Source organism: Mesoplodon densirostris, chromosome 6 (assembly GCF_025265405.1).
Source record: "Mesoplodon densirostris isolate mMesDen1 chromosome 6, mMesDen1 primary haplotype, whole genome shotgun sequence".
In the NCBI taxonomy this organism is placed as follows: Eukaryota; Metazoa; Chordata; class Mammalia; order Artiodactyla; family Ziphiidae; genus Mesoplodon; species Mesoplodon densirostris.
Window position 1 is genome coordinate 54514716 of NC_082666.1, and position 144179 is coordinate 54658894.

General features: G+C 39.4%; 1 protein-coding gene across 6 annotated transcripts; it reads left to right on the top strand.

The window, feature by feature from the left end:
* The first annotated feature begins 31158 nt into the window (after positions 1 to 31158).
* On the top strand, positions 31159 to 102695 carry ELAVL2 (ELAV like RNA binding protein 2). Of its 6 annotated transcripts, none has more exons than XM_060100761.1 (7): positions 31159 to 31230; positions 34015 to 34258; positions 64789 to 64892; positions 90369 to 90522; positions 93733 to 93958; positions 101722 to 101760; positions 102365 to 102695. In XM_060100761.1, the coding sequence occupies exons 1-7, from the start codon at positions 31159 to 31161 to the stop codon at positions 102693 to 102695; spliced, it is 1170 nt and encodes a 389-aa protein (XP_059956744.1). The 6 variants fall into 6 exon arrangements, with proteins under 6 accessions (XP_059956744.1, XP_059956746.1, XP_059956745.1 ...); XM_060100763.1 differs by having other exon boundaries at positions 102368 to 102695; XM_060100762.1 differs by having other exon boundaries at positions 34018 to 34258.
* The last annotated feature ends 41484 nt before the right edge of the window (positions 102696 to 144179 follow it).

Here is a 144179-nt window from a genome sequence, read left to right on the forward strand (position 1 = left end):
GAACTTTGTAGAAGACAGGTAAAGGGCAGCTCTGGCGGTCACTCCTGCCTGAAACCTTCCTTGGCTCCTTGCGGCCTTCAGAACAGATTTCAAGCACTTTCAAACATTCACGTTCTCCATTCTTTCTCAAATGCAATGTTCACTTTGTGAACTAGCCAAATACTCTTTTTTCCCTTGAACATGGTCAATGAATTCTTAGCCTGTACTTTTTATTCACTCATATATCTTATTACGGCAACCCTAAATCCTACACATGTTGCCTTTTTTCATCTCCTCTCAGCCCATCTTTTACTAGTTCTGTCATCATCTCCCCCACTGCTTCGTCCCCCCCAGCACCTTAACTCTGTTTTGAATTCCCAGTGCCTGGCATTCAGGTCTCATTTAAATGTGTATTACATGAAACTTACCTAATAACAGAAAGATGACTTACAGATTCCTTCACTTGGTTTGTGTTCGTATTTACACTGCTATGATGTATGAGGAACTTCCTCAGGAATCACACATTTACTTTGGGCTGCTTATATTTTAAGATTCAATTAATGATTTTCAGAAAATACTTCTCTTTTCAAAGTGCTTTTGTCGGTTTGCATTGTGGGAAAACTGCTTTCTTTTTTTTTAGTAATAGAATGACAGTTCATTTTTGGGTTTAAACAAAAAGTTGGATTCATTCTGGATTTTGTTTCCTTTTTGTCTCAGATCTTAGGCCATTTAAATCTTATTGTTAGCAGCTCAGGACTCAGCTGGGCAGCTAGTATCGATTGTATAAATCAGGACATTGTAGCATAAAGGTCAGGTTAATTCAACCTGTATCCACTTAGCTAAATTGGCTACTGTGTCATGCTTGTGGGTTGGACTCTACATCATCCAGCTTTGCTTTCCATTATCCTGTTCCTCCACCTTTATGGGTTCCTGTCTATCAAATGTATCCTTATTATTGGCCATAGGGAGAATGTGGTTAAAGTGACAGGATAAGCAAACTTAAATTCAGTCCCTCTGTTGTATTCCATGATCATGAAATTGAATCAGTAGGGAAATCTATACAAAGGACACAAGCAAGTGCAGTTGTTCTCAGAATACCTTTTGCATATTGGGGATATTACTCTTTGTTTTGAAGATTCTTAATTATAGAACTATGACTAAGTGCCTTTTTCAGGGAATCAAATCTGTATGTAGAATTGACAATGGTAGTGTCAAGTCTCCCTGTAAGGATAGTAAACCCTGAATACCTTACTTACAGAAAATCATTTCCCCAGTGAGGTAAATCACAGATCTTTGGACTGTAATGACTATGTAGCAGAATTATAATCTGGCAACTTTGGCTTTACCGTTAAGAGTGTGAAGCTGTTTTTGCCTTTTGGCAGTATTTGCTTTCATCAAGATGATCTCAGCTTTCATTAAGTTTTCATCTAATTGAAAAGATTGATTTTTGAGTAGGTGAGAGTCCTTTTATGTAATGTCTCAGAGGACAGAGTACGGGTCAAATCACTCTTCAAATGGATGGTAATTGTGAAGAAGAGGCTTTTAAAGTGGAGATAGCAAGTTATCCACAGCTTATTGGAACTAAGAGCTTTTATATGTAATAAGCTTTCACATTTGTAAATAACCGGAACCTTAATAACCCAGTAAAAGCTGCGAGACCAAGGCTTGAACCACAGTTATGCTTTCCTGTTCATCACCCTTCGAACACTTGAGTTTTGTATTAGGCACTCCTGTAGTAGGACCTGAAAAGTTCGTCATTCTTCGTTGGATTGCTGAAGTATTTTACTCTTTGTAGTTTTGTTTTTTGTAAAATTAAGACTCAGTAGAAAAATCCAAGGACCAAAATGAGTATACTTCCTATGTATGATATTCCACAACCTGGTGGGAAAAAATATTGAGATCAAGTAAGTCATTGAAGCATTTCCCCTGATCTGTATGGGGGTGGTGTACCACAGAGCAGGTTGTGAAGAGGAGTCAGCATTTAAAACTATTGCTTAGCTCTTGGAACTACTTCCCTGGATACGCTAAATAACAATAAATCCGCTTTCAGGGAGGAGACACATTGCCATTAAATGCCCTTTTTTTGGTGTCAGCTTTGTAACAAACAAAGGAATGTTCTTTCTTAAATGCATGGAATCCTGGTATTTTAAATTCCTTCTTAATACTGGCAATTGAAATTTCTCCTCTGTGTAAGATGTTCTACATTTTATAAGAGTCCCATTCCTTTGGCATAATTTTATATGCTGTTAATGGTTATGAACTTATTATTGTTCCATACTTAAAATTCTGTCTTCTCAGTGTCTTAAATAGTCAATGGTAGGATCTTGGACTCTTTGGGAATCTTTATATAAAATGTAAACAAATAAATTACCCACTTAATCATGAGCCTATTACTCCTATGGTCTATGAAGGTAGGGGCTTAATTTAATTTTCAAGGTTGTTGGCTTTGAAAATATTGTTTTAAAATGTGTTTTTAAATGTCTAAAGAGCAATAATGTTATTTTACTCCTGCAGTTTATTTTGATAGCTGTTGATACGTAGAGTGTGTGTGTGTTTTATGTATGTGTGTGCACGTACATGTGTTTTCTGTGTGTGTAGAACAAAATAAGAGGGAAAATTTGATTAAGGAGGAATGTTAATCATTTTAGCTTTCATTAAATATTATTTTTCTAAGAGCTATATATACCAACCAATATGCTCCTGGCACTCTGTTTAGCACTGTAACAATAGAGGGTAGGAATATTAATACTTACTTTGCCATATTTTATCTGTATTTCATTGATCAGGAAATCTCCCCAGATTTTAGAAAGCAATGCCAAGTGGTTGGTGTACTGGCACCGAAAAGATTAGGTAACCTTTAACCACATGAATTTTAAAATGATTTCCCTAAACACTAGGGATTGATTGTACAAGCTTTGTGTAATTTTAATAATTAGTCTGGTTTGACAAATGTAATTATTTGATCTGAAAAGGGTTGGTATTTTGAAATTCTCAAATTGTAGGAATTTTTAAAACAGAAAGGTATTTTATTAAGTCCTGAATTTGAGAAAGGGTGCTGTCTATCAAATATGGGTTAATATATATCTTTGCACCTCTTAAAAATTGCTGTTCTCAGAAGCTTTTGAGAATTCTGGCAGGACAGCTTGCCTTTTCCCCTTTGAGGCCTGCTGTACATGTGTTTAACAGTCAATCTGTCTTAGAAAGTGGGTGGTTCTTGCCCCCTTTTGATAGGAAGCTGATGGCCCAGCCCTCTTGGGCACTTGGTGTCCCAGGAAATGAGAAAATGTGAAACAGTCACTGAAGTCCCCGAATGTTATACTGTCAATTTGCTTCTGATTCTGGACCCAGATTGTAGATCTGCTTGGTATCATTTCTCTGTCCTTTCACTCCTAAGTTAGAATGGTTAAGATAAGCTCATCAAGCAGTTTGAGTGCTCTTAGGGTGCTAATCAATGACATTGGAGTATCTCTGGGTGCTGCTGACTATAGGGTACTTTGATTAGGGTTGGAGCAATAGAGCTAAGCCTCTTCTGATACAAGTTTCTACTCTGGTTAGGTTTCTATTCAATACGTAAAAACTACTACTTAGAAGTGAAGTTATTGGTGGGGTGTTAAAAGTGTCTGTATCATACAGTACATGCTAAGTTAACAGGAAAAATCTCTTGGAGGATAACTTTTAAAGAAACGAGGGATTTGAAGGTGCGTGAAGTTTTTATAGTGATGAACTTGTATGTGTGTGAATTGGAACTAGGGGAGGGAAGATGCCAAGTGAAGAAAACAACAGTTATGAAAGTATGGAAGAGAAGGCCCAGTGAGTGGGACAGAGGCTATTTTAGTGCATAAAAAATTAAGAGCCAGGCATTCACTTTGTGGAGATCTTGGCATGTTATTGTTTTTTTTTTTTGTCACTCACATGATAAAAATCAATAAGGATATAATGTAGGTTATGAAGCTCAGTTATGTCCTCAGGAAAAGAGGGTTGATGAGGCTTGGGAAGTTCTTTGGAGAATTGGTAGGGGAAGGGATCATTGAAAATTGGGAGAATCCAAGAGAGACTCTGTTTAGAACTTTCATTGCTGGGATTTAAGTGGTGGCTTTGGAAATAAAGTAGTGTGTTTGAGAGGGGAACTGGTTGAACTTGGAGATCAAGTTCTTGGGTGCCTCATGGTGTCTCTAGACCTTATGTGATGCTTACTAGGATGGTAAGATTTAGGGGGAGATAAGAGTCTTTGGAAACTTTCTGAATTTAACTATGTGTGGTCTCCCCATTTCCTATTATATGGAGCTGAAATTTTTATGTGTTGTGAAAGTTAAACATCATTGACTAAGTAAAGCATGTAGTCTGTTTTCAAATGCCTGTTTTCAAGAGCCAGTTGAAAACTCATGGATTTTCTCCTCTCTACTCCCAAACCAGAAATAGTTGGGATGTATTATGAAATGCATGGGCCTGATGTGGAATTTGTGGTGTCATGTTGCCTACTTCTCTTTTACTGGATGGTACCATCTTTCAGATCTTGTGTAAGACCTTGGCATGATGCCTTGGTGGAGCTAAAAGCCTATTTGAATAAAAATAAATTGGCAGGCAGCATTTTGGAGTAGAAGATTTTGCCACAGCCTCTTGTATAATGTTCTTCAGTAACTTCTCTTCCAGCCACCATTTAGAAAGAGGAAGTAGAGCAGAGAGGACATTCTGAGTTGTAACAATGAGGAAAAAAAAGCAAAGATAGGGGAAATTGAGAGGTATTCAACGGATGGCTGTGGGTCATTTTGACCTTGTGCAGGGTTTTTGCATGAGAAGTTGGAAGAAAACATTAGGGCAGGTAAGCTGTTATAAAGTTGAAAATGCCCTTGAATGCAGGCCTGTATGGATGTAATTGATGGTATTTGAGCAGGTGATAGAGTGAGATGTTTTTGAGAAATTGAAGCTAGCCAGATTAGGATGAAATGTAGGTGATGGGGGGATACAAACAGGGAGCAATGTATATGGTGATAAAGGTTTGCCCTTGTGTTTTGGAAATTGTAAGATGGAAGGGTGGATGCCAGTAGTGAGAGGAAAATTAATGGTTGTGAATTCAAAAGTAAGGAGGTATTGTTTCGATGCCAAGATTAGATGCCAGGAGCCTGTGAAGGTTGGGTGGCAGCATTAGGAAGAAAAAGATAATCGAGAGGAAGAATTAGTTTGGGGGTTATATCAGGCTACTTGGGCTGCCATAACAGAATACTGCAGACTGGTTGCTAAAACTAAAGAAGTGTATTTTCTTATAGTTCTGGAGGCAGGAAGTCCAAGATGAAGGTGATGGCAGGGTTGGTTTCTGATAAGGCCTTGTTTCTTAGCCTGTAGAGGGCCGCCTTCTGAATGTACCCTCACGTGGTGTTAACTTGTGCACACTCCTGGTGAATCTTCCTCCTCTTATGTGGGCACTAGTCCTGTTGGTTTACAATCCACCCTTATGACTGCATTAACCTTAATTACCTACTTAAAGGCTCTGTCTCTCCATATACAGTCAGTCACATTGGGGGTTACGACTTCGATTTATGAATTTTAGGAGAGACATTCAGTCCATGACAGGGGTAAAGGTATTTTAATTCCTCCAAGGACGAAGAGAAATTATCTTTTTCCTGCATTTCTGATCTATACCTTTCCTTTTTTCAGTGCAGAAGAGAAATGCTTTCTGATCCTTACAACTGGTTAAAAACTTCTTTTCTTGCTCCTACCCTAGGGATTGGGCATTTCCGATATGGAGAGTTTCTCCGGGCTTTCACCCTGTACAACAGTTTCTGACCAACTCTACCTTTTAAAGTTGCTTTTTGACAATTGATACACAATTGATTTCTTGTCTCTTCAATTTTACAGTCTGACCGCTTATAAACTGCTTTTAAAGGCATGGTGCTTATGCTTTAAAAGCCACTTAAACAGAACATGTATTTAAAAGACATGATGCTTTTGCTACAGGTGTCAAGACAGTCTTGGCAGTGATTTCCCTGAATGTCTGCTGAAGTGTCCATGCAGCTCTGAGATCCTCTGGGCCCCCTTTACTTGGAGAACGTTAAGAGGTCAAGTGTTCATGGAACTCGTGGTATTTGTGTTGGAAATGTTAAAAGTTGTGAGGTTTGGGGTGCCTTCTGTTTCTTTTGCTTTGTGTACTTATGCCGAGCGCACATCTGCAAGTCACAACTTCTTAATGAGGCCCTGGTTTTCAAACTTAAAGAGAAAATGAGCAGTGGAACTCTAATACAGAAACTAAAATCAAAGCTCTGGGATAAATGACCAACACCTAGTTAAGTTATTAGCTAGTCAGTTTGTGGTTATTGGCCCTGACCTTGCTTAACTGTTGCTTTCCTATCTATCTCTTCAGGGTAGCTATGAGAGATCCAAACATTTAACTTTTTTCTCTTGTGGGAATGCAGCAGGATTTCTAGCTTTCTTTGGGCTGAGGTTTATAGGTGTTAGTGAGATTGAGTTGTGAGAACGGAATGGAGCCTGAGATGGATATTATCCATTTCCTTCAGTCAAGTTTTTACGTGGCCTCATTTTATTTGAAAGTAAACTCCCAGGGCAGCCAATATGTCTGTAATTAATCCTAAGTAGAAAATCCATTCCAAAGCCAAAACTATATTTTTGCTTTACTTGTGCAGGCACAGAAATGGGAAAGGACATGTGTGGGTCTCTGAGAATGTGGATTCAAATGGTTTGGTGAAAATATCCACCGCCCTTTCATCCAAGCAGGCATTTCAGTATATTTTTGTGTCCTCTTCTACCCTTTTCACCAAAAAAAATGTTGTCAATTTCAGGATTCCCTCTCTGATCTCTCCCTGTTAGATATACTTTGTTTCCAGTACAAAACAGAACAGTAGTAGGACACTTCACTTCTTTTAGAGTGGTTCTTTAGCAAAAGGATGATTTAGGAGAAAACTTCTCACTTGCTGAAAGGCTTTTTTTCCTTCTTCCAGCAACTACCATTTCATTTGTGTCTTAAAGAGTTACCCAAACCATTATAGTGTTTCCCTGTGAGAACTGGTTTCAGGGATTAGAAATTAATGTAATTACTTCACTGTAGGAACATGAGTTCTTCTGAGTTGCCCTACCTTTCTACAGTCAAGAGAGGGTTAAAAGAACACAGCTCTTTTAAAAACACCTTCAAATATCTTTTTTCTAATTTGTAAGCTATACTTAAAGACTTGGACAGTAGAAGAAATTAACTCTTTTTATATCTATATTCTTATTTTTTCCCCATGTTGGCTCCCCCCCCCCCTTTTTTTTTTTTTGCGGTACGCGGGCCTCTCACGGTTGTGGCCTCTCCCGCTGTGGAGCACAGGCTCCGGACGCGCAGGCTCAGCGGCCATGGCTCACGGGCCCAGCCGCTCTGTGGCATGTGGGATCTTCCCGGACCGGGGCACGAACCCGTGTCCCCTGCATCGGCAGGCGGACTCTCAACCACTGCGCCACCAGGAAAGCCCTCCCCTCCCCTTTTTTTTAAAAGAATATTTATTTTTTTAGAGAAGGAACCCAAGTGCTTTTCTAGTTACCAAATCAGGTTTCCATCATAATGACCAGGCATGGTAGCTTATATCAATATATTGTAGCTTATATCAATATATTGTAATATAACAAATTATTAAGGAAGCAATTTTTTGCCATTCAGAATGTGGGTTTAAAGGTCACTTAGCTAAAGGATTATCCACTAAGTGTGGGAAATCATCTGAAGACAAAATAAGGTATATGAAAGTGAAAGTTAAATGGGAAATCTTGCAGACTACCAAGCTTTATTTTGTGTGGGTTATTTTGATGAATAATTGACAGTTTAACCAATCCTATTACTAGATTTGTTTCCTAAATAATATTTGTCTCCAAGAATTCAGTTGAGGACATACAGAGTATATCTTTTTTTTTTTTTTTTGCGGTATGCGGGCCTCTCACTGTTGTGGCCTCTCCCGTTGCGGAGCACAGGCTCCGGATGCGCAGGCCCAGCGGCCATGGCTCACGGGCCCAGCCGCTCCGCAGCATATGGGATCCTCCCAGACCGGGGCACGAACCCGTATCCCCTGCATCGGCAGGCGGACTCCCAACCACTGCGCCACCAGGGAGGCCCCAGAGTATATCTTTAAATTAGTATATTGCTTAATATATAAATTCACTAACCATCTGTAAAATGACAGTCACTTGTGGGCGGTAGGGTACATTCCACCTTACCATTTAGGAAAAATTACCATTTTTAAATGGCTGCATCTTAGCTCCTTGGGTACTGGCCTGGACTGATGTAGAGAGTAATTGAAAATAGAAACTAAATAGGCAGATCATGCTTCTGTTCTACATTACTAAGTCTTTAAAGCTATCAAGGCCATCTAAAGATGTACTGCTAAGAAGGAAAAAAATTGGGATACTATTTTCTTATATACTTCTGGAATACAGATGTTCCAAGTCTATTTTCTTTTATTTGGATTATCTTCTCATTTATTCCTTCCAGTAAGTGGGCAAGATGGCGTGATTATTTTCTCCATGTTCTAAATGAGGAAATCGAGGCTTAGAATGGTGAATGTTAGAAAGGATCACTGCAGAGCTTGTTATAACTACTGAGCTACATCTGATTGCTCAGCAAGCCCTGCTCATTATCTGTCCCTTCCTATATTTTGTATCTCTGCCCATTTGCTTTTTTTTTTTTTTTTTTCTTTTTGCGGTATGTGGGCCTCTCACTGTTGTGGCCTCTCCCGTTGCGGAGCACAGGCTCCGGATGCGCAGGCCCAGCGGCCATGGCTCACGGGCCCAGCCGCTCCGCGGCATATGGGATCCTCCCAGACCGGGGCACGAACCCGTATCCCCTGCATCGGCAGGCGGACTCTTAACCACTGCGCCACCAGGGAGGCCCTGCCCATTTGCTTTAGATGAGTCAATTATTATTTCTTATCTTGCTAACATTCATAGCCCTTTTGTCACATTAGCTATAAAAATCATTTTGTGCCCCTTTCTTACTATAGTCTTCTAAGTACAAATTTCCCAGCCTGTACCTTGCTTGTGTTGTCAGCAAAAAAACATTCCAGTTGACTTTCTCTGCCTTTTAGTCACTGCTCTGGTGAGACTCCCTGGATGATCTCTGGCCTGGCTCTGCCTCCACAGCTTCACTGATGCTCAGTCCTGTTTCCCCCTAAAAGCTGGATGCCTTTCCTTTCTCTGATTATTTGGCTCTTGTCTGTTCTGCACATCCCAGCTGATACTCCACTTGTTTTATGAAGGTCTTTGCAGTGGCTCTCAACCTTGGCTGCACATTAGAATCAAATGAGGTGCTTTTAAAAATCCCAGTGCCATGGGCCCTTTCGAGAGAGATTCTTATTTAATTGGTCTGGAGTGAAGCCATGCATTGGTTGTTTCAACTGCTTTACTGAAGTGGTGCAAAGAGCATGTGCGTCCGATAGACCTGGATTTGCAAGTTTTGTAGTTCAGGGCAAGTTAATCTTTTCTAAGCCCATTTCCTCATCTGAAAAATAGGGATAAAATGACCCATTTCCTTAGGTTGTTAGGATTGCATGGAGATGGTGCCCCTGAAAAGGGTTTAGTGCACTGCCTGACACACTCTAAATTAAACCAATACTACCTAGTGTCTTTCTCACCCCATCTAACAATGCTGTCTTTCTTTTCAAAATGCCCAGATTTTTTTGGTCACATTTGCCATTTATATATTGCCTTTTCCCCCATGTTTGTATTTTTCTTTCCCATTAAAATTTGTTTACAGGTCCAAGGTTGTCTCAGTGATGTTTTATTCCATTGTGTGCTTAAGTAAAACCATACCTTTTACCTCTTAAAATATATTAGACATGAAAAGCTTCCAAAGAAAAATAGATACATAGCATCAGAATTCTTTGAATAGAAAAGTACTGGGTCATGTAGGTGTCATTTTAAAATTTCAGTGGCTTGGGTTTTTAAAAGGCTTTCTTTTCTTTTCTTTTTTTCTCTTGCCACTAAAGACTGTTACTGAATCCACTGCAAGTTTCCTGCTACTATGCTTTTGAACACCTATGTCTTAGTTTTTTGTCTTAATAGGCTCCTAGTCCTATCCTTACCAGAAGTTTATTTCCCCCCCCCCCCAAGCTTCTTTATAGCTTCAGGGTGACTTTCTGAGTGATATATTCTTTTTTTTTTGGCGGTACGCGGGCCTCTCACTGTTGTGGCCTCTCCCGTTGCGGAGCACAGGCTCCGGATGCGCAGGCTCAGCGGCCATGGCTCGCGGGCCCAGCCGCTCCGTGGCATGTGGGATCCTCCCAGACCGGGGCACGAACCCGCGTCCCCTGCATCAGCAGGCGGACTCAACCACTGCTCCACCAGGGAAGCCCCATGGGTGATATATTCTATTTCCAGTGATAAAGGGCAGATCAACACCAGTTGAAAAGGATAACTCTTGCTATTTTTTTTAAAGGTGGGTTTTTGTTGAACTGCCTTTTTTTTTTTTTTTTTTTTGAGAGTAAAACATTCTTCTTCAAAACTCCCATTGATTTTCTGACATGTCAGTAATCACCTTTGGGTTGTCACCATTTTAGTAGCTCAGAGTCCATGTATATTTCTAAATCATTCATGTCTTATAAATCTCAGTATGAAATAAGGATCCATCCAATTTCCTTGCTTAGAATAGTCTGAGCTATGTATTAGTTTGTTGTGATATAAATTATATCTTTATTGCTTACATTATTTTGATAAAATTAGATATCAAGGTTTTAATTTTCTTAAAGTTCACCTTGACTTTCCTTATATATAATGGAAGAGCGTTTTTAAACTACTCCTCTTCTGTGCTCCTTTTTATTAGTGCACGTGATGTGGGCTTTCATGGCAATTCTTCTGGAAGGTGACTTTTCTTCAATAACAGAGATAAATGCTCTGGTACAAAAATGTTTCTGATGTCCTTGAAAGATTTAGAAATCTCTCAAGTTCAGGTAGCTTGAGACAGTGTCCAAAATAGAGCGTGGCATCAGTGAAGACCAGCCAGGCTGTCCTTCCACTAGATTAACCCACATTCTGGGAGAATTCCTCTTCAGGGTGACCTTATCTGGTGACCTTCAGGGCACAAAGGTCTAGAATTCTTACTTAGGTCACTATTTTTTCCATTGGGACTGTAAATTAAAGTGGAAAGGTTGAGAGAAGCCTCCTTCACGTGGGACCCAGTGTCTTGCCAGCTCTATGCAGAATTCTGTTAAACGGATTAACTGTTTTTCCCATTTCTTCTCTCTCCACTTTTAACCTGTTACTCTGCTCAGGCTGAACCTGGTCATTCGCTTTAGAAATGCCTGTTTGCAGGTTGACCTGGACCTTGAGCAGCAGTTAATGGGCAAAATAGGTCCAGGTTTCTGTTTTAGGGCTGATTGTGTTTGTGGTGGGAGTTTTGGGTTAACCAGACATGAGGCAGTGAGGGCTGAGTTGTAATGGCTCCAATTTGAAAGGTATTTCCCCCCATGTTACTTTTGTTTCCACATGATCCTTAAAGTATAATGTAAGAATTGAAAAATAAGTGATTAAAATTTAATGTTTCTTTCTTTTTTTAAAAAATTTATTTATTTATTTATGGCTGTGTTGGGTCTTCGTTTCTGTGCGAGGGCTTTCTCTAGTTGCGGCGAGCGGGGGCCACTCTTCGTCGCGGTGCACGGGCCTCTCACTGTCACGGCCTCTCTTGTTGCGGAGCACAGGCTCCAGACGCGCAGCCTCAGTAGTGTGGCTCACGGGCCCAGTTGCTCTGCGGCATGTGGGATCTTCCCAGACCAGGGCTCGAACCCGTGTCCCCTGCATTGGCAGGCAGATTCTCAACCACTGCACCACCAGGGAAGCCCCGTAGGTTGTATCTTATTCACCATTACCTCCTGGTCCTCCATACCCACAGCACCTACCATGTGACATGGCACCATCCCCTCCCTCCAAAGAGACAAGTATTAATACAGCTAAACATGTTCCTTATCTTTAGGTCTCAGTTTAAATGTCACGTCTCTAGAGACGCCTTTCCTGATCACCGTCCCCATTTTATTCACATGGATGCTTTTTTTCTTTTCCCCATGGCACGGGTTACAGTTTTAAACAGTAGTTTTATCCTTTTGTTTGTTTAATCTCTCTACCACTAAGTTCCCCAAGTGCCTGTTTTGTGGACTCTCATAGTAGGCATTTATTAAATGTCTGAATCCATGCATGTCTCATCCCCTATGTGAACATATGACAACAGATAGCTTAGTACATATGTCCTTTCTCTGTTTTCTGAACCTTTCTGATTTTTTTCCCTCTGTCATCGAGAAATAATCCCTCCTCCCCACAGGTAGCAGATTGTGTCCTGTGTTGTGGTTCTGCATGTGTTCCCTTCTTTGCTAGACACTAAGTGGGAACTCCTTATCTGAGCCATCTGAGCCATCTTGAGTATCCAGCACAGAGCCCTGCATGTTACAGGATTTGCATATTAGAATGAATGTGAATGTCTTTGTCCTTAACACATGTTTATTTGAGGCGCATCTATTTTTTTCTGTGTCCTTTTAGTTGTGACTCAAGCCTCATTCGAAAGCTCCATCTCAAAGGATTCCTGATGCCTTTTCTTATGTAATGACCCTCCTTGTTTGCAGGCTGGTAGATGGCCACTTTATAGTTGTCCAAATCACACAGGTTTGTCATGCTGTCCGCAGTGATGTGTGTTTCTTGAGTTGAACTTTGGTTTTGCTTGCAATCACTCCATTTAAGTGGCTTCTGGATTGTAAGCTGAGGTCTTGCCGTTTTCCATCCTTAGCCCTTTGAGCATTTCCTTTCATGTTCACTTTAGCTATTTTCTTTTGAACAGTAAAGGTTAACAGATGAGGTAAGGATTGTTCTGCCCAGTGGTTCCTCTGGGAATGGGATGACTGCATCCTCCGGAGAGTAGATGTTTGGCTACCTTTCATAAGTATTGGAATACATTTAGAGGTATTTCTTGCCTTTTGAAGCATGAGTTTGTTGCATGCATAGAATATGAGATGGGCTTCTTCTTTCAAGCCAGATATTTACCAGTTAGTGTCTTGGGGTATTATTTGGGGACCCAGCTGAACTCTCACATGGGAGAGGGGATGAGGGCTCATTGAGCAGCAGAGATGAGAAGCTAGGAGGGAAAAAAGGGTCGGTAAGATAAGTACAAGTCTGTCAAAGAAGTTTGGCCTCCCTGCTTTTCTTCCGATTCCCCCCACTTCACCCCCCATTTTTCAGTGCTCTGGGATTTCCATCTTCAGTTATGCTTTACCCTTGTGCTCAAGTCTGTTTGGTAGGCTTGTAAGTAGTTTCTTTATCAGTATGTTCAGGTAGGATTGCCTCATCAGCAGATGATACCAGAAAGTATTTGGCTGTGTAAAGGGGTTTTCTTGGTGTGGTATGGTACATACTAATCATCCTTAGGCTTAATTGTAGTTCGTAGTTGTAGCTCTCTAAAATGGCCTAATCTCTTACATGTTTTAAAGAATGCTAAACATTTAACATTAATTACAGGTAACTGTCAATATGTTGACCATGCTAGTAAGACCCTATGTTATATGCTAGGCTCCGAGCAGATGCCTCCCATGTACTTTAATTATTAATTATGGCAGGATAGCTGTAGTGCATGGTTGTTAAATCGGCATCTGAACATCACTGTCAACTGTTTAGTAAGAAAGTGTTTTGACTTGGTATGTGTTTAAACATTTTTATGTTAAACTTTACTCAGTCTATTACATCTGCTGTTGGTGGTTTAAATATTTGGAACTTGGAACTTAGTATACGAGAGTTTTTGGTCTGCTTGCAGGTCAGTTTAAGGCAGATACTGGCCTTATTATTATAATTATTATTATTTGAACCAAGTAAAGAAAGCACAGCCTGGCCCATATGCAGGACTTTTGTTTATTTGAATTTCCCAAGTTACAGTGATTGTGATAGCTTGACCTTAGCACAAATTAGAAATGTGCTGTTAGAAGAGAGAAGAGGAGGGCAGAAAACAGTTCTATAGAAGGTTAGTGTCTTAAGAGCAATACTGTACATAGTATTTTACAATTTTTATAAGCTATTCTTTTTTCATCTTAATCAAAGAATTTATTTAAAAAACAACCTGTATATAAGTATATTAAAAGTATGATGAAAACAATGGAATAATATATATCAAGCTGTTATCTCTATGTCACGTGGGGCAGGAGGGGTGGTTTTAGAGGAAGATTTGGGAGGGAGATTTAAATTTGAATGTGTAAGCTGTTGTTTTATCCATTAACTTATTTCTTATAAAAGCCCTGTTTGCTAGGCGAAGTGGGAAAAATCTATACTTTATAGATGAGGGAAGTTACTAAGGTTAAAAATTTGTCAAAGATCACAAACTACGATATTTGCCCCCTGCCCCCAATCAATTCCTAGCCCTAACTTTGTTCGATGGCAAAAGCTTAAACTCCAGATTTCCCTCACATGCTACATAGAGCTGAGACTTGTCTTTTCTTGACCCTGGTTTACCTGGCCATCTCTTAACTCTTCTGAAGAACTAAACTGAAGCCTTCATTTTAATACAGGTGGATGCAATTTGTATCCATTTTAGGATATTCTGATATTTTAGGTATGGGAAATAGTAGCCATACTTGGGAATTGCTGTGTGTTGTAATGATAATTTTGATTTGAGTACAGACTGATCCAGTGCACTCATTTCTGTAACCTTGGCCCTTAATGAAGAATATAATAAGAATCTTGACATGGGCCAACATAGTTAATGTGAGCTAAGAGGTGTACCTCTTATCTGAAATTCACATATTCTAGAGTTTAGCTTTTATAAGGTTATAGTAAACTGACCAAAAATATAATGAGAAAGTGATTATACAAAGACCCATAAGGTGTCAGTGCTTAAAAACTTTTGTCAAGTTGGAGGTATTTAGTATGTGGAAAACCATTTCCCCAGGTTTATTAGGCTGAAAGCATACCTTAAGAGTTTATAACAACCAGGCGTCAAGGGGAGAACGTAAATAATTGACAGTGTTTAAACCTGAGAATTTCAGATTCTGTTCAGTAAGTTCTCTATTGTTTGACTACTTTCTTGTTTTGGAATCTCATACTGGATTAGTAAACAAATAAAAAAAAATTAATGCCAAGTGTTGGTCTGTTCCCAGTTCATGTTTTATAATACAGTCCTGGAAGAAGAGAGAATTGACCTAGGTTACATCTGAGGTTTAGCACAGTGGGCAGTATATCCTGCACATTTAGGAACTCATGCCCCTTGACCTTATTATAAAGATTGGACTCGAAGTTCATGAGGAGTTTTGTTTTTAAGGAAAGTTACCATGGATTTTGGGGTGGGGGGAAATCAATAGCATTAAAGTAATACTCTGCAGCCTAAAGATTGGCAGTTGATAAAGCATAATTTAATGTGCCCTATAAAACCCTCAATCTTTTAGTTCCCCTGGCTTTTTATTTTTTAGCTGTGGCTTTTAGTTAACCAGAAGAGGTGAAAACTATAGTTTTCTCTTAGTCTCTGAAATTATTTAAACTTTCAGTGCTGAGACAGTTCAGGAGATCCTCGGGGGAGACCATTATTTGGCATTGGGTGGTGGTATCTTCTGCTTTGTTCAGACCTCTATTTCTAGAGAATTCTTTATTTCTGGAGAATTGGAAAGAATGGTGAGTTAATTATTTTAGGATTTTAACCAAATTGCAATTTCTGTGATGTTGCCAAATGGACCTAGGGACAGTTTTGCAGTTCTTTGAAGACTTACAGTGGAAACAAAATGGCAGCTTTGGGGCCATGGAAGAATACATTCAGCCTACCCTCTAGTGGTTAATTCCTTTAACCACCTCCCAACCGGGGCATTCACCCCACTGGAAAGCATCCAGTCTTTAGGCAGGGCTTTCGCAGGCTCAGGGATCACCTTTGTCCCACTGCCTGCCCACTCTGCAGGTTTGAAGCAGGTTTTCATGGGAATCTATTTGGGTACACTGAAGGCAGCAGGGAAAGTGCGAAGTAAGACCTCTTTACGCTTCTGTTCTGTCCCTACTTACCCTCTATTCTATCTCCAAATATAATTCGTGGTATGTCATGAGACAGTGTTTAGAGATGATGACCTTGAAATTTGTTTATATTAATTCAAGGGCTTCTGGTATAATGCAAGGTAATTTTTATCTTTTTGTATATGGATTACTTGCCGCCTGCCCCAAATCCTGGGGATAAAGCACTTAATATGTCCCTTCCCTTCTTTATGGTCTCAAAATATTTAATTAGGTCTGAATTAACTTTCTCCTCAGTCTCTGGAAGGGACAGGATATACTTAATTCTGTATGGACAAGATAGCTTTTAGTTAGTCCTAATCCAGAGTAGTATAACATGCCAAAATAGATCTCCTTATAACAGTGCTTTGAATGTATGTGGAAGACTTATTTGGATGTATAGTAACACAGAATTGATACTTTTTGTTTGTTTTTGGCCACGAGTGTTATTAGGATGTATAGTAACACAGAATTGATACTTTTTGTTTGTTTGTTTTTGGCCACGCCGTGTGGCATGCGGGATCTTAGTTGTCCAACCAGGGGTCGAACCCGCACCCCTTGTATTGGAAGTATGGAGTCCTAACCACTGGACTGCCAGGGAAGTCCTGATGCCTTTTTTTGCTTCTTTATTATGCTTAGTCCTTGGAATAGTTCATAGATAATTAGCTCTAAAATTAAAGAACTTGAGTTTAGATGAACTTGGTATGTCAAAAGTAGTTAAGATTAAGTCACTCCACTCCAGGCCATCCTTAGTGTATCTCTGTACTGTACCTACAGTACAGTGACATTTTCACACATTTTACACTAGGCATTCTTGTCTTTTCTATTCCCCCACCCACTTGCCAATATTCTAGTCTTCTGAAACTTTCCATCACCATAGTAGAAAAGTTGTGCACCCTTCAGCATGTTTGATCTTTAGGCTGTGATGTTTTACTTGAGATCCAGCCCTTGCAGGGACTAGGACAGTCAGGCCGAAGAGAAAAGCTGGTACTGGGAGAACATGCTCCATTTGAAGGGCAGCCTGCTGGCTCATAGCTCTGTGGGAATATGGCCTCTGTTGCCAATCTTTTTGTTTATTTTTTTAAAGAGAAGCTGGGAATTTTTTTTTTTTTTTTTTTTTTTTTTTTTTGTGGTACGCGGGCCTCTCACTGTTGTGGCCTCTCCCATTGCGGAGCACAGGCTCCAGACGCGCAGGCTCAGCGGCCATGGCTCACGGGCCCAGCCGCTCCGCGGTATGTGGGATCTTCCCAGACCGGGGCACGAACCCGTATCCCCTGCATCGGCAGGCGGACTCTCAACCACTGCGCCACCAGGGAAGCCCTGGGAATTTTTTTAAATAAATGTGAAATCGCTAAATTGGTAAAATTTTATATGTTGAACACTACTAGTTAAAAAAAAAAAAGGACATGGAATACACCAAATAACACATATTTGCAGAATAAATACCCCCTCTGGCATCCAGTTGTGACTCTGGCCTGAAGATCTTGAGCGTTCATTGCCTGACTGCTTGTTTCCTTCTATCTCTTGGCTTTCCTCCAAGAGGCATATGCATGATCATATGTGGTTACTAATGACTATATTTTTGGCACCACTCCTTACTTCTTTTAGATGTGATCCTGTAACCTCTTAATGACTTTGTGCATGAATTAAGTGAAGTCCATTGTTGTCTTTATTCTTGGTGTTATTTACTCTGATCATCTGACTTAGCCATTTACTTGAATGCGTTATACCTTAATTAGAAAGACTTCTGACTCCCTACCCCAGATTTTCTTCCTTCTGGTCAGAGCCACTGTTGGGTATTATTCACCATGCCATTGGTATATGATGAACTGTATACCACGAAGAATGTCAGAAGTGGCCACCTGGCTGTTGTCATTTCTGTTGGCCATGTTGAGTAGGTCTTAGTTAATGTGTAGCCAACCTTGACAGATAAATAAGAGGATTCATTTGTTTGCATTTTGGTCAGTTCTTAAATGTAGGAAACCAATCGTTTTTAGTCTCAGCAAGTCAAGATATGGGTCATTTTCAATTAGAACAAGAAGTTACTTTGGTGAAATACTGCTTTGTCTTGGCCAGTGATGCATAGTGATTGTTCTTTCTTGATCTGATGGCAGTGAAATTCACTCTAATGAGTGTTCCAATGCAGTGAAAGTTTTGTCCAGTCTTAATTTACTACTCCTGCTTCTACCTCAATGATTCCCTTCCTCTGTTCTTGCTCTTCTTGAAATACAGAATGAAGAATAGTATCCTGTTTCCTCAACTTACTTCCAAGGCCTGCAGTCCCCTGACCTTTGTTGTGAATCTTGGGTTTTAGCCTGAGACAAGATGGCTTTAAAAAGCATGCTTGAGCAGGGCTAAGGGTATAGAAAATCACATTTTTAAACCATTCTACTTCCCTTATATTGATGATTCTCAAGCAGAGATTGGCAATCAAAATCAAATCAAGAAACTCTTTAAAATATGTCTTAGAGTGTACTCGAGTAGATTTCCACTCTCTTTACAGAAGGAGTGAAAAATTTGGGTCTTGGGCCATAGGCTCAAGGATGGCTTGAGGATCTCTCTTTTTTTGTTGTTTTTTTAAATCTATCTGAGATTAAGGTAGTAGATGATGGTAAAAATTTCTTTCCTTTTAGGTTGATCTGAAAGAGATTGCAGTCATAACTGCTCTGGACTAGTATGTTACTTGTTACATAGTAGGTATTTTCTGAAAGTCTTGTCAGTGGTAAAATACAGTGCATTTACTGCCAAGCAATTTATGTGTTAAATCTACTGTACTGAGATAATTCTTTTAAAGAAACTTGCTCTTTATATGGGATAAAAGTATAGCAGGAAGTGGGTACCAAGAAACTCCTAGCAGTCCTAAATCAGGAAGACTTTTCAGCTTGTGATTGTTTGTAATTTCAAATTTTCATAATGCAGAAATCCAGTTTAATGTTGAAATGGGAAAGCTGTGTACAATCTCCTGTTACCCTCTAGCATTTTAAACATTGGGAAGCAAGATGCTTCATTTCTGCTCAAATATATGTTCAGGCTCAGATGTTTAAGTTAGCAGTGGTAGTTTCCATGGCAGCAGTGACTTTGCCCTTTTATCTTTTTCTTCGACAGCTCAATATTTAGCATAGGTTGTCCAGAGGGATTATTATTCCTGGCTTTGTGTTCTTAAAGACTTCTTTGGGAGCCTTTGACTTCTCTGGGTACAGGTGTGTTCCAGAGAAGCTCCCTGAGAGGTGGAATGTGAGTCTGTTTTGTATACCCTTGTTTTCTTAGCATCTTGCACAGTATGCCTGTCATATCCAGTGAATCAGGGATGTTGCTTCTCTCTCCTGGGTGGTTTCTTCTGTACTCCCAGCTTCCTGAGACCTTGGCTGGGCTGGAAGAGAGGTGTTAACTCCCCAAGTGGTCTTGGTTTTTCACATTGGTGGTGAAGTTTGCTTTTTTAAACTGTGATGTGATGACAATGGACCACTCCTATATTCTCCTCTCTTCCTTCCTGAGGCTTGTGTTGTTTTAAACAAAGGCTTGTAGCTAGGATTTTTTTTTTTTTTTTAAGCTGATTCAACTTAACGCTTGAGCTCAAAATATAAGAATTAGTAGGTGTATCTGGAAAGGTGTGTCTGGAAAGGGATGTGTGCATATGTTAGTGGTGGGGAATGACAGCATACTATACGTCTGCCTTTCTTCCCCTTCATTAACAACCTGTGGTGACTTTGGCTCCCCCAGGTATATAGAGTTGCAATGGAAGGTTTCTTGCGTGGCAGGGAATATAAAACCACGTGAAAAATCCCATAAATAAATGGGATTTTTTTTTTTTTTTTACTTGTCACCTTGAGTTGCACTTCACGGCATTGATGCTCTTTCTTTTATGGATCTCTGTACACATTTATTGCTGAAGAGACAAAGGTGAGTGTGGGCTAATAGGAGCACAGAGGAGGAGTGTCTGGCTCAACTCAGCGGTTCACAGAAGGCTTCCTGGAGGCGTTGTGCCTCCTTTTCATGTGCTGAGGATGTTTCCATTACCAGGAGAAGAAAGGTAGTGAGGCTCTTGCGGGTGGAGAAAAGACCGTGAGTAACAGTGGCAAGCAGCCTGGGTGTGGGAGGAACCGCTGGGAGATTGTTAGAGCCTCATGTGTGCAACGTTGAGGGGTGGGCATGGAGCGGTGGGCATGCCCGTGGAGGGGGAGGTGGGAACCAGGTCAAGTCCGATGATGCCTCACTGCAGGCTGAGATGTTACTCTGTATGCAATGTGAGGTCAGTGAAGGCCTGAAAAAGAGAAATGGTCCTGGGATGCTGACTGCTTTTAGGTAGATCACTGTAGCAGTGGAATGGAGGATGGATTGGAGAAGGGACAAGCCTGGAAGCAGAGATCAGGTAGGAGGCTTCAGATGGAGTCTCAGCACTGGTTACAAATCCCAGTTTCTCTATTTAATAACTGTATAGACTCTTGAAGTTTTGAAATCCTCGTTTGTAAATGGAAGCTAATGTATATAGCTCATAGTGCACAAGGTGATTAAATGGGATTTTGTCTGTAAAATATGTAGCTTCAGGCCTTGCCCAGAATAAGGAATCAAGGAATGCTACTTTTCCTTCCTCACTTTTCCCTACTCTCTTTCAGTCATAGGATTCATTAAATTCTACTACAAGAGGCAGTCAGATCATCTTTCCTGTAGCAAAAGATACCCAGATCTTTTGGAGAGTTCAGGAGGATGCCTTATTTATTTTTATTTTAATTAAACATGATCTTAAAACCAACATTAGTGCAGTCTTAGAAAATGTTTAAATTCAGGTCATTTTGAAAATCATGATAGGAGAAAGATGGTAGGAGGCCATACAGTTGTGTGTGGATGTATATGGATCATTGCCCTGATGTGAATTGTAGAAACTGTGACACTATGCAGTACATCTTAGTGTGCAGATTATCGATCTAGGCTACAATCATGGCTGAGACTTCTGCATTCTTTTTCTGCCTTGTATTGTAAATAATAAATCTGAATTTAAATAGAAGATGCTTTTGTCATCCTTGGAGTTCTCAGCAAAAGGAACAGTGAGGTAGCAGTTTCTAATCTTAAATACTAAAATTCCAAGAGGCTGAGCAGCTGATGATGAGAAGATTGAGTTGGGGAGGATGGAAGTCATGTGTACTCTTCTGTGCGTTGGGTGGGGGGTTTTACTCTTTAAAGTAAGGTAAATTAAAATAGACAAGGCTGTAATTCCGATGTGGAACATTTAGGCTATTGGCATCCTTTGTACTTAAATATAGTATTTGGAGGTCAGGGGTCGAAAATTGCAGCATTTTAAGTAAAAATTCTAATCCTCCTTAGTCACCATTTGTGACCATGTGCTAAATGTAGTTTAACATAGCATGTGCTTCAGGGGCCCTACACACGAGTTGACAGTCATGATTGGTCAGTCTGCACACTTCACCTTCTGTCCAGTGTTCCCTTTTCAAGTTAAGAAGCTCCCAACACAGCTCTGCACCCTGTTGCCTATTGAGACATGGAAACAAAACAAAACAACTATGCCTTAACCTAAAAGACAGATGAGCAAGTTCTCTATGCCAGCACTTTAAGGTGCATCTTCCTTTGCCCAGCAATAATGATAATAGCACTTCAGAATTTGTAAAGTGCTTTGACATATCTGTCTAAATTATATGCAAATAATTGAAGCTTTTATAGAGAACAGGCCCCTTTACCCCCTCTCCCTCTTACCAGAGTGGAAATAATTCAAAGGCTAGATGTGTGGGGCTTTTTCCTTGTTAAAATATAGCCTTGGGCTTCCCTGGTGGCGCAGTGGTTGAGAGTCCGCCTGCTGATGCAGGGGACACGGGTTTGTGCCCCGGTCCGGGAAGATCCCACATGCCGCAGAGCGGCTGGGCCCGTGAGCCATGGCCGCTGAGCCTGCGCGTCTGGAGCCTGTGCTCCGCGACGGGAGAGGCCACAACAGTGAGAGGCCCGCGTACCGCAAAAAAAAAAAAAAAAAAAAAAAAAAAAATATATATATATATATATATATATATATATGTAGCCTGTGGTTACACGTGCCCCCTTTCCCAACTTCAACCTATGGGACATAGAGATTGCTTCTCCTCAACTTTTGGAACTATACATGTACGTACACAAATAGGTTCTGTATATATATATATGCTCACACCCTTGCTTCATTGTTCATTTATACAATGGGGGAACTTGCCTCAATGCACTTTCAGAGATCCTTAACTGTTTACTTAAAATATGCTTTACCTTAGTGATAAGAAGGTAATTTGCAAAGTGGGAAGTCTGAAAGAAGTTGAAGTGACAGTCATTGGCAGGGAACCCAAGCACCTTAACTCCTTTTTTCCTGTTAGAGAGGTCTCCAAGATCTGGGATTGGGTGTGTGTGCCCACTATGGATATAAGCAGGCAAGGTCTGAGGCTAAGAAAGACCTTACCCTCATCTGTAGTGTATCACATTAATTTTCTTTCTTTCTTTTTCTTTTTTAAACATTAACTCTTATTTTTTTCTTAGTTTTCCTTTCTTTTTTTTTTTTGTAATGAAAAGTATCACTTGAGTTAGGTTCATTTATTTTGTGAAGGTAACACAAGTATGCACCATGGCCATGTGAAAAGAACTTTAAGAGTCTTGTTTTCTGTGTCTTAAAATGCACACTTCCCAACACTTTAGAATGCTGATCCCTGGAAAGGGGTGAATCCATATGCTGAGAATCTTTTTCTTTTTTTTTAAATTAATTTTTATTGGAGTATAGTTGCTTTACAATGTTGTGTTAGTTTCTGCTGTACAGGAAAGTGAATCAGCTATATGTATACATATATACACTTTTTAGATTACCTTCCCACGTAGGTCACTAAATCATTAGGTCATTTAGATCATTGAGTAGAATTCCCTGTGCTATGCAGTAGGTTCTCATTAGTTATCTATTTTGTACCTAGTAGTGTATATATAAACATTAACTCTTATACACATTTCTAGGCAGCAGATTAACCAGAAATTTCCTTGTGATTCTCTCCTTTAGGCCCCCTCCCCCAATTCGAATCACTAGAAGTTAAAATAACACTTTGATTGCCAATCCTTGCCCCCTCTTGAAATGTAGTAAATAACCATAAGCTTAATTACTATAAGAAGTCACAGATGTATGTAGCTTGTTTTTTCTAGCTGCCATGTAGCTTTTAAAGAAAGCCATCTTTTGGGGAGGAGGGGAAGAGATGGACCAAAGGAAATAAAGTATCTTTCTTAGTGTGAATCATGTTTTTTAAGATGCTCCAACTTTCTGTACTAAATAATTCGTAGTCGTGTTTCTAAATCAAAGGTAGTTATCTCTTGGGAGTCTCAGGACTTTAAACATCAACTGAAAAGAAAAATACATTTCATAGGTGAATACCAGTGAAATGTTCCACATTTCAGAGAGGAAAGGAGCTGGCCCTCTGTTTTGATCAAGGTTTACACTCTCATAGTCCTACCGTGGATGGGGGAGAGCCCCTTGTTCTATGCTCCACAATGCGTTAATGAACTACAAGATTTTATATGTCCTAGGGTAGCGCCTCTTAATTTCAGTTTCTTTGAAGTTCAGTAGAAATATTTGTAGCCCCTCAGCATTATTAAGGAAATATGCCTTCTTCTGTTGACATTTTATTTTGTTCACTTTATTTTGGTATAAACTACTTGGGGTTAAACACTAACTATAGTTTTTAGTTTTCTGTGTGATCACAGTTAAGAGTAAAATAACCTTAGTGGCCAGATGGAGTATTGTGGCCCTTTATAACACTTCTGAGTTAAAAAAAAACAAACAATATTTGTGACCAAAAATTTACTTCCTTGTCTTTTATACTCCCTTTAAGACTAGGCATACTTGCTGTTTTGGAGCTCAAATATGACAGTATTCTACTGTCTGTATCCTACAGAGGAGCTATGTTTTTAACCTACCTAATGAAAACACTCAACTAGTGGGATTAATTTGAGGATTTCCAATCAGCCTTTCACAATTGGTACTACCCTGAGGGGGTTCCTGTTAGCTGTGATTTTTGTAGAAGAATGTGAAGCTAATCCAATTTCTATGTTGATTACTATGTTAACTGTCTTAATTTAGCAATTCAAATTTATCTGCCTATACCAAACAAGAACTCTGCTACAAAACTGTGGGAGTAGTTGATTTTATTCTTATTATGCTCATAACCTATTTTAGGTTCTACAGCCAAATAATGGCATGGAAATTAATAACGCCCACTGAGGTTGGAATGATTCATCACTAGATGGTAGTGTATTCTAGCCTGTAACCATGATTGAGTTAACCCCTGGCTTAACCTTGACTATGGTGGAGGTGTATAAATGACCCTGTTGAAGAATATAGATTTTAAAGTTTAATTACATTTCACAAAAATGTAACTTATTCTCGTTATCTTCATCTACTTTGTCTTTCACCTATTGGGGTGAACTTTGAGATTTCTTTTTATTTTGAATTCTGACAGCTTTAAGGGGCTGTCATAGGTTACAAGCCAATTTCTGACATGCTATACTCTTAGTAAGTAGTTTCATCTTTTAAGTTATTCTGATTTTTAAAAAAATTTGCATTTTCTATTAAATGAATCACTTGCTTAATTCTTTAAAGAATCCATAGATAAAGTGAATAACTCTTGATTTCATATTATACACTCAGATTTTCATGTTGGGTTTCCTTAAGGAGATCCCCCCACCCCCAAAATAAGACACAACTTTCTATAGAAGTTTAATCCCTTTCTTAATCGTCATGTATTTCTAGTGCCCAGAAAGTAATAAATGAATTGGTTTGTTTGAATGTGAGCAGTTAGAATCTAAACCAGTTTCTTGATAATGAATTTAAATAGTTTACTGATGCCATTATAGTAAGTACTATAGTAAGTAATATGTTTCCTCCTGCCTAAGTCCACTTCTCACCCTGATCGGGGTCATTGTCATTCTACATCTTGGTTACTGCAATTATTTCTTGATTGGTCTTCTTGTTTCCACAGTTGCTTAGTTCTTCCACACAACCATATCCAGTTTATTTTCACAATAGCCACGTGCTGCTGTTTTTGCTCAAAACCTTTCTGTGGTTTCCTTTCTTTTTATGGTGACCTCTGATGGGGTTTAGGACACACTACCCCAAAGTATGGTACCTTGGCGTATTGAATATCTTAAGCTGAAGAAGTTTGAGAAAACTGCAGAAGCAGAAAGGTTATTCTGACCGTCTCCCTCTCTCTTCTTCCCTGAAACAGGTAATAAAATCCCCACGTGGAAGGTACCCTCCCTGTACCAGGAGGAAGGAAAACATTCTAATCACCCGTACAGGGATTTGGGGCCTGGAAATCTGTATACGAGCAAACCTTGTTAAACTAACCCTTATCTTTTTAGTTTAATCCTTATCACTTATGACCCCCAGCCCAAACCCCTTAGTCTTGTCAGTTCTTCACAACTTTATTGTTTATTTATCTAAAAGGTATAAACTTCCTGCTCAGATCACTTCTTTGGATCTTCATTCTCTTGTGAAGATTCCCATATACATGTAAACATTCGATAAAATTTGTATGCTTTTCTCCTGTTAGTTTGTCAGTTTAATTTGCAGACCCAGCCAGAACCCTAAGAGTGTTGAAGAAAACTTTTTCCTCCCCTGCACCTCCAAGATCCTATGTGGTCTGGCCTTATACCTCTTAGACTCATCTCCCTCTGGCCTCCTCCTAGCTTCACCCTAGCTGGTCTCTGCCTGGAATGCTTCTCTTCTAGATATCCCTATGGGGATGTATTTATTTACTTTTAAATCTGTAACAAATAACCATGAACTTGGTGCTTAAAACAACACAGATTTATTATCTTACAGTTCTGAAGGGCAGAGTCCCCTGATGTGGGTCTCCTGGGCTGTCATCAAGGTATTGGCAGGGCTGCATTCCTTCTGGAGATGCTAGGGGAGAATCTGTTTCCTTGCATTTTTCAGCTTCTGGAGGCTGCCCACATTCTTTGGTTGATGGCTCCCTTCCATCTTCAAAGCTGGTGACTGTGGGTTGAGTCTTTTTCAGGTTGTACCACTCTGACACTGACTCTCCAGCCTCCCTCTTCCATTTATGTGGACTCTTCTGATTACACTGAGCCCACCTGGATAATCCAGGATAATCTTCCCATCTCAGGGTCATCTGATGAGCAACCTTAATTCCATCTGTATCTTAATTCCCTTGTCATGTAATGTAACATGTTCACAGATTTCAGAGTTTAGGATGTGGGTATCTAAGGTGAGCTGTTTTTCTGCCTACCACAAGGGCTGGCTTAACTGTCCTTTAAATCTTGGCCGAAAGCTCACCTTCTCAGTGAGAACTGCTGTTTAATACTGGAAAGTATCCATCCTCCATCTCCACATTTTCAGCACTCTTACTCTGCTCTACATTTTCCTTTATTCCAAAGCACACTTATTTCTAGCTAATGCACTGTTTTATACATGTGTACACCTCCTATTGCAGATGTACACTCCAGGATATTTCTTCATTGCTGTATCAAGTACCTAGGACAGTCCTTAGTTCATGGGAGTTGTGAACAGATGTTTGGTGGATGAATGGATGAGTGAACAGAGTGTGAAGATTAAGCCAGTCTTCTTCACTGGATCTTTGTTTTTCCTGTTGCCCAGCATAGAAGCCAGATACAGACCTAGAATGAAGGAAAGGACTTGGGACCGACCCCCTAAACTCACTTGTTTTACTCTCTAACTGCAAAGCTTTTAATTCTGCCAGCTCTAGAACTACAAAACCTCAGAAAGACTGGCGTCAGAAAGACTGCAGTTTGTCTGTAGGAGCCATAAAGGGCTAAGAGACAGAGAAATGTTAGCATTCACTGCCAGAGAACATTCTCCCTGTGACTTCTGCAGCTGTTTGGTGCAGTGTCTCTGGCAGCTCTTGGACCCTTGTTAGCCCCAAGGCCAAAAATCTGAGCTTGACAAGGCTGAGGAATCCTTGGAACTGGTGAGGCAGCTAAAATGGTATGGGGGTAGGGTGGGGAGTTGACAGGGATTCCAGGATTGAGGAGCACTCTTGAAGTTTAAAGCCACAAACATTTATTACTTTAGGAATGACAAAGCAAAGTGAAGAGGCTTAAAGAAAACAAACTAATGGCTTATTCTTAGAGCTGACATATCAGCCCCATGAGTGCTTGGTTGACTCTTCTGTTGTTTTAATTCAGTAAAGCCAAAATGTATCCTGAAAATGCCACTTTAGTGATTTGAATGGGAAAGATAAAACATTCTGTGGGAATGGTGTCTGCTAGACAGATGACCCCACCTGCTGCTTACCCAGCTCTCATTTGTGAGCTCTCATTACTCACTTCACTGAGTATTTCGAGAGCTTTAGCTACTTGCCTTGAGTTCCTCAAGGGAAGATGCCTTTTGGCCAAGGCTGCTGTCTTTATCTCAGTGGGTTCTGCTTTTAAACTTTAAGACAAATTGCTTCCTTTCATCTTGTGACTTGGCCTTTAGAGAGGTTTGATGTCATCTGAGGGAAGGCTTTGCACTATACTGATTCTGCCCTGGTTCTGTGTTGCTCGAGGCATTGAGAACCCTCTAGCTGTAAATAAGTATCCAGACCAAGGTCACTTTATCCAGGCCAGACCTTTTGAGTGTGAGAGATGCTTGCCCTTTCCCCTAGCTATGATTCTTTTTAGAGATGTTACCTTTTGTGTTTGCTTATTACATTTTCTAGTTTCTATCAAATTAAAACCATTTGAGATCCATAGCTTAATTATGATGTGTTTTTAAATAACTTTGAGTTAAAATTTAATTTTTTCACATTTGCCTGTACTTCTGCTGTTTTCTTGAAGTTAGACCCAGATTCCAGATGCCACAGCTCCATAACCCTGCTGGCCAGAGGGTTACCCTGTTTTTGGATTTGTCTTGGCTTCCGGCTTTTTTGTCGTGGGCAGATGGTCATAATGGGCTCTTGAAATAACATTCCACAACTGATCACTCAAAAGATAGTTTCCTTTGTCGTGCCATTGAACAATAATTTGGATTTCAGTGGGTGAGGGTGGCTGATGGAGTGTTCCAAAAAATGAAAATATGCTTTCATAATTATCGATGGTTTGAAGTACTTGAAGTGAGATAGAAGAACAAGCTACCAAGTTTGCATGTTATTTAGAAAGGTGATTACCCTTTCATGCTCCAGTTTTTTAAAAAAGGAACTACTCTTGTCCTTACATCTGTTTTTGAATGCTTAGTCTGTACAGACCCCTGAAATGGAAGTGGGATAGGTATGACTGAGGGCCTTCCAGGCAGCTGGAACTGCATGAGCAAAGCCAGAAGAATGTATGGTTTTCAATGCACTGTGACTGTATGAAGGACAAGGAGCAGTTCAGATTTTCAGATGCTTGAATAAGTGGGCTGGTAAAAGCAGTTGTAGAGGATCTCAGATGTTTATACTCTTAATAATATAAGTAGTTTGTACTTTATTTGATAGGCAGCAGAGAGCTATTGAGAGTTGAAAATCTATCTGGGAAGAGTGTTAAGTGGGGATTAGGATGATGGAGGGACCTTTTGGGAGGCTGTAATTTGGTGGTCCAGGTAAGAGATGAGGGCCCAGATCAGGATGGTATACGTCACAGTGGACAGGCTGGTGCAGATAGGCAGGCCTCAGGGTATGTGCAGTGACCCTTTCAGCAGTCCTGCTGTGACTTGAAACCAGAGATCTAATCCCTGAATCAGGTGGATTCTAGGTCTTGGAAACCTTTTTTTCCCCTTGCAGACAGTGTACTTAATGAGAATTCTCAGACTATATTTAGTATGTTTTTGATTAGCCATCTGTCTTGTTTGGTGGCTGTCTGAAGGAGGTTTGAAAATAGGCAAGAAGCTGATTACTTTAGTTTTCAGAATTTTTTATTAGGAAGTTTGGAAAATAGAGACTTTTCTTTTTCTCTGCATGTGACCAGGAAACTGTTAGTCCCAGCTGTAAGCAGTCAAGCAGTAGCACTGGTTTCCTAAAATCCATTATTGTAAGAAACTTAAGATATGAAAGTACATAGAGGTCCATTTAAGTAAAAAAGGAAAAGAATTCCATTTAAAAAGTCTTTATAGAAATTTGGAAGTAAACTATGAGTGAAAACATAAAGGCCACTTCCTCGCCTGTCCTCCACTCCCTTCAAAATCCATGCTGCCACCAAACTAACACCTCATTATTATCTCTCGGAACCCAGGGAAAGTTTAGAATATTCTAGACTGATCTGTGCTCAAGTGTCTTTTCATAAATTATTTCATGGAGAATAACGAGAAAAAGTAGTCTCAGTTGACACAATTGATGTCTAAATTGAGAGGCGAACATATATTGAGACATTATTTTTTTTAAGCTTTAAAATTAATGGTTCTTTGTTGCTGGAATATGGCCTTTTATTTTCCTTCCAAAGAGTTTCAGAGCCAGTAGAATCTATAAATAGTGCACAGCCTGGTTGTCTGTGGTAGATTGAGTAGAGCAGAATTGCCTGTCCTTAAGTGAAGGGGAAGTAGCTTTACATTTTTAGTAACTGAATTGTTGGCCAGCATAAAGGTAAGGGCCATGTGAGCAACTTATTTATAACTTCCCATAAAGGTATGTGTCTGCCTCAAGCAGAGAAACTGTCTGGGGTGCTTGAAATGTAAAAGTGCAGTAGAATCATTTTCCATACACAGCCTTCCTAGCTAGTTGGTGCAATAAAGTGATTGTTCGCATCCCTGGGGCTTTCAGAAAGAGGGGTGTCAATAGATTAGCTCATTAGCGTCCACTTCCTGTGGAATGGAAGGGATGAGGCCATTAAATTCGAATCTATGGTTTTACGTAGTGAAGAATGTTTAGATATTAACTCCTGAGGGTATGGAGGACATAAATTTAAGCTTGGTTTAACCTGTTAGGTGTGGTCCTCCTAACTGTTCTACCCATGTAGTCTAACCACAATTAGGTTCTTGTCAAAATACTTCATGGCTATGAAAGCACTTTACTTTTTCACAGGTTCAGTTCAACTGTGTTTTTTTTTTTTTTTTTAAATAAAGGACATAGAATCAGACTGAATTCCCTGGTAACAGTGGGAGAAGGGAAGAAGAGTAAAACATTTTCATGGCATCCCATAAAGAGTATGTTAAACCCTTTAGATAGATGCCAGAAAATGGAATCTGTTGTCACATGTTACAAATTTCATCGCACTTGCATCAAGAGTAAATAACATACAGCCAGGTTTAACTCTTAAGGATGAAATTTTTATAATCATAAATATGCACATAAAAGACATTTTCAGCCCTCCTTTGTTACTCATTTATTTTCACAGACCGAGTTTTTCTGAATATTATGTTGACCATTTAAAGCATCTGCATGTATGGCTAAAATGTAAACTTTGGCTTTTGTGCCAGTATTGTGGCTCTGTTTAGTATTTGGGCAAGTTGTAATAAGTGGTAAATGGCCCATTAACTATATTGGAGGCCTCACAGCAACACTCATTTCAAATTGTGCTGGGTTTACAATTTACATATTAAAAAATGTTCACTTGATTTCGTTCAGGGACAAAGCTGACATCCTATATAAACATTGCTTCAAACGATCCTATTTATTGGTCCAATTATTTCAATTGAAAGATGCTGGTTTACTGCCTCTTAGTATATGTGAACAATTCTCAGCAACACTGTTAGAGATCCTTTGACTATAGTGGCAGAAAAATCTCACAGGGTTTTGATTCACTTTTAATTTTAAGTCCCAGGATTAAGGATCATTTATTTATAGTATAATGTGACAGTGTGGGCAAATATAGCTTCTCTTAATGCCCTTCTGATATTTTGGGGAAAGAGTGCTTTTATGCAAAGCATTCACTAATGACTGCCTTTTCTCACTCTAAATATAATTTCATTCACATTTCCTCCCTTCTCCCACCTCCTTAAGAGATAGGACAGCATGCAGCGTTTTGCTTCATTTTATTATTTAAAAAAATTCTTTTTAAGATGTGGTTTAAGGTAGTTCTTTAGGATAGATGCCAAGGTAACTAGTTAATACTGTTTTAAAATCAGGCTCTTAATTAAAAATGCTTAATTTGTGCAAGAAAACTACATGTTAAAATGAATTTGGAAAGATTAGATTGGAATTGCCTCAAATTCAATTAAGCCACACTGCATGGACGTGCTGGGAATATCAATACAGTCACTGTAAATTTTGTACAAACTGATTTGTTGCATTATCTTGCTCATCTAACATACGGTACTTTTTGTGTCCATATTGCAGACGGCAACTCCAAACTAACATGGCAGTCAGACTGTGTGATGTGGCTTCTCTGCTTAGAAGTGGTTCGTGGGCAGCAGAGCCTTGGACCGGGGTCTGTGGGATTTTTCTTAAATTCTGTAGGCTACTTTTTTTTAGCATGTTGCAGGAGTGCTGAGGCCATACCAAACACTTGAACTTTTCATTTGGCGTACTAATTATTCTTACATTTAACCTATTGTGGTATGGCCATCATTAGGATGTAAAGCACATTGCAATTTCAGTGGTACATGTAGCATCAGAACCTGCTTTTGTATGTAACTTTTTATTATCTTATTTAGGATTTAGTACAGCCTCAAAAGAGTGACAAGCTTTTTTTAAAAAAAAAAAAGTTTTGGTATGGTCTGAATACTAAGTTACCGTAATTCTTTACATTCTGTTTACTATGTATTTTTTTGGTTACTAAATTTTGAAGTTATTTATAATTCCTGATGCTTAAAAAAAATGTCGAAATTGTAAATCTGGCTGAAAATTATTTGCCCAGTAACTGTTGAAAGAGTTTGCATTCTGTGAACAGTTGTGTTGAGCCTATCAATGGAATATGCATTATTTGTAAAATATAGCACATTAGTATCATTTTATTCTGAGCAGATGGTCCTATAGCTGAGAGATGCTGTAATTTTCAGCGCACACAGCCTACTGCAGCTGTTCACTTGAATGTTGGCTTAGGAGCTCATTCTTGCCACCTGAACATGGAAATAAATGTGCAATTAAGTGAGGAGTGTTTGTTGTCCTTGCTAAATCCTGCTAATTTCTGTCAATGAACGCTTATATATTTCAAATGCCATCCCAGTGAGCTTTAGTCCGAATCTCTTATTTGGGTCTCATATAGTCTCCACATATACCCTAAGGTTTGAATAGTGATTTGTTTTAATTGGCCTTGGCCACTCTCATCTTGTAGCTATTGTTTTCCTAATTGCTGGGCAGAGGTTAATCCCACAAGCATTTTGCTGTGGAAAGAATGACCCATGGCTAATATTCTATAAAGTGAAACAGTTACGGTTTATTAGGAAATCTGAAACCTCCTTTCTCAGTTTCAGATAAATTTGTTAATTATAATAAAATGCATATCTTGAATTGTTTCGGGTTTTTTTTAATATAGATTTCCAAAGGTTCCTTTATTTTCCTTTACGCCCCCCCCGCAAAGTATTCTCTGAAAATACTTGCTCAAGAGAGGTAGCTTGCAGTTTGCAGAGTAAACAACCCATTTCTTTGAAAAGGAAATGAAGTTATGGAAGGGTTATAGGTGGTTTGGTATTTCATAGATAGCCTGGATTTTTGTCTCCTGTTTTTTATCCTGATAACACTGATTCTTGTCCAGTCTGACCAGTCTCAATCTGTCCTATGCTGGCTTCTTTTATAAATGTCTCTTGGCAGTAGAGATTTCTTCCTATTGCTTATCCATGGTTGTGCCCTTTTATTTTTCTTAGGCAATATGCTTTTTAAAAGACTTTTTTTCTCTTTTCTTGTAACAGTCTTTGCCTCTACTTTGCTTTTTTTATTTTACCTCAAATTCTTTGCCTTTTATATGTTAAAACTTCCCTAAAACTAGCATCCCATCTATTCAAAATTGTCAATTTTGAGAAGTACTTCTTTGTGGAGCTGAGAGGTGGATGAAATATGAAGGATAATCCTTTCAGTGATGCTTTGATTTTTTGGATTCCCCTACAAGCTTGGCTGTCCAAAGTAGATAGCTATTGGAGGATGGTTTTAGAGAATTTGGGGCTGTGGTTTGTAACTCTTTTGCTCAAAGAGCATAGGATTGGTTTTTAGGGAACTAGATCCAAATTTGCTTATACTAAGTGATTTTTAGGGTAGCCTGAACAGTTTGAGGCCATTTCCCCCAACTCTACTATTTATTCTGTATCTGGAGTTTATAGATACCTTATCACTTGCATTTTCAACAGGCTTACATGCTCAAATGAAAATTCCTTGGGCTCGTCTGTTTGCAAAAGTTGATATATTTACATTGTTGTTTTGGTGGACTGGATAGGGATTTTTTTATTTTTATTTTTCCTTTAAAGTCAGAGTCAAGGCAAAATACCATTTTGAATTGTTTGGGGATTTTATTTTGATGCTGTAGGTCAGCTACCTTGTTGGTGATCTTTAGCTGCCAAGGTTGACAAGAATGGCTTGTTAGATTCTACAAGGTACACTAAGTACTCAGTTTATCCCCCAAGTTACCCTACAAACCCTTTTGACACCCTAACATATAACATTTGCTATTTTCTTATTTCTTACCAACGATAGAGGTATAAGATATTGTCAATTAAAAACATTTTCAATATGTAACCAAAACAGTACATGTTGACAAATTTATATTTTTTTAAAGTACTCTTGCTCCTTGATTTTAAGTTAATGGATGTGTTAGTTTTAGAATATTTGAACTTCTAGGCTAACTGAATATCTCTGCAAAGTTAGGTAGACCATTTTTGGGGGCTTGTTTTTGGCAGCATGTTAAGCACTTTTATTTTCTGGTATTTTTAGTCAGGGTTTAATTCTATGCTCTTTGGTACTAAATTTCCTCAAGTCTGTGGACACACAGCAGGTGAGTAAGGGTATGTGAGTAGACCCAGAATGAGGTTCTAGAGAATGTTAAAGATTTTAATTGTGCTACGTGCATGTATGGAATATGTATATGAAAAGTACAATTGTGATCTTAAATCAAATAGCTTAATATGAAGTAAGAATTAGCATAGGTGTTGCATTTTTTGAAGCTTTGTTGTAATTTCAGCAGAACGACTTGTGTTTAGTGACAAGTGTTTAAATTCTTCGATGGAATCTCTAATAGTTTGTGTGTGAAATATGAATTCTGATATTTCTTATCTTCTGTTTTTAGCAGGTAATTGCTGCCATGGAAACACAACTGTCTAATGGGCCAACTTGCAATAACACAGCCAACGGTCCGACCACCATAAACAACAACTGCTCGTCACCAGTGGACTCCGGGAACACAGAGGACAGCAAGACCAACTTAATAGTTAACTATCTTCCTCAGAATATGACACAGGAGGAACTAAAGAGTCTTTTTGGGAGCATCGGTGAGATAGAGTCCTGTAAGCTTGTAAGGGACAAAATAACAGGTATGCAGTTTTATGTAAGGTTCCTCACATGTAAAGGATTGTGTTTTAAGGTATGGGAAAATAAGTTTACTGCTTGTAAATCATTCAGTGGTAGAGTTTTACACATCTAGATTTTCTCTCTGTTCCTGGCTACATCAACAGTATGAAACTTAGTTTTAGAGAGTTTTAAGTTTTCCTTTTAAAGCATAAAATAATATAATAACTAGACTTTTTTATAATCTGAACTATACAATAACATCTTTGAAAAATGCTTTAAAGGTGTGTGTGTGTCTGGAGCAGCAAGTGTCATGTTAACCTTTAGTTTTGAGATCTTTGAGCTTACATGATTTAGCATTTCAACAGTGAAATACAAGGAGAATTGTTTTTTAGGAGAGGAAGAAACCTCTTAAAATGTCCTTTTTCTTAAGTCTCTATAGTCCTCCTTTTGTATGACCAAGTAAATGGTAATATTGACATTGTCAGTACGTAAATATTTGTACTGATACAATTTGAGTTTGGTAAGATCTTAGCTTCTGGAAAAAGTGGTGTATGGGTGCTCCTCTTATAAAGAATGAAAAGATGAGTATTTGGCCTTTAATGATGCTATATTTTGAATATTGGGTAGTGGAAAATCTCCTTAGTATTTTGTAAGATTTGACTAAATTTTTAGAGTAAGATAAAACCTAATTAAGAAGAGTGTTCTTGGCAGAGAAGGGTTAATGCTTCCTGCGGGAGTTGTTTTTAAACACTGAAAATGAATGAAGTATAGACAGACTCTAGCTTTTTCATGTTACTGTTAAATTTGAGTGATGGTGTATAATAAATGGCTTATAACCAAAATATTAAGCTAAATATTTCAGATGAGGAAAGGATACTTAAAGGCAGTTTGAGGAGTTGGACCAGGAGTCTGAACTTTGACTGGTCATATGACGTTGGTCACGTCAACCCTTGGCTTCAGCTTTAGGTTTCCCTTGGTAAAATGAGGTAGAAGGTAGAGGAAGGGGTCCCTAGCTAATTTCTGAGGCCAATTCTGACTTTTTCTGAGACGGTACCTTTAGCTGTTCTTTTATCAAGACAGCAGGGCTTATTGTTCTCCAGGGTGACTTAGAGCTGTCACCTGGGCTTGGCCTCATAGTCGTATTTACTTGAGATACAGATTGAGGTTCACAGAGAGAATTTATTCATTAAAATCAAGTAAACCAAGTAAAAACTAAGTAAAACCTGGTTGTCATCAATCCATACATAATTATATTGTAACTAGTTATGTTACTTAGATGTTCATCATGATTATCAGGAAGGTTTCTTTTTTGTTTTTGAATATTGATAATTGAATGGATGAGATTTTTCAATTTCTTTTTCCAAAATCAGTGTGAGCAGCATATGTAAGATTTATATGTGAAATTTATTAAAGAAACAGTTTTTGAAAAGTTGGGAAAGGTAGAGAACAAAGGCTTTTTATTACATGTGTCTGTCCTGGTACTGAATTTTATTTTATGTTTTTAGTAAAACAGCATCCTTTTATATGTGAATTTTGCAGTCTCTTCGACATAAATGTGATAAATGGTTTGAAGGTTTTGACATAAATTATGAGATTTCTGGTTTGATTGCTTAGTAGTTATTCTTATTATTTAAAAAAATGTTGCTTGAACTGGCATAAAGGTCACATTTTTTGTTATGGTAGATGAAAACAGTAAACCAATCATACATCCTTTGTATTAGGCATTTTCCACAGGAAACATCACACAGATTTTCATCTCTTACCTCTGGTCAGTCTTGCATTATCTTACTCTTCTGTAAACCTTTTACTAGAGCTATTATGTGGCAAAATTGGATAAATTTGACTTCTGTATCTTCAGACCCTTTGCTTCTCTGGCTTTACGTGGAGGATGGTAGTACTAGAACACAGCGCATGGGTAATCTGAAAGAGTGCCTGATTAGATACTTAGATACTGGCAAAGTGTGTTAACATTTGTTGTCCATTTCTTTCACTCCCTCACCCAATTGCCTTTTCAGGGAGAGCTGGATAATGGAGGTTTTCACCATAGTGAAATTTCTGTTTAAAATCTCTCATAAGCTGAGTACCCAAGAAAATGAACAGTGAGCACCAAGGTCAAAAGATGTTTTTTCTAAGCTTAGTTCCATGAGATTTAGTCATAAATATTCCTCAAAATAACTGTTCCACTGACAGACAAGTTTGAGAAAAATCTGTACTCCATAGTTTTTAAGAACCATATTGCAGATCATTAACATAATAAAAACTATATTAAAATCCTGCAGTAAAGAAACCAGTTTGATTTACAGTTCCCCAGTCTTATTTAATCACAGAACTCATGGGGGGGGCGGGTGTGTGGAAATACCTCCTTGACAATAGATTTCCATCGAACCTGTTGCTTTGGAAGTCATTTGTTAACTGGTTATCAGAAAATCTGTAATTCTTCCATAAAACCTGTTCACGTCAATAAAATATGAGCATGTTTCATAAAATGAACATCCATGATAATGAACTATAAATTAAGAAGTTGAGTAGTTACATCGGAATACTAAGGACCTCTTCTAGTAACCCTGTTTTGAGTTGGCCCACTAACGTCTTATTCTTGGTATGTGTTAAATCTGTATTTAGACGGGTCTGAATTGTTTAGCTTCAAACATAAAATTACCTTAGATTTTTTTTTGTTATTCCAAGTTTCTTAGTAAATACTTGTATTGAACAAAATAGTCTAGTACATAGATTTCTAAAACTGGGTTTTGAATTGTTGCACTTGGCAAAGTGGGCATGTCTTCTGAAGAAGCTACTATTAACATATCTCTAAAAAGGTTTTGAAAGAATCTGTGGGGATTTGGACCCTGCCTGCCCTGTGGCGTTTAGCGTTAGTCATCTTGAGCAGTTTTTCAGTGTATGTTTTTAGGATCAGGGCAGAGTTTCTCAGTCCCTCTCTAATTATCCAACTTATTCTACCTCCTGGGGAGCTACCAGGCCAGCTCCTGGTATCTGATTTTGTAGGAGCGGGAGCATTAATTGATTGGGTTGTAAGAAAACTGGGATCATTCTGTGGGAAGAAAATTTAAATCCCTCCTTTTCACTTTTCTTAAGTCTTTCCTTACTTAAATAATGCTAAAATTAAGAAACTGTATTTCAGGCACAAAATACCTAGTTAGGAAAGTATGTGCCTCTTTCCTAAGTCCTAAAAGAGAGTATATCATTTTTAGATTGTGTCAGTGTTAGCGAATTAATGTCACTATTTTGATAGAATGAGGATTAGGGAAATACGTTAAGAAATGTGTTCAGTTTCAAATACAATTATCTTCCCTCTAGTCGAAATTCTGTTTATTATGTTGTTCATCAGGGTCTCACTTTGGGCTTATGCCAGCTTTATGCTTCACTCTGTTTCCTATCTGTAGGCATTAATTATGAGAAGCTAATGCTGTTTGTACAGCTTAGCTGATGTCGGTCTGTCCCTTTGAGCTCTCAAATGCACTTCAGAGTTCTTGACACCTGCTGATGCTGCAGGAGTGAAATGGATTTTATGAAGCAGGGAATGAATAATAGAGCGTTGAGAGCCAGAAAAACCCTTGAGGTGACCTTAGCCAACTCCCTCACTGACAGGTGAGGAGAGGCCCAGCTTTGTTTTTTTTTTCTTTTTTTTTTTTTGCGGTATGCGGGCCTCTCACTGCTGTGGCCTCTCCCGCTGCGGAGCACAGGCTCCGGACGCGCAGGCCCAGCGGCCATGGCTCACGGGCCCAGCCGCTCCGCGGCATATGGGATCCTCCCAGACCGGGGCACGAACCCGTATCCCCTGCATCGGCAGGCGGACTCTCAACCACTGCGCCACCAGGGAGGCCCGGCCCAGCTTTGTTGACGTGTCGAGTCCAAGACTTACACATCTATTAAATGGCAGAGCAGGGACCCTAATTCTGGTTTTCTCATTCTTCCCTAGCATGTTTCCTCCTTGCCTTTGTTGGAGGGCCAGAACTCACTCTTTAAAAACTAAGCACAGGACCAGCTGATGAATTTCTAGTGAGACATATAACTTGTACAGGGGTCACGAAGGAGCATCTTCTGGTGAGTGGTGAGTCTTCCTCCTCACAGGAGGAGAGTGGAAGATTTTTGAGGGTCAAGGAGTGAGGGATACGTAAAACTAATGAGAGCATCCATGCTTCTCTAGAAACTTTAAATCTATGGTTGTCAGTTCAGATAGTCTAGCCCTGTGGTTCCCAAGTCTGGCTGCACATCCTTACCTGAGGGAGTTTTAAAAAATAAAGATTTCAGGGCTTCCCTGGTGGCGCAGTGGTTGAGAATCTGCCGGGACACGGGTTCGAGCCCTGGTCTGGGAGGATCCCACATGCCGCGGAGCAGCTGGGCCTGTGAGCCACAACTACTGAGCCTGCGCGTCTGGAGCCTGTGCTCCGCAACGGGAGAGGCTGCGATAGTGAGAGGCCCGCGCACCGCAATGAAGAGTGGCCCCCACTTGCCACAACTAGAGAAAGCCCTTGCACAGAAATGAAGACCCAACACAGCAAAAATAAATAAGTAAATAAATTAATAAGCTCCTACCCCCAACATCTTATAAAAAATAAAAAAAAAAAATAAAGATTTAAGAGGCCCTGGGAATCTGTTGTCAGGAAAGCTCCCTAGGTGATTTGATGGGCAAGTGAGCAGTTTGGGGAATCATAGTCTTTATGGTCAGTAGAGTACCTGCATTGGAATCGCTTGGGATGACTGTCAGAAATGCAAGTTCCTGGGCCCTGCCCAGATCTTCCTATGGAATCAGTCTCTGTAGGTAGGGCCTGGAATGTGCCAATTACCTGGGAGTTACTGACTTCTTTTCCTGAACATTTTGCAGGGAGATAGAACCAGGGATTTCCAGGTTTATCTGAATTCTGGCTGGAGGTGGGTGGGACAGGTGGGTGTAACTGCAGTGCCTAATTGTATGGCAAACTAAGTTTCAGATGCTGTTCCCTCCCCAGCTTTTGATCTCCTGGGGGTCAGGACTAGAAATGTAAAAGTCACTGGGCTGTATCTTTACTGAATGCCTGACCTGTCCCTAAAAGAGTGTGTGCGTATGTAGGTATGTACGTACGCACATATGTGTCTGTAAGTGTGTAATTAGTTTTCACAACTCCAGGATAGCTTGTTCTGTAGCTGTTACTTTTCCTTCAAAAAGAGGAGATAAGAGAATTATAGTTGAAGACCTCAGGTAATGAGTGTTGCTCTTTTTAATTTTGATGTGATAGCTTCATTCTTACCCTAGGAATTGCTTGAGGTGGGTCCTATGCTGACCCCATAAGCTGCCAATTAGAAGCTTTCAGACAAAACGGAAAAACAAAGGCCAAAACAAACATATAAAAATACAAATTACAGGGGCCCAGAGGAGGGGAGGGGCTTTGCAGATGTAGATTATCTGTGGACAGGCAGTGCCTTGGATGGTAACACAGACCTCTTTTTTTTTTTCCCCCTCCTTCCTGAGAGCCCATGGGGTAAAAATCTCATATAAAATGTGAGGGTTCTTAACTTACATCCCTGTTGCTTCCTGAGAATTCAAAGTTAATTTTAATGCTGGTTTATTTTATGAGGATAATGTGATTTTCAAACTTTATTTTGATGGCATGATATTTTCCCCTCCTCTTTTTAACAAATATACTCTTAGCTCCTCAGGATTGAAACAGATAAGTGGTATTTTATAAGTCTAATGCATACCTTCAAATTTAATAGCATTTTTTTACTGTGATGAAGTCAGTCAGTCACAGTGAGCCCAAGGCTGTGATGAACACTAATTTGAAAATGTGGTTGTGTGTATCAGTTACAGTCTTAAGGTCAGCTGTTAGTTGTAGGTATCCATAGTATCAAGAGATTAAGAATTCTGATTCTTGCAGACAGGTACTTGAAAAGATCTGGGCGGTTGGGTGGGTGGGTAGGTGGGTGGTGGTAGCTTAATAAATACCTCATTTTGCTGACTCTGGGTGCTATTTAATTAGAAATTTGGCAGAAAGGCTGGGTGTATGCCCAGGTATTCACAAAACAAGGTAACTTGGCAGCACAGGGTAAATGCCTTGATGCCTAGTGTATTAACTGCGGAATATACATTTGAATTGGCTGTCTTTAGATTTTAGTGGCTAAATTTATATAAAATGAAATTTATATAATATGAGATGAAATTTACTTTTTTGTGGTATTGAAGAAACTATTTGTCTATTTATCAATATATCTTTAAACCATATTATTTTTCCATGTACTCTTGTTTCTTCCAGACGTCATGACTAATCAGTCATTTCAAAAATTTGATGTTACTACTTGATGTTACTGGTTTTTATAAAGTTTCAGGGAAAAACTTTAAAATTTATTCTTTCAGGTTTATTTTTCTCCACTCAGACCTAACTTGGGTGTTTTATAGAACAATTTTCAAAGTGTCAGTCTTGATTAATTTAGATGAAGGATTTCAGGATGATGAAATTAGAAGTTTATAAGATTTAAGAAACCAAGTACGGTTTTTTTTTTTTTTCTTTTAAAAAAAAATCATTGTCAGGGAGGAAAAACTTTCCTCCACCCTCTTAGTTTAATTTGCAAGCCCCCAATTACTGAACCTAACAAAAGATAGGTTATACAATGTTATATGTCCATTGTATCTCAGTGAAACTGGGGGAAAAAGGGATTAACAAGAGAAGAGGCAGCACAGTTTTTAGTAATATTTCACATGCCTTGGAGTTCACAGAAAAAAAGTGAAGCAAAGAAGTTGTTAGACTCTGGGGCTTATATACCATTTTAACAAAGAAGCAAAGGGGGTTTGGGTTCTGAGGGTGGGTAAATTGTAGGGGAGTGACCAAGCAAATATATAGGGGGAACTAATGGAAGATGAGAGCTATTTTAGCAAGGTTTATCTATGCAGATTCATCTTGGTGCTGACTCTCCATCCCCAGTGGTAAGAGTTGCTCTCCTCTTCCCAGTATAAGAGAGGGGAACACCTTCACAAGGGAAATTTATAACCTGCTTTTAGGCAGAAAAGCGTAGGGCAGAGAAGAGTACTCTTCCTGTATCTGTTGATTCTTAATTGCCTTTAACTCAGAATATTCCTTAATGCTTATAACTGGCATATTTGAGGGGTGGCAAGGCATATTCTGACTCTCTTCACCATGAAATAAGTTTAACTCTCAGTTAGCAGACTTAGACAGAAAAGTTTCTTCTTCTGATAGCCTGTGGTAATGAAACCTTAAATGACTAGTTTCTGGGAAGAAAAACATCTATTGTGAGGATATGGAAAAGCTTGAAAGAGAACCATTCCTGATTAATTTGTAAATCATCTGGATTTTTGTTTCTCTGATTTCTTGATGGTGATCTTTGTATTAATTTGTTTTATTCCATTAGAAGGAAATGAAGAAAAGTATTGTAACTCTCAAGAGCAGGTCACACAGTTCTTCAGCAGCTTTTGAAGAATATTTACTGTGAAAATGAGGTTGAACCTGTTGGTTAAATGAAGTTTAGGAGTTTTGATTCTGTGCTTTTTTGGCCCTTGTTGTCACTGGGACTTCTAGGATGACCATACCTGTTTTGCCAATAGATTAGGAGCATAGTGTTTTAGTGCCCTTGACTTTATTGCGTTATTAGTTTGATACAAAACATAAACTTTGTTAATGTATGCAAATTCATAGAAAATAGAATACAGTTGAAGTTCTTTCGTAAGTATTCACCCCGTGAAATTTAGCAAGATATGAATGCGTGTGTGCTCTTTGCTATTCCAGACCTTTCCACAGTGTTTCTTCTGGTTTTTGTTTACTTTTACATCAGAAAAAGTATACATACATACATACATCTATACATCAGGTGGTATAGAATAGAAACCATTTTCAATTTATTACTTAGTGGCTGTCATCATAATGATGGAAAAATGTAGATGAGAAAAAAGATGAACTAAATGGAAGAACATAAAGAACAAATTCTGATCCAGGAATCCTTCTTCTTTTTAAAATCTATAGAATGCTAAAATTCTGTTTCTCAGGTATGCAATTGATTTATCAATCTGCTTTTCTTTTGGTGGATTTTACTCTATTTTACTGCCTTGTCTGTTATACTACCTTAGCACCAGCCTTTGCTTTCTTAACTTTCTAAATTATGAGTAGAGCAAAGTGTTTTTCTTTTGCACCTATTGGAACATTTCCTTTTAAATATTACTTGAACAGAATAGTTGATCATTGAAACTAAATCTGTGCTTCAGAATTTGCCACCTTCTTTTGAGCTTGTTCTAAGTTACTTGACTTTCAAGTCCACTGCTGCTACTGAATTTTGAGAGCTGGGGAAACCATCAGAGTGTCCTTTCCAGCTAAAAACACTAACTTTAAAAAATATTTTCTGTCATTTTACTTGTGAGTGTCTTTTGCTCTGTCAGGCCTATACAGTGACTCATTTAGCATGTTTTACTTCTTTTTTTTAAATTTAATTAATTAATTTACTTATTTTTTGGCCGTGCCACGCAGCTTGTGGGATCTTAGTTCCCTGACTCAGGGATTGAACCCGGGCCGTGGCAGTGAAAGCATCAAGTCCTAATCACTGGACTGCCAGGGAATTCCCTAGCATGTTTTACTTCTTAATGTATCTGGTTTTGCTTCTTAAAGTATCAGAATGTCAGTTTTTGACACCATTGGATATCCCTTTTGTTGGTTATGGTATCTGTCATACATTTTTTGAGAGACTTCAAGCTGTAAAGCAGCATTGGCAGCTCTTCCAAGTATTGTGAAGAAATGGAGCCTCATTTAAAACTATATTTCTTGTGATCTAACTACTCAGTAGTCTCTTACATCATACATCACCATAGGTAATTGAGGGGTGATGGCAGAGGCCACGGTCTAAGATCTGCTGTCCTCCCTGTTGGAGGACCCCTGCCCATCCCAGAGGGTCTTAGACACAGCCTCCCTTGGCTGGCCCAGCCCTACCCTGAGCCAGAGCACAGGGTAAGTGTGTTCAACCAGAAGAACCAGGAGGCCTTTCCTGTCTTTCAGATGAGCCTGTCATCCACTTATAGCGTGCTATGCCTGTGCTGAAGAAGTTCATTTCTTTGGAATTCAAAGAGCAAAAGTTGCACAGGGTTCCCTGAAGCCTAGAGCCTCTGGGTGGGGCTGAGTGGGAGGAGGGGAGACAACCATCTCTACCTCTTGCGGCCCAGGAGACTGTCTGACCATTTAAGAAGAAGAAGAAGAAGAAGACAATATTCAGTTTAAATTGTGTTTATAAGCGTTTCTTCCCATCTTTCCATGTGAAATGGACTTTGAATTCAGGGTTAATAGTATTTACCAAACCCCTATGTACACTAGGGTTGTTATTATGTTATTAGCTTAGCTTGGCATCAAGTTCTTGGGATTAACATTGAAACAAAATGCCTGCTATCTCCAACTCCCCTGCTAGGGAGGTGGGCTCATGAGCACTACTTTTAGAGGTTTTAGCCTAGAAAGAACGCATTACACGTAAGTTAAAATCCCAGCCTAGGCACTTACTTTATATGAGCTATTTGACTCCCAACTTGAGTTTTCTTCCATAAAGTGCCTAGCACGTTGGGGTACTCTCTCTCTCCCCAGCCCCTTCTTCCCAGTTAATATTCATTTGGTTAGAAGACAGTTGCAGATGTTTTTTTCTTTGGGTAAACTGATTTTTGAAAAAAATCTCCAGATAAATCTGTTGTCTTAGAATTCTTAGATTTTCTCATGATGTGGGAAGTTTACAAAGCTAATTTCCTGTTCTTTGCTTTCTAGGTGATTTGACGAACAAAATTGATTTTCTAGGGGTGAGACAAAGTGGGACTAGGAAATACAAGGCAGGACTTGTGAGCCCAGAAAGATGATTAATGATATTACACCAGCCTCTCTGAACTAGAGCACTGGAGTATGGAGTTATTGCTCTGGGTGGTATTGTGTGAATGTTATTCAGAATGAATTAGCTTGACTTAAAATATGGACGTACTCTAAGCCAAGCTTCCCCAGTGGAGTGTTATTGATCTGGAAGGTCCGCAAGTTGTTAAATTGAGCCATGAGGTATCAGATAGATGAAAACTAACTGAGGCTTGTTTTCACTGTCACTGACAGCTTCTTCCTTAAGATTAATACCCCTTTAACATAAATTGTAAATACCAGCACTAAATATTCTAATTTCATAAAGTAAGGTTTTCAAGGACAGAAATAGAGATCTGTGTGTGTGGATGTTAAGAAGCCCAGTATTCCTGTAGTGTTAGCAGATCAGAGGACTTAGAAAAAAAATTGCTATCCCTTTGTTTTCTTTCTGTTGAAATATTCATTGAAAGCATTTAAAGCATTGCTTTATTCAGTCATCACAGATTTTACAGATTCTAGTTTGTGTAAGGGGGGGTGGCGATTTCCATGAGGGCATGGTTAACTTAGCAGATGCAATTTTACATCTTGTTTTCCTTTTTTTGTTAAATCCTTATGCATATTGTGAATTAGAGTTTATTTTTAGCTCTTAATGAGTTCTTTTCTCATCATTGTACTTTTTGTTGGAACTCTGTTTTCTACATAATGCTTTGATTTTGAAGGGGGAGTGTATATGGCTCACAAGTCTTGTATCCATCCCCAATCCCCACTCCAACTCAACTAGAATTTGCATTTTTTTCATTTGAGGCAATAGATCTGGTTATGTTACCTTGTAGAGTAGATGTGGTGATGCCCTTGACTCTTCACAACCTGTTTGACCTTCGGGATTTATCCTGAGAAAGTCAGATTCTCCCTTTAAAGTAAGGTTTAAAGGAGCCATATCTGCATGTAAACAGGTAAGCCAGAATCATTTCATTGTATTCAAGGTCACTGGAGCCTGAGGGAGCAACTTTATTTCTTCACCTTTTGATGCTTTAAATCCAATCTTAAGGAGTCATAGGGTCATGAACACTGGCCTCCAAGATACTATGTTCTGAATCCTTCTTCCTAACCCTGATACTTTTCTCTGAGAACTTTTTTCATACCACTAAAATAAATTATAGTTGCTTTTAGTCCACTTTAAAATGTATCTAAATAGGCTGGTTATGGTGTGTCAAATCAATTGATATCTCTTCTATAAAATAAAGGCACTTTGCTAAATGATCTGAAATCATATCTAGCTCTAGAATTCTGTGACTTTTCTCTTGTGAACATAACTGCTAAGTTAGTTCTTCTTAAGCATAGTGCTTAGGGATTCTGACATGTATCATGCGGACAACATATTACCTTTTCAAGCAGAATGATTTGGGATCTAACATTTAACCTCAAGATATTTAACCAGGGTTGTTTTTAGACCCTTATATTCTTGGTATTTCTGGGTCTTTATTTCAGGGGTAAATTCCCTTCATTCATGTTGTAATCAGGTTAAAATACAGAATTGTCAATACTGATTTGTTACTGTGTTTTTTTATCAATACATTTCCTTTTGTAAGTGCTGGAAATTGGAAGCCTTTCCAAAAAGGCATGATAAGGTTGTTCACTGCATTATATTCCCCAATTCCATATTTGGGAACATTAAAACCAGACCTAATGAGCTATTAAAAATCAGAATATGGAAGCTTCTGAGCTTAGGGTTCCTTGATTTTTTTTTGAGATTTTAGTTCTCTGAGTGTTTATGGAAAACAACATATGTGGACATAGCCATCATGTAAGGAGGGCATCTAATATTCTTTCCTGGTTTCTAGAGCTGGACAGCAGACTTTTAAAGAGTCTCTCCCGCCTTTTTTGAGGGTGGTGGTGGTGGTGAGATATTGCAAATGAACTTAATTTCTCTTGTTGTGGAGCACGGGCTCTAGGGTGCATGGGCTTCAGTGGTTGCAGCATGTGGGCTCAGTAGTTGTGGCTTGTGGGCTCTAGAGCACAGGCTCAGTAGTTGTGGCACACGAGCTTAGTTGCTCCGCGGCATGTGGGATCTTCCAGGACCGGTGCTCAAACCCGTGTCCCCTGCATTGACAGGCGGATTCTTAACCACTGTGCCACCAGGGAAGCCCTACCAAAGTACTTTAAAAGTAAATTTTATATATATATATATATATATATATATATATATATGTATATATATATATATATATATACACACACACACACACACATATATATAATTCTAAAATACTTTAAAAAAGTATATATATAATATTTATAACATATGTATTGTATATATAGTAACTGTTTTAGGAGATACTAAATTTCTTTCTTTGGACCATGGGCTTTTCTGTGTATTTTATTTCATTTCAACTTGCCTTTAGGAATCAACCCCTCCCTTTGAAATAATTTCTTTGTTTTCAAACTTAGTTCTTGCCCGTTTCCCCATAAAAGGAATATCCAGGTAAAACCGTGAATTTGTGCAGTATTTAATCAGATTGCTCACTACTTGCAGGGATTTCATCTCGCCCCTTTGCAGGGGTCCAGCCTGGTTCAGTCTTGTTTTCTTCTTTTGGAAGTTGCCTGCAATCTCCATGGCATAATGGCAGGCCACCTGGAAGAAGAGGCAGTGGCACACGCAGTAGATTCAGAAAAGAACTAAAGCAGTTTTGCTCTCCAGCAGTTTTCTCTGCCTTCACACTTTTTTTCTACTTCCTCTTCTCCCAGAGAGTCACAGCGTCCAGGGATGACCGCCTGTGGGGTGTCCTGGGACACAGGGCGATGGCTCCAGTCTTCTTTCTCTTTATCTCACTTCATCCTCTCCTCCACTGAGAACCTGAAGGAAATCTTGGCAGAAAGCTGTTGCTCAGTAGAAGGAGCCAAAGAGAGAAAAATAGAAATTCTCTTCTATAGTTTTAGCTTTTCCTTCCATTTTTCTTCCTTCCCCAGCACTCCTTCTACCCACCCCACCCCACGCAATCCCGCCTCCCCTAAAAAAAAAAAAAAACCCACCAAAAAAACCAATTAACCAACCAACCAAAAAAAAAAAAAAAACGAACAAACAAAAAACAAAACCCCAGCCAGGGACATTCCTTTTTAGACCACAGGAACAATTACTGTAGTAAAGAAAGCTTTAAGCATCTTCCTGCAGCAACTTTGGGAGACAGATGCTAATGTAGGTTGAATTTAGAGGCAGGTGGTGGCCTGTTTCTGCCTTTATATTATTTCAGATTCTATGCTACTGAGTAGAGCAGTCTTCCTTTAAAATTTTCGGTCTCATATCTTCGCCTCCTGCCTTCTCTGTTGGCATCTGCCAGATGCCTGCTGGCTACAGGAACATCATTCCATGCTAAGTGACTGTATTTATTTTCAGTGCTGGCTATTGACAAGAGCAATTCCATGAGTTGAGACTTAGCAGAAAGGCTCTCCCGGTAGAGGCTTTAATAAAATAATTTTAAAAAGTTAATACTTTTTATAGTTTAAGGTCTTAATTCAGGCTTCATGCAGAGTTCTCCGAGCTGCGTTCTTTGTGGCGAGTTACCAAAGACCTCTTATTGGGATAGGGAAGATGTTCTTCTGGAGCTGTAAGTTCTTGACAGGTATTAGTGGTGAAAGTGACTCAGGTTAGCAGCCTTTGTCTAACTAAGAATCTTGGCATGCTGGAGAATATCAGCCAGTGTTGGGTACTTGATTTAGGGTAGTGACTATCTGTTAAAGAGATCCTGAGTCACAACATACTCTGATAATGTAATTTCTTACATTTTTTGCACCTTATTTTTAAGGTGTGGTAGAGGTGGAGGGAACTGGTCATAGTTTGCAGAGGGGGATGCAGAATGTTCTAAACTGGTGACTTTCTTTTGTTTTTGAGCTAGGAGTTAGAAGCAATGCTTTCTATATGCAGGGGATGGTCTGGTCCACTAGTGATTTGTTGATTATTCCATTTGATGGTCAGTCTTTGAAGCAGTCTTTTATTTGATCAGAAATAAGAGAGGTATTTCTTTTCAGTTTGTATGGAGAAATTTGTAAGACCCTTCATGGATGCAAGAGAAGATTGTCTCTCTGATTTCATAAGACCATTCCATGTTGAGGTATTCTCTTCAGTGGTGTACAGTTGGTGGGAGTATAGTTCCAGAAGCCAAGAGACAGGTTCTCTCTGTCCTTGCCTTAGTATAGACAAGGGGCCAGTATGGGACCCAAGTAAAATCTAGGTATTTTCTCCCAAGACCTCAAGGAAGTGATGGAAGGATGAAATGGTGATGGTGACCCATCTCATCAGACTGTGTGTTTTAGATCTGAGATGATGGCTGTTCTTTTCACTACTTAGCCCACTGGAGCCTGGTTCCCAAGCCCTGTTGATTCTGAAAATTTCTGTGCCTCTTCCAATAAATTTCCTTTTGCTAGTTAGCTAGAGTCAGTTTATGTAACTTATAATATAGAACTCTAGTGAAACAATTCTTGCTTAATTCATATTTCTGTCTCTGTGTGTCACAGTTTACTTTTCTACACACCCAAAAGTAAGCTTACTGATTTCTTTTTTTTTTTCGGTTGACATCACATTGACCCATAAGAAAGTAACTTTTGAAATTGCTTAGCAGTCCCTGTTTTGAACTCACCTGGTCTTTCCACACAGGGCTGTCAAAGAAGGTGCAGGTTCCAGGCCTCACTTTCTAGATAACATCTTGTTCAGACCAGAAAGTTTTCCATTAGGAAGTTATTTGAATCGAAATGGGAGATTGAGCCCTTTTTTGGCTCAGGTCATATTTCCAGTTAGTTGGATACCTTTCACACCTATATCATTCTAACCTGAACTTTTAGTTCTTTAACATACCATGTATGTTCAAGTAGATTCTCTAAAGCATCTATGATATGGAAGAAGTTAAGCTGCAGTCTAGAGTCATCACATACTCAGACATATTACTGCTTCGTAGGGATAAAGGTGTTGTGATTTTTATTTTTATTTTGGTTTGTTTGGAACAGCTCTTACCTCTGATGGAGTCTGAGGGTTGTTGTTTAAGGACTATCTTTCACTTCTAACAAAACAATTACCCCTTTTTGTATGGTACTCTTTATTGCCAGTAACCCTCCAGGGTTCGCATCCTGACCATTTCCCCAGTGTCTGTAGGGTCACAGTTTTCCCTCCTTTGAACCTGTTAAATTTGTCGTAGCTATAATAGATGAACTGCCCAAGCTGACTGCCTACTTGCCCTGAGACTTTTAGCTTTGAGGAAAACAAAAGCTATTGGTAAAGATGTCTGTCTCTGTTTTGCGAGGTATATACTTATGTGTATTTTATAAAGTCACTTGGCTCTATCTTTCAAAGAGTTGATTCATATTTGATTCACATTGTCATTGGTGGAGGAAACCGAAGTTCGGATATAATTATGCAAAAGTCATAGCTGCAATGAAGATAATTGATATTCTGTCCTAAATAACATCTTGTGACTTCTCCCCCATTTCATTATGTTTTGTGGTCACTACTTTCCTCCTTGAGTGAGATCACCAGTAGTAATGGCATTTTCTGTGGTCACTCAGCTGGTTAATCTTCAGAGGTCAGTAATGTTTGGTGGCTCCTGCTGTTTATAGCAGCTGATGAGAAGCATATACCTTGTAGAAAAACAAGTTTGCTTGTGATTAACCTTCGTTTATTCCCTCTGCTTACTTAGTCATCATTTAATTAAAACCCCTTGGTTTCTAGCCATGTGAGGACATAGGTATGCTTAGAGGCATTAAATTTCTGTGTTCCATAGAGTCAGTGGTATACATCATCAGTATCAATTTTTTTTGAACAGTCTTCAGTTCTCTTTGAAAATATCAAATTCTAGTTTTATCTTTATTTTTAGTATTTTTATTTCTAATCATTGATGCAGAATCTTAACTTTGTTTGAAATACGATCAATTTTATGTTCTTACCATGCAACCTGTTAAGATATTTATGTAAGCTTTAGAGGATTAGAATGGGATTTCTGTTCAAGTAGCTTTAAGTAAAAACACAGCATGGGGGTGGGAAGAAGGATGGCCTGGCCAAGATATTACCAGGTTTTAGGAAATGATACAGAAAATCTTTGAATAACACCTTAATTAGGCTGTAGATTCTGCATTCAGAAAACAAAATCCTGTGGGGATTGTAAAAATCTCACTTAGCTCCAGGTCACTTGATTTGAATTTCCTTAGAAATTTTGCTTCACTTTTTTTTTTTTTATCCTAGATGAAAGTGATAGAAAATTATAATGAAGGAGCACCTTAGCTTTGTAGGGAATGATGGAATCAAAGGCTTAGGCAGCAGTCAAGATTGGGAAGTAATTATATCTTATGGTAAGATTTAAAATTTGACCAAGGACAATTATTTGACGAAATTTGGTAAATAATATAGTTACCACTATGGTTAACCTTTAGGTTTTTTTTTCTGGATATTCAACCAGAAGTCTTGAATTGCTAGGAAAGAGAAGAAATTATGGGTTAATTCCCATGTTTTAAGAGTGGAAGGACTATAATTAAGATGGCCAAGTAGCATAGAATACTTAATTGAATTTTTAAATTATATGTTTAATGTAATCTTTCATATTCTGGAGGCTTATGAAAAATAATTTGCCCCTCTTCCTTGCTTCAAAAGAATGCTGTTTAGAACCAGTCAATCTTTATCTGAATCTTAACTAAATCTCAGAGATGTCTGAGGTTTTTACACATACACAAGTCACAACTGTAGGATGATAAAGCTTTTTAAACCATAATACAAGTTTTACTTCCTTTAGTTTTAGGTGTATGTTTTTTAGGGAGGAGCAGAGGATCAAGAACCCAAATAAAGTACAGAAGGTTTTTGGGATAACGAAATGCAATTCAGAGTATATATGTGTGTGGTTTCTTGCTAGGAAATAATCTTCCTTGAGGAAAGTAAGATTGGTAATTTAGGTATATATGGAATATCTTAATAATGTTAGTGTTTATTAAGAGAACTAGAATAAGCATTATATTATATTTGGGAATAGGACTTAACTAGTAAGTGATCTGGCAGCATACATAAGGTTTTCAAGTTTTTCCCCAAATAAAGGAGATTTGTTTGTAATATATAACTATTTAGTGTTCTGCTGCTTTATAAAATAGCAAGTAAGCAATTGTCAGCAACAAAATAGGAAAACTCCTCACACTAAAGGTTATTGCATACTAGAATGAACTAAAGACTAATGTTTAGTGAAATCTTTATTTGAGTGATGTACTTGTAGTCGAATACCTAGTGTTTTGTATATAGCATTCTCCTGAGTAGGATGCTCTTTAATGTGATGGATTCTAATGCACAGGTCTGAAATTATTTGTGAAACTTACTTGACAAGAGCAAGGTAGATTTTGTCACTGATGAGGTATCATTTAATGGATCTAGGTCTTAGACTTAGCAGGAGGCCATAAACTCCTTGACCCCCTTTTTTTAGGGGACACTTGGTGGCAAAAAGATGAATTAGTATGAATGAGAGCTCTTTTGTTACCTGTCTTTGCCCTAATCTTGAAATGTGTTTGTAGAATTATGTAATATGGCCCCTAAAACCTAGAAGCTCTGTCTGTAGAAGTTACTTTCCCACATCCAGAGGGTCCTTAATACTAATCTGGTGCCATAAAAACACAGCACTTTCCCCAAGAGTGAACCTCAGATATGAGAATAAGCAAGTAGTCCAGTAACTTTAGTAATAGCAGATGAAAGAAAACATTTTAAAAGTTCCTAAGTTGAATTACTTGAGATGCTCTTCTTGAATAAAATTTTTTACCTGCACCCTGCTTGTAGATAGATTCGTGGGTACATGAGACAATAAAATGGTAATACGTTAAAAAGATTATTTTCGTGTTTAGGTTTTTCCTGTCTCACAGGGATAGTGTATCCAGGAGTTAGCAGCAGTGATCAGGTATACTAAGTTGTGGACTATATGATTTGAGTATTTCATTTTTAATATACTTTTAGTCAGTGGTAAAAGACACACCTCTCTAGTTCCATGTGATGGTGCTTTTGCTGTGATGCTGATGTGGACAGTGCTGTATCACCTTTGTGTGCTGAATGATTGTCTAGGCCAAATCTTTTAAGCATTTGCTTTTTTGTCCTTGTGTTTTTGTGAATTTTTAATTTAGAGGATTACAGGACCTAATTCTTTCAACTTTTAAGCTAGGTGATTGTGGAAGAGATGCTTCTGTGTGATGTGAATGTGGCAGTTGCAAGAGCTAGCCCCTTTTGTATTTCTGTTTAGAAACCATCTGTTAATTGGTGGAGAAATTGCACTGGGGTCTCAGAGTGGTTTGCTGTAACATAGCTGTCCCTTAGCAAGAAACAAAGTGGATATTTATTTTTGTCAGGGCACCTCTTTGACTTAATTGTAGCCATGGCTCCCACCTGACTTGCAGCCTTTACCACTTTTACTGTGTCCTGCTCAGCTTCCTCTATAGATTTTGTTCCATTGGGATTCTTTCCTCTTTACTGCTTCAGAGAGGGCTTTTTTGAGGTCCTTGAAGCTGTATCTGCAGTATTTAAATAGGTTTCCTTTATAGTCAGCATTTATACCCTAACCTGCCAAAACACAATTGGTCTGTTTGGGGATTTCTCCTAAGTATAAAAATCAGTGCTTTTGTGTGACTATTTTAAATTGAGGGGGAGGAAAAAAACCCTGCTCCTCACATCGTCTTGGAAATGTAACTGCCTTTCTTTATTAAATATAGACTAAACAAAATGTCCTGTACAGAGAGAAGGAAAATCTTATGTTATTTATACCTAAATCTTTGTGTAGATTGGGGACAATGGATTCCTCTGGAATTTTACTTCCTTTGTTGTTGCTAAAAATATCAGTAATTTCATTCTGGTCTGTCTTTTTAAAATAAAATGAACTAAAGCGGAGAGTTGTCCCCAGATGGAAGCCTTGTTACCTGTATGGAGGATACTTTATCAGTGATGCAGATAAGAAGGTGAAATGATATATGCTTTTTACTTTATTTGAAACTTTCTTTTCTTGATGATACAGTGCTATCCAGTGTTTCCTCCTTAAATGACCTGGCCTTCCTCCCTCCCCCTCTTTATTTATTTATTTATTTTTTTTGTGGTACGCGGGCCTCTCACTGTTGCGGCCTCTCCCGTTGCGGAGCACAGGCTCCAGACGCGCAGGCTCAACGGCCATGGCTCATGGGCCCAGCTGCTCCGCGGCATGTGGGATCTTCCAGGACTGGGGCACGAACCCGTGTCCCCTGCATCGGCAGGCGGACTCTCAACCACTGCGCCACCAGGGAAGCCCCCCCCCCCTTTATTTTTTGACTTGGTATTATCATATTATATGTAAAGGCCTTAGATATGTGTGTGAATTCAGAAGTCGTGTATAACTTCGTGATTGCTACACAAAATGTCAAAGTGAGATTTGTTAACACTTTGCGCCCACTTAGGGTGGTTATGAACACTTTCACTCATAATAGCAGCTTAACTGGGAGTTGGGGAGCATTCAGGTACATATGTTTTTATAGGTTTGTAAAAGAGATCTCAGAAATCATAAGCCTTCCCTGGGGGCAGTCATCTTGAGTGCTGCTCTTTGTTGGCTGGGGGTTATCTACACCCTGTTAGATTCATAGTGAATAAATATTTGAGAGGTCATTGTGTGGGTGGTTCTGTATTCATGTCAGGGTATTAACCTAAGGTTCTAAAGGTTCCTTGTGTCTTGTTACTCTTACGAAGGTGAGATGTTATAGCGCCAAGGAAATACAGACCCTCCTGGGGTTTGAGGGGTTGCTCTCGATTCCAATCCTGGCCCTAAATCTGGAAGGCCCTCTGAAGGAAAAGAGTACTTGTTCCGAAAGTTCAGTTTTGGGGGAAAAGTCCACTTGGATTGAGTTAATCAGGCTCATTTTCAGTTACGAGTGTACTTGGCAGGGGCTCAGAGAACTGTAGCATGAACAAAAGTTTTTGTGGAATAGGAGAATTAGGAATAGAAGATTTGGGCTGGGATTTGTCCAGCGATTTAGGATTGGGGCGATTTGTAGGGACTTGTGAAAGATATGATGGGTTTTCATCCTCTCATTTTTGTCCTTTTAGAGATCTCTGGGGACTTTATTGGAAGGGATTTGGGGTCAGATCCCCTTTCTGGGTTGTCACGGCTTCTTCCCCAGGAGTCTCCTTGATGCTAGATCAGCATCTCCTTAGTGATTGTTCAAGCCGCCAAAGTTAACCTCCGTAGGTTTCTCTCATGTGTTTCATCGTCACTTCCTGCTTGGTGCATCCTACACTATGACCACTACAAGCCTTTACATGGGGTGCCCGTGTTCTCAAGATGGAGGGTCTGCTTCTTACCTCTGCACAGACTACTTGTTGTTCAGTGTGCCTTTGGTCTAACCAACTCCTCTGTACTTCTCCACCAATTAGCTCTTCTCCATATGCCTGTTTCCACAGTTTCTCTGACAAGAATCTCCTAAATTTCACCTCCTCTGTTTGAACCAACTAAAGCCTTCTCTTCAAGTTCATCCTGGTTAAGCTTGAAATGCCAGTGATTAAATATAGGTGTTCTGTGTTCAATAAGTGCCTGCATCTCTCTTGGTTATTGTCTTGCTTTAAATTTTTGAGCTAAGATCTTAGAGGGCAGAGACCATGTGGTACTGATCCCACCTGCTCTTCTACAGCTAGAAAGCCATGCTATGCGTGTGAAAGCATTTCAATGCAATCTGCTGATGAGGGAAGTGTCTTGTGTGGGAGACGATTTTGGCAGTAGCAAACACATTTGGCTTTAGCCATAAGAATTGCTTTCTGAGTTTCTGGAAAAGGAGTATGTAAAGCAAGTCCTGTTTTAAATGAATATTTTTATAACGCAGAGATCTCTAATCTGTGTGTTTTGTAGTGATGGATTTGTTTTTGAGGGTTGAAGTGGTTTGTGTACCTGTGGGGTGATAAACCTTTTCATGGTTTTTTCTTTTAATACATAGTGTCTTGATGGATTGAGAAAGAATGGTGAAGTTCCAGTCAATCAGTTACATGACAAACAACAAGAAAAACAATGCAGGTGTATTTGGAGATTATGAATATCCTGGTTGAAAAGTTGTGTACTTCGGACGCACAGGACTCTGCCTCAAAATAATTCCCAAGCTTGGCCAAAGGCAGTGAAATGTATGCTGAAAAGACTGAGTTTGGATAAGTCAATTATGGTTTCGAAAACTACTCTACCACTTACCAGCTACCTCTGTGCCTTTTGAGCAAGTTAGTTAATGTCTCAGGACCTCCATGTTTTTACTGTAAAATGGGTTACAGAGAGCTTTGTTGTGAGAATTAAATATGTTGGCTGTATGTAATATAAGACTCATAAGATGCTTGATGGCAGTCAGTAATTAGGTAGTGGTACTGTTTGCTTCCAGAAAGCTAGATAAAAGCATTTATGGGGCAGTGGGAACAGACGTCTCTCCCAGACTTACCGAGCTTTTCCTATTGGAAGGTTTTGGCTGGTGAACCTTTAACTTTGGGGCGAGTGAGAGACTTTTAAAAAAAAAACCATTATGTGTTCAAGAAGAAAACTTACCCTCTGTAACAATTTTTTTAAATCATGTGGACCTGGTGGGATTTGCATGGTCTGACTAATGTTTCCCATTCTTCTGGACAAAACACCACACCACAGTGGTTGGCAAAACTCTCTTATACAGCTCAGAAAGGGCACTGGGCTAATTATAGTGTTTAGGGCCTTTACTTTTTTTTTTTCTTGCAATATCTAAATTAAAAAAATCTCTTACAAAGATAGAAGCACATTAAGAAGCTGTACTGCTTTTTGATGGACTGCTTACCGATTTCCGTGTGTGTGTAGATTGACACCAGCTGGTAGTGCAAGCAACAGTAGATGCCCTTTTTACTACTGCAGTTGTTAACTGGTTTCCCTCTTTACCACAGTAATATTTTGAGGAGTATAGTTCCCTGGCCTTCATCTCAAATGATATTTATTTGAACAACTCTACTGCTTTTTAAGTAAGCACAAAATAAAGCAGATAACACAAGTCCCTTTCTGTTTTTTGGGGTACTTTTGGCCGTGCCCTGCAGCTTGCGGTATCTTAGTTCCCCAGCCAGGGATTGAATCTGCACTCTCAGCAGTGAAAGTGCAGAGAGTCTTAACCACTGGACTGCCAAGGAATTCCACACAAGCCCCATTTTGTGTGTGTGTGGCAGGGGAAATCTGTATAGAGTTAATTATAAGAAACAAAGAAGTGAGACTATTGTAGCAGACTCAGATCTTTAACTGAGAGTTGATTTTGCCCTAGCTCAGGGTATGTTAATATCCTAACTTATTTTGAACGGTAAGGTCTGACTTTCTGGCCAACTAACAGTTTTCTGGCTTTTGCTCTCACCATGGGGATAGCTCCAGTGTTTGAAGGTAGGCCTGCTGAGTTTTCTTTTAGAGCAACTACCTAAATCAGAGAGTAATGAGAACTGGTTTTTTGTTTTTTGTTTGTTTGTTTTTAACAATGGTGTTGAGATGCTGTAATATCTTATTCACTTTTTCTCAAGCTAGAGAACCTGGTCCCAGTTAAAGTCTTCTCCTAAGATGGGTGTGCTAGAAGATATAGTTTATTTTCCCACTTTAAATAAAGATCATTTTTCCTAATCTTCCTGGTCTCCGATGCAAGATATCTTAGTACCCATATGCACTATTTGAGAATTTAGAGGATTTAATATGCTGTTCTCAGAAGCCTAAGACTGAATTGTGTGGGAGTTCTTAATGTCTGAAATGGTGATGTATTAAGAACCCACACTTTTGCCAACTTAAGCAAGGTCATGCTGCATTGCCAGCAGATTCATAATTACTGGGACTGAAACTATAGGAAAATGGAGCTCTACCAGTTGTATAATCGGAGGACAGATATGGCCATTAAAATTAACTCAGTAGGAAGATGCTCTGGTGCTTGAGGTCATTAACTGCTCCCTCTTGAATTAGGCTACTTAGGTAATATTTACCAAGTGATGACTATTTACAACTTTGATTTCATCAGAAAAGTTATGATTTAAACTTCTTTGTTATCTCAATATATCTGTAAAGTCCTGAAAACCATTTTAAAATATTGGGCTCTTTAGTCTCAGGCCAGCTTTATTAGCAGTTGGGTAGAAGATGAGTCTTCTAGTGAGCCATCTGTTTTCTGTATTATGTGAGTGTCTAGGTTGAATTCTCCATCCTGGTGATAATCCCTGGTAATATCCTTTGGGAAGCTGGTAAAAATGCTCTGAGCTTTCAAGGGAGTCAGGCTTGGTCTGTAGTAATAGTATCTCACCAGTTCTCTGCCTCACAATTTGATCTTTCCCATCAGAGGGCGGTGAGGAGGACCTGTTTAATTTGACCTGAGTTAGTTGAATATTTAAATGGAAGGACCTCCTGCATCTGGCATCTGAGGAGACTCAGGCTAAGTCAGGAATTAAAATTTGGAGAGACTGGAGAAGATTACATCCCCCTGTTCTTCTAAGATTCTCTCAAAGCTTTCCCCTGATGTGTGGTACCCGCATGGTTTTGTTACACATCAGATCTGAGATGTTGAGAAAGCTCCTTTGTAAAGTCTGGTGCATGTTGTTGTGGTGCCAGAGCTGCAGTGCACAGCCTGTCTGAACAGACACACAAAACCAGTGCCCAAGAACAGAAAGTCCATCTGAAGAAACACAGCACATTTGCAACTTCATTTTGTGTTTGGGGGAGGAGGGAAGAATGGTGTTAGAATGAGGGAAAGCAGTGTGTCTGTCTTTAAAAACAAAAATTGTACCCCCTTGGAGTGAAAACTTGTTTTCCTAAATCAAATTATTTGCTTTTTTTGTTAAGGGATGCAGTTTTATATAGGGACCATGTTTAGAGACAGTGTATCTTCCCAATTTGCTTTTTTGTTGTTGTTGTTAAGTGTTACATTATTAAACCTCAGCTTGCAAATAGTCTTGCTTGTCAGAGAGAACCATAGTGACCTGTTTCTGCTTACTGGGGGATTTAGAAAAGAGTCATGCTGCTTTTGTCCTTTTTATTTCATAAAGCATTACTAATGCTCTAAATAAAATAATAGATACACATCAATCAGCATAGTCACCTTTTATTGTTGGTTCAACTACTAGGTTTTTACAGAATTCACTCTGCATTTTATTTGACTTGTACATGAATAGTCTCGGCAGACTTAATTATATTAGTGAAAAAGCACTTTCAACAAAATTATATGCTGACATCCCATAATTTATACTTACAGATTTGTGAAACAGATTTATGTAAATCTATCAAATTACTCTAGGTGACATTATTTTTTTAAATTGAGATTTTATTTAAATGGTATTCGTAGAAAATTTTCATATGAAAAATTTTACATGAACTGTTTGAAAAAATGTATCTTACATCACTCCCTTATAAAGACAGAATACTGTAACATTTGAGCATCTTGTCTCCTTTTGTTCTGTAACCATCTGGTATGATGTAGGGACATGGGGAGCATGTTTATAAGGGCATCTCTCTTCTAAACCGTAAGTTCCTGGAAGGCAGATGGCTGTTTCTTCGTTTGTTCATTCTCTTTTTATTAGCTTGTTCGTTCATTCATTGTTTCAATGAGCATGTTAATAATCTATGCTAGGGTCTTTTATATCAGGAACTATGCTCAGCCTGCCCTTGCTCAACAGTCTAAGGGAGGCAACATCCAAATTGACTCAATACCCATACGTATTAAGATAAAGGTGTATAATGTAAAGGCTGTGGAAGGACTAGGGAGGGGCACTGAACAGTGTGCATTGGGAGTGGGACAACTTGTGGCAGGAAATGGTCTCAGAGAAAGTCCTAAGGATTTGTCAGGGCTGGTCAGTTGGAGATGTGTATTCCAGGCACAGGGAACTGATTATGCGTTTCAGGGTATACGTCCGTATAGGAGTAGTAGAAGTAAGCAAGAAGCTGATGGTGACCTTGGAAACCAGAGTGTGCTTGGAATTTTCTTCTAGAAAGATAACCCAGACAACATTACAGTTGAGAATGACTGGTTTTGGAGTTAACAGGAGTCTAGGGAAGGGATGATGGGTTAGGATGTTGTAGCAATAATCCAAATTAGAATAATACGTGAGGGCCTGTGCTAATGCCGAGGGGCTGGGGATGGGGGTGGGGGCAGATTTCGCTGGTAGAACAGACGGGATGTGATACCCCTATGGTAGAACTTGCACTGAAATGAATCTGCTTGCACAGCTTCCGTAGTAAACTATGAGCTACTTCCTTGAAGTGTTGGATCAAATTTTATCTTCAGGGTGGGGCCTGCTCTCACCACTATATTTAGGTCAGCAGCCCTGACCCTGCACTCCAAACTCTCCTCTCTCTGCTTTTTTTCTCCTTAGCCCTTAGTCTCTTGTAATATATACTGTAGAGCTTGTTCTTTTGTTTCCTTCTACCAGAATGTAAGTTTTATGAAGAGGAATTTTTTGTCTCTTTGCTTATCCTCAGGGATTAGCAAAAAGTAGATTTTCTATAATCATTGAACAAATGAATGCTGAATGTTGGTGAGAAATATGTAGGATGACTTTTTTTAAATTTATTTTATTTATCTATTTTTGGCTGCATTGGGTCTTCGTTGCTGCGCGTGGGCTTTCTCTAGTTGCGGTGAGCGGGGGCTACTCTTCACTGTGGTGCGCGGGCTTCTCATTGCGGTGGCTTCTCTTGTTGCAGAGCACAGGCTCTAGGCGTGTGGGCTTCAGTAGTTGTGACTCGCGGGGTCTAGAACGCAGGCTCAGTAGTTTTGGTGCACGGGCTTAGTTGCTCTGCGGCATGTGGGATCTTCCTGGACCAGGGCTCGAACCCGTGTCCCCTGCATTGGCAGGCAGATTCTAAACCACTGCGCCACCAGGGAAGCCCTAGGATGACTTTTAAATACAGAATTTTATTTTTCACAATTCCACGTTGAGAAGGGTCTCACTTAATATTGGTTGGATAAAATTAAATTTATGTACCAGGTTTGTAGTCAAGAATTGTGGTGATCTATTGCTTTTACCTTTAAACCTGAGGGAGTAATTTGATATTTAGAACATTGGTAGTCCTGTGAAATAGAAAAGACTAAATAAAGTGACCTTTGAATTAAATGGGTCCGGAAGATTGTGTATTTTTAATTAAAATATGCAATTAAATTTGTAATTAAAGTATGCTATTAAAAGCAATGTAGGTGGCAAGGAAACGGCTGCTGCTTTGAATTATGCACCATTTGGGATAAATTGGAGTTTACTGTGTTTCCCACTAGCACTTTTGTCACTAAACAGATTCTCCTCCTGCTCTGACCCCCACGCAGCTCTCAGTGTGCCTCAGTCCCATTCAAAGGCCTTGGAGTGTTTCAGCTCTGTGCTTTAGATCACTTGACCATGGCTTTAAGCAGCCTGTTTATAACTGTTCTCCTTACGCCAAGGAACAGTTTATAAGTAATTGTTCTGTCTCTTGTGAAGAAGTGATCCTTCTCTGTGGCATATATTTAGATTAAAAAGAAGGGTGCAAAACAGAAGACATTAACAGACACCGTTTACAGAATACCATGCATGGAAGTGCGGTATTGACCTGGAGCTTTCAGTACCTGCTTTTGAAGGTCTTAGTCCTATGACTGTAGAGGTAGCTTCCTCCACAGTGAAGTTTTAGAATCCCAGCTGTGACTATTAGCACCAAGACTTAGATTAATGCTTCCAAAATCCCTAAGAGCATGGGACCACGAGTAGCTTGTGAGGATAGCTGGGGACGAGTGGCATTGACCTTATTCTTGATGTTCAGCTACCAGAGGAATTTTTTGGCTTCTAAAGACAGGATTTATTTGTCTTGAAGGCTTTTTGGGGTGAGCCTTAGCTTTGTCATTTTGTTCAGAAGTTTCTTTTGATCATGTTGGTTTCCATAATTGTTATACTTGGAATTTAAATGTAGAGCTTTATAGGTTTTTTAAAGAAGTGATTCTTGGTTTTGAGATTGTCAATATGCACATTCTAAATTCAGAATGACGTGAAAAATAGATTTGGAGGATATGGTTAAATGATGCTTGGTTTCCAAGCCTTCCTTGGTAATTTATGACTGTTACTAGCTGATGCATACAAAAGTGGGAAAAAGTGGGTCCAGGCTAAATATTTTTTCTTGATGTTTGACTTGCTACTGCTTCTATTTTTTAAAAATCTGTATTCATAATAACCTGAAACAGGCACTGTATAAATAAGGTGCCTTTACATTGTCATAGGAATGAATAACAGCATAGGAATTCATATATACTGAAATTGATATTTGCACAAGAAGTACTGGAATTTGAGACAGTAGGCGACTGCCTCAAAACAAGTTTTTGTGGTAGAGCTCTGTTAGGAAATGTGTGGTTACATTATATTTCAGGCATACTGAAGGTGACCCAGGTTCAGATATAAACTAGTTGTGAATTGAGGGGAGAAGAACATAGCATTTCAGAGTCCTGGATTCAAGTCCTGACCACTACTTTCTGCCTGTTTTTTCCTTTAAGGAAGCTGATTGACCTTGCCCAGCTTCAGATACCATTTCTTCCTTACAGGGGAAGAATATGAGTATCTCACAAGATCAGTGTGAGGCTAAAATTAAACACTAGAACACCACACAGCTTAAAGATGAGAATGGGGAGAGTCTTGCCTATCTTTGTATCATTTGTGATGCCTCTATGTATTTTAAGCATCCAACACATATTTGCTGACTTGATTAACTCACTTTAAAATGAAAATCTGTGAAGTTACTAACTCCCTTGTAGTTCCAATGCCAACATGTTAATGCATCTACTACAGTGGATTTGGGAATGCAGCCGTTTAGCAGCAAATATCTCCTTTCATATTATTTTACTTAGGGTAGTAATAACATTTTGCTTACCTTAAATACTAATTGGCAGGTGTTGCTCTTCCTAATACTACCACTAAGCAAATTAGAAACTGTGGCAGAGGGCTCATCTGAGGATAAATACTGATTTTACTCAATTTCCAATAGTTGAAATTTGGTTGACTCCTCATTAAAACTAGCCGTGGCTGCTTGAGGGGGCCAGGTCAAAGACCCATTCATTCAATGGCTAGACCATCTGATGGTGACATTGATGATAATACCTTTGGTTAAATTAATAACACCACTGCACTTCTCATTCTTGCATTTAGCAAACTTCTTGAGTGCCTACAGTGTGCTAGGAGTAAGAGCTCAGAGGACAGGGCGAGAGACAGCTAAGCAGGTTAGGATTTTTTACTTTACCCAGTGACCCAACTCCAGCAGGCACTGCTCTGCTAGAGAGTGACCTCGGTAGACAGTAAACTCGTTTCTCTGAAGTGATGGATAACTTGAAGATTTTAGAAGAAAGACATCTACTGGTTTTTAAAAAATGCATCTGTAAAAAGGCAGTGTTCCTTGCAGAGTCACTTCGCATGCCCAGACCATCAGCATCTGGCCCCTCTAAGAGCTCCCAGAAGCCTTATTTGCAGCCTCAGAGTATCTCTCACTATTAAAACTGTGATTCTCAGCCTTGGCTGCATGTGTTAGAGTCACCAGGCTTTAAAAAACCTAGTATCAATGCTTCATAATAGACCAATTAAAAAAGAAAAACTTGAGGAAAGGGACTCAGGCATCAGTTTTTGTTTTTGTTCTTGTTTTTGTTTTTTAAGCTCTGTAGATGATTCCGGTGTGTACCAAGATTAAGAAAGGACTTTGATTAGAAGCTGCCAAAATACAGGTGTGAGGGTGGTGGAGAGGGTAGGTAGGAGAAATGGACTCAATGCTAGTACAATTGATAATTTGATTAATTTTGTTATAGAATAGCAGTGTGACAAAACCACCCAGTGTTCACTTTGCCTTTCCTTCCCCTGTTATATTGGTAACATCTTTCTGGTTTAATTTTAAATGAATACATGTAAACTCCTTAACATGTAGTAGATATATGTTATTTTTCCTCACTTTATTTTTTGACTGGAGTGGTCTACCTCCGTCAATAGTGAATGTTCTCATCACTGCCTTAGCAACCTCACTGGGTAGGAATTATCCTCATTCTAGAAATAAGGAAGTTAATGACTCAGAGAGGCTAAGTAGTTTCTTCAAAGTCACACAGCTGGTAAACAGCAGAGCCAGGATTAGAACTTCTGTGTGTTTATCTCCAAAGCCTGTATTCTTTTCATCATAAACAGCTTCTCTGAGCAGATTTTTTAATGTTCAGCCTATTTGAATCCTGCTCAGTGACAACAGAACTGCAACACATTTCATAAGAGGGCACTATGCATGCAATAGACACATGATAAATGTCAAATTAGGAAAAAACTGAATGCTTAAAAATGCAATGGTTTCACATGCAACTTTTAAAAAACAGAGCCTCGAGTAAAACACAATCTATATGAGTAGTGTGAGAAAAAAATGAAATGAATTAGTTTTAGCTCTCTCCTAACCCCCTTTTTTAAAAACAGAAAAAAATATAATTTGATAAAAGGGTATAAGCTAGCAATGATTATCCCCTCAAAATGATTGTGGTCCCCAAAATACAATCCCAAGTTTTCATGGTTATTAGGCATTGTGTTTAACCTTCTCTCTCTCTCTCTCTTTTTGTATACTTATAAAGAACCACATTGGCCACTCTGGTTAGCCTATTCTAAATATCTGTATTCATAACCACTTGGACCTAAGGTGCTGCTTAAAAGAAAAAAAAAATCCCCCCCCTTTTTTTTTTGCTATGAAATTGATCCAAAAATGGTAATTAATAAGAAGTATTTGGACCTTTACTGGGAATCTTCCAGGAAACCCTCAATTGGTTTGGTTTGACTTTTAGTAGACTAAATCTTTTTAATGTCCATTTTTGTCACCACCCATATAGTGTTTCTCGCCTTTTCAAACTGAGAAACTTTCCCTTAGTTGAAAAATGGAGACCTTTAAGATTGGCTTTACTTGTCTGTGCGTTCCATTGATTCCGATCTCGTATTACTTCCTATGGAGTCGGGACACATCAGTGAGCCAGGGGCGAGAGGGCTCAGATGATGGATAAAAGCAACAACAGACTCATTTGGAAGCAACTCTTACTCCAAAATTATTCTGTTTTTTATCTTTGTTTATGCTTTTCTTTCTTTTCCACATGTTCTCATGGGCTTGGATGTCCTCAAGTGTAAATCTTTGTGTTCATATTTCCCTGTATTCCTTAGCTAGGTCTTCAGACCCCTTTTAGAAAATTGGATTCAGTTTATTTGAATAAGCTCCTCTAAAATTAATGTACTTATGCATATACACACATATATTACATGTACACACACACATACTCACGATTCTCCACCGTTTTAGAATCTGAAATAATTGTACTTGGTAAAGGCTGTAAATTTGTCAGGGTAATGTGTACAGAACACTCACAGATTCTTGGTTGATGCTTTTCGCTTTCCAATTTTATGGGTAAGGAAACAGAAGCTGAAAAAGTCGTGCCCATGAAGCCCACACAGCAGCTCAGCGGAGACTTGCACCCACAGTTTCCGAAGCTCAATGTTGCCTTGCTGCTGGGCGCTCTGGCTCAGGCAGGGCATGTATGATGGAACACTTTGGATATATGTGTTTTTTAAACAGCACAGCTTGCTGAGTTCTAACTGATGTTTAAACCCGCAACTGTAATAGACAGGAGATGAAAAAAGGCCACATGTATATTTCTAGAAGAACTAATGTAGACTTTTTTTCTATTGAGAGAATGTGCTGGCGTTAATGACAATACCATATGCCAGAATGAAAGTGGATGGCTGTCATCAGTGGTGTAGAGCTAACGTATGCCTTTTTTCCTTTCCCTTTCATTAGGGCAGAGCTTGGGATATGGCTTTGTGAACTACATTGACCCTAAGGATGCAGAGAAAGCTATCAACACCCTGAATGGATTGAGACTTCAAACCAAAACAATAAAAGTAAGTTTATGTTTTTTTTTTTTTAATATCTACTTGCAGAACAGAGGTTAAAAGAATTAAGGTCTACTTGTAGTTCTTCCCTTTATTCATTTTGTGCCCATATGGACACTTCTCTGGGAGGCATAGCAGACTTTTTTGGTTTGTTGCATGATGAGGGAAACTTTATTCATGAGTACTACATGTAATTACTTATGTGTTTACAAAGGGTCAGAGCAGTAACTTTCTCAGATAAATACTTTATGAAACTTACTGAATTAAATTTCCTTCTTTGATAGAGAATTACTTGCCTATAACTTGAAGAAACCTTATACCATTTCTTCTAGCACAGGGGTTGGCATTCTTGTTCTGTGAAGGGCCAGGTAGTAAATATGTTAAACTTTGCCGGCCCTGCAGTCACAACTTCTCAATTTTGCCCTCATAGCTTGAAAGAAGATACAGCCTCCACATGAACGAGTAGATGTGGCTGTGATCCTATAAAACTATATTTATGGGCACTGAAACTTGAATTTCATGTAATCTTCATGTGTCACAAAATAGTCTTTTAATTTTGTCCCAATCATTAAAAAATGTAAAAATCATTCTTAGTTCTTGGGTCATAGAAAAACATGTCCTTGAGCTGTAGATTGACTCTGTTCTGGCAGATTCAGTTTACTTTGAGGAGACTGACTAGGAGAGTGTACATGCTACAAAGGTTATTTTTTCTGTTACAGTTTTCAAGACAAATGGTAAATAATTTTATGGATGTTTTTCCTCCTTTTTTGAATTTTTGAAATTCTGATGTAAATTCTCTCTGGATAAGAAGTTAATCCAGTTTGCTGTGTAGATTTCTTTTCCTTTAGAATATGAAAGGGACGTTGCCTCTGGCAGACGCTTAGTACATGTGCCATCAATTTTCCCTCTCCTGCCCAGTGCAGACATTGCCAATCATGGCAGACTTTCTCACTGCGTCTGGATGAGGCTCCCAAGGATTTTTTCAAAATAGTGTTCCAGACAACCTCTGTCAATTGACTCAAGTTGGAACCTATTTTCCACCCTTGATTTAAGAACTCAGCTCAGACCATCGCCTGGAGTGGTAAGGGGAAGTTAGTCACAGCTGACTCTGGTATCCATCTTGCTTAGAGACGTGTCTAGAAGATTTCTGCTCATTTTCTCAGGTATCTGGAAATGCAGTGTCATCTTTGTGCTTAAAAGTTGCTTCTCTCAGAGTTGTTAGTTAAGGTAATTCACTAGCCCTGGGTAGTTTTGACATCTTGTTCTTTATATTTTTTGGCCCAGAGAAAAAATGCCTCCCACCACTGTCTCATCTAAAGGAAACTGTATGCAGTGGCCCCCAAATATACTTGGATGTAAGATGTCCGAGATTCTACATGTTTCTTGGTCAAGAAAATGTCCTACGTACAAAACGTCTGATTATTAGATTTCTAATACGTTCTAAGATTGCAAACACTTGTTTATTTTGACCTTGGTTTTTCAATCTGGACAATTTTTCTAATTGTCCACACTTCTTTGCATGCTCTCTGTTTGTGTCACAGAGATTAACCTTTTAATAGTACTGTTAAGTGTAATGATCAAGTGTTCTTAAAAAGAAGACATCCAATGTCCAGTTACCTTCAGATTGTTTTGTGAATGCTGTATCCTACTGCAGATTTTTGTGAGGCTCCCAACTTAAATTGACTTCAGGATTGCTGCTAATTTAGCATAGTTTTGAGGTCCTGAGTTGTGGTTAAGAAGAAAATGGAATAGATGGTTGTATTGACATACCCTTTTCTCCATTCCAGAAGTACCACCCTCATTTCATTCTACTGAGTCAGTTCTTTTGCTCTAAATCAGTTCTTTTGCAGTAAGGTCCAGAGAAGGTAGAAATGCAGGGGAAACAGGTCTCCATAGAAGAAATACCCATGGCCTGCCAAGAGACCATTGGTGACAGCTGCTTCCTCACTGTCCATCACCCGGCCTTCTCTTCAGGGCCCAGCTGCTCAGGCAGAATACGTGGAAGAAAGGACAGTAATGCCTTGTGGCTTTTACACCACATGTGGCATCTGCTACTTTTCTTTGGATTTTCTGAGATGGGGGTGGAGGTGGTGGGTAAGCAGCAGGCTACTTCTTTCCCCACCCCCATTCAGTTCCTGCAAAGATACCAGATAACAGCTGGTGTCCTCAGTTTGGCCCACATTTCTCTGAGGCAAAGCAGACCATTTTCCAAAACTACATAACACCATTTTTGTCTATTTGTTCTTTCAATGTGTGTGTTTTTTTCCCCCCTTATTTTCAGTTAGATGTGTCTTGTGTTCTTATACAACATCTGAGCCAGGTTTTTCCTAGTGTTCACTGCTCTAAGTACCCTTTGGAAGTTGTATTTAAGCCTTTCCGGTCCCTATTCTGTAAATTAGTCTCTTTTTCCTTTCTCCAGTCAGTCCTGGTGGGGGCCATCAAAAAACACCACTTTCCTCATATTGCTTCTCACTCAAAATTCTCTCATATTCCCCTACTGTTTTACCATATCATTTGGCTTAACTTTGGAGTGACCCAGTGTTATTACTGTTCTCTATGGTAGTCAGACTGGCTTTTCTCTTGCAAGCAGATCTTATTCCCAGCCTCTGCTTATATGCTCGTATAGCTCCCACTTCCTGGCATACTCTTTCTCACTCAGTTTATTTTTTATTTATTTTTTAAAATAAATAAATAAATTTATTTATTTATTTTTGGCTGCATTGGGTCTTCATTGCTGTGCACAGGCTTTCGCAAGTTGCGGCGAGTGGGGGCTACTCTTTGTTGCTGGCGGGCTTCTCATTGCAGTGGCTTCTCTTGTTGCGGAGCACAGGCTCTAGGCACGTAAGCTTCAGTAGTTGTGGTGCATGGGCTCAGTGGTTGTGGCTCGTAGGCTCTAGAGTGCAGGCTCAGTAGTTGTAGCGCACAGGCTTAGTTGCTCTGTGGCATGTGGAATCTTCCCAGACCAGGGCTCAAACCCATGTCCCCTGCATTGGTAGGTGGATTCTTAACCACTGCACCACCAGGGAAGTCCCTCTCACTCAGTTTAACAGCAACCATCTCATCTTTTAGAGCCTGTCTGAAGTTCTTTCTTCAGCTGCTGCCTTCCTGGGTTGTTCTAACTCGTGTTGGGTTCCCCCCTTCTTTGAAATATGTTCTCTTTACCCATGAGGAATCACAGAAGTTTTGGGGTCTAAGGGACCCATATATGATTTAGACGTAAGCACTAACCTCTGCCCCCAGTAAAAGAGTTGAGACCTAGGTAGTGGTCATAGAGTTTAGCTTAGACCAGGCAGTTGAAGACAGAGCTGTGACTCAAATCCTTGTCTTTTGATATCTACATTAAAACTCTTGCCGTGACACCATGCTTTCCGTTAGAAAGCTGCAGTAGATTAATTCATGTATACGTTATGTACAAGTGTACAAGTGTTTGTGCACCCTTGAGTTCAGGTTTCTCTTATGTCTTCCAGGCCACCTAGCATTTATTGCATTTTATAGATTGGAATATTAAAACAGTGAATCAGGTGCTGTGAAAGGTGGTTTATTTAGCAGTTTCTCCTGGGGCTTCCTAGTAGCATTAGCCCAGTAGGGTTTTGTGCAATAGATGGATGGTATGTTGAATAAATGACAAATATTCAGTATTTCTGCAGTGAGTAAAGCAAAGTCCCTCAGGCACTGTGAAATCCTAAAGCAGTTATTCCCAAACTTGGTTGCATCAAAATCACAAGGAGAGTGACTTAGAAGTATAGGCTCTGGGACCCACTTCAGACCTACTCAATCAGTGTTCAGAGGTGAGATGCAGGAATCTGTTTTTAATATGCTTCCTAGGTAATTTGTGACAGTGAGTCTAAGACCTAGCACTTAGGACCTACCAAAATGTATGTTTTTTTGAATAGATGGTTTCTCTAAACACTTGGTATTTTTGCATGCAAAGTTTCGTTTGTCTTCATCTTTTACCTTGATAATCTTTTTCTGGATAATTCACTTAACTGGAATATTAACCATGCTTTTTTTTTGAGCATGCTGAATGCTAGTTTAGTATTCGGAGTAAAAAGCAGTTCATGCTGTTTTCACTTTTTAAAAGGTGTGGCTTAGAAATTAGAAAAACTTAATATGTTCACCTTATGTTAGAGAGAGGTTTATTTATTATGAATAGCAGTATTCACAGGTTAAAGGTTCAAGATGACGATTCTCTAAAGGATCACTTTTTTTTCCTGGTTGGGTTAATGTCCCAGCAGCTTACATTGCTGGTGACATTACACCATCCTTGAACTGCACAGGAGACAGTCATGATGGGTTAAGCCTACCCGCATTGTCCCTAATAATCAGCTGGTAAATAAAGTGGATATTACAAGATGTTTTTAACTTTTGATATTAGGGAGGGTAGTAAAAAGGGAGTATATGCACAATTCTTTCCACTCCTAAAGGAAAATGTATTTTTTTTTTGCCTAGGTTAATGGCATCAGACTTAAATTCATAATTAGCAGAGTAAAAGCATTCATTTCTGAAAATACTTAGACTTTCCCCCCACATCAAGTACTGTGAATAAGAGAATATCACATACACAGTAAAATGGATATCTTGACTCCCAGCATCTCTTCCAACTCCTCCCCCTTCTATAACGGGCCTAGGAAGCTTTATTCCACAAAGTGGGCTTGCTTCATCTGAAAGTAGTAGGAGCTATTATCTCAAGGAATAGAGAACTTTTCAGCATTATTGCTAGGTACTACCCCTAGGAATCCATGTCTTCTGTCTTGCAACAGAAGAAACCCTGTCTAGAAATGCTACCAGCATAGAAAAACTGCCTAAATTTGGTTTTGATTAAATCTATTTTTCTTAATCATTCAGATGTAAGTCAGATTAAATCTTACCTTGGCTTAAAAATTATTAATTGACGTACATTAATTTGGAATTTCTCATATTAAATTAATTAAACTGCCATTTCAGTCTGTATGGAAAAACGGTTATAAAAAATTGGAATATTAATTACAAATAGTAATATCTATTCCTTAAAGTGTTCAGTTTATTAGAGAGCAATTAAGTAAAGCTTAATAAACCTTTGTTCTAAGCTACTGTATTGCTTTTAATTTTTTGTTAAATTTATACCATTTCCTAACTAGCTTATCCTTTTCTCAGTTAGTAAATGTCATGTTTGCAGACTCTTTTGCTGTTTAGCATGAACTATATCCTTAATCTAGGAGGAATATAGAACTACATTTCTGAAATCTTACCCTCCCTGGCATTGCTTAAGTGATTTAATGGGCTCCGTAATCTTGGACTTATCTTTTAACCATTTAAGTTTTTATCTATATCTGTAAAATCTTTAAAATTAATGAATTACCTTATCACTGAGTATGTTTATTACCTGACTCTCTTAACTTTCCATAGTCTGCCAAATTGCATATTAAGAAAAGGTGTAACTGTTTTTAATGAACTCATGGTTATTATATAGAATGGCTTAGTTGAGAATGCATTTAGAATGAAATGCAGCACCCTGTCCTGAGGAGGTAACAATTTTAACTGTTTCCCTTTACCACTGTTGAATGTGTAGCAGCCATGGTAAAATTCATACTGCAAACACTTTTCTGGCTCAACCTTCTTTTTGGTTCAGGATTATCTGGGATGGGGTTGGTTTTTATTCATCATTTAAGTTGTTCATTTATAAATGTTCTGAACATGAGGAAATATCTTGTAGATACTGCATAAATCCGCTCCCCACTGTAGGGAAGAAAGAGCATGGAAGCAGGAGTGGGAGAGTGAAGCTTGGCTACAGGCTTGCCTCTTGGTGGGTGCTCTGTTTAAAATATCTGCAGCACCATTCTGGGGTGTGGGTTTTATAATAGTAAGAAAGCTGAGAGTTCATTCTTTTGTCGGAAGTTTGAAAGCGGGTGTTAGGGAAATCACATAGATTAGCTAGAGGAGAAAGCTGGGTGGGGGAGTGATGCAGAAATGACCCTGAGAGCAGTTAGGGATCCAAAAAGGTATGGTACGTGTGGTTTTATACTGTATGTGAGGGAGAACCACCAAAGAGTTTTGAGCAGAGTAGTGATGGAATTGGACTTGAGTGTTTATTAGGAGGGGAAGATCTGCTTTGCATTTAACTCCACATTTCTCTGAGCATCTCAAGCCACCCTAGTGTTCTTGTGGCTTATGTAGTTGATATTTCCCTTGAATGTACAAAGCATAGATGCTCGTAGAAGTGTGGGCTTCACAAATTTATAAAGCATCTTCTATAAAGTACCCATCAGTTCAACACTTGAGTACAGATCATCATTCACCTTTTACCTTGACCAGATTTGGAAATTTTGAAAGTAATAATCTGAAGGACAGGCCTTAGATTAACTGGCAACTTTTGAGACGTTATCCTAAATTGTTATTTTGCTGGTCAGATCTCTGTGGAGAGACAAAAAAGTTGAAAATGTGGAGGCAAAAATGGAAACTTTGAGTAAATGATTTCTTTGCCTTTTAAAAAATACAGACTGAGTGCATGTTTTTCTAACTTCATTTTTAACCCATGGTCTGGAACTTACTAGAGCCATGTGCCAAATTTTAAGTGTATTGCCATATCTGATTATCAGAAACTCTTCAGTGCATTTAAATAAAATTCTTGTATCTATATTGAGTCCAGTTTACATAGTCCTTATATGAAATGAGGAATAACAGGTTTTTTTGAGTAATGTGTTATTTGTGTAATGCACATCATGTGTTTTGTGGAATGATTTATTTTCAGCTTTGATTTTTTAAAACATAAAAAGCCCCAAAGATTTTTACTTATCTCAGGGACCTAGCAGGGTCCAGAATTTGTTTGTCCTGACTTCAGGCCTGTTGTGTTACTTCTGTTCCTTACAAGCTTTGTCCATATTGGGAATTAGACATTTGAAAGTTCCCAGAGGGCAATAACTTGGCATTCTCTGAACAGCTTTTCTGCAGATACTTTTCCACAGTTGTTGGAGCAGAGGCTGAGACTGTACAGAGGGAAGGGTGAGGAGGAGGGTTCCTGGGGGCAGTGTCCTAGCTTACTTCCTGTCCATCCCTGCTTGTGAGCCATGGAGGGTGGTGGTGGGAGAGTCTTAGCAGCTGAACTAACCCATCTTCCTTAGGAGGGATTTTAAAGATCACTTTATTACCCAAGCATGGCCCTACATTGCCTGCCTGTTTCATAAACGTACATCAGCAAAGGCGTTTCTGCAAGGCACTGTTAGCACTTGTCTGCTTAACTTTTCTAGTGTTCTTTAAGGGTAGGGTAGGACTTGTTGTTCACATATAACTCAGGAGAAGTAGTACTGGGTCAGTTTGGTGGCTTCAGTCTGTTCTTCCAGAGCTAGCTGGAGAGGTTAAGATACGTGTGCTACCTTCTGAAAAAGTCTCTTAATTCCTTGTTGTATCTGCTTTGTGTAGTATTTTCATAGGACTTTTATCCTTTTGCTTGTCTGGATTCATGCCAAAACAATAGTCTCTTGTAGCCAAATACTCCCTTTGGCCAGTGAAAGGAAGCTCAGGTTAAGGGACTTGTTAAAAAACGATATAGCTAATAATAGTACTACTAGGACCAGAAATAGGCCACATTGGCTGATGCCGGCACCTTTTATGGTTTTCTTTCTGTTTCCCATTATTGATGTTCAAGCGTCCATACACTATAAACAAACTGAATATTCTCTTGAGGACCTTGATTTGGGGCTTTTAGCGTCCTGGGATTTTCTGAACCATGCCTCTGTTAGGTGCGAGGGAGTGGAGCTGTGCTTGGTGGTAGAAAAACTCTTCCAGGCTGAGCACGTGAGACAGCCAAACCTCTGGTTTGAGAAGAAAACTGGTATCTGGAGGTCCTATTTAGCAGATAGGTGAGTTAACATCGATTTAAATATTTCAATGGTAATTGGACAGTAAAAGAAACATTATAGTAACTTTTTGAATCTCTGTTTTATAGGAAACCACTCATTCTTCAAGAATGTTTTTCTGGTAGGTTCCTTTGAGTCCTAGATGCTAATTTAAAAATCACAGAAAAGTGCATTTGTCTCTCTTTAAATTTGTGTGGGCTCTTTACAAAAGTATGTGTAATCCATTTTCTTTCATTCCCACCTCTGCCAGGTTTTCCTATAATTGCCTTTAGCATCAGTTCTCAGCCGTAAGTACTACATCACAATTCCTGGTGGAGCTTTTGCTTCGGGAAGTTTCTTGGCATGCTGTTTATGAGCAAGCAAGAGAGGCGGCTATATTTTGAAAACAATACAGGAAATCGGTTACTTACCCCTGTCCCTCCCACCCCACCCCACCTTTGAAGAACTCCTTTGAATGCTGCATTAGGACGTGGAGTCACAAGTCCTGGGTTCGTGTTCTGCTCTTGCTCTGTTGGCCTAATTCGCTCATTTATAAAATGGTAGAGATGGTCCCAAGTTACATAGTTCCAGTGAAACGTTTGGCTTGACATCTAGAGGTAGAAAATACTTGTGTTGACCTGTTGTTTTCAGAGACAGAATATCAAGAATATTCCATTGTTTTTCAGTCTGCATTTTCTATGTTACAGTGGTATTTTAGAAGTCTAGTTGGGGAGGAATTAAAAAGCTACTTTTACTCTGAAGAAAGTAGTCACAATGTTTAATTCTTTGGTTCAGTTTTGTTGGATATTTTAAAAATGGCTCCAGTTACCTTGTGTTATAGAGAAGTAGATTTTGAAAAAAATAAATCATGCTAATAGGCTTTCTTTTGGGTCATTAGTACCAGGTTACCTCCTCCCGGGGGAATGAGAAGTTTAATCCTTCCTGCATAGGTTCTGGGCTTGCTAATGAGTCTTGAAATGACCCACAGGTGAGCCGAAGGAAGGGCAAGCAGAGTGCCTGCCTGGCCCTGGAAACTTATAATTCAGAAAATGCTTTAGTTTCCACAAATTTTGTTAAATGACTCTTTAGAAATTTGACCACTTCTGCTTGCTTTACCCAAACGACCCTGTTCACCTTCCTAGAAAGATTCCAGAGTCATTGAGAGAGGCTCTGACCTCATAGAATCAAGCACAGCAGCCTTTTGCAGAGAATGGCTATACTGATGGTCTCCCCAACCCAGCTGAGCCACTTGCAGCAGGTCCGGTTCTTAGAAATACCTTTGGATGGGTTTTATGGGCTTTGTTTTACTTTTGCATTTTTGTATTTGTTGGTGATTTATAGTCACATATACATTCAAGCTACCTGGGAGTTTGTCTTATTCAGAAACCAACACTGGTAGATGGTGAAGAGAAGGGCTTGACATCTGTAATTTTTATGAGCTCTCCAGGAAACCAAACACACCCCAGAGTTTGAGAATTTTACCTATTTAAAATCCCTCAACATAAGAGACTGCTAAAACTTTAATGTTCATCAGAATCACTGGAGTGGTCTGGTTGATAAAATGCAGATTTCTGGACCCCAGTCAAGACTTACTGAATATGATTATCTACAGAGTGAGACCAAGGAAATTGTAGTTTAACAAGCACCACAGGTGATTCTTGGCCGGTGGTGGCCTGACCTGAGAACCATTGTTTAGTGGACCTTAATAGTTTACACTTGGATAGGTCTCTGGTTCTTGTTTCAAAACAAATCTATTGATATATGTAAGTAAGATTTTCATTTGTGGGTCCTCTCATAAGCTATCTGGAATGCTTGTGATTAACAGGTGTAATTTTAATGAATATAATGCCATACTTACCCTTTCTCTCACACACATTCATTCTCTCTGTCTCTCATACACACAGATGCGCATGCTCATTTTCAGAGCATTTGAATGTCATTAAATACTTCTAGCATTACAAGTACATAAACATCATTTAATGTTTGATTCTGAGAGTGGGGAATTTGCCGCATGGTTCTTCTGGGGCTCATTCATTTACAATGGGTATTTCATAGTATAGAGTTTAGGACTTGAATTTTATGATCTAAGATGGTTGTGAATCCTTAGATTATGGAGGTTGCTTTTACAATACAATAAAAGTTTGTCTCGTTTTTATAAGCTCCTAGCAATACTCCTGACCCACCCTCCCTAGTATCTGGATATTTGAACTTTCTAGTCAGGGTCTGAATAATTGGGAATTTGCTCTTATCATAAAGGACTCTTCCACATAGCATCTTGAAAATACTTAAAGAAAAAAAATTTACTGTGTGCTACCTTAATTTATAAACCTTTTGACCTATAAACTGTATTTTGTCCCAAAGCTGTGGGAAAGCAGTGTGTGCATACTGTTGCCCAAAGGCTTAGTATGTCTCTGTTCTGCTCAGATTTGCAAAAATGGGTTAATAAGTACTTGTCACCAACTTGCAGGATTTTCCTTAGTGTTCTTCTTCATTAACCAGTGTTCTTGGGGGAATTGTGAAATATGCATTGTCTGCAAACTACTCTGAAGCACAAAGTCAAATGAACTGTGAAGGTGAGGGCTAAAAACACCTCTCTCACCTTTGTACTTTGTTCTTTGAGTATTAAAGAACATTGATCTGCCAAGTTTCAAAGGGGATACTATTTGGCGGTTTAATTACAGCTAGTGAATGTTATTGATGCTATCAATCAGTGAGACCCAGGGAAAGGGCATGGTGCCAGACCATTCCGTGCTCCCAACAGTGTAATTAAATACCGTAGAACTGGATTCTCAAGGTAAAGTGAGGTCATCTGAAGCAGGGGAACACTTTGTCTTGCAACAAAGGTAAAGGTGGTTATCTCCTCCTTGCTGCCCCTCTTTACATTTCTGGAGGAGTTCTATGAATGGCAATGAATGATACAGTCTCTTCTTTGTGTACAGTTAAGGTTGTTGGTGTTTTCCTTAAAAACCCTCTCTCTTGTAAAATCTTCACAACTGTCATACAAAAGGCTTTAGGAGTACAATAATTACTTTCTGTTAAAGCTGTTTGGGGGAATATATAGCTCAGGTGTCTAATAGATATTTGGAGAATCAGAGATTGTCTTTGAATGAGACTATTAGTCCCGCAAATCAGCTCATTTAAAAAAGCTTTCCCCGGGGCTTCCCTGGTGGCTCAGTGGTTGAGAGTCCGCCTGCCGATGCAGGGGACACGGGTTCGTGCCCCGGACCAGGAGGATCCCGCATGCCGCGGAGCGGCTGGTCCCGTGAGCCTTGGCCACTGAGCCTGCGCGTCCGGAGCCTGTGCTCCGCAACGGGAGAGGCCACGACAGTGAGAGGCCTGCGTACCACATTAAAAAAAAAAAAAAAAATCTTTCCCCATGATTATTCTCTAATGTCTAATCATGTTGAGAGAAAAATACCTTGGTAGGTTTGAAGTTATAAAACATTCAGTAATATTTCAGGGGTTATTCCTTTTAAATTATCTATTGAACACATTTTTCATAGTTGTATAACTTAGGTCGGGTCTACAAAATATATGTAGGTAAAACTTTCTTTGGCTCTGGGGAAGGCTTTTAATAACATTTCTATTATCCTTTTATTGTATGTTATACACACACACACACACATATGTATCTGTTACACAAATCTCCATCTAGGCCTATTTGAGAGGTAAGAAATGCCATAGCTAATCCAAAATGTTTTCTGTTACTGCCTCTTTTTTTTTTTTAATCGATGTATAGCTTATGATGATCAAGGCTTATTTACCAAAGACAGTCTACCCTTGAAAGAGATTTTGGTTTCCTAATTTTTTTTTTTTGACAGTATAAGTGCATACACACACACACCAGATCCCTGGCAAATGGGTCAAAACAAGCCCTAAAACAATAAATCTTGGCTATTGTAGTATACTTGTAATACAGGTATGGGTTGCAGACTGTTTATATTTCTAACAGGTGTTTGAAGGGGGATTGTTGAAATAAACTATCTTATCCTTTGTTTAAAAAAGGAAGATTGTTAGAAATTTTCCTTCAGAAGTTTGAGGAATAATTTTTTAACATACATTAAAGGTTTAGTAAAAGAGTCTCATCCTATTACAGCCTTATTACATTATATGGAACTATAACAAGACCAGTGGTCAGTCCCCAAGTTTGTAGGGAAGATCATGTGCTTTAAAAGTTATTATGTTCATTATACATGTGCTTTCTCCCCTCCTTCTCCCCCACCCCAAAGGCAAAGATAACAACCATAATATTAAAAAATAATTAATTGCAAATTGTTGTAAGACTGTACAATCATGGTTATAGAATCTTGGATAGGGAATACCTGTGAGTAATTAATTAATTCTGGAGGCATTTTGAGTGGTTAGTATGTACCAGTCAACTTTGCTAAATGTTGGAACAGTGCTAAAATGTGACAAGATGTAGTCTTGTCCTTGATGTCATTGTGTAGCAGGGGAGACAGCACTTGCTTTATGTGACCATTATTTGGATGTATGGTAAGTGAATGCAGAGTGCAATGGAAAAGGATATGTCACCAGCTGTTGAGAGGCCTCTGTAATGGTTTCCGAGATGATAGGGTTTTACAAAATAGGATTTATCAGGGAGAGAAAGAAGAAAGATATTGTACATGAAGGAATGTCTCATCCAAAGACACAGAGGCCTTTATGTGACATGTACTTTTTTGGAGGACACTTGCATCTAAAAACTGTAAGTGTGCTTGTTCTATCAAGTAATAACCTTCTACAAAAATGATTGGTAGAAAAATGTGATCCATCCTAGCCCCATATTTTACATTTATCCTTTTTAAGTGGAGACCTAATTTATAAGAGGAACTATAGGAATGAATGTGGGGCAGATTAATTCATTTGTTCATAGACATATCTGCCTTGTTTTGAAAAGATCCACTGTGACCTTTGAGACTCATTTAAGATATTTACAGATGGTACCAAGAAGAAATTTCTCTGTGGAGTATTTAGTGTACACACAGAGATAGGATCATTATAATTTCATTACAGTATGTATAAGTAGGTCAAAGAAGACTCGGATATCTGAGGTAACATTGCAGTGAAGCAGTTTTTTTCTTCTAGTTATAGAACAAAAGGAAACTTATTGTAGATGGTATTCAAATTAACTTTTTTTTTAAATTGCCACACTGATTTTTGACTATTCTCCTCACCTAGCTTATGATGGAAAAGCTATCTCAGTATTGTATATGTATATGACAAACACATATACATTTCTGTAACCTGTTACTCCCCTGCTTATAAAAGCTTCACCTTGACATTTAGGGCTCTACCATTACTATTCCAGTGTTGTCATTGTCCTATAGAAATTTTTATCCTGTCACATCTGGGTTCTTTACCCTTGAAGATGCAAGTCTGATTCTTACCTCCTGCCTTGCTTGGGTCATCCCTGCCTATACTGCCTTATACCACCATCATTACTTACCAAGTTTTATTTGGCCAACAAAGCACTTATTTTTCACTGCATGTTACCTTTCTCTCCTATTCGGTGGTCTGCTCTCTGAGGGCAGGCATCTTCATCTTCAGAGCACCTCACAGAAAACTTATGTTTTTGTCTGTAATTTCTGAATGAGGAAGTTTCTATTTATTGTTCACAAGAAAGAGTGGGAGACCTGCTCTATATACTCAAAGATGGGAAAATTCACAATTTAAGTGAAATTAAAAGTGAAACTGTGGCTTCCTGTTAGGTGTTAGGATTCAGTGAAGATACGGTCAAATGATGTGTGTATAAGGGACTTACCGGCTTTTTTTTCTTTTCTACAATAAATGAAGATTTAGCTGTTATTTTTTTACGTGAGATTTTCTACATAATGCACATGAGCCTGTGGTGTTGTCTATCATCTGTGTCTCTCCTGTATATTCTTTCTCTCTCAAACCTTAGATGGAGTATGTGAAAGTCCTAGAATGTGTAACCTACCAAAATTGGCCTGTTGAGAACCTTTTTCTTTTTCCACATGTTACCAACCAGTAAAAAAAAAAAAACTAATTAGCTTTTATTCTTAAACAGCTCCAGTTTACTTATATCACATGTAGCATGTAGTCCCTTCTTTAGGTTTAACTTTCTAACTCAGCTGTTCAATCTGTTGACAGTGCCTTAGACACGCTAGATGCTCATATACTACATAAATTATATTTTAAGTTTATTTTGGGGGGTAAATTTGTGACAGGTATCCTGATAGTATGGTTTTGTTGGAGATTGCATCTGATCAAGTTTCAGAATCTTGAAAGAACCCTTAAGAGCTTTTACTGTAGCATAGCTTTCTGAGAATTGGGTGAGTACGGCTATTTTTTTATAAGCCAATTTAACTTGTATTGTTTCCAATGAAGCACAAAAAGCCAGATTGTTTGGACAAGCATCACACCTTCTAGTCATCTTGTCTGAGAGGTACTTCAGAAATAGCCCCTGCAGGAGGCCGTGGAATAGATTTACTCAGCAGGTATTGGAGTGCTTACTTGGTAGATGGGGCTATCCATACATACACACATATAGTCAGCCCTTGGGTTCTCATCTGCGGATATGGAGGGCTGACTCTATTTGTTGTACTACGCTGTTTTATATGAGGACCTTGAGCATCTGTGGATTTTGGTACCCACAGGGGCTCTTTGGATACTGAGGGATGACTGTACGTATAAGAATAAGTTTCAACCCTCTAGGAGCTTAAAGCCTAATACTGTAAAAGCGTTGTAAGTGAATTGCAGTGCTCCCAGTTACTTGGGGGCAGCAGGGAGGCTCTGAGGCAGTCTGCTGCTCTGGTAGTGTTGGAGAAGCCCAAGCACATCTGGGTATTGAGTCCTAAGTACTGAAATTTCCCTTCTCTAAATCTCTCTAACGTCCTCATAGTATATTTAGTGAAAGTGTCTAAAATGAAAAATTTACAATTCTCCCTGCTAGTGTAGGGTTCTTAGTGTTTTTTCATAGTGTGAATTCACATTGAGTCATTAGGCCCTGGTTTCTTGGTGACTCTTGTAACCATCCCATATTCAGAAACATTCACGTAACCCTAATCTAACTTGATGTTAGGCTGTATTTCATGAAGTCCATTTATTGTGTCTACTACTGTCTACCAAAAAAGTATCCTGTTTCTCATTCTGCATTTCACATTAAGCTCTAAGAGACCTCTGAGAGGCAGTGAAGAAGTAGGAGGATTTGATATGTGGCAGTTTCTTTGGAGAAATTAAGTTGGCTTTTCTTATCAGTGCATTTAAATATGCTGGATGAGAATTTCCTGGCAGTCCAGTGGTTAGGACTCCACACTTTCACTGCCGAGGGCCTGGGTTCGATCCCTCCGGTCGGGGAACTAAGATCCCACAAGCATCACGGTGCAGCCAAAAAAAAAAAAGATGCTGGATGTTGACCCTCTGTATGACAGTAGGATGGTCTTTCCATCATGCTTTGTTTCTAAGATGGCCTTTCCATCATGCTTTGTTTCAGCCAGGCTTCAGGCTTTCCAACCTACTCATCTGCTGTTCTCTTAAAAAATACTTGTTTTGTAATATTGTAATTACAAACTTTATTGTAATGAGAATTTTGATAATAACTGCAATAGATTTGGAAGAAGCTTTACTTAATCTTTGAACCGTTTTTCTGTTGAAGTACATACATCTTCCTTGTGCCAAATCTCAGAGATACTGGTAATATTTGAGTTTTTTTCTTCCATAAATTGGGGCCTCTGATAATAATAACCAATTAATACCCTGGTTATGAGGATCAATTGAATTAATAAATGTAACATTCCCAGGACAGTACCTGGCACATGGTAAGCACTTAATAAATACTAGGAGCTATCATCTTCTGTATTGTTACATGATTTTATGTATGTGAAATCATTATATTATGATGAAAACATTATTATTGTTCTCCAGCTCTATGCTCTTAGTTTTATCATTCTGTTTAATCATTGTAAAGTCACTGTGAGGTAAGGACTGTCATTAACATCAAATTGCAAATAAAGAAATACACGCTTCAAAGGACCTAAGGAAATTATTCCCAAGTTATATAACTGGTAAGTGTCAAAGCCAAGACCTGAACTTAGCTCTGTGAGACTCCATGCCCTATGATCTTACTCCTTTGTAACTTTGGAGAGTTCTAGTACAAGCACCAGTTTCAGGCCACTAGTTCAAAATATGATCTCTTGTGGCCCAAATTTCACCAGTAATAGTGCATTCTCTTTTGCCATAAGTTTTTTGACCTAGTACTAAACTAACTCGTGTTTGCCTCAATTCCAGCCTATTCATTATTCATGTTACTTGACGTTTCTAAAGATTATGTAGCCAAAGAAACAGGCTCATTTCTCATTTTCGATATTAAAAGTAAGGGAATCTGCTTTCTTAACCACTATTGAAAACAACTTAATATAGACAAAGCAGGAATGGATTCTTTGGTGGTTACAGCTGAAACTCCCATCTATTTTTTTTTCCATGCCACTTTAATCACTTTCTAAAATTTTAATAAGCTAAGTGAAGGTATGGGATTGGAAATGGAATACGGAACATTTTAACTGACAGATTCCTGCTTAGACCTTGGAATGACTAATCCACCACCACTGCAGTAGTGGATATGATTTAACCACGCACCCGCATTCAGATGTCATATCCACTACCATTGCTCTACTTGTGTTTTATTTTTTGGTAAATTCTTTGTGTGCAAAGATCTTGAGGAATTTGGAAGGTATTTGTGGGCTCTCCAAGTTGCATTTCAAGAATATCTTTACCATGGACTTCCTGTTTGCTTTTACCAGCATGAGAGTCCTTGCTGAACCAACTGTGTACTACAGCCAAAGCAGAAGCAACAATAAAAGGACAGATACCTGCCAACTATGATAGTTTAATAAAAAATAAAGATACCTGTCATGACAACCTATTTGGACCCTCATTTAATTGATTGATGCACATGGATGAAACTGTTTTGGGTAACATTTAATAAACTCTGCTTAAGGTAATTTTTCAGAGGGTGTTTAAGATGTGTGAAAAGGGAAATTTAATCTGTCAAGTCCTCCATTTATGATTAGTTGTGTCATACAGATTTCACAACCAGCATACTTTTGTTTTCCTGTGGCTCTTTAGTTTTAGTATTGTTTTTAACAGTGTCATATATGATCACTTATTCTTATGACGTTACTTATTCTTAGCTTCATCTTTAAGTTGGATATAAGAATCACCTGCCTTGAATTTTATTTAATGATGTTGCACTAAAACTTGGAAATGATGTGAAACTGGGAAAGTCTCTCTGGTGTAAAACATACAGTTGCTGTTTTCCCTTTATCTTAAATGGTACGTGATTCTTTTAAAAAAGAAGGTAAAGCGTGTTAGCCTCAGGATGTGGCCACAAAGTGCACTGCATGAGATCTTAGTTCCCTGACCAGGGATTGAATCCACGCCCCCTGCTGTGAAAGTGCGGATTCTTAACCACTGGACTGCCAGGGAAGTCCCAGTCTCAGGATTCTTAGTTTGATTTATTTTTTTCTCTTCAACTCCCCTCACCCCTATTAGATTTTTCTCAAATATCTCATAAATAATTCTCCTGAATAATTCTCAGGCACTACTAGTAGGAGAGATACAGTAACTGTCCTAAGGGAAAAACTCATTTGATGTATTTCAGATTTCCTTATGTATAAGAAAACATTTAGCAAAGTTAAGGTTCTTTCCTTCTTGCGTATCTTGTCTAGTATCTCCTTATAAATGTCTGATCATTTCTCTAGAAATTTGCATGATTTCAGACTGTGTGTTGCAGCCAGTGGTGTAATGGAAAACCCGTTGACAAAGAGCCAAGACTCTGGTATTCTACACCCAACTCTTTTGCTCTGTGTCTTTGGACAAGTATGAAGTTTCCCCTTTTTTCTAAATACAAAGAGTTTGGACTGAATGATATCTGTATTTTTGCTCCAAAATTACGATACCCCCACCCCTGCAGCATATAACTGTGTTTAAGATTTCATTGCCTCTTGAGATTTGAATCCCCAGTTTACAAAATGAGACTTCTTTTTTTTTTTAATGTTTAGTGGAATCTACAGTCAAGTATATTCAGAAAGTACCATCACATAGGATTTTTGGTATATTAGCAGATTGTGGCCTCTCCTAACTTTCTAGACAAGATTTCAAAAATAGGGCCTCCCTGGTGGCGCAGTGGTTGGGAGTCCGCCTGCCGATGCAGGGGATGCGGGTTCGTGCCCCGGTCTGGGGGGATCCCATATGCCGCGGAGCGGCTGGGCCCGTGGGCCATGGCCGCTGGGCCTGCGCGTCCGGAGCCTGTGCTCCGCAACGGGAGAGGCCACGGCAGTGAGAGGCCCGCGTACCGCAAAAAGAAAAAAAAAAAAAAAAATAAAGTCTCCTCAATAAGTGTGTGCTGATAAATCATCCTCATTACAATATATGTTTGGTAGGTACTAGGGTGAACAAAGAGGATAAAGACATGGTTTCATATTTCAAGCAGTTAAGCCAGTCACAAGACACAGTAACTAGATGAGTACATCTTGGTTTCCTCAGTATTTAAGAGAACAAGGCATATAATGCAGTGTGGGCACAGGTAAGGGGTACCCAGCTCAGACTAGAGTGGAGAGGATGGATGAGAGTTGACTTTAGAAACTAGGTGATGCCCATGCAGAGTCTCAAGTGACGAAAATTTAGATGACTGGAAAGAGCAGCTTACACTAACACAGGGAAGTGAGAGCAGGAAGCTCTGGGAACTACGGAAGGTTGTATGTGTTTATATAGAGAAGCTAGTCAGTACCCTGAGTATAATGGACTAAGAAACTTGAAATTAATCTTAAAGCATTAGGGAGTCCCTGAGAGGTTTTAAGCAGAGAATAACCCAATCAAATGTATTTTGTGATATCTCTGAACTTCTTGTTTGAATCAAAACAATCTTTATATAGACTGAAAGCATTCAACCAACCCAGTCTCAGTAAAATTTGAGGTTCTGTGTGTGTGTTTTCCATGGATGCAGTATTCTGTATTCTTGGAATACCTCTTAAAGGCAACTGCTCTAATCTACAATACCTTTACTAAGTCTTCTTGTTAGGTGTGATTATTCCTTTTATCTCCAGCACCTTTGCTAGAGGGAATCTTTAATTTCTTATGGACTTATTTCTGTATGCTTTGTTCTCTCAAGTTTACTCATTTGCAACCCTCTGTGAATCATGCTTGTCCTGTACAAAACCTAATCTTGGACGGATATGTGTATGTCTTGGTGTGTGTTTGAGACCTGTTCCTGGTAGGGTTTTGCATTTAGAAGTAGATCAAAGGACATTGCTTCCTTTTGGTGGGTTTTGAGGTCTGTGGCCTGAATTGTGGTTAGAGGTCACATCTTTCTGTGTGTTTCTGAGCTCTCTTGGAGGGTCCAATATAGCTCCCTGCCTGTAAAGCCTTGATGCTTTCACAAGACCTTTGCTACTGCCTGCCAGAGCTGGAGCTAATTTTTATTTAGCGATAGTATCATTTTCCTCAGTCCCATCAAGACTCCGTTTTTTGATATGAGTAGCAATTAACTCTCAGTTTAAATAGGCATAACTATGACCTTGTCCACTTCTTTCAGCTGAAGAGATTGAATGGAGATTTTCAAAAAAAAAGTCTGAAGTGGCAAGTATCTAATTTTCAGGTTTAATGTTTAGTCCTGGGTCAGTAATTGACAAGTGATAGAAGTTGTTCAATGGTGATCTTGCCAGTGGGAGATTTTTCAGATGTCCTTAGTTTAATAAAGAAGAGATTGCTTTGTTCATTTATAGTCCTTATCACTTTAATCTGTTGGTATTAATGTCCACTGTCACTGATCATTGATGAAGCAGAGAGAATTGAGAGCAGTTGTATTTTTGGACAAAAGCATTTAGATGGACTGCTGATAAAGGGATATGCAGGGATTTTAAACTTTACTATGTACGTGTAATAAAGTACCAATTCTTTCCATAAGATATTTTCATTTCTTTTAGTTCTGTGTATTTTGATTAACTTGTGTTTTGATAGCCCATTCTTAGTATATGTGTTACTTGTCCTTGAATGTTTAATGTATAATTAGTTTCAGTTGCTGATGAAGAAATGAGGTTTTAATTGCAAGGAACCTACTGTGTCTCAAACTATTCCATTTTCAAGACCTAATTACTTTGATTACTCTGTTTTTATCTCCGTTTTGTCCAGTCTGATCTCATTTGTGAAGAACAGTTTGAGAAGCCATTGGCTAGAGCATTTATTTGTCTGGTACTTCTGATTGTCTCCCATCTTTTTCCCTTCAAGTAATCTCAGCCCTGCTTGTCTTTGTTTATTATATCACTTGTAGGGTTGTGAGGAATTCCAGAATAAACCTGAGTTTTAAATTGCTATCTTTGGAGTAGATTGGTGTTCAGTGTTGTACTTTTTGTATCATCTTTAAATATTAAATTGCAGACTCTCTGGCTGCCTCTTAAATTAGATCCTTCACTTAGTAGTTTTGATATTTCATAACCTTGCTCCTCAGGCATTAAATATTTACCTGTTTAAATGGCAGTGAAAATGTAAAATCCAAACCTATCTATTAATCCAGTGAATGTAGATTGGAGAACAGCTTGCACTTGGTGAAAGAAGAAGCTATTTTGACCCCACTGGAACATATGCTGGAGGTTCATTGTATCGAAGTATTTCTTTTTTTTTTTTTTTAACATCTTTATTGGGGTATAATTGCTTTACAATGATCTGTTAGTCTCTGCTGTATAACAAAGTGAATCAGCTATATGTAGACATATTCCCATATCCCCTCCCTCTTGCGTCTCCCTCCCACCCTCCCTATCCCACCCCTCTAGGTGGTCACAAAGCATCGAGCTGATCTCCCTGTGCTATGTAGCTGCTTCCTGCTAGCTATCTTATTTTACATTTGGTAGTGTGTATATGTCAGTGCCACTCTCTCACTTCGTCCTAGATTACCCTTCCCCCTCCCCCTGTCCTCAAGCCTATTCTCTACGTCTGCATCTTTATTCCTGTCCAGCCCCTAGGTTCATCAGAACCATTTATTTTTTTTAGATTCCATATATATGTGTTAGCAAACGGTATTTGTTTTTCTCTTTCTGACTGACTTCACTCAGTATGACAAACCCTGGGTCCATCCACCTCACTACAAATAACTCAATTTTATCGAAGTATTTCTGATAAAGAAGTTGCCATAGAACAAAACCATGTCTTGGGTCTTCTCCACGGGGTTTTATTTTAGTCTTGAAGAACCACAAAGATAGACTTAACACTTTGAGGTTTCAGGTAGCCCAAGAGTGGTTCTCTAGGTAAGTATTAAAGCCAGGCACCAGTTTGAGCTCCAGACCCACAGAAAAATCAGAGTCAAGAATTGCTGATAATTGCCAGATAGAAAATTTGGTCTGGAAACTGATTTGAATCTCCAGAGTAAAATACAAGTCCATATCCCATTGCAAGTCTTCTGCCTACTTTGGTCTAAGTATGTTTTCTGTTTATAATCCGTTGAGGTAGAAGAAGAGGAAGAAATACTTTCTGTTTCCTAGAAGGGAGGATGTTGCTGACAGTGATATCCTTGATAGAGAGGAGAGGGGTGGCTGCTTTAATCCCAAGAAACAATAAACGTATAGAGGGGAGACATAGCACATTGATCTGGGAGGAGAGAAGTTGCCCTTCCTTCATCTTTATTTCCTGGAAGTGGGCAAGGGGGAGTGGTGGTACGATGCTCATTTAATGGAATTCTAAAACTTAGAAAGTAATAAAACTAATTTCAGAATTCTTATTATGATGTGTAGTTTTTCCAGTTAATTGCAATTAGTAGCCACTCATTGTTTCTTGGGAAAAGTTTCTTTAAAATAATATTAATGGGAAAATAAAATAACTTGACTTAACCGTAATTGTTGGTGCCATCCTATTCTACTGTCTGCCCTCCTCAGTTTCACTGTGTGTGTGTGTGTTTAAGAAACAATCAAGATTAATTTAATTTTTTTTTTTTTTTTTTGTGGTACGCGGGCTTCTCACTGTTGTGGCCTCTCCCGCTGCGGAGCACAGGCTCCGGACGCGCAGGCCCAGCGGCCACGGCACACGGACCCAGCCGCTCCGCGGCACGTGGGATCCTCCCAAACCGGGGCACGAACCCGCGTCCCCCGCATCGGCAGGCGGACCCTCAACCACTGCGCCACCAGGGAAGCCCCTAATTTAATTTTTCAAACTCTCAGAACAAGTGCACTGATGAGCTAGTTACTGTAATGTGGTATTGTGGCATGAAAACCGGACAAGGAGACAAGGACATGAGTTCAGAAGATCAGAATTTTAAGCCAGAGTTCAACACTTGTGTATAACCTTAGGAATTTTACTTACCTTGTCTATATCTGTTTCCCCAGCTATAAAATACTAATGTGTGCCCTCACAGGGTTGTGGTGAGGCACAAACAAAATACTGTATCTGAAAATGCTTTGCAAATGGTGAAGTCCCATAAGCCCCTAAGTGTAGGTTAAATGGAAATATTGTTACCACCATGAGCTTCTATACAGTCAATCACCCAGTCTGCCTCTGGTGATAGGAACCAGTTCTTTGACAAAGTTACTGAAAAACAATATTTTGAGAAGGTTTGTTATTGGTTCTTGGAGCCCTTTTAATGTAGCTATGTTCTAAAAATGTACCTGGGATTTGTTTTAATCAGGTGTCTTACCTTACATACAGACACATAAATGATTGTTATGAAGGAAGAAGTTTATACTTAACAGATCTCTAGAAACAGGAGGCACAACGTTCCATGCAGGGCCACATGGGCAAGCAACAGGGATGGCTAGGAGGCAGAGGGGAGAGGGCAGAGCATGGCTCAGAGCTTTTGTTGGGTCCTAGTGGAAAGCTAAGGACAAGGCAGGACAGGTACACTGAGTGTTGGGTAGTTTGAATAGTTTTGGAGGGCTCTGGTCTATAGGGTTGGTCTCTGATTGTAAGGTACCTGGCCCCAAGCTGATTTAGAGCAGGAGGAATATTGGCTTGATGTGAGGATTTGATAAAGGAGTTAGGGGTGTGGTCTCTGGATTGACTGGTTTGTGTATCAAAGGTACCTCACCAGGGAGTCATTTACTATCTCTAGATTTAGCTATTCCTGGGAGGGGCAGTCTCTCCAGGATCAAGGCCACAAATGCCAGAGCATCGAGAATACAGAAAATAAGAAAATATAGTCAATACAGGTTGGGAATTAAAGAAGCAATGTGAATTGAAGACCAGACACTGAAAGAAAAAAAAAATGCAGATAACATAACTGACCCAAGTATGTTTTCAAGGCTTTTACATAAGCACTAAATATAAACCCGTTTTCCTAAATATATTTTAGGATAACTTTTAAAACACTCCACCCACACTCCTCTGAAATGCACAAAGCAGTGAATGTCACTGCGTGAGTAAATTATTCTGGAACACAGTAAGGGACTCAGGTTACTCTCAACTGTAATGGTCGAGGTCTTTACCTACATTCTCAGATGCATGTAGAGGTAAATATAGTGTAGTCACTTAGGTCTTTAGGCTCTGTGCTAATAGCAATTTAGGTGGATTAGAGATTATTTTATTATTCCTATTAACCATACAAAGAAGGTAAAATTTGTTCAAATTCAAGAGCCCTTAATGAATTAAACCTGGTTTTGAGCCCAGGCATATTGGTTAGAGAGGTGTCACCTTTGTTTGAGCTTGTGTTGAGGCTGCCTGCTTCATCAGTCATTGGAAGTAAACCTCCTAACTCTGAGCATGTGTAGATGCCTATTCTGTTGCCCATGGGGAGTGGCTCTTTATAAGGGGAACACTTCAGTCACACAATCTGGAGCAGACTAACAGCTGACTTGGTGAGAGCTCCCTGCCACTGAAATAAAGCCTTAGAGTCCTAGATTCTAAGGGTGTCTGAGTGGTGGGATTTTTAGCTTAACCAGGTAATGAAGGATTGTATTTTAGAAAAGAAATTGGGTGTTCATGTATTCACGTCACTGAATGCACATATAGTTAATTTGCTTTGTTTTTATCAGTTTTTAGCAGTCCCAAGATTAGACTCCATTTGAATTATTTTGAGCACTTGGAAATTTCTTTCATTTCTTAATTTTCACTTATATTTAAGTTCCCCAGTCTTCATTGTTCTTAAGTATTTAGGCATAAAGAAAAAAGGAGTAGTATGTGAATAGTTATCTATCTTTTCTCCACCACTATTCCAAATTACCTGTGTCTGTAGTATAAGACAGTGCTAATGTGACTTCCAAATACAGCTTTTGGAACAACAGGTGTAGTTTCACTTGTTATTGAGCAAACTTGTTGAATAAAGGGCAAGAGTATTAAATGTTAACACTATGGGGATTGGGGTGAAAGAGAGCAAAACCTTTATAAAACCTGTCTTTTTTTTCTGGAAAGGAAAAAATAGTGATAACACAGAGAACTGTGGACATAATTGAAATCATGGAGAAAATATTTGGTGTTTCATACCAAATATCAAAAACTGTTTAAATTGAAAAGGTATTTTTTAATTTTGTTCTGCAGTAAGCAGTGAGCCAGATTAAAGGTGGATACTAATGGCTACAATGAACAGGCAGAAGTTATCCTATCATGGTACTCCACCAAATCAAGCCCAGGAGTAGACTCATTGGCCATTTTTATGAATGGTCTGGCAGATGGGGTATACTGTGAAGTTCCTGTCCTAGTAGTCAGTCCAGAAGAGCTTACAGTTAAACTAAAGGAAATGAGGTCAAAATAGCACATGAGACTCAGTGCTAACTTAAAATTGGCAGAGATAGGTTATAGGCACAGAGCTATCGGTCACAGTTTGGGCAAGATCTAGATGACTTGATGAACTCTCCTTGAATGCTGTGTGCCTTGCAAACTGTTGTGGACCTACGGCATCAATGGGGTACTATCCTGGCTTAACTCAGCAGATATTCTAGCATGTGTGATGTGCTAAGATACAGTGATAAGAGAGACAGATACAGCTCCTTTCCTCCTGGAGTTCATGTAAAGAGTGTTGATGATAAATACACATGGACTTGTTGTCTCTTCCATCCTGGTAGAAGTTTGGACACTATATCTCAAAGATGGGAAGCTTTTTGAAAGGGTACCTAAAATGGCAGGTAAAGTCAATAAACCAATAGACGGACTTAAGACCTTTTGAAAATCAAGATTAAAGAGATATGTGGACAAGAAGACAGTAGGCAAAGGATAAGGGCAGGTAAAGTTCATTCATACTTCAACTTCTTGCAGTTTAAGGACGATAGCTATTTTCGAATAAATCAAAAGGATGTACGTATAATAAATTCTTCAGAAACTTTGTACCATCACCCCCAACCCCTGAAATGGGAGAAGCGCAAAAACAGTTCACACAGATGTGTCAGGTGAATTTAGAATCTTTAAGCTTGGTCTTCTGATTGAGCCTAAATCCCTAGTTTAGGGGGATTTCCCCCCTCAAGGATAACTTACTACCATGAATAGTAATGTGCTATGTGCACGATTGGTCTGTTTTGAACACTTACAAAGCTAGGGGTAAATACTGTCTTCTCTCCATGCAAGGGAATGGCGTTTCTCATTTGTCGAGAATTTCTCCAGAAATGAAACAGTTCACTCTGGACTTGCTTGAACTTCAGTGCTTGTTGTGTACTTCTAATGCAAAAGCTGCTAACTAACTTGAGGCAGTTTTTGGGTTTTGGAAGGGAGGTCACTGAGTGTGCATATACGTTTCATTGCTCTTTTCCAGGTTTCCTATGCTCGCCCAAGTTCAGCTTCTATCAGAGATGCAAATTTGTACGTCAGTGGACTTCCGAAAACAATGACACAGAAGGAGTTGGAACAACTTTTTTCACAATACGGACGCATTATTACTTCTCGTATTCTGGTTGACCAGGTCACTGGTAAGTAGGCAGCTGCTCTGGACAATCTTTTCTGCTCTCCGACTGGCAGATGGTGAAATATTTTGCCTTCCCATACAGAAGTCTTACCTCTGGAACACATCAAAGGTATATGTGGGCCAGAAAATGCAGTTTTCTGCTGGGACTGTTCATAGATATGCATGGATAAGAATAGATTGTGGAGTGTAGTGAGCAAGCTTGAGTCATTTCCTCCGCAAAGGTGCAGGTTTGGAGTATGTTTTGTGGCTTATAATAAATTTATAAGTATAATTATTACAGGTAAGTTATTACAAATAATTATTACAAATTAATCTTCATTTCCAAGCTGCTGCATGAAAAAAGCTCCCATCCTCCTTATAAAGTACTAGTAAACAATCTTATTTTTGTGAAAAACATAGTTTAATGCAGCTGATTCTCCAGGAGTAGATTACACTACATCTACACTGGTAATTGCTGTTAAGGCTATTTTTCAGGTCCATGCTGTGTTGTATAGGCATGTGTAAGAGTTTAAAATTTTGAATGTTAAAAATTTATTTTATCCCTTATATTACTTTTAACCAATCCAAAATAAGAAGACTAATATGTTTATTAAAAATTTTGTATGTAAGGGAGCTAGCTCTTCTGCTAAAGCTTTTAGTTAAAGAAAAACTAGCAATATAGATTTGATTATGGATCTTAAAAATAAGGCACCGGCATTTTTCTATTGTAAAAACAATATTCTTTTTAAAACATAATGAAATTAGGGAAACATGATAAGGAGGGGAAAAAATAACCTATAGTGCCATATACTCAAGTAGTTAGGTTTTTCTTTTTTCTGTGTGTTTCTTCTTTCTCCCCTCCTTCACTCTCCCTATTTTCTCTCTCTCCTTTCCCATCTCTCTCTCTCTCATAATTATTGTACCAGTGGAGATAGTTGTACATTACAATGTGTGATTTTTTTTCTTTTTAAAGAAACAATGGACCACAGAGTAAAATCAGGCCAAGTTTTAAATTCTTCAAGTGACGATCAATTTAGTTGATCTGAATTTGATCAGAAGCAGCTTATGTTATGTCCCTCTGTGCTGTTAGTTAACCTCTTACAGAGTCTGAATACCATACTTCTGAGTTCTGAGTAAAGTGATATCTACCATCATTCACATACTTGGGAGAATGGCCTGTAGGTTTTGCTGTATGGAGAAAATTTAGTCCAGTGAGGGTATATAAAAATGTGGTCTTTTCTTCTTAGCTGCATTTTGTAATGATCATACATTCTATCACAGTGTCTTGTACAACACAGACTGCTAATGGGGTCAAATAGAAATCCAGGCCTAGCAATCTAGATATATTTGTTTAGAGCAACAAAAATGGCCTGATATTTTGTTCATATTATTCATGATTTTTCATTCATTCATTCTCAGTGAGGACTTATGAATCAAAAGTAGATTTCTTTCACCTGTGATACAGAAAGCCCATCTCTTAACTGCAAGTCCATCCTGAGTATGTAGGCTCACAGGTGGATTTATCTCGCCACCTCTTGGTTTAGTCAGTGGTTCTCATGTGTGGTTCTGCACCTGGAGCATCAGCATCCTCCTGGAACCTCCTTAGAAATGCAGTCTTGGGCTCCACCCAAACCTAATGAATAAAACTCTCAGAGTGGGCATTTTACCAAGCCCTTTGGGTTATAGTGATGCATGCTCAGGTTTGAGGACCATAGGTTTAGATGACTCATCCTATATAGAGGCCATTTCGTTGCTTATCTAATGCTTTCCTTAAGTCAAGTCCTAGGGGTTATTCATTCTTAATAGATAACTGAAAGGATAGATTTGCTGTCATTTCACCATTTCATCTTTATACTTAAGACTTACAGAGTGAAATTATCCACTTTACCTAAAATGAAAAATCCTGCAATTTTGTTATTCAGCCATCAGGTGGTAATAATGTGCAGCAGGTATAGCTTAAATAGGAAAGGTGAAGTGATAGGGGCTGTCTGAGGTAAGTGTATATGGAAAAAATGCCTCATCTACCTTAGAGTAAAATTCTAAGCCATTCAGCTTACACAGTATTAACTGTAAAGCAAGCAGACCTTTATTCTTTTTTAAAGTTCCTATAAATCATAATGGTCTAGTGCATTTTCTTAGCCTATCTTTCTTAATAACCTCTCAGTCTTTTCTTCAGTAACATACTCTGAATCATCTAGGCTTTTCTCACTGCTAGTCCCAAGCTGGTACTGCTACTACCAATTTGCTTGCCAAGAAAGTCTTTCCCTACAACTACTGCTCTCATGATGGCCAGCTATGGCCACCCCAAATAGCCTGTTAAGCTAATTAAATGGAATGAGTTGGGTTTCCTGCTACCATTTCTCAAAAGCTGGACAGGTATTTGGCCATTCCTCTGCCTTCCTCCATTCTTGTCTCTTAGGGTGGGGAGAGCGGGAGCCAGGGAATGACATTCCGTAGTCAGAAGTAAATGCTGCCAAAGAAAGAAAGCTTTGAGGCTTTACTTCTATCTTACTTATTTTTAAACTCTACCTCCTCTTTCACCTCTTTTTCTCCATGTAATGTTATTTCTCTAATAAAGAACAGCCAGTTAAAAACAGTGGGGGAACTTCAGGGAACCAGAAAAGCCTCTTCAGACATTTTTCTTAAAGGGTCGGTTTCCTATATAATATGATTAAGTAGAATTATATTGTTTAAAAATGTAGCTGAAATATATTTTTCTACCACTGTGCATATATTTTTAGCATAGCTTTTTAGCATTTTTAGCAAATGTCTGTTTCTGTTCTCCTTGTTACAAGAAAAAGAGCTACTGTGCCCATCATTTCTGAACTGTTTGTCCAGTAGCATAATTTGAAAAGTACAAGTCAGGCATACTGTTGACTTTATTAAAGAGTGTGAGTGCATGAGAGGGAGAGAAGAAGGTGGGGAAAGGAAACATGGATATGCTTGTGTGCTTTCTTCTTCTTCTTGGCTTATTGGTAGCATGTGGTAATGGACTTTAAAATGCGTTAATTTAATTTAATGCATTTCATGTATTTAAAAAAGTACAAAATTGTAATGCTATACTGAATTGCTACTAAGTCAAGGTAAAACTTTTCTCCTCATGTGATTTTGTGGCAGATGTTATATGTGGGTGAAAACATGTTCTTGAGAAGGAAAAATTAATTTATCCTTTCTTCTCTCCCTCCTGTCTCCTTCCACTCCCTCTTTCCCAAATCCTTACCCACATCTACCATAGGCATATCAAGGGGTGTAGGGTTTATTCGATTTGACAAGCGGATTGAGGCAGAAGAAGCTATCAAAGGCCTAAATGGCCAGAAACCTCCTGGTGCCACAGAGCCAATCACTGTAAAGTTTGCTAATAATCCAAGCCAAAAAACAAATCAGGCCATCCTTTCCCAGCTGTACCAGTCTCCAAACAGAAGGTATCCAGGACCACTAGCTCAGCAGGCACAGCGTTTTAGGTAAGTCTGGTCTGGTTCTTAATGCCCAGCTACTCAACTCAGAACTCTCAGGTTCACTGTCCAGTACTTTTACTGACAGGGTCTCCGGTTTGCTATTATTGTTGTTTTCTTTCTTTTTCTTATGGGCACAGAGAAAACCTACTTGGGGAATAGTGTCTGTTGCAAATATCCAGGGTGGGGACAAAAGGACAATAACCTACAGCAGTGTTTCTCAGCCAGGAGTAGTTTTGCCCCTCTGGGGGCATTGACAGTGTCTGGAGACGTTTATGTGGGCACAGCTTGAGTGGGGCGTGCCACTAGCATCTAGTGGGAGAGGCCAGGGATGCTACTCATCACCTTGCATGTACAGTTATAGCCCCCAACAACAACAGATTATCTGGCCCCAAACAGCAATAGTACTGAGGTTGAGAAACCCTGACCTGCAGAATGCTGGGGTCTTAACTGTTTCCAGTGCTTTCAAATTCCCCTTTTTAGTTTTTTTCTTGATAAGATCTTATTCTTGAGTTTTAATTTTTAGGTCAAGCTCTTTCAGTTACTTTGTTTTATAATATGTGCACCACTAAGGGTACCTAACTATGTGATGACATTACGTTTTTATAAATAGGTTCTTCTTCCCTTTTTAAATTTTTATTCCTTGCAGTTTAGAGGTTGGCAAACCCCTGTAAAGGCCCAGATAGTAAATATTCTAGGCTTTGTGGGTCATGGTCTCTGATGCATGTCTTTTTTAAACAACTCTTTAAAAATGTAAAAACCATTCTTAGCTCCTGGGCTGTAGAGAAACAGATGGCAGTCTGGATTTGGCCCCTGGGTGGTAGTTTTCTAACCTCTGTATAGTCCATAGAATGACCATGCATTTTTAGCCCAAAGAGGATATTCTATCTCATAGACGGGTATAAATATTCTAATTTTTCAAATTTTATTCTAATACTGGGGCAACAACCAGATTAAGTCATTAAGTCACTTAAAAAAAATCCCTAATCTGCATGTGAGAAGAATGGTGACTTTTAGATGTTAAACAAAACACAGAGACATAAACATTTTTTATTTTCCGTAACATTTTTAATATCCTTTTTGGCCATATGGTATACTGCAGCCATAATGCCGTGTAACCTCCATGCTAGTATTTTTTTGTTTTGTTTTTTATCACCAGTGAATATCAATTTTATTTCCTTGCTGGAGCAGAATAGTTAATTACCAAAAATATAATCACAAATTTAGCTTAATAAAGAGTTATGTGTTTTCTAGCTTAAATCATGTGCATTTTTTGATTCAGGTGTTTTAGAGTGCTGAAGAGAGTAAAGATAAAATTAGTAAAATATCTCCTTTAAAAAAAACTATGTCACCTGAGGTATGAGAAAGATTTTCCATAAACACCGTGTTCATTTCCTACTTAGGGTGGCTTTTGCCTTGGGAGAAGAGGGTTTACTGTCAGAGGCTCCATTTGGAACTGTTTGACTTGGTACCCAGTTGACTAAGCCTTGTGTTCACTTCACTCTCTGCTTTAACTTTGTAAGGTTTAAAGAAAGCATTGGTAGAAAGGAAACACTGCTACTTTTGACTGTGGTGGTTGGTGATTGGGCTGGAGGAAGACATGCATGGGGCTGCTTGCCATTGCGGAGAAAGAAATTTCACAAAGCCATTTCTTAGCTCTGCCTGTAGGTTTCCTGTGTGGCATCTTAAGTGAGTAATATTTTTTTGCAAATTTAGCACAGACATGCATGAAGGAATTTTAGAGGCGTTTCCTAGGCAGCCTATCCAGTTAACTTCAGAGCTCTTTGGGGCCTAGAAAAGAATTTTGAGCTTAGGTAGAGGAAAGTTCTTTGAAACTTACTGGTTGATTTTAATACTGTGAAAACACAAGATGTTTGATGTTAGTAGAAAGCTGTATTAGTTTAAATTGTTATTTTTGGTGTTTCCCAATTTAACCTCTGGTTTTTGTTTTATAGTAGTTATTGAGTAAAACTGTGCTCTTAAAATCAAGATTGAATTCTGAGAAAGATTGAGCAAGAGGACTGAAATGATAGGATCTCCAGGAGAATGCCTGATTATTGAAATGGCAAGGCATGTAGGTGACTCAAATACTAGGTTGTTGATAGCTATTTTATCTGCTCTCAACTTCATCTAGCCCCCTCCCTGCATGCTTTTTTTTTTTTAATTGGGTAAAGCTTTACAGGATGTTCTGATGATCAGATTTAATATTTTAAAAATTATCTTCTGCCCATTCTGTGCTTTTATCTTTTAGTTCCGTATGTAATTAACTTAACGATTCTTCCTTTCCTTATCTCCTATAAAAAGAAATTTTGGAAAAAGGGAATAAGAGTTGTCTGTTTTAAGGGAAACTTGGTTTCAGAAAATGGGGAAGAAGTTTATTGTACTTTCAGATTCTTAACTCTTGTCTCCGTCACCCCACTTCTCATAATCCATCTTCAGATAGTAAATTATGAACTAGTCTTTGAGCTCAATGAAGGTGTTTGGTGTAGATTCAGTGTTACAAGAAATTGAGAACCTTTATTACTAGATTTTAAGTTTAGCCTGTTGTGTGTTTGGTTGCTTTTCTTTAATATCTTTGAACCTGGTCTGTCATTACCTTGATTTTTTTCCCCCTTATTCTATTGAATTAAGGTTGAATCTTCTTTCATCTCAGAAAGACTCTTGAATTGAAGGACTGGCTTGCTTTGTTGGTATTTTGCTCTTCTGTAGTTCAGGCCTAGGTCATTACCTAGATCTTTTGTCTCTAGTATCTGTGTTCTAATGCTCTCAGCCTTGAGTTTGTCACCTTCCTGCGGACACTTAAAAAATTTTGCACTGTGTGTTTTTATGTTGTCATAGTGCCTCGGGAGTTGAGAGAGATTGGCAAATACAAGTTATAAATATTAATAGCCAAGGATGTTTTTAATATTTATGAAATGTACCTTATCTTTTAAGGTTAAAAAAATTAAAATCCATGTAATAAGAGTTAAGTTTAAAAGTGGGCTTGTGAGGTTTATGGCTCAGTCAACCCATATGAATAATTAGAAAGAGAATTATTTTAACATGAGCACTGCTAATCTAATATGCTTATTTAATTGACTACAGTTTTCAAAATAAGACCGGCCTTGTTTATTTGGATGGATAGTGTAATTCAAGCCCCTAAGTATGTTCTTGGGACATGGTATCTGAATTAAACTTTCAGCCAAATTTTTTTCATCTCTCTTCTTGTGGAGCAGCCTTAATTTTATTAAATGTGGTCTAGTCTAATGGCTTGTGTGCCTGCTTCTATAATAAGCCTTTATGCATTTTTAAAGGAGCCTTTTAAATCAGCACTTGAGTTTCATTTAAGGCATGTACTGGTTGCACGATCACAGTTTACTTTGGGAAGAAACTGGTATCAATCCTCCCGAATAATTTTTTTCCTCTGTTTAGAGGAATTAGATAAGGAGATAAGTTGATGATCTTGTTGTGGGTTAACTTCAAAGCAGATCTTGGTCGGTGATCTTTAGTGAGGTTTTGAGAACCATTATTTGTAGAGTTCAGAGTTTTATTTTCTTACCCATTAGTAATCTCTCTGTATATTTTTATTTCTCACTTTGACTGACATCTCCCCTTCTACCTGCGTGTAGGCCCTCCCATAGTCTGTCAGCTAAATTTCTTGGAAACTGGGCAGGTACCTTCTTTTCACTCTCTACTTATAAACATCTAGCTTTGAAATGGGAATATTCTATTCAAAATATTGCCCACTTATAATCAGAAACTAGGCATGTAGTCATAAACTATATGTACATGGGGCTTGTGCTATTATATTCATTAATTCATAAACCCTAATCATACACAGAAAACAAAAATAAGGATGAAATAAACAATATATCAGTGTTTTGCTAATCATGCTAACTGGCGCATTTTTCACTTACATAATATCTTAGTAAATAATATACCTTTAAAGCAAGAGTCATAAAATTATGATCTTGATAATTTGGAATTTCTTGTCTGAGTTCATGTGAGACATGTTAGATTATTTTGTTTAACCTCATAGTGTAGCGTGTACTAGGAGTAGGAGAGGGAATCAACTCTCCCTTTTCTTATTTACTTGGGCTTTCCTTACTGGTGTCATCCTCCCTCTGATGATGGTGATGATGATTTGTTGTTTGCAGGAATCTTTTTAAAATGGGGAGGGGGAAGGGTAAGCTGTGACAAAGTGAAAGAGCAGCATGGACATATATACACTACCAAACGTAAGGTAGATAGCTAGTGGGAAGCAGCCGCATAGTACAGGGAGATCAGCTCGGTGCTTTGTGACCGCCTGGAGGGGTGGGATAGGGAGGGTGGGAGGGAGACGCAAAAGGGAGGGGATATGGAAACATATGTATATGTATAACTGATTAAATTTGTTATAAAGCAAAAAAAAAAAAAAAAAGACACTGGGCAGTGTCTTTCTTTCACTCTTTTGGAAACTGCTCTCTCATCCAGTGATTCTCTCTTCTCACCACACCTTCTCCTAAAATGTAATTTAAAAAAAAGAACAACAACAACAACAAAAATCAAAAAAAAAATAAAATAAAGACGTGAGAAAGAGGAAAAAAAAAAAAACTACCTCTTCTCTGAGGGTTGTTTTAATTAAATCTAGGTTTTCCAATCTAATCCTTCAAATCCACTTAACGTGTTATTTGTAAAGTGGATTATGCCCATGCTAAAGAACAGGTGACTGTGTCACTTTCCCTTTGAGGACTGCTCAGTCTTCCCTCAGGAAACTGTGTGATGCATGGGGACTGAGTGAGGGCTTTGGATGCAGTGCATTTATTCAATATGAGTAAAGAATACTTTATTTTTAAATTAGAAAAAATTTTTATTGGACACTTTAATATTTATTTGCCATACAGCTGTATATCATCACACACACCCCTCCTAGGTCATTCTGGAGGCTATTAACTTGGTCTCAATTAAAAATTGGCTCTGTCATTAAATGATCACATGTAAAAGATGGCTGTCCCTGAACTCTGGACAGACCCAGAAAAAATGTGTAATTCTGGAGAGTAATAGTGGTCCTTGTGTCTGAGCTAACTGCCTAAGTGACAGTTTTCCAACTTCTACAAGGCTTGGGGTACATGGTGCCCTAGTGGAGCACACACTGCCTTCTCCCAGCTCCTGTGGGTGTGTGGCACTGAGAGCAGGGTAAACTGCTAGGTCCAGCTGTGGCCGGCGGGGGTTTTCAGTGTTGCCTGGGGTCCTGTTTCTTAGGTGCCATGTTCCTCCTTGTTGATGGGAGAGGAGGGAGGGGCAAGGAGAGCAAAGAGGGAGAGGGAGAGGCAGATAACTTGGCTTGAATTCCATAGGACTGAATTTTTTCTAAAGTGAATATTGAGTGAAGATACCAATGGGCAGGATCGTGGTATCACACAGGATTTCACAGGTAGGGCAAATATGAGGCTCATTGAGAGGGTCCTCAGAGATCCTAGTATAAAAGTCCTAGGCCTCCTGCCTGGAGAATCCTGGGGTGGAGAGTGAGAAATGAGATATCTCTCCTTTTAACACATGTAATCCACTTCTGGGGCAGTTTTGGTTTCTACCCTACTTAGAAAATACTGAAAACTTGCTTAGGAGATTCTGTCTCTGGACTTTTGGTTAGTGTCCTAAGCTGGTGGTGATAGAGTCTGCACAATTAATGGGCAGAGATGATGTGACTCTGTTTTGGTGTTTCTGCATCTGAGCCTTTGAGTACTTTGGAAGCAGACCTCAATATGCTATTCTGTTCTACTGGTGTCATATGCCAAATGCATTCTGTATTGATCATTCAGCAATTCTATGAAATTATCTGTATCAGATTACTTTATTGTTGATGATACTAATTTGTTTGCATCCTTATTTCTGGTATTTGTGGCCTCTACTTTGGAGTATAAGGGTATGGCATCTTTGACTATACTCATTACCTCTGCACAAAACAAAATCCTCCTCCCACCTGTGTACTTTTCCCATATATGTGCTCTCTCCCTTGCATGTGCAAACAGGCTCCCCAGCCTGCCCTCCTGATAGTTCTTACTCTGGATTAAGTAGTTAAGGGTAATGTTAGTAACCTCAATGCTTTGATTCAGTCAACAGATGCTAATTGTAAACTTGTAGTGACCCAATCCGTCTGTGCTCCATGATTAGTGGTACGATGAGTAATGAACTTGTCCCTGCTCCTGAGAGGGTAGAGGGACAAGGCACACACCACACACAGATGAGGCTCCTTTGTCACTGTGATTTGTTCCTTTTTTTTTATTTTGTAGTACTTTGCATTACAATCAGCTCGGTTCTTTTCAATTTTACGAAACACACAGATGTGCAGAGGTAATTGGGAATAGGAACCTGTGAAGATTCTTTGTCCAATTCTGAAAGACCAGAAGGAGGTGTCTTGGGGCTTTTATAAAACTAGGAGGAGTTGCTTTCTCATGTGTGCTCTAGCCTCACTTGAGGCCACAGGTTAGACAATAAGGTTGAAACATTTTTCAAACTTAACCGTTTGGGGCTTCCCTGGTGGCGCAGTGGTTGAGAGTCTGCCTGCCGATGCAGGGGACACGGGTTCGTGCCCGGTCCAGGAAGATTCCACATGCCGTGGAGCGGCTGGTCCCGTGAGCCGTGGCCGCTGAGCCTGCGCGTCCGGAGCCTGTGCTCCACAACGGGAGAGGCCACAACAGTGAGAGGCCTGTGTACCGCAAACAAACAAACAACAAAAAACAAACAAACAAAAACACCCTTAACTGTTCATGGCTGTTAAAGAAAGTAATGTTCCTCTGACCCAGGGTCTTAGTGTTGAACATTGTGGCAGTTGAGGTATTCAGTTATGCCTCCCTCCTCTAAACACACATCATTGATTGGCACTCATTGCACAAATGTGGAACATCGGAATGGTCTCTTTGAAACTGATAAGGCTAGAAGAATCAAGTGCTTAAAACATCAATTTAATTTTTGAAACAGGAAAAGGGTAGAGAGTTTTAAAGAGTACCCACCCACCGCCATCTACTTCATAAAAAAGAAATTGTTAAGAGAAGCTCACTTAAGTTTGTTTCTATCTACCTGCTTCTTACACCTTGAGTAGTGGGACTATACTTCTTGTAGAACAATCAAAATAAGCATCAGACTGCAGTCTGAAGTCCTTGCTTTGTTGCTCAGTGAGTCTGTCGTCTTAGGTTCTGTGGACCTCAGCTGAATACATTGAGCAATGGGAGGTTTAGCTGAGGTTGTCTATAAGGTTCTTTTTACCTATACTAACACCACTTTGATTTTAAGAAATGAAAGTCCTTTGTATTCGGGGGGTTGAAGGGAAATTTATGGAATTCTGTGTAAACTGCAGAATTTGAATACCGATGCCACCATTTACTAACTCTTTGGCCTTGAGCAAGTCCCTTAATCTGAGTGCCTTATGATACTCAGGAACTAATCGTTCTGAAAATTAAAAATAATATAAGGACATGTAGGTGCATGTGGAGTGCTTAGAACTTGCCTGCAAAAGGTGAGAACCCAAATGTTAAGTATTCCAGAGCCTCCACATTTCCTCTTGAAAGGGTTTCCTCAGATGACCACCAATGATTTCACTGACCCTTGTAGAGATAAACTGCATCCATTGGAAGAGCTACTGTTTTATGGCACTGGGTACCATCCTCTCAGAAATGTAAGAAGACCCACTGTTTTGAGACTTCACATACAATTAATATACAAACATCCCCTTGGAAGATGGCAGTAAAGAGCCCAGCTTTCTTGGACATCAAGGGGAAAAATTAAAAACTGAAGTTTGCTAAATGTGTGTTTTGCAGGTTGGACAATCTGCTCAATATGGCTTATGGAGTAAAGAGGTAATGATAGAGGTTCATGATAATCATAATCCCTTCCCATAATTGACTAGTTTCTTTGATTTGGGGAGTGACACCCTTCATAAGTTTGTGTTGGGTTTTCTTTTGCATGTACAACCTAGTGAGAAGCTGTTTTTGAAGCACGGTTGACTCAAGGAATATTATCATACCACTGGATGCCACCTGGCCTTTAAAAACCCCATTATTTGTTTTCTCTTGCATTGCGACGTTATAGCATGTTTCTGTCTGTGTTGGTCCTTCTTGCCCCCAATCCTGCTTAAGTTCATGAAGCCAGTTCCAAATTTATTTCTTTGCTATTGTGAGTAATATTTTTCAATACAGTATATGTGGCCATTTCATAACTTATTAATACCATGATACTATAGCATGCCACTGCAATCCACACACCGACTTTGGTTGAAACTTCAAATAGTTGTATGTATCTGTTGTGGGGAGGGGAGTTACCGAAACTCTTGGGATGGGAAAGGGGAAAGAATTAAGTCCACTGCTGTAACCAACCTCTGTTTCTATTTGTGCGTGTGTGTGCGTGCGTGTGTGTGCGTGTGTGTGTGCGCATGTGTGTGTGTGTTTCTCCTATTTTGTTTAGTAGGTTTTCTCCAATGACCATTGATGGAATGACCAGTTTGGCTGGAATTAATATCCCTGGGCACCCAGGAACAGGGTGGTGTATTTTTGTGTACAACCTGGCTCCTGACGCAGATGAGAGCATCCTGTGGCAAATGTTTGGGCCTTTTGGAGCTGTCACCAACGTGAAGGTCATCCGTGACTTTAACACCAATAAATGCAAAGGTTTTGGATTTGTGACTATGACAAACTATGATGAGGCTGCCATGGCGATAGCTAGCCTCAATGGATACCGTCTGGGAGACAGAGTACTGCAGGTCTCCTTTAAGACAAACAAAACGCACAAAGCCTAATGAGCTCTTGTCCTCAGTCCATTTATATATGAAAACTATACAACAAAGGCAAGTTAAGAGAAACTTTATACATTAGTAAATGTCTTTGTAAGTCAGTGTTGAGATGGGGATAAAACGACTACTTAGCATCCTAAGAAATATGTGAGATTTTTTATTGCTAGTATTTGAATTAAAACTTCTTAAATATCTTTTATGTTTGAATATGGACAAGAGGTACAGGGTTTTTACCTGTCACATTGCATTCTATTGCCTTCTTTGAAGAAGGTGGACCTTTTAAAGTGTTTCAGCTAAGGGAAGACATTTCTTTTTTTTTTTTTTTTTACATAACTGCCTTGAACCTGTGAGTAAGTATTGAGGCTTTGTGTTGTAATTCTTTAGTTGGTTGTGTCTTTCCCCCCCCCCTTTTTTTTCTTTTTCTGATTAGCTTTGTGTTTGGTTTACATTTAAAGCATTGCTGTTATGTCTGAGAAAAGTATTTTGAAGTTTACATTTTTATTTATGAAGTTAAAAACAGTATTTATTTTGTAATTATGATTTGGGTTGGGGAAGGGGGGCTACATTATAAACGCTTATTGTAAGAATACTGGAGAACTTTTCGTAAAGCAGTACCTTGCCAAAGAGATAAGAGCCTCTTTGATGTGGGTTTAAAAAAAGCATCTATTTTTATAAAAAAGAAAATTTGGAGAAACTTTTTACTGGTCCTGGAACAAATATTTTGACTTGAATACTTTGAGAAATCTCTTCATATGACACCTAGTGAGCTTTTAAAATTTACCAGGAAATTTGCAGCGGTTGGAAAATTTAGAAAGATTTATGATGTAGAAAATACTTTTGAGATCTTTGTATGAAAGGAGTAGAATCAATGGGGGAAACACTGCTGGTTTCGTTTTTGTAATCACCAGTGGAGCGTCTGATCATCCTGGTTATTATGTGATAGGTGGCTCACATTGATTTGTGATTTTGAAACAAATAAAAAAAATTTACAAAAGAATATATAAGAGCAGGCAAGAAGTTTAAATTACCACGAGATGGGGGAAAAAAAAATCTGTTCTTCCTAAAGAAATCCCTTCAGATAGAGCTCATGGTGTTTAGTGATGTACTTGCAGTATTGTTTGAAGAATTGTTTTGTCTTAAGGAAAAAAGATGTTGCACATGATTTGTACTGCAGCAGATCGGCAAAAGTGATCTGAGTTTGATATATTTGAAGGTATTTTGAAAGTTATGTTCAAGGCTAACACCTGAGCTTTGTGTAATGTAAATAAGACCTTGTGTTATGAACCTTTCAGCTAATTTGATTTTTTTTTTCCTTACATGCCAAGTGATGTTCAGGTTTTGAATGTTTTTGTATCAGTTTTTTCCTTTGTAAATGGCATTAACATTGTTACTTGAGGTCTTGCTTAATCACTTTTGTTGTCCTGAGGACTTGAATTTACAGTGCATCAGATTTGTTGCTAATTTTGTCTGTAGATAGTCTAGCTTCAGCTGTTTATGGTGATGCTACATTTTCGTTTATAAATATGTTTGTGGTAAAAAAAATGAGTATAACCATAGGTTTTGAACAAATTTCCTTACATTTTTCATACAAAAATCATAAATATCTGTATGCTATTGAAATTTAACTTTGTATGATGCTTAAACCACTATTTGGGGAAATAATAAAATAAGTCTTTACCATGTATGAAAGAAATTTTAAAAAATACAAAATATTTTCTGATTAGCATCTAGCTTATAATAAATTTTCAAAAAAGCTGAAGGCAAAAATGCCTTCATCAGGATGCACTGAGAACTATATAGTTACGTCCTGCTTTTTGTATAAACTGAGATGCTCACATGCTTCCCCTTAGAACAGGCAATGTGCTATGCATAACATAGTTGTACATTATCTTTGCGGTTGCGTTGAGTTTTATTTTTATTATTTAAAATTGTAGTTATAAAAATTTTCAGTATAGTACAGTACATATACTGTGAGGCGCGTGCTAAAGTGAATAAGCGAGTTTTCATGCTGACCCACTCAATGCTATTCAGAAATCAATTGGCTTAGCACTTTCTCATATCCTTAGGTGCATTTAGATTGTCAGAGTTAACCTGCATTAAAAAAAAAAAAACTAAAAAACAAAATACATGTATATACTTAAAAAAAAAAAAATAAGGTTTCCCTCACGGGAAAACAGCAGCTACATGCTTCTTTCCTATACTACTGTAGCAAACCAAGGCATTGATGAGAGGGCATGCAAATTGTGCTTCACTTTACAGTGTTTATCAGAGCACTTAATAAAATGTAAGGCTGGTATTTATTTGAAGTTGTACAGTATGACTTAATTCACATCTGTTGGAATAGAAAATATATTCTGTTGAGTATTTAAGAGGCTGTACATGTTTTCTTTTGTGTTTGGATTCTTTGTACTTTTTCATGTTCAGTACATCAATAAACAAAGTTGAAGGGAAAGAACAGTGTGGTGAGTAGGTCTTTATACATTTTTGGGGGCTCCTGTGCTCAGTCTAATAAACTTGCTCTCTTGAGTTAAGAGGTTCCCTCAGAGCTTTAGTTGAAAGCAGTGTTATCTAAAGTATTCCAAAAGGCATGTTAATTGAAGTAGAATGTGCAAAAAAATTTTTTTGAATGACACCTTCTGATAACTTAGCTTTCGAACATTAACCTGATGGGTAATTTTTATAGGGATACGTGCTTTCATCGGCTAGTTGTACAGTTTGGGTAATTGGATGGTGACATCATTCTATACCTCTGATTGAATAACCATTAACTCTTTTTTTTTTTAAACAAATGGAAATTGTCCTCACACATTTACTTGAGCTAAAGAAAAACCAAATAGAAGGAAGGTAACTTACTCTGCTGCCACTGGCAAGATTTAATTCACCCATAGAATCAACTGTTGTTGAGTGTAACTTTTGTTGCCAATGCCAGATTATCAAGAGACTCTTCTCTAAAATCAGAAACTCAGTTTCCATTAGGTTAGGGTTGATGTATGTAGTACACATGTACAAATCCTGAACTCTGCCAACGCTGTGTTTCACATATATATTCAACCCTGGTAAGCATCCTTAACATCTGTGGAGGAAGGAAAATATTTCTTGCTCATCTTTTATACAAAGGTTCTACTTCTGTAGAACTTAAGAAAACTTGATACGATAATGAAGTGCTTTTTTTCTTTTTTTTTTTTAAACAAAGTATACTAAATGGCTTTTTTTAATTTGATTGTGTCTGTCAGCTTTTTTGGTAAAAAGCTATTCTAAAAGTAATTGTCCTGAATTCACAGTTTAGTAGTCAAGAGCTCAGCTGAGTGACAAGACAATTCCTTTTCTTCCAACATGCAATTAATCTCAAACCTCCATGCTCCTTTTTTTTATTATAGGAATTCAATACTCTAATTTTGTGATTTTGGAACATCCTCCCCTCACCTCTCTCCTCTTGTATGCTTATCAGTATTTTGACTGGTTTGCATGTCAGCAGTTCTTTTATATTTGAACAGAGAAGGGGAAAATTCTCAGTAAAGGTTTGTGACACTATTGGTGTGCTTGAGGAAAAAAGTTTTTTTCCTCAGAATTCCTTCTCACCTTATGCTTGCAAATCATCCAGGTTATCACAATTCAGTGTTAGATTAGCCAGTATAAATTTTGAATCTTAACATCATTTTACATTATTATAATCTGATGTGAGGAAAGGTGTTAGCAATTTAACCTTAATGTTTTTTAAAAATAAACAGATTGCAAGTGCCCTAGCCTTATTTTATGCGATGATCAAAAAAATGTAGTGGAAACTTGTAATTTCCCACTCAAAGGGGTACCTAGAAATAAGAAAATGCATATATACTTTAGTAAGAAGTATGTTGACATTTTAATATACTTCCAGAACAGTATGTGTATACCTTGTAGGTAGAAAATACAAAAAAAAAAAAAGAGGCAGTGGTTTTGATCCTTTATGCCTGTATTACCATATTGGATCCTCAAACTGGAAGAAAACAAAAATATTGCTAGAATCATAACAGAATTGATTATTATTTGAAGAGCATTTATAGCCTCAGTTATTTCAGCAAGTGGTTCATTTTTTTCTCTACTGTTGTTTGTATTCTTTCTCTGAAAATTTTCAAAAGTGGGCTCAATTCCCTTCAAGTTGGGAGGACTAAAACATCTACACATTAATACAGGTAGCCTGTTGACATGGGGTTACTGAAATGAACCTTTCCAGTGTTCTGGTTCATAGAAATAAACAGAAGTATTTTTTGGTTATTCAGCACAGGTTTATTGGTTATCTATGCTGTGTCCTGGGTCTGTAAAAATGAGCAAGATGTGGCTCTTACCTTCTTGGAAACTGTTACTTAGAAGTGAGAACAGACAAGCCACCCTGCCATGCCACCTGGAAGCAGGTGTCCAGCGAACTTGCTGTAGTTGTTACAAACCCCTTTACAACTCATAAGAGTGAACCTGCTCTGTTCTTCTTATAGATTCTGCTTTTCCTTTCTTGGATTGATTATTAGCTCATTTGTGTAATTTTATTTATTTATTTATTTTTGACCGCGCCCCTCGGGCATGTGGGATCTTAGTTCCCCTGACCAGGGATTGAACCCGCGCCCCCTCCAGTGGAAGTGTGGAGTCTTAACCTCTGGACTGCCAGGGAGGTCCCACATTTGTGTAATTTTCAATCTGACATCAGTATCATTTAGTTTAGTCAATCTTGAGATGCTCTCCTGTTCATTAAGTTGTCCATATCCTTTTCTGAAGCAAAATAAACGTTATCATACACAGTAAAGACATTGCCTGTGTGAATAGTTAGGTTGATGGAGGAATTGGCTGGATGGTCTTGCTCTCTCTAAACATATAATATATGGAGTTACAATTTGCAAAGCACTCATGGTAAAATATCCTGAATATTAAAAGTATGCTGACTAGCTTTATTCTTTGGATGAAAGCATGTCACAATCTTAGGGTCTCAAACTCATTATTAATACTACTTTTAGCTTAAAAAACTAAAGATGTAGATTAAGATGTAATAGATATTAACCCCCAGAAATACTCATGGATGTTACATTTTCAAATACCTTATAGCAGTCAAACATGAACACCTGTTTGGAAGCCATATGCCTCTCTGTCCTTAACATAGCCAGTCTTATCCTCCAGAAGATTTGTCCACATCCACAAGTAACTATACAGTACAAAGAAAGACAAGAATGCTGTGAATAGAGTACATTAAAAAGAAAAGGAAGATGGGAGTGACTCATACATGTCTGCGTGTGTGTGTATTGGCTGAGGATAGCTGGTGGGGTGGGAATGGGCAGCCACACAAAAGTGGTAGCAGTTGAGCTGCATCACTAAGGGTAGGTGGGATTTAAAAGAGATTGGGGGAGGGAATCCACCAAGAGAACACTGATCAAAGACATGTAGGTAAGCTTCTGTCTACTTGTAACAGTTTCTGGGCTATTAAGTCATATTCAGTACAGACCTATGAGCTCATTAAACATTTTTGTGTTCGTGACTAGTTAAATCTCAGATTAGTCAGAAAATTGAGTCCATAATGAAATACAAAGTATCTAAACATTGAAATTTTGTTCTTGTTACCTTGCCCATTTCTATTGTAACACTAGAAGTATTTGCTATGATAGATTATATGTGATTTTTGGAGTTGCAGAGAACTTGCTGGTAAGGACATTGACTTCTTTTATAAGAAGTCATTGATATTTGGAGCATGTTGTTCAGTGTATGCAAAAAAGACCACATGAAACTAGATCTCCCTAGTAAGAGAATAGTGGATCAATCTCTTTCTCACAGTGTATACTTTTCAAACTCAATAATTTAAGATGATAAAGTGATCCTTCTTTAGTGGTTATGCTACTTCTAGTGCCATGGTACCTGGTTCACTCTTAAATGTTGGATTTACATTTCATACTTTTCTTACCTATCGCTCAGGTATCACCTGCATGGAAGGTGAGGGGAAAGTTATAAAATTGAAATATTTCTCAGATATTTCCAAGATGAGGTTTTAGTTTGACAGCTTTTTACCTTTCTGTTGTTGTTTGGGAAGCTCAGTTATTAGCCATACCTTGCATTTCAGTGAAGAACCACAGGAAAGGCAGCCCCTTTAAATAGCCCTTCAGGGGAAGGCGTTTGTTTGTCCTGAAGGGCCCTTTGACCTACAGATTGTCTATAGCCCAGTGCTATCTCTAACTCTGATTTTCATTGTGCACTCCTTCCGAGAATCCTCCTTGTCCAGTTTCGGAAGCAGCCAACCCTACTGTGGACCTCCTTGCAGATGTGAAGAAACTGGCAGCCATCTTCAGGGTGACCCACCCTGTGGAATGAAGCACAGCTGGCGAGGTAGCTTTGTTCTCTGGATTGGGTTGGATTGTGACAAAGGTGTGGCAGCTGCGGTGAGAATGGGGGGAGGGAGGCTGCAGTGCACAAATGCAGGGGGTCAGACATCCAGAAGATGCACAGCCTTTAGTTCTCAGACCCGGAAGTACCATGTTGAGCAGCGTGTTGAGAGTAAACCTTTATATGTTTACAGGCATGTTCTAGGTCTTTTCCTTTATCAAAACGTAGCTTTTGTGAAGTTGCAAGTAGTAATAATTACAAGAAATAATGCAGATTCTCACACCAAAAAATCCCTGAGTACTTATCCAAAAGGATAAGTAGCTATTGCTGTATATGTGGAAGCAGAAATTGCAGTTGTTACCATATTACTTAAATGTTTAGCAGAATTTCATCTCTTGAGAATGGTTGCTGCTGTGTGTTCTCCATTTGAATTCAAGTATATGTTGAGAGGATTCTGCTTTTCAGGAGTTACTCTTTAAGAAGTACCTGTTTTGCACCTGTACATAACGTAAGGAAAGCCTCTTTGCTTCTTCAAGTAAATTGCTCCTCGTGTTTTCTGTGTTAGGATTAAATGTCCTGAGTACCAAATGATAAGGCAGACATTCTGTGTTTTCTAAGTGAAGGGTGGTGAGAACTTCTTAGAAGTTTATCTGAACTTATCCTAATACAGATGATTTGTTTTTTGGTGTGATGGTAGTATTAAGTTGTGCTTCTCAAACTTTTTCATGCTCTTGGCTCCAGTCCTGAGGAGATCAATATCTCTACACACCCATAATCCTTCTATGATAAGGCAGCATGCCATGGCACACAGGTTGGGAAGCTCTCTTTTAAATACATTATTTTTAAAAAACTTCCCTTCTGTTAACTCTTTCATTAAATGTATATTAAGCATCTACTCTATACCAGTTGCTTTGCTGTTTCAGGGCTGAAGATTTAATTTGTGTCTATTTTCGCTCTGGCTTTGAGCTGGAAGACACCTCAGGCATCTTTTAGCACCTTAATTCTTCAGATGTGAGTCAGGCCCAGAGAAGTTAAGGTTCTCCAAGTTTCTTTTGCTAACACGAGACCTGGCACTTGAACCCAGTTCTCCTAACTCTTGGAATTCTACCCTTTGCTATATCATTCAAGTACCAAAACACACACTGAATTAACTTTCATAAACTGTGTCCTTTTGAGGGATGAGATTTCTTGATTCCTGCAGGATATGTAGGGTATCTAGAAATTGAATATAGGTAAGTGCATGTAGTATTTTATTGTGGTACACTCAGTATAATTTACATCCTTGTGGATAATTTTAAGCAGTAAAAATATGGTCACTGTAGAAAATTTATACAGTACAAAAAGTAACAAGTCAAAAATTACTCAATCCTTTCCTGAAAAAGATACCTTTTTTCCTCTGACACTTTTTTGCTTGAAGCTGTGATTATATATCTCACCTTCTTCATAAAGATTTTAAACATTCAAATTTGTTTTTTTCTTGATAAAGCTGTTTTCCTTCCTTTTGATTTTGTTCATGAGTGTATGGAGAAATTTTTTAACAGACGTAAAATAATGCATTTTGATTTTGGTCTAAGATAAGGCACATGAAAGCTGTTATTTAGTTTTGTTTGTATTGATTGCTGCTTACATGTCAGGGAGGTATAGAAATCAGGAATTCTACATGGTTTCCCATTATAACTCCATTCCTCCAGGTTTTAATAAAGACTGAAGACCAATTGAAGTATAGAAACAGCGGCAATATCTCCAAGTCTCAGCGTGGGGATGTGCCTAAATGTCTACTTGCCACTCTCTAAGGTGGGCAGTTTGGTTGCAGACTTCAGCTAAGCATCAGGGGCCTGAATGGGAAGGGAGAAGTGTGAAGCTACTTCTTCTCCGTCTGGACAGGGGACACGCAGATACCTTACCATACTGATAACTCAACTGCTTCTCTCCTTTCTTTCCTTAGAAAAAGGAAATGCTCCCTTCCTGAATAGGGGCTCTGAGGAGAGGAGGACGATGAACCCAAGTGTGGGTGAGTAAATTTTCCTCTTTCCATGGGTCTCTGATTGCCGTGATCTTCTTTCCAGCGAGGGTCTGTGTAAATACTGGCTCCTTATTGCATGTTCTGGGAGAAAAAGCTGATGGTAGGAGAGCACTTGTAAAAGGATGGAGGAGACTGAAAGACGCTTGTTAGAGTGCACCTGGATGCTGCTGTGACATCACAGGCGGACCATAAACGGCTCTCCAGAAAATACGACAGTCTTTTTTCACCCCTTTCTTAACAATGAGACGTAGATTGGGCTTGTTCTCTATTCAAGCATCCTTATGAGTAAATGTCTATTTTTACAGTAGAGCTGCACTTTAAAAATAGCTCCAATCAGTGCGACTCTTTTCCCCCATATGTTAAAAAGTTATGAGTTAAAATAAATTTTAACTCAGATTGCTTAAATTCTTCCAGACACAAGGCACTTTCCTTTTTTTCTTTTTTTGCGGGGGAGGAAGGGGACAGGGGAGGATTAAATACAAAATAAGGACTTTTCTTGCTGGGCCTCCTCAACCCTATGTTTGTTCTTTGAGACTTTTTATTTTTACCGGTAGCAAGGCTTTTAAACCAAGATTTGAGATTTCTGACTGTTAAAAAATTCATTAATATTTGGCGGGTTACAGTCTTCTTCCTGGAGTGATTGTTTATTTTTGTTGCTGAGAGCAATTAGCTAGAACAGTCACAGTTGCAGCTGTTAGATACTCTAAGCTCCAGGGGAGATCACAAAAGGCTTTCTGCACATTTAGAGTCTGTATTTGGATTGTTTTTAATGGGTGATTCTTCTGGAGTCACTGTGTTAGCAAATTCAGTTGGGTGATCCCGAGCCAAGTCGAATGTACAATGGGATCCTGAGCCTGCTGTGTTGATCAGAGTCACCTAAACCACTAGCTTTGTAGAAGCCAGGGTGGCAGTGGCTGCTGTGTGTGGAAGGAACCTGTCCTATTCCTTTTCTCTGTATCTTTACCATGCAAACCTGGGTATGGCTTGTCCCCAAACACTATGCCCAAAACACTGCGTTTTCTCAGGAATTTGTCCTTGGGTGTTTACTCCTTGTTTGTTGCTCTTAACTTGTTAAGGCTTTTGTGGGATAATCTGCCTGTGCAAATGTGAGAAGGAGATTCATGGATACAATCTGGTGCCCAGTGACTTACATCTTTAGGAAAGACTGGCTTCTTAGAAAATCTTGGCTCCAGTTGAATGCCTGACACTTCAGAAACAGAAACTCAAATGAAAGGATTGTTTCACTATTTTTATAGTGTCTGTACTTTCGCCTTCGAATATAGTTTTGATAGAAAAGTATTTATGTGTGTACATATTTAATAGTCATACTGCTTTAAGGTTCGCAGTATGCTTTTCTAATTTGAATATCACAGTAACCTGTGAGGCAGGGAATTCTGTGTTGTCCCTATTTTACGGAAGAGTAAATAGTCTCACAGTTGGTGGATAGCCAACCACCTGCTTGGTTTTCTGTACTGCGGCCATTTACTTTGTGTAAATAACATGTTTTGTATATTTCACTGCTAGTGTATTGAGCGAAAGCAGGTGGACGGACTTAGCTTTACTTTAAAGGCTGCTAGAGATTGCTCTAATGTACAAGGCTAGACTGACAACTCAGTAAAGTGGTATAGAATCAGGATATGTTACTTTGTCTTTCTTTAAGGGAAATTATTTGGGAATCTTGGAGAGGTTTGGTAATCATATTACAAGTAGGAATCTAAAATGTGCAGTGAAAGTTTGTTTCCTGCTAGCTAACATAAATTAAATTAGAAGTCATTACATTTTGATGAGATTTAGGTACTTATATGAAGGTATTTTTAGAACAGCCTTTCAAATGGCAGTTGATTGACCAGATGGCAGTTGCTTGATCAGCCAGCTTGGATCTATTACTAAGTCAGGTGGGCAGTTCTTCTTTAATCACACCCCCTTCCAATAAAAATTTTCATATAATTGAAGAGGTATGAGCACTGGTAAATAAAAAATTAATTTAGGGCCTCCCTAGTGGCGCAAGTGGTTGAGAGTCCGCCTGCCGATGCAGGGGATACGGGTTCGTGCCCCGGTCTGGGAGGATCCCATATGCCGCGGGGCGGCTGGGCCCGTGAGCCATAGCCGCTGAGCCTGCGCGTCCGGAGCCTGTGCTCCGCAACGGGGGAGGCCACAACAGTGAGAGGCCCACATACCGCAAAAAAAAAAAAAAAAAAAAAAATTAATTTAGTAATTTTAATGAAAAATTTCTGTAAATATTTTCTCTCTCTCATATTTTAAATGATACTATAGTCTCCTGAAGTATCATGATTTGAATTGAACACACAAAAATTTCAAGCAAAATGCAAGACTTTCTTCTCTCTTCCCTTCTTGAAGATTAAAATAATTATAATAATATGAATTACTGATGGCTTTCTTGCTCCCTCAAACTTTTAAAAATAATTAATGTTTTAAAATCTTTTGGAAACCTAGGCAGTATCTACTAGGACACCACAAACATTAGAATTGACATATGTCTATTAGACGAAGTTTTTTAATGCTCAGAGTTGACTATAAATATATTTGAAAGCAATGTGGCAACATCATCTTGGATAAATTAGTTAAGGATTCACTGGTGATGCAGGTAAGTGAGATGAGAAGGATGTGGAAATGAGGATAGATGGGTTGGCCAGAACATCTGAATGGAAGAGTGAGGGCATCTCTGTGTGATGCTCTCCTTTCCATCACAGTGAATGGAAGCCTGGGGTGAGGTGCTGATGGATCAGCAAGAACCCTGTTAGGAAGACTTCTGGATAGAACTTTGGACAGTGATCCTGAAATTTTGAAGCCTGGAAGCTCTGTTAGCCTCAAAGTAAAGCATCAGATCTTAGCTGAATTATGACTAAAACAAATACTGAAACACAAAATATTTTGTCTTCCACAGTCATTCTCAGACTTAGGTATGCATGATACTCAGCTTTGAGGCTTACTAATATAGATGCATGAAGCTCACCTCAGATTCTGATTCAGGGGCTCTAGAGCGAGTCCCAGATAGGCTCCAAAATAGAGGGGGCTTTTCAGCCAAGGTAAAGACATACTGGTCTAGTGTATATTGAAATGAGCTATCAAGAGTATAGGAGTTCGAAGTGTTCCTACTCTGCCTGTTGCCTGTTTCCTCTTCCTTCTCTGTTGTATTCTCTTCAGTTTCCAGGAAGCCTGTGGTTATCTATTCCTACCCCACTTTTCACCTAGAAAGCTGAGTGATAATTTGGGTCAAACAACATGCTAATAAGCACTCTATTTGCAGTATCTCAATCTTAATATCATGAGAGAGGTACTCTAATAATCTCTACAGAGGAATAAAATGAGACTTAAAGAAGTTGAGAAACTTGTCCAAGGACTTTAGCTAATCGGCTGTTGAACTGGAGCTGCAGCTCACTGTCTGACTCGAGAGCTGTGGTCTTAACGACACAGTCTGCTCTAGTGGTTAACAGTGGGCGACTGTGGTGGAAATACTTGATTTTACCCTAACATGAGCTAGTTTGGTTTTACTGCTACAAATACATCTACTCTTGGAAAAGAGTTCCAGATGTTTGTTGTTGTGTGTGTAGTTTATAATATAAAGATAGGTTTGTTGGTGTTTTAGCTCACTTTCTAGACTGGGAAATTCCTTAGGGTAGGATCTTTCTGTGATTCATCTTGGTGTTTCTTTCCCCTTATGTGTACCATGGTCCCTTGCACATACATCGTGAGTGCTCAGAGGGTTGTAGAATACACAAAATGGAAGAACGAAGTTTGAGGAGCTGCTACCTACTCAAAATTAGGGCTGGTGTGAGACCTAGTGTATCCTTACATTTATTTTCTCCATTGGGAAATTAGTGCTGATGCTGTTCCATGTTTCTTGAACATTTTAGCTTGCTTGCTTGTTTTGCCGATGAGTCAGGGTTGACAGTATACCAAATTGTAAAATGATGACTCCAGGAAAAGTATAGAAAAGGAATTACTGTGCTCCAGGAGAAAGTGCAAGTCTATACACCCAGGGATTTATGCTATACATTCTGGTTTCTATTCTCTTCGGGTAAAAAAGTCTTCTAAGTGTAATATTAGGGATATGAACAGTTAATTTCTTTAGTCTTGGACAATGTTTAAGCTGGTCCTATGTCTGAATAGGGTATGAGACAGAAATGTAAACAAAAGTTGAAATGTCTTCGATTCTATTGCTCAGGAGACTCCGGTGAGCCCGGTGTTTGGTGTACATTTTTAAATAAAAGATTTCATAGCTCTTTCATTTTTTTTAATGAAGATATTATGGTGTTAATAGCCAGAAAGTAACTATCCTTTTCAGATTTACTCTGAGTGATAGAATATCCTCTGCTTAGAGTTTATAGCTTGACTAATGCCATTTCTTGACCAAATCGAAGTACTTAGTGAAAGTCATACAAGAATATCAGGATGTTAAGTACAGTGTGTTAGTTCAGGCTGCTGTAACAGACTGGAGGCTTATAAACAACAGAAATTTATTTCCCATAGTTGTATGTCTGAGATCAGGGGGCCAGTATGGTAGGGTTCTGGTGAGGGTCCTCCTCCAGGTTGCAAACTGCCAACTTCTCATTGTGACCGCACAGGGTAGAAAGAGAGTGCATCAGCTCTCTGACCTCTTCGTATAAGACCCTCATCCCATTCATGAGTCTGCCCTCACAACCCAGTTACCTCCCAGAGGCTCCACATCCAAATAACATCACATTGGAGACTACATTTTTTTTTTTCTCAGTGTGCCTTTTTTTTTTCTAATTTTATGAAGTATAGTTTTTTTTTTTTAAACATCTTTATTGGAGTATAACTGCTTTACGGTGCTGTGCTAGATTCTGCTGTATAACAAAGTGAATCAGCTATATGTATACATATATCCCCATATCCCTTCCCTCTTGCGCCACCCTCCCTCCCTCCCTATCCTACCCCTCTAGATGGTCACAAAGCACCGAGCTGATCTCCCTGTACTATGCAGCTGCTTCCCACTAGCTGTTTTACATTTGGTAGTGTATATAAGGCCATGCCACTCTTTCACTTCGTCCCAGCTTACCCTTCCCCCTCCCCGTGTCCTCAAGTCCTTTCTCTACTCCTGCATCTTTATTCCTGTCCTACCCCTAGGTTCTTCAGAACCTTTTTTGTTTTCCTTAGATTCCATATATATGTGTTAGAATATGGTATTTTGACTTACTTCACTCTGTATGACAGACTCTAGGTCCATCCACCTCACTACAAATAACTCAATTTTGTTTCTTTTTATGGCTGAGTAATATTCCATTGTATATATGTGCCACATCTTCTTTATCCATTCATCTGTTGATGGACACTTAGGTTGATTCCATGTCCTGGCTATTGTAAATAGAACTGCAGTGAACATTGTGGTACATGACTCTGTTTGAATTACGGTTTTCTCAGGGTATATGCCCAGTAGTGGGATTGCTGGGTCGTATGGTAGTTCTATTTTTCGTTTTTTGAGGAACCTCCATACTGTTCTCCATAGTGGCTGTATCACTTTACATTCCTACCAACAGTGCAAGAGGGTTCCCTTTTCTCCACACCTTCTCCAACATTTATTGTTTGTAGATTTTTTGATGATGGCTATTCTGACTGGTGTGAGGTAATACCTCATTGTAGTTTTGATTTGCATTTCTCTAATGATTAATGATGTTGAGCATCCTTTCATGTGTTTGTTGGCAATCTGTATATGTTCTTTGGAGAAATGTCTGTTTAGGTCTTCTGCCCATTTTTGGATTGGGTTGTTTGTTTTTTGGATATGAAGCTGCATGAGCTGCTTGTATATTTTGGAGATTAATCCTTTGTCAGTTGCTTCATTTGCAAATATTTTCTCCCATTCTGAGGGTTGTCTTTTGGTCTTGTTTATGGTTTCCTTTGCTGTGCAAAAGCTTTGAAGTTTCATTAGGTCCCATTTGTTTATTTTTGTTTTTATTTCCATTTCTCTAGGAGGTTGGTTAAAAAGGATCTTGCTGTGATGTATGTCATAAGGTGTTCTGCCTATGTTGTCCTCTAAGAGTTTGATGGTGTCTGGCCTTACATTTAGGTCTTTAATCCATTTTGAGTTTATTTTTGTGTATGGTGTTACGGAGTGTTCTAATTTTATTCTTTTACATGTAGCTGTCCAGTTTTCCCAGCACCACCTATTGAAGAGGCTGTCTTTCTCCACTGTATATTCTTTTTTTTTTTTTTGCGGTACAAGGGCCTCTCACAGTTGTGGCCTCTCCCGTTGCGGAGCACAGGCTCCAGATGCTCAGGCTCAGCGGCCATGGCTCATGGGCCCAGCCGCTCCACAGCACGTGGGATCTTCCCGGACCAGGGCACAAACCCGTGTCCCCTGCATCAGCAGGCGGACTCTCAACCACTGCACCACCAGGGAAGCCCTGCATTGTATATTCTTGCCTCCTTTGTCAAAGATAAGGTGACCATATGTGTGTGGGTTTATCTCTGGGCTTTCTATCCCATTCCACTGATCTATATTTCTGTTTTTGTGCCAGTACCATACTGTCTTGATTACTGTAGCTTTGTAGTGCAATCTGAAGTCAGGGAGTTCAGCTGATTCCTCCAGCTCCATTTTTCTTTCTCAAGATTGCTTTGGCTATTCGGGGTCTTTTGTTTTTCCATACAAATTGTGAAATTTTTTGTTCTAGTTCTGTGAAAAATGCCATTGGTAGTTTGATAGGGATTGCATTGAATCTGCAGATTGCTTTGGGTAGTATAGTCATTTTCACAATGTTGATTCTTCCAGTCCAAGAACATGGTATATCTCTCCATCTGTTTCTATCATCTTTAATTTCTTTCATCACTGTCTTACAGTTTTCTGCATACAGGTCTTTTGTCTCTTTAGGTAGGTTTATTCCTAGTTATTTTATTCTTTTTGTTGCAGTGGTAAATGGGAGTGTTTCCTTAATTTCACTTTCATATTTTTCATCATTAGTGTATAGGAATGCAAGAGATTTTTGTGCATTAATTATGTAGCCTGCTACTTTACCAAATTCATTGATCAGCTCTAGTAGTTTTCTGGTAGCATCTTTAGGATTCTCTATGTAGAGTATCATGTCATCTGCAAACAGTGACAGTTTTACTTCTTCTTTTCCAATTTGGATTCCTTTTATTTCTTTTTCATCTCTGATTGCTGTGGCTAAAACTTCCAAAACTAAGTTGAATAGTAGTGGTGAGAGTGGGCAACCTTGTCTTGTTGCTGATCTTAGTAGAAATGGTTTCAATTTTTCACCATTGATAATGATGTTGGCTCTGTGTTGGTCATATATGGCCTTTATTATGTTAAGGTAAGTTCCCTTTATGCCTACTTTCTGGAGAGTTTTTAATCATAAATGGGTGTTGAATTTTGTCAAAAGCTTTTTCTGCATCTCTTGAGATGATCATATGGTTTTTCTCCTTCAATTTGTTTTTTTTTTTTTTTTTTTTTTTTTTTTGCGGTATGCGGGCCTCTCACCGCTGCGGCCTCCCCCGTTGCGGAGCACAGGCTCCGGACGCACAGGCTCCGGACGCGCAGGCTCAGCGGCCATGGCTCACGGGCCTAGCCGCTCCGCGGCATATGGGATCCTCCCAGACCGGGGCACGAACCCGTATCCCCTGCATCGGCAGGCGGACTCCCAACCACTTGCGCCACCAGGGAGGCCCCTTCAATTTGTTAATATGGTTTATCACATTGGTTGATTTGCGTTTATTGAAGAAACTTTGCATGCCTGGGATAGACCCCACTTGTTCATGGTGTATGATCTTTTTAATGTGCTGTTGGATCCTGTTTGCTAGTATTTTGTTGAGGATTTTTGCATCTATGTTCATCAGTGTTACTGGCCTGTAGTTTTCTTTTTGTGTGACATTTGTGGCTGGTTTTGGTATTTGGGTGATTGATTGTGGCCTAATACAATGAGTTTGGGAGTGTTCCTCCCTCTGCTATATTTTGGAAGAGTCTGAGAACGATAGGTATTAGCTCTTGTCTGAATGACAGAATTTTGTGAAACCATCTGGTCGTGGGCTTTTGTTTGTTGGAATTTTTTTTTTTTTCTGCGGTACGACGGCTGCTCACTGTGTGGCCTCTCCTTTTGCGGGGCACAGGCTCTGGATGTGCAGGCTCAGCGGCCATGGCTCATGGGGCCTAGCCGCTCTGCAGCATGTGGGATCTTCCTGGACTGGGGCACGAACCCGCGTCCTCTGCATCGGCAGGCGGACTCTCAACCACTGCGCTACCAGGGAAGCCCTGGAATATTTTTGATCACGGTTTCAATTTCAGTGCTTGTTATTGGTCTGTTTATATTTTCTATTTCTTCCTGGTTCAGTCTTGGAAGATTGTGCTTTTCTAAGAATTGTCCATTTCTTCCAGGTTGTCCATTTTATTGGCATATAGTTGCTTGTAGTAATCTCTCATGATCCTTTGTATTTCTGTGGTGTCAGTTGTTACTTCTCCTTTTTCATTTCTAATTCTGTTGATTTGAGTCTTCTCCCTTTTTTTCTTGATGAGTCTGGCTAATGGTTTATCAATTTTGTTTATCTTCTCAGAGAACCAGCTTTTAGTTTTATTTATCTTTGCTATCATTTCCTTCATTTTTCATTTATTTTTGATCTGATCTTTATGATTTCTTTCCTTCTGCTAACTTTGGGGTTTTTTTTGTTCTCTAAATTGCTTTAGGTGTAAGGTTAGGTTGTTTATTTAGGACGTTTCTTGTTTCTTGAGGTAGGATTGTATTGCCTTAAACTTCCCTCTTAAACTGCTTTTGCTGCACCCCATATGTTTTGGGCCTTCTTGTTTTCATTGTCATTTCTTTCTAGGTATTTTATGATTTCCTCTTTGATTTCTTCAGTGATCTCTTGGTTATTTAGTAGCGTATTGTTTAGCCTCCATGTGTTTGTATTTTTTACAGTTTTCTTTCCTGTAATTGATATCTAATCTCATAGCATTGTGGTAGGAAAAGATACTTGATACGATTTCAATTTTCTGAAATTTACCAAGGCTTGATTTGTGACCCAAGATATGATCTATCCTGGAGAATGTTCCATGAGCACTTGAGAAGAAAGTGTATTCTGTTGTGTTTGGATGGAATGTCGTATAAATATCAATTAAGTCCATCTTGTTTAATGTATCATTTAAAGCTTGTGTTTCCTTATTTATTTTCATTTTGGATGATCTGTCCATTGTTAAAAGTCCCCTACTATTATTGTGTTACTGTCAGTTTCCCCTTTTATGGCTGTTAGCATTTGCCTTATGTATCGAGGTGCACCTATGTTGGGTGCATAAAGAGTTGCAATTGTTATATCTTCCTCTTGGATTGATCCCTTGATCATTATGTAGTCTCCTTCTTTGTCTGTTGTAATAGTCTTTATTTTAAAGTCTATCTTGTCTGATATGAGAATTGCTACTCCAGCTTTCTTTTGATTTCCATTTGCATGGAATATCTTTTTCCATCCCCTCACTTTCAGTTTGTATATGTCCCTAGGTCTGAAGTGGGTTTCTTGTAGACAGCATATATATGGGTCTTGTTTTTGTATCCATTCAGCCACTTTATGTCTTTTGGTGGGAGCATTTAATCCATTTACATTTAAGGAAGTTACCGATATGTATGTTCCTGTTACCAGTTTCTTAATTGTTTTAGGTTTGTTATTGTAGGTCTTTTCCTTCTCTTGTGTTTCCTGCCTAGAGAAGTTCCTTTAGCATTTGTTGTAAAGCTGGTTTGGTGGTGCTGAATTCTCTTAGCTTTTGCTTGTCTGTAAAGGTTTAAATTTCTCCATCGAATCTGAGTCAGATCCTTGCTGGGTAGAGTAATCTTGCTTGTAGGTTTTTCCCTTTCATCACTTTAAATATGTCATGCCTCTCCCTTCTGGCCTGTATAGTTTCTGCTGAAAGATCAGCTGCTAACCTTATGGGGATTCCCTTGTATGTTATTTGTTGCTTTTCCTTTGCTACTTTTAATATTTTTTCTTTGTGTTTAATTTTTGATAGTTTGATAAATATATGTCGTGGCGTGCTTCTCCTAGGTTTTATCCTGTATGGGACTCTCTGTGCTTCCTGGACTTGATTAACTATTTCCTTTCCCATATTAGGGAAGTTTTCAACTATAATCTCTTCAAATATTTTCTCAATCCCTTATTTTTTCTCTTCTTCTGGGACCCCTATAATTTGACTGTTGGTGCATTTAATGTTGTCCCAGAGGTCTCTGAGACTGTCCTCAATTCTTTTCATTCTTTTTTCTTTATTCTGCTCTGTGGTAGTTATTTCTACTGTTTTATCTTCCAGGTCACTTATCCGTTCTTCTACCTCAGTTATTCTGCTATTGATTCCTTCTAGAGAATTTTTAATTTCATTTATTGTGTTGTTCATCATTGTTTGTTTGCTCTTTAGTTCTTTTAGGTCCTTGTTAAACGTGTCATGTATTTTCTCCATTCTTTTTCCAAGATTTTGGATCATCTTTACTATCATTATTCTGAATTCTTTTGCAGGTAGCCTGCCTATTTCCTCTTCATTTGTTTGGTCTGGTGGGTTTTTACCTTGCTCCTTCATCTGCTGTGTATTTCTCTGTCTTCTCATTTTGCTTGACTTACTGTGTTTGGGGTTTCCTTTTCTCAGTCTGCTGGTTCGTAATTCCCGTTATTTTTGGTGTCTGCCCCCAGTGGGTAAGGTTGGTTCAGTGGGTTGTGTAGGCTTCCTGGTGGAGGGGACTAGTGCCTGTGTTCTGGTGGATGAGGCTGGATCTTGTGTTTATGGTGGGCAGGACCATGTCCGGTGGTGTGTTTTGGGGTGTCTGTGACCTTATTATGTTTTTAGGCAGCCTGTCTGCTAATGGGTGGGGTTGCGTTCCTATCTTGCTAGTTGTTTGGCATAGCGTGTCCAGCACTGTAGCTTACTGGTCATTGAGGGGAGCTGGGTCTTAGCATTGAGATGGAGATCTCTGGGAGAGCTTTCACCGTTTGATATCACGTGAGGCCTGGATTTCTCCGGTGGATCAACGTCCTGAACTCGGCTCTCCTACCTCAGAGGCTCAGCTCTGACACTCAGCTGGAGCACCAAGACCCTGTCAGCCACACGGTTTAGAAGAAAAGGGAGAAAAAAATAAGGAAGGAAAGGAGGAAGGAAGGAGGAAAATAATAAATAAAGTTACTAAAATAAAAAATATTATCAAAAATAAAAAATTTAAAAAGTAATAAAAAAGAGAGAAAGGAAGAAGAGAGCAACCAAATGAAAAAACAAACCCACAAATGATAACAAGTGCTAAAAACTGTATTAAAAAAAAAAAAAAAACAGGCAGACAAAACCCTAGGACAAATGGTAAAAGCAAAGCTATACAGACAGAATCATACAAAGAGGCATGCACATACACACTCACAAAAAGAGAAAAAGGGAAAAAATACATATATCATTACTCCCAAAGTCCACCTCCTCAATTTGGGATGATTTGTTTTCTATTCAGGTGTTCCACAGATGCAGGGATATCGAGTTGATTGTGGAGATTTAATCCGCTGCTTCTGAGGCTGCTGGGGAGATTTCTCTTTCTCTTCTTTGTTCACAGAGCTCTCGGGGTTCACCTTTGGATTTGGCCCCGCCTCTGCATGTAGGTCGCCTGAGGGTGTCTGTTCGTGCTCAGACAGGACAGGGTTAAAGGAGCAGCTGATTCGGGGCTCTGGCTCACTCAGGGTTGGGGGAGGAAGGGGTACGGAGTGCAGGGCGAGCCTGTGGTGTCAGAGGCTGGCGTGACGTTGCAACAGCCTGAGGCGCGCCATGTGTTCTCCCAGGTAAGTTGTCCCTGGATCACGGGACCCTGGCAGTGGCGGGCGGCACAGGCTCCCGGGAGGGGAGGTGTGGATAGTGACCTGTGCTTGCACACAGGCTTCTTGGTGGTGGCAGCAGCAGCCTTATTGTCTCATGCCCATCTCTGGGGTCCGCGCTGATAGCCAAGGCTCACAGCCATCTCTGGAGCCCGTTTAGGCGGTGCTCTGAATCCCCTCTCCTCGCACTCCCCAAAATAATGATCTCTTGCCTCTTAGGCAGGTCCATACTTTTTCCCGGACTCCCTCCCGGCTAGCTGTGGCGCAGTAGCCCCCTTCAGGCTGTGTTCACGCAGCCAGCCCGAGTCTTCTCCCTGCGATCCAACCGAAGCCCGAGCCTCAGCTCCCAGCCCCCACCCGTCCCGGCGGGTGAGCAGACAAGCCTCTCGGGCTGGTGAGTGCTGGTCGGCACCGATCCTCTGTTCAGGAATCTCTCCGCTTTGCCCTCCGCACCCCTGTTGCTGCGCTCTCCTCCGTGGCTCTGAAGCTTCCCCCCTGCCCACTCCCCGTCTCCACCAGTGAAGGGGCTTCTAGTGTGTGGAAACTTTTCCTCCTTCACAGCTCCCTCCCAGAGGTGCAGGTCCTGTTCCTATTCTTTTGTCTCTGTTTTTTCTTTTTTCTTTCGCCCTGCTCAGGTACGTGGGGAGTTTCTTGCCTTTTGGGAAGTCCGAGGTCTTCTGCCAGTGTTCAGTAGGTATTCTGTAGGAGTTGTTCCACATGTAGATGTATCTCTGATGTATTTTTGGGGAGGAAGGTGATCTCCCCGTCCTACTCCTCTGCCATCTTGAAGGTCCTCCAAAGTATAGTTGTTTTACAGTGTTGTGTTAATTTCTTCTGAACAGCAAAGTGACTCAGTTTTATATGTATATGTTCTTTTTCATATTCTTTTCCATTATGGTTTGTCATAGGATATTGAATATAGTTCCCTGTGCTATATAGTAGCATCTTGTTGTTTATCCATCCAATATGTAATGGTTTGCATCTGTTAATCCCAAGAGATTAAATTTTAGTATATGAATTTTGGTGGGGACACAGACATTCAGTCCATAACATACAGTGTGGAGTTCTAAGGTATATTTGGGCAGACATGTCTCTGACGCAGTGTGAGACTCTCATCATATAAAACTGTTTTTGTCATAATGGCTTTCTTCTATTGACCCAGTCATAAGACTCTTCATTTCACATGGGCTGTTGTTACTTCTCCTGATGATGCTGCGAAGTACGTAATATTATTCCCATTTTACAGATAGGACAACCTGAGGCTTGGAGAGACCTCTGATGGAATAAAAACATTTTAGCTTCTTTCATCATTGCTCAGTAAAATGGAAAAGACAGTTCTCCATTTCCAGGTAAGTTAATGATAAATGATGTATTTAGTAATTAAAGTGTGGTCAGGGCGATACATTTTGGGGCTGGAACTCAGATTACTCCCTTTGTGTCTTGTGGTACATGCACCTCCAAGATATCAGAAATCTTGCAAGCTTTAATGGAACCTAGTTCAAATTAAATCTTTATTTTTCTGACTTCAGAGACAAGAGAGCATGTGTTATTTTCAGTGGTAAGATACTCAGTTATCTTACTGCTTTTTATCTCAGTAGCAGTTGTGGCTATTTCTGTTTTTACTGTTTCCTATTGGTCATGCATGTTATTGTCCCTGTAAGGCGTATATAAGTCTGTGGATTAGTTGTAAATGCCTTCATTTGACAGGTGAGAAAGTCCGATAAAGGAGAAGCAGGTGACTTGACTGATGTACAGTCTCTGTATAATTAGAACTGCAGCCCCTCGGGTACCAGGCTGCGATTTAGAAACTGAGCAGTGTCATATGAAATGGTACCTGGAAACACATTTGGCAGTAGCACTCACTGTCTAGACGGAAGTGCATACAAGTGGAAGGTATGGGCTTTTCTAAAATAAAATGCACAACATTTCAGGGAGTTGTCCTCTTACCTACCATTATTACCTCTCCCCACTCAGCATCATGCAATTTATTAGCAATCCTGGTTCCCAGATTTGACGGCTAATAAATTATTACGGTACACAGAATAAGAGTATTGGATTCTGCTCTCTAAGACCTCGCTCTTCTAAGTATGGTCCATGGATCAGCAGTATTAACAGCATCTGGGAACCGGTTAGAAATGCAGACTCAGTGTATCTGCAACCCCCAGCTTATTCCACTATAATCTGCATTTTAGCAGAATTCCTGGGTTCATCCATATGCATATTAAACTATTAAAGTTTAAGATGAAGTGCTCTAAATCGGTTTCTCCAATTTGAGCATGCTTAATATTGACCTGGGAGAGCTTGTTAAAACACAGATTCCTGAGCCCACAGATTAACTTGGTAGGTCTGGGGACTATGCACTGGGAGTTGTCCTGTCTTTGGACATGTTGCAGCATTGGTTGGATGGCCCCTGGTGCTGGGATGTTCCAAGTATAATTTGGGTCGTTGAACTCAATGACCTTAAGATCCTGTGCAACCAATTCTGGGAACTTTTACCAAGGGCCGAAGATGGAGTCCACACCAATTCCACATTTATTTATTGAAAAGTTACCTTGCAGGGGACTAAGGTCGATGGAAAACTGTTCTGTGGTCACTAGGAGAAGGGAAAATCTATATATATAGAGAGAGGTAAATAGAACAGGAGAATAATGTCTGAACAAGTTCCAGTAAACCATTTAATGGGTTGACCAGAAGCATTGCCCTCTTTATCCATCAAAAAGGAAAAATTGCACTTTTCAGCTTTTCTAAGATCCCACTACCTTCTAAGAATTCTGATTGCTTCCCTTGCCAAGTATAGCAAACACAGATCAGAACTTAGTAGCCGACATGACCATCCTGCCTCCCCTTTTGTATTGATTTAGGGCAGTTCTTGTACAGATGAGGGTTGGCTACCTATGACTTTGACTTAAGGCATTTTTTTATGTGTTTATCCATTGAGAGTATGGGTACCTTTGAGGATTGCAAACAATTCTGTTGATCCAAGCGGCCAGGAAGTACTGAACTCCCCAACCCTTGTACGACTGCTAAGTCTGCAGGGAAGTAGATATTGGATTTTTTTTTTAATTGAAGTATAATTGGTTTACAATGTTGTGTTAGTTTCTGGTGTACAGCAAAATGATTGTTATACATATATATTTATATATTCTTTTACAGATTCTTTTCCATTATTATTACAAGGTATTGAATATAAACTCTTGGTGTTCAAGTGTACTCTTGTTTGTATTATGAAATTTTTTTTTTTTTTTTGTGGTACGTGGGCCTCTCACTGTTGTGGCCTCTCCCGTTGCGGAGCACAGGCTCCAAACACACAGGCTCATGGGCCCAGTTGCTCCACGGCATGTGGGATCTTCCTGGACCAGGGCATGAACCCGTGTCCCCTGCATCGGCAGGCGGACTCTCAACCACTGCTCCACCAGGGAAGCCCTGTATTATGAAATTTTAAAACAGTAGAGGCACTGGAAAATTCATACACACCCCAAAAGTACGTTTTTCTTGAGGACTTTTTTTCTGCAACGTTTAAACCATTGTTTATTTTCAGTGGTTAGCATTAAGTATTTGATATGTCTTAAAGGAAAAAGGTTGCTTTACTACTGGTGGTGGGTGAGATATTCAGCAAACTCTGCTTCTTTTAAGTTTGCAGGTAAAGCTTTAGGTATGTGATGTTTTATTCATTTGCCCTTAACTTTTAACTAACTCCTTTAATTATACTAAGTAACTTATTCATACATAAAGTAACTATTAAGAGGAGGAAATTACTACATGACAGATGTCCGGATTTTAAAAGCTGCTCGCCCTGTAAATTTCTTTTGTTTCAGCTTTTTTTTTTTTTTTTGCTTTTGAAACAGTATAAGAGTTGAAAAAGTTGGATGCATATTTTCTAGAAAATATGTCCTAGAAAAAAAAGCGTTTAGCATTCATTTTGGGCATGGCATGTATATGTACTTACTATACTATGTCATATATATGAGATATATATCATATGTCCTGAGATATTATGGTATCACAAAGCTGATAGGTCCAGAAGTTTTATATGGAAGAGCTCATGGGATTAGAAGAAGAAAACCAGGGTTTCCTGGAGTGGCTTCTGTTAGCCTAGCACAGTGTGAGGCCCCTCACAATTCTGTAAAGCAAGTTGTATGTTCTTACAGCTAAGGAAACAGAGGCTTAAATCAATTCCCAAGATTTATATGCAGAGCTGAGATTTAAATTCAGTTTTGCACATGGACTCTGGAGCCTGTTGTCAACATGTGCTTTACTTTGTTGAAAGCTAGGTAAGAGAGATTTGAGTCAATGCATTCATGGGGAAAAAAAATCTAATGCCTACCTTAGGATTTCAGAGTTTTAAATATATATTTTAATTTGATCCTCAAAATCTTGTGAAATAGACAGGACAGGTGCTAATGTGCTCATTCATGTACAGGTAGGAGGGAGTGGGGGTAGTTAAGGATCTGAAACTCAGGTTGAAGGACTTCCTGAATTGAACAAAGCTAGGAAGTGGCAGAGGCTCTGATCAGATCCTTATGTTGACTCCAAACCTCAGGAGCTTTCTCATGCCTGCCCTCCCTCTTTGCTAAAAGTGTATTTCAAAGAGGCTGGAGGAGTTGTTAAGCAAGAGTATCTCAGGATTGTAACATTTCCTAAAAAAGGCTTTTAAAAAAACACCTTTCCATCCATGCCTTCCCCACCACAGCATCCTTTATAAATTGATTCTAGCAGGAAGCTGTGTGCTGCCCACGGCCAGCTGGATGAAATGTGTTAATAGTTGGGGTCTAATCTAATCATATTTAATACCCATGTCTGCAGAGCTTAATTTTCTTAGGAAAAAAGTTTTTAAATGTGCTGGTGCCCTTTAAAAATATTCTATCCAGTGGATTGATCACACTACTATAAAAGTTTATTCATCTTTAGGCTTCTGTTGCAGCTTAATGTTCACATCATTACTTGTTATTTGCATAAAAGGAGGTTTTACTTACCATGAGAACATTTTTAGCCTTTTGCTTCTCAAGAGACATTTGGAGTTAGAAGGTAGTGTCCAGTGTGAACACTTGGGACTTTGGTCGGGAATGTGGCAGGGGTGGGTTTCTAATTCCTGCAGGGTTACTTTGTGTTTGTTCTGACCAGTCAGGCCCGCGTGTCTGGCTCTATCTAGTCATGTGTGGGGGTCTGTTCTTTCTGTCTGGTCAGCCCAGGCTTAGAACGTGACAGCCCCGAGAGCCTGCTTGCGAGGCTTGGCAGACTCTCCTGGTCATGCTGTGAATCCCTCAGGCTTGTGAGGGACGACAGATGGTCGAGCTAAACCCAGAGCCACCCCTCTACGTAATGATGAAAAATGACCAGCCTCCTGGTAAGTGGAAGTCAGAACCCATGCACCTTTTTTTTTTTTTTTTAAATTTATTTGTTTGTTTTTATTTTTGGCTGTGTTGGATCGTCGTTGCTGTGCGCCAGCTTTCTCTAGTTGTGGTGAGCAGGGGTTACTCTTCGTTGCGGTGCATGGGCTTCTCACTGCGGTGGCTTCTCTTGTTGTGGAGCATGGGCTCTAGGCACGCAGGCTTCAGTAGTTGTGGCACGTGGGCTCAGTAGTTGTGGCTTGCGGGCTCTAGAGCGCGGACTCAGTAGTTGTGGTGCATGGGCTTAGTAGTTGCGGCTCACGGGCTATAGAGTGCAGGCTCAGTAGTTGTGGCACACGGGCTTAGTTGCTCCACGGCATGTGGGATCTTCCCGGGCCAGGGCTCGAACCTGTGTCCCTTGCATTGCCAGACAGATTCTTAACCACTGCGCCACCAGGGAAGCCCCCCATGCACCTTTTAATTCTGATAAACAGGACATTGAAACAAACAAAGGGAAGAAGGGGAGGAAGACCTTTCATAAGTTACCAGTCTGTCTTCATTGGTACTTCTTGCACTGATTAGTAGAAAACTTCATGTACATGCTGTTTTAACTGTATAGTCACTACACATAGACTACTGGGACTGAGAATTTATCCTTTGTGCCCCTTTGGCTATAAATAATCTCTGTAAATGCCAAAAAATATGAGGCGGGATCCAAATGAGGGTGCAGAGTTGCTTTCTGTATACGATGGAAGCAGCATGGGGCTCGTGCTCATGGCCCCTTCCATGGTTGTCTGCCTCTCCTGTAACTCGTGCTGAAGTTATGGTCCTCTGCAGCCCCTGCGCCCCAGGCTTCTGTAACTGGCCTCCAGTAATCAGACCTCTGGCACCTGACTCAAGGACAGCCAGGTTGTAGGCTAGCCAGTGAGTGACTTGGGTTAGTTACAGAGTGGAAACAAGTTAGTTGAAAACAGAGAAGCAGGCAGGCAGAGTACCTGAATCCCAATAATCATGGCAGGGGTTACTCTTCGTAGGGAAGACTCTTGAACTTGGGCTGCCTGCAGTCCCTCTAGTTACTTCGGCTCCCCAAAGCATGGCATTGGATTCTTGTAAGATTTCTGTCTTCCTCAGTACCAGTATACCCTTATGATGACACTTCCTTATTTAAGCTGGGCTACGTGAGGCCTGTCCATGGGCACAGTAGTGCAGTAGTTATGAGCGCAGCCAGACAGCTTGGCTTCAGTGCCAGCTCCACCCATTCCTAGCTGATGAGTTCCTGGATGCTTACCCCCTGTAAGCATCAGTTTTCTTCCCTGGTACAATGAGATAACAGTACCTGCCTCAGAATGTTGGAAGAATTAATATATAACAGATGCCTCCCTTAACATAGTGTCTGGTACATGGTATGTGCTCAAAAGATGTTAGCTTCTTCCGTTACTATTATTGCTGTTTGTTGTTATTATTATTATCATCACTCAAAGTGGGGGATCCTAGGAATATACTTCCCTTTTCTGAGAGTTTACAAAATCCCAAGATTATCATTGTCCATTTCTTGACCACTGATGTGACTGATTGTGTTGGGGCCTTATAACAGTGATAGTAAATTATACAAGGCTTTCCCTTCCTTTCCCTAAGCCCCTTGGAACTCTGTTGGCCTGATCTTTGTCAACAAACCTGAGGCTTTTTTCTCCTGTTCTGTTTTTAGAAAGAAACATGTAGCATACAAAGGGGGCCCCAAATCCCAAGAGTTGCAGACTACTGAAGGATTATCATACCAGGATAAAATCATATGGTGTCTTTCTTAAGTATATGTGCACTTTAAATGTCTCTCTGCCAACCAGTTGTAGAAGAGAAATGGATTTTAGTAACATCCCTATATATTTTCCCAAATAGCTGTTGTTCACTGAAATACACAAACACGGCAGTCTTTTGACTGAATCTCTCCTCCTTCGATGACCAAGGCTCTCTGGGTTCTGTCTTGCTGGTGCCTGGAGCAGGAGAAGAAGGTAAGCAGAGACAGTCTTTCATCTCTGGACTGTTCACCTTTGGCTCAGTGCCCACTTGTATAGAGGAAAGAGAAGTAAAAAGTAATTATTAAAGAGAACTCCCCCACTGTCAGTGCCATGACCTCCTTCCCTGGCAGCCAACTTTGAAAACAAGCATCTTAATATTTCAGCAGATGGTGATGAGGTTTGTTAAAGCAGCCTACAGTATTCCCAGTTCATTCCCACATTTCTGGATTCTTTGTAATTAGCTTCCAACATGGGTGAAAGTGAGCTCAGATGTAACCCAAACCCAGGGGAGCTTGGAAAAAGAGAAGCATCTGGTGAGAGGAGAAGGATCATCTCCCTTTGCTTTCAGGGAGTTCCCTCAGAGATGAGCTCTGTGAGGTTAGTGGCAGCCAGAAGTCATTGCAGCTGTGTCCTGGAGTCTGTCCTGGCTACCCGTTTCCTTCCAGATACAATTCAAGTATTGATTTTCATGTATAAAGCCCTTTGTCATTTTCATCCCCAGCCTGGTTTTCTTGAAAAATTGACCCTCGCTCCTGGGTTGATTATTTGTTCATTGTCTCTGTTCCTGTGTTTTGTACACATGTCTGGGGATCTCATGTAGAAGGTGATAATTTTAGAAAAACACTGAGTTTAATTTTGTAAACAAATAGTATGTTGTTAAGAAAATCTTGTAGGACTAAGTGATTTACTGCATCAGGGTCAGTGATCGTATTTTGCTAATGTTACAGCTACTTACACTTTCTTTGTCAAAGGAGCTCTTTCTTTCACAACCCACTCTGCCTAATTCATACTGGCTAGGTAACTATTTCTTGATGAATTTATGTGGCCTAGCATCATCTGCAGGGACCCCTGGTTATTTGAGATGACATCTTCTTTCCTCTTGATGTTGCACCTGGGTGAGGTAGTGTCGGACGGCTGCGTCAGTAACCCCACAGAGGGCTTTGGGATCAAAAGCACTTTATTTTTTAATTTTTAAAAATATTTATTTATTTATTTGTGGATATGTTGGGTCTTAATTGCGGCACTCAGGATCTTTCGTTGCGACAAGTGGGCTTCTCTCTAGTTGCGGCACACGCGCTCCAGGGCATGCGGGCTCAGTAGTTGTGACGCATGGGCTTAGTTGCCCGGCGGCATGTGGGATCTTAGTTCCCTGACCAGGGATCGAACCCACGTCCCCTGCGTTGGAAGGCGGTTTCTTAACCACTGGACCACCAGGAAAGTCCCCAAAAGCACTTCAAAGGTGGGAGTTGCTTTAGTATTGCTCATGATAGGAATAGCAGAGGTAGAATTTAAAACCATCTTTTCTACTGAGAATTTGCCTTTGTCTCCAAGTGAATGGCTTAGAAGAAAGTCAAGAAGGATATCTTCCCCTTGTGACTTCTTCCCTAGCCCATCTGTGTTTCTGTTCATAACAACCACTGTGTTCTTAGCAGGAACTTTGCTCAGTAATGGTTCTTAAGTATATATTAAGGACTTAAGTACATATTAAGAACTTACTATGACCCAGACACTGTTAATGATTTATATGCATTTTCATTCAATTCTTCTAGAGATAACTCCACAGGTAACTTGGTTATTATTTTGTTTTATAGAAGAGGACCCTGATATTATCCAAATAGTAAATGGTAGAACTGGGACTTGAACTCAAGTCCATCAGGCTTCAAAAGCCTGTCAACTGAGACTGGATGGAAAGAATTTGTTTGGACTTACTGTCCTTAATGCTCTTGTTTCTTCTTTGTTAGTTCTTAATTTTTTCTCTTCCTCACTTAAAGAAAAAACAGAAACGTATATGCTACACTGTGGAGTAGAATTAGGAGCAAAATGGAGGAAAACATCAGTTTTTCTGGGTTAATTAACTTTACAAATGTATGGTTTGTTACCCTGGGAGAAAAACTCTTTAGAACAAGGTCAGTCTCAGAAGCGAGTTAGGGCAGTTAATGAGAGGAGAAGCATTGCTGTGTCTAGGGGAGAGCAGCTGGTTACAGGTCTGAAGGTAAATACTGCTCCTCCTACTTTCTGCACATGGCACAAATATCTGGGTGTTATCTTCCTCCTCTGAGGGATTATTTACTGTAAGAGGAGTGAACAAACCCTTTGAAATGGGGCCCCTAAATGAGTGTTAGCTGTTCTTATCTTCAACCTTACAGTCGTCTTCTGACCTTATAATTTTTTGAGATATCTTGTCTCAAGGGCAGAGTTGGAATGCATTACTGACATTTTGTCAGAGAGCAAATATCTGAGGTTCTAGCCTTGTACCTAGGGTTTCCCTCCTGAATGCTGAACAAATTCAAATAGCAAAGGTACTCCTAAGGAATCCTTTTTGGCCAGATGGACCAGGGATACATTTCCAAAATTAGTGCTGCACAGAGAATTCTCTCTCATGGACTAATTCTTCTTCCCTCTCTAAGGACCATCTGTCTCATGGGCAGAAGAAAAATAGGCATCTGTTCAGATCTGCGGGGTTGCCACCTGGACCTGTTCCTATAGTGCTTCCAAGTGGAGGGTTGGGCTGTCTTTGGGCCAACCCAAATTAGTGGTTCTTCAGTGAGGAATTATAGAATGAAGACAAAATAATTTTGATCCAGAACCTAGTTTTGTAGAGCAAGGATTGGTGGATGACCGACCCATCACTCTAGACCAGGGGGCCAGCAAACTTTTTCCATAGAGAGCCAGGTAATATGGCTTTGCAGGCCATACAGTCTCTGTCACAGCTATTCAGCCTTTCCTTTGTAGCACAAATGCAGCCAAAGATAATTCGTAAAAGGGTTATCATGGCCGTGTCCCAATAAAACTTTATTTACAAAAAGAAACGGCCAGCAAGATTTGGCCTGCAGGCCATAGTTTATGACCCTGTTCTAGACTGCAAGAATTCAGTATATATGGGGGATTTTTCCATTGAAGGATTTGGATTCATGCAGTGTAGTTGTCAAGGCTGATGCTGTGAAATCTATGCTTCTGGAGTTGCAGTTTTCTTAAGGCAGTTTTGCCCTCCACTTCCACGGTGTTCACTGTTTAGTCACAGTTCTGATTATTTGGAATTAATTTCATCATCAACACAAGATGACACCAAGAAGATTCTGTGCTGATGTTGGACTCCCAGAAGAACACCAGATGCTTTTGAATGTCAGTCTGAACACATCCACTTAAATATGCTGCTTCTAAACTGTGTGACCAGCTCAGTCCTGACGTCGTTGGGTATACTGAATAAAGTCAGTCATCTCGAATAGACTGTTCCTTTGCTTCTAGATTTTGCCTCCATATGAGTTGGAGTTCTTCATCAGGAAACTAATAACTTCCTTCTAAAGATGCTGTGGGTGGTACAGCTATCACAATTACAGTGATGGATTTAGGCCCAGTAACTATGTTCCCTTCCCCGTTTTGGCTCTGAAAGGATACACTGAAGGGAAAAAGCTGCAGATGTGAGCCACCAAAATAAATGCACTTGTGACAAAACTGATGCTTCCTGTTTCTTGGTTGGGCTTAAATTCTTTACATCCAGACTGATAGCTAACTATCTAGGCAAATGAATTAGAAATTGTTTACAAGCTAGAATGTGAATACCAGTCAAATATTCCCACATTATTTTGTATCATTTCCTTTCTCTTCATTCTCCAAGGGGAGGGATGGTAATTGCGCCCATCTGAACATTCTGCTTTTCCTGCCCAATTTAAAGAGACAATGCCTTGTTAGACACGTGCAATGTTTGCTTTTTTATTTGTGATCAGGAATATGCAGTAGGGAGAGGTACCAACCTCTTTGCTAGGTGACTGAAAAGCAATATTTATATTTAAGCATTGGTTTTAAGACTTAATTTTCTTTGATTGGATAAGTTGAACAACTGGGCAATGACTTGTTTCTCACTTAAATATCTTGTTCTTGGAGATACGTGGAAACCTCAAATGCACATAGTAGGCCTTACGTGCACTTGAGCTTATTTTTACCAGGAAAATTCACTGTCAAACAACAGAGAAGAATGAATGAGAAATGAAGAAAGTAAGGAACTGTAGTGAGACAGAGGGATGAATACTGGTGTATTTTCTCCCATCTTAGTCCAGTGAACTATAATCTTCTAGGCACCATTAATTGATGTTAATGGAATTTATATAGTAGTGTCATGAAAAATGGTACATGTGAATATATAGGTTTTTTTCCTATACTATTTTCCTCAGAATTGGAGGGAGAGTTGTGAAAGATGAGTAATACATAAGTATCAGTAAATATAGTAGTATTGACTTACTGTGGAAAATAGTTCACTTTTTCATTTGTGAGATTGCAGGGATTTGATGAGATCTTCCACAGCTTCTTAAGATAATGAGTGAGAAAGACAAAAAGGCAATTGCAATGCAGAATGTGAGGGTGCTGTGGAGGAGAAGAATAGCTCCTAACTGAGACTTGAAGAGATAGATCTGTCTTTCTGGTAGAAGTAATGTGCAAGCTGAGACACTGAAAGATGAGGGGAGTTAGGGAGCAAGGAGAAAGCAGGGAGATGCATGCCGTATGCAGGGCCTGGCCTGCTCAGAGATGAGAAAGAATATATGTGAGTTCAGGAACTCTCCAATAGTTCATGTTAACTAGAGTATAGGGACAAGGGAGAGAACAGTGGGTGAGAGGCAAGGCTTGCAGATATGAAGAGGGGTCAGATCTTGATAGGTCTTACACACTGTGTCAAAAAGATGAGTTTTTTGTTTGTTTGTTTGTTTGTTTTGCGGTACGCGGGCCTCTCACTGTTGTGGCCTCTCCTGTTGCGGAGCACAGGCTCCCGACGCACAGGCTCAGCAGCAATGGCTCACGGGCCCAGCCGCTCCGTGGCATGTGGCATCTTCCCGGACCGGGGCACGAACCCGTGTCCCCTGCATCAGCAGGTGGACTCTCAACCACTGTGCCACCAGGGAAGCCCCAAAAAGATGAATTAAAAAAAATTTTTTTTAACCCCCACAGGGCCAGTGGGATGCCTTGAGGAGTTTTAAGCAGAGGAGTGATTCGATTAAATTTGATGACTATGGAAAATATGGATGAAGCGTTGGGAGGAAGATAAGACTGGAAGCAAGGAGATTGGTTAGACCATTGCTGTAAAGCAAATGAGAGTTGATGGTATCCATTTCTAAAATCTGACTAGTCAGGGAATTAGTGGCTATAGAATTTTTTGAAAAATTATATTCAAAATCAGAGCAAGGGAAAGGTAGGAGTTTTGGTTGATGGTGAGATATCTAACTTGATTTTGCCATGTATTCAGTTGCTCATTTGTTGAGATGGGGAGCAATGGGGGAGAAACAGCATTGGGAAGGGAGGAGATGAGTTAATGGTTTATTATCAAAGCCATTACAGCTGCTTGGAAAGAGGCCTAAACTGAACAGGTGTAAAAGAACGTTGAGAGGTGGAGCAAGAGATGAGGCTTGGGACCAAGTTTGGGGGGGGTGGTCTGTGAATGCTCTATGTGAAGCCAGATTTGCAGATAAGGAGTGGTGACAGAATTTGAGCTCTGTGTGAAGGAGAACTAACTCAAGAGAGATGGAAAAGGACTAGGAGACTAAGTGGCCTTTGCTTTAGGCCAAGTGAGGGAAGGGAAAGTGTCCATGGAAATGGAAAAAGAGGCTTGCAAGAAAAGGCAAGGATAGATGTTGGAATGTAGCAGTGATACGGAAGAGCTCAACATAATTCTGAAGCATATCTCATTTGCACAGCTGGCCCAGTTTTACTTTCCCAGTCTTACCTTATACTTCCTTTCCTGCCTTTACATCTTAGCCAACCTTGATAGTTGCAATTTCATGAACATGTGAGCTTCATTGTTTTTTGTATTTTTCCCCCTACATTTTTCCTTTACCTTAAATGCCCTTGTCCCACTTACCAAACACCGATGAGCCTGAAAGAAAGAGTAGGACTTCAGTAAGAAAAGGGAACTTTTTCCTCTTCGCAGGCTTCACTTCGAAAGCCACCTTCCCTCATCCTCCTGCCTTGGCCTGAAATCTGTTGTAGGGTTTCATGGTAACTGGTTCTCACATCTGGCTCCACTAAGCTTTAACCTCATTGACAGCATGTGTCTTGACTTACTCAGGCCTGTGTTCGTTCTAATGTACCTAGTAGTTTCTCAGTGAAGGTCTGTGCGTGCTTACTGGGGTCATTCTGGGATTGAATCTGTACCATATCATTTATTGGTTCTGTTACCTGGAGCAGTTTATTTCATCCTTTGAGCCTCAACTTCTTCCAATGTAAAACAGATTTGTTGTGAAGGGTAAGTTAGGTCATGCATATCCTGTACATAGCGTGGCATTCAGTGCATGACAGCTGGCATTATTGAGTGCTGCTACTAATAGCTATGTGGATATTGGTTTATGAGGGGCACTTCACATAATGATTTCTTGTAACTAAGAGAGGACACCTGTACTAATGGATGTCCCAAGGTGTAATGATGAGGCTTGTCCAAATGATGGATTCTAATCATTTTCCTGTACTTCTCAAAGAACTAGCAGATACCTGAAACTTAACTAACAGGAGTCTTGTGGAGAAGAAATCTGCGACCAGCATAAACCCATTGTGTTTTACTTGGGATTAAAGCATATCCAAAATATCCCCCCCCAACCCCCCCCCCACCTTTTAGTCTACTAAATTATAGAACGAATCTTGTTCCCAGATCTGGAAAAATCTGATTCTGTATCACAAAGGGCCTTGATTCCTCCCTCCCATTTTGGAAAGTCAAGAACACTCAGGGAACTTCTTAGAGGTGCCCTAGGTAAGTAATATGCTTAAAAATGTAGTAAGTCTGATGATCAATGGGCTCATCTGAATTTGTTTCATTTGAAGAACATCTAGCAGCTTATTTCTCACATTTATACACAGCATTGCCGATTCTTAAAGGTTTTTTAAGAGTTTATTTTTCTTTATGTTTTCTTAGAAGAGTTGATTGTGTGAATTCTATAGACTTTCTTTCAGGTCTCACCTGTGGTTCATTAGGACAGGTAGATCTTGCTGTACTTGAGTAACTAATAAATTGGCTGTTTTAGGATTCGGGTTACAAAACTCTGTTTTCCTTAGTTCATCCAATAGACAGGGCAAATTCCTGGGTGTTGTGAGTCTACGCGTTGTCTCTTCCCCATCCCTCCCCATGGACTTTTTTTTTTTTTTTTTTTTTTGCGTTACGTGGGCCTCTCACTGTTGTGGCCTCTCCCATTGCGGAGCATAGGCTCCAGACGCACAGGCTCAGTGGCCATGGCTCACGGGCCCAGCAGCTCCGCGGCACGTGGGATCTTCCTGGACCGGGGCACGAACCCGCGTCCCCTGCATCGGCAGGCGGATTTCCAACCACTGCGCCACCAGGGAAGCCCCTCCCCATGGACTTTTTTGGGTGGCTCACGGTCTATCGATATTCTCCATATCCTGAAAGTTTGGCTTCTAACACAATTATCTTGACGTGAACGCTGTTTATGTTTTTAATCCACACAGGCAGTTTCCCATTATAATACAGCTTTCTTTCACAGTTGAGTACTGCTGATCTCTTGTGTTCTTGAAAATGATTGGTGATTAAAATCACCCTTTTTGCAAGCAGCTACCCACAGCTGCCCTCCACAGAGAATAATAAACTACCATACACAGAAATATTGAGATACCACTTAGAGTATTAGAATTTTAACCACTTCATGTGGCTGAGGCACAGAGGCCTTTTCAGCGCCAATGCTAGTTACCTCAAAATTGGTAATGGGCCTAGCTTAACTTGGTGTTCCCCTGGGGCCCGGGCTGTCTCCTGCAGTGCAGTGTGAAACTTAACTGTAATGTGTTGTGACTGATCCCTAATGCAAGTGTTGACAGTGGCTACTTGCCATGAGTAGGAAAGTGAGAGTAAGTGTTGTTTATCCAGATAAGAAGTGATACCAAAATGAGACTGGAGGTGTGATTCTCATTTGCACCTCCATTTCATTTGCCCGGAGGAACTACATTTCTTTGTCATTATTTCTGAATATATATAGTGACAGGAGAAAGCTTACCAAATGCACTGCTAACAGATGTGGCAGTCACACTGTGCAGCCCCTCATTTTGTTCATTCATGCTTTCTTCAAACCCCCGTGTGCTTTGGAGAAAAGACCCATACCAGAATTGCCGGAAATCTTAGCCAACTAGGAAATATGAGTAATAATGCCAGGGAGCATTTTGAAGCACATTCATCGTCCTATTGTCTTTTCTATGTTGTGATATACTACATATTAGATTGCACTATGCAAAATATCATCATAGAAAAGTGGGAAATAGTGAAGAGTGTGTGTGTGATAGAAAAGATAGTAAAAGATTCCTAACACTTTTAAGTGACCAGTTCCAGAGATTCCAGAAGTTTGTCCCATGGAACACTAGCCCTACAAAACGTGGCACTTTATGAAAAAGAATTCAGTGGTAAAACATTAAGATTTAGAATACATGTCTGAATATTAAAGGCTCAGAGAAATTCTGCAGAAAAGCATCCCAGTTAACTTTTATCTCACTCTGAATTTCTTGTACTTATTCCTGTACTTGTTTGATCAGCGAAGGCTTCTTAGTCCCTACTTCATAAATTACACTTTTGAAAATGCCAACCTGTTCTGATTGTCAAGCTAAATAGACATTTCTTGTCACATGAATCGGCTTTTGTGGCCCTGCATTCTTGAGTAGACCAGTAGTATGTTCAGAAGTCTAAGCGAAGCACAGCAATTTTTCAGCAAGAATATTCATGACATTGCCGTTATTTATTTATTTATTTTACCACTGCAATTGACTTTAAATAGCTCTATCCTAAAGAAAACCAAAGTGTAAGTTCAGGGAATAAAGTATAGTTGGAATCAAGCTGTGAGACCATTGTATTTCTCACTCATGCAGTTGAGGAGAGAGAGGGACACGTCTTCCTAGAAACCTAATCTTAGCAGCTGTGGGAGGCTTCACGAGTCAAATGCTGAGGAATGCTTTTACCCTGTAGTCTTACTTATTAGAAAGCCATGTAGGAGGTTTTCAGGCAAATTGAGACATTCCTTCATTTCTAGCAGTTACCGGTGTACTGTGGAAATAAAGCTTTAGGAGATGTACGATCAATTAATGCCCTCCTTCCCTTTGTGACTTTCAGCGATAGCTCACAAATACGTACTTTGAGTCAAATAAAGAAGTATTGTATAAAAAGAACTGCAGTACAAACTGAACTGCATTGCCTTGTAAAAATGCAGGGCTGGAAAATGTATTTCTAGTGAATCAAAAGGAGCTCCGGCTTCACTGGCCAGCACTTAATCACTTTAGAGTGTGACCCACATAATTGGTTTTCTTACTGTCACATGACAGATATAGCACCCCAACATTATATCAGAGAGCTGAAAAATAAACAGCCTGCATAGTAATGTCTAGAGCTAGGAAAGAATAATGCCTGCAGTTTTGCTCTGGTTGCTGTTTTGAAGTTTGCACCTCAAGGTACTGCTTTGTGAAGAAAATCAAATTCAAAGGGGAAGTGCCCAGATGTAAGTCACAATTAAATCAAGGATCTTTTTCAACAGATCTTGGGGAAGCATCACCACTGATATTCCTGTTTGCCTATATGAACAGAAAGTTGGGCAGGTATAACAATAACTGCCTCGTTTTCCCAAAACTTAGCCCCTTCGCAGCATGAAATTCACACTGGAAAAGTGAAAGGATTAAGCCTTTTTCCGTAGAGCAAGTACAGGGGTCTTCTTACTTGGAAGGAAAATTGTACAGGAAGTGAACACATTTCACAGTCCAATCCCATCCATGTTCTACATTAAAGAACTAGGTGAGCAGGATGCTATCCCAGGCACACACAGACCCAAAGATCTTTTAGGATCTGAATTTCCCTGTGATAGAAGCAGCTCTAGCAAAGGAAGATTTCCCAGGGCCCAGTTCCCAGAGTTGCTGGCAGGTTTCAGATAACTGTATCTGGCCTCACTGGGGGACTCTCAGGTGTAGGGAGACAAACTCACATAACTAGTGTTGACAGGTTATTTTATCTTCAGTTAAGTTGTAGCATGCCCTGAGATCAGATTGTTCTACTTAAAGATGTTCTTTGTATTGCAGTTTGTGAAGCAGGGGAGGGGCTCAGAGGATGAGTTGGACCACAGCGGGTAGAAGCTCATCAGCTTCATCACTAACCAACCACAAACAAATCAGTGCATACCCGTCCTACTTTCACTTTGCTTTCTGCACACTGTGGAAGTTTGAGATCTCCTCACAGGCCAGTGTGGGGAGTAGGAAGCAAGCACTGAATGGGTGGAACCCGCCAAAGGTAGCTGTAAGTCATAAGGAAAAAACAATTTTTGTTAGTAGAAGATGATGTTAAGCCAATGGGTGCTCAAATTCTACTTTTCAAGGCAAAGGCTCTCCTACTCTTGGGCTGTATGCACTGCTGAAGGTCTTAGGTACCTCAGTTCCCAGCACATGGCAGGTACTTAAAAGTTTGCTGAATGAATCAACTTACCTATTTGATTTCCTCATTCACTTGGTGCATTTTGCTGAATCAGATTGGCGGGGGAGAAAATTAAAGGGTACGAGCTGGGACATCATTCTTCTGCCCTTGGACTGGACTTAGATCTTGCGATTCCCCAGCCTTCATAATCCCACTAGCCAGTCTCTTATTGGTTCTGTTTCTTTGGGGGCCCCTGCCTAATACAGAGTGCAGTCTGTTTTCCTCAGTCCGCTGGTTGAATTGTTAATCTCATCTAAAAACACCCTCATGGACACACCCAGAAAAATATTTGGCCAACTGTCCGGGTACCCTGTGGCCCAGTCAAGTTGACACATAAAATTTAAACATCACACAGGGTCGAAGACAAGGAGAGGAGTACAAAAGAGGTTGGAGAGAATGGCACGGGCTTATGCAGGTCCTGGTAAGAAGTTTGGAGTTTATTCTGAAAGTACTTGGGGGCTATTGAAGGTGCTTATTACACAGGAAATGACTTGGCTCCATCTCCTTTCCGAGCCCATCACTCACGTTTCATGCTTGGGTGGAGGCTGCTCTGAAGGTATGAGTTGTGCAAGATGAGGCAGGGTGATGGGAGGTGGGGAGACACGTGGACCCACTGGAGGAATATTTGGAAGAATTGAGTTTGGGGAAGGAAAGGGATAAACCGGGTGTGATCAAGCCTCTGAAGCAAGGCTCTGTGCTTTGCATTCTCTGGGGTAGGATGCTGAATATGACAGTTGTCTCATTCTCAGTCAGGTATCAGCCAACTACAGCCCACTTCTTTTTGTATGGCCTGCAAGTTAAGAGTGCTCTTCACATTTTTATGTGGTTGAAATAAAGGTCAAACAAAGAATACAGTTGACCCTTGAACAAGGCGGAGGTGAGGGGCGCTAACCCTGCACACAGTCAAAAAATCCCCATATAACTATGTATTTTGTGACCTGTTAATAATTACATGAAATTCAAATTTCGGTGCCCATAAGTGGTCTTATGGGAACGTTTGCATAGTGTCTGTAGATGCCTTTGCCCTAGAACGGCAGAGCTGAGTAGCTACAACAGAGACCATGGCCTGCAAAACCTAAACTATTTATTATCTGGCCTCTTACAGAAAGTTTACTGATCCTGTGCTAGCGGTCTCTGGAAAAACATGTTGGTGTTCATTCGTCCATCTTATCTAACCCTGAGATACGTCTTGGCAGGGGCATTGTCAGAAGTGTGCATTTTTCTGTCTTTGCTGTCTGTGGACTGAAGAAAGCCAGCATTAAAGAGGCATTTTGTTCACCAGCCTTAATGCCTTGACCTATTCCAACTGCCAGTTAAGCTTCTGAAATTGAAGAGATTATAGAGGTGGTGAACAAAGATCTAGGATCAGGAACACAGCCTCCTCTGTCTTGGAAGGGACCAGCTGGCCAGTGTCCCAGGGAAAACAGACCAAAAGGCATTGGCTGCCTTGAGGATGGAGGGACCAGCTGTCAGAGGTAAAGGAGGAAAGGTGCCTGGCAGTAGCTCAGACCTAACCCTTTTCATTTTTAAATTTAAATTCTGCAGAGATTGGTTTTGGCATCATTCAGTTGTTCTGGCCCCTTGAGATGTGAAGTTGTGTGTTAGGCATCCAGCTTCCGCCTCCATATAGGGCCAGAGGTCGTTCTCTTGATCAGCTCTTGCTGGGGCCGAGTTTTATACAAATAGAAGCTTCTCAACAGGGATCCTTCAGTGCCCCCTGTCAAGATAAAAGCAAAACCCACCCAGCCTGCTTTTCAGATACAAAAGCGGTATTCCTGAGTTCCTTGGGGATAGGTACTGCACCTGCGTGGTAAATATCCTTTCATTTGTATGAATTTGATGCATTTAAAGTTTTCTTCATCTGGGGGAAAATACCTGAACACTTATGGTTGGGACGCAGTTTCCTGAAACTGATGTTCAAAATTTACATTAGCAGAGTGTATTTCTATAAATGTGAGTGTGACCTCATGATTTGCCATCACAGAAGCATAGAATGGCTCTTTGGTTGGAGGTGGGGTCTTGCCCTAATCCTTTTTACTAAGGCTCCAGGGGGTTGAGGGGGTTTGCAAGGCTGCACTGTGGTCAGTGAGGAAGCCCAGCCCGGGGCCACAGGCCGCTCCCTGAGGCCGTCGGCAGACTCCATCCACACTGCCCTTGTGCTCTCTGCACAGTCATCTGAGGGGCACTTTTCTGGGCTCCATGTCTGCAAGCTCTGCTGGTTCACTTTCAGTGACATGAGAGGGAGAGTACTGCTGTCAGAGAAATGGCATTATAGCTTTCGATGGCTGAGGTCGTCTAAGTAGGACTCAGGCTTAACACTGAAGCCAGAGAAGGTGGGCTTCCCCGTACAGCTCTTGATGCTGGTCCATGCAGACGAAGATGCTCAGGCTTGGTGAAATTTACAGCACGGTGCCATGTAAATACTCTTCAGTAAAGAGTGTTTAGTGTTCCTTTCTCATCTTTGTTTACTTTCTGTTTCTATCTTCTTGACCTGTTGTTCCATCTCACCTTTGCTTATACCTCCTGGAGAAATCTGAAATGAATACTGAACAGGAAGCATTCTTTAAAAAAGTAGAAAAATATTCTGCTGTTCCAGCATTATTTTTTCATACTATGCTAATCATTTTCGAATACATTGTACAGATGGTAGGTTGTATTTTTGTGGAGAGTTTTTTTCAAGCCAAGTTCATAGACATGATCTTGAATTTGTAATGCTGTATTCCTAAGTGTCTTTTTTGGCTGTCAAAATAGTGCTGTCTTTAAAAAGTGCAATGTAGATACTCTGGGTAAGGCTGATTATATCTGCTTGCTTTCTTTATAAAAAAAGAAGTATTTTTTCCTTATTATAAAAGTAACATTTATTATAGAAAATTGGGAAAAGGAGAAAAGTAAACAGAGGGACAATGAATTGGTTTAAGTATGGCCCTCAAAAACAACCACATCCTCTTTCTTATCCCCCAACCCTTTTTTTTTTTTTTTTTTTTGGGACGTACAGTGAGCAACATGATACAGATTCATTCAGTTCCATCTTAACTGTCTGTATGTGTCAGATATGCAGGGAACAAAATATCTGGCTCGGAGAACAGATTAATTTTATGGAGTTTACATGATAGAAAGACCATGGGTTTTAGGGACATAGAAATATGGATTTGAATTCAAGAATTAGAGTTAATTGTATGTTTTTGGAAAGTCACTTGTCTGCATTTTAACTGTAAATTAGGCAAATGGTTATTTTGGGAGGTGTTGCATGAAGAGCCTCAGGTACTGCTGGCTGGGGGTCCACCTAGTCCATGTGATGGCAGAGGGCAGCAGTGGTTCTCACCTCCTGAGCGCCTGCTACTTGCAGACCTGGCTCAGGTCTTTATAATGAACTTTCATTATAAAGGGTCACATGGGAAATATTTTAGGCTTTGCGGACTAAGGGCAAAATCAAGGATATAATGCAGGTACTTACATAACCGTTTAAAATGTCACAGTCCTATCAAAACAGGCAGTGGGCCTGATAAGGTGTCTTCCCATATTGTTATCTTTGCGACCCTGTGAGGTCGTCACACTTCTAATAAATGGTGGAGGCCCGATGAACACCAAGGCAGCCAGAGC

Bases quoted from the DNA above. Each gene is read 5' to 3' on its own strand.
- ELAVL2 (XM_060100761.1), top strand. From the start codon at position 31,159: ATGGCAGTCAGACTGTGTGATGTGGCTTCTCTGCTTAGAAGTGGTTCG. The intron at 31,231-34,014 runs GTCTGTGGGATT...TTCTGTTTTTAG, and splicing joins CAGCAGAGCCTTGGACCGGG to CAGGTAATTGCTGCCATGGA. The intron at 93,959-101,721 runs GTAAGTCTGGTC...TGTGTTTTGCAG, and splicing joins CAGCAGGCACAGCGTTTTAG to GTTGGACAATCTGCTCAATA.